The sequence below is a fragment of the Aptenodytes patagonicus genome, chromosome 6 (genome assembly GCF_965638725.1).
Source record: "Aptenodytes patagonicus chromosome 6, bAptPat1.pri.cur, whole genome shotgun sequence".
Taxonomy (NCBI): Eukaryota; Metazoa; Chordata; class Aves; order Sphenisciformes; family Spheniscidae; genus Aptenodytes; species Aptenodytes patagonicus.
In genome coordinates, this window is record NC_134954.1 from 30,861,415 (window position 1) to 31,000,417 (window position 139,003).

The window sequence follows — 139,003 nt, forward strand, 5'->3', positions numbered from 1 at the left end:
TTGCTACTTTAACTGGGCTGCACATCACCAATTCACTTCTCTAGCATTTTATACTGGGACTCTATAATGACAACACGTGTAGGCATGCCAAGGCTGAAGATGTAAAGATGAATTGGTATGGATTTCATTGCAGGCAGGCCAACCGAAGCACCAGAATCCCTGGAGGAGGGGCAGTTCACAGAGCTTTGAATGCCACCGTTCACTGCTGTTGTCCTACTTTGGTTCAAGCTAGTGCAGTGCCTTGTACTACAATTCTCCCATCAGTTACTACCTGGAGATATTCAACAATTTGCTGTACATATCGTTAACCTAAGCCCAAGCCTAAGCATAGTGCCAGTTAGGACTAACTGCTGATAGCTTTCTTCACAGGATGATCACTATTCTTTCCCGTCACCTCTGAAGACTTGGTGTCACAGTACCAGTTGTAGAGCACCTCAGAGGTCCACCAAAGGAAAAATTCTCATTTCCACAAGTGTGTTCATATCTTAGGTTGACTGTCATGACAATTAGTGACTACCCTGGTCATATTCCTGATCTGAAAGGGTTTCATCCCAGAAGAGCTTAGTCAAGTACTTTGCAGTTTGTAATGGTCTGTGCAGCAGAACCAGACAGGAGACTAGTTGTCTTATCTTGCCGACCTCTGGATTGCCTTCCACATTGACTCAGACATCTCAGTAGAGACTGGGCTACGTGGATTGCCGAATCATTCCTCAACCTGTCTCATCAGTGATAAAGTTCTCTACCTAACAGCTCAGAATTGCATCAGACCACTTCTCAAATGGGAAACCGAAGCCAATTTCAGCGATTATAGCTGGGTGTTGTTCTGTACTCACAGCCCATTTGTACCCCAGATGGTAGGAAAACATGAAAAAGAAGAGAGGGAAATCACAGAATTTGATCAATACACTGACTGTCATAAGCAAAGGGCAAAAGACTCAAGCCAAGGCAAACAGGAATTGCTGGATAACTGGAGATTCAATCCACATGATCAGCACAAAGAATGAAAACCACAGACATACCTGTACATATCACTTTCCGAAATTACTCTCTTACACCAGGTTCATTTACTGTTAAAATTGACCTGGAGGCTCAGGAGAAATACTGTTCTTCAACAGTAATGAATGAAGATACTTCAAAACCTGGCAGAATGCACCTTGTTCTACTGGCAGAGATATAATGTCAAAGGTACTCATCTTTAGCAGCATCTTGCTAAACCAAGTACAAAAACTAACTTCCATGCTACCAAAATTTGTAGACTCTTTGTGGGGGGGTTTCCACTTCCAATCTTGAATACTTCTGCCTCCCCCCCCGAGTCATGCTATAGCACTTGCCACAGGGGTAATCCTTTGGGCTTTTCAGGTTGCTCCCCTTGTGGGCATTTTTCAGGAGCCCTTCTGCACACCTTCTACCTAGCAATTACATTGCCCTTTATAAAGTGCAAAGTCCACTAGCCTCAGACTATGACCTAGAGTTAAACCTTCAATACTAACCAATTCTTTAGAACAGGCATGGGCACTTATGTACAGGAAAAAATTCTGCTAGTTTGCTAACAGAAAAAAATAGTGGATGCAATCCTTTTTTGCAATCACCTGCTTTGACTTTCATAATCGTATCTGTATTTTAAGTTTGCTCTCATGGTGAAAGTGGCAATTACAACAAACAAATTAAGCACAGCATATGTTCATAGCTGTGCACGCGCACACACACGCAGACACTTGCTCTGCAGCCTCTTTCAGTCTGATTAGTGTACTTGTCTAAACACGTTCTTCCTACCCGGAAGGTTCAGTCAGCAGCAGTTCTGAATCAACAGCACAAAAATCAAGAGCATACACAAGCTGCAAGCTGCAAAGAAATATGGCTGCTGAGCCAGATACACTGAAACAAAATTCCAGGCAAAAACTGCCAACTATGCCACCTATTTTCTTAATCTATAGGTAGCCGTAAAAGAACAGACACAGTCCAACCGCGTATTGCCCCCACGTGGTAAAGCCGTCCTATTGCAGGAGAGCATAAATAGCCCCAGAATTCCCCTAAATTTGCTTTAAATTGAATCCTAAGATTTTTTGATAGATGTTAGTTCTTTGACTGTAACAGCCTAAACATTAAGCAGATATGAAACAGTCTTTTCTACAACTATGCAATTTATTTCTCTTTTTTACTTAACAAAACCTGCACAGTGAGGTTAACCAAGCATGTCTGAAGTAGCAAGGCCAAAAAAAAAACCCCATACAATTGGGAGTGTCAGAAAGCTTCCCTCCGCCCCTTTTTAAGAAAAAAAAAAACAACTCATTGAGGTTCATCTAATTTCCCTACCCAGAAAATCAGGCTGGTATTTGTTACCTCAGAGGAGCTGCACAAGGGTTCAATCCAGTCACAACTTGTACGGTGCTTCAAAGATCTACATCAAAAACTTCTGTAAGTGTTTGGGGGGAAAAACAAGACACCATCAAACAGAAACCACCACTCCCCCAAAATCTGAAATTCTAACAAGAAAAAAAGATCACCTCTTTTTCACATACCAATAAACTTTAGTCAACACAACTACAAAAACCCAGTTAATAAGGGTGTACGTTTTGAAAAAAAGTATCTTAAATATAAAGGAGAAAAGGCCTAGTTCTATTTCATAGACAGGATGCTTCAGAACAAAAAGAAAACTTAAGGACCTACAAACACTAATCGGATAAGTGTGACGATTATTTTACTGCCAAATAAACCAGACTTGAGGTTTTCAGCAACACTGACTAACTGTGCTACCTTAAGTTACTTTCAAAAAATGAGGTAACCAAATGGTAGACTGCTAGCAAAACAGTTAACTGTTAGATTCCCCACTCTGCCCCCAAAACTGAACAAATTGTTCCAGCTGTTTGTGCCAGGAAACAGAGTACGTAACTCCCCAGCGATGCCGAAAGACAGAAACCGAGCACTGCCTGGGGCTGCGTACAGCTGTTATAGAATCATAGAATTGTTTAGGTTGGAAAAGACCTTTAAGATCATCCAGTCCAACCATTAACCTAGCACTGCCAAGTCCACCACTAAACCATGTCCCTAAGCGCCACGTCTACATGTCTTTTAAATACTTCCAGGGATGGTGACTCACCACTTCCCTGGGCAGCCTGTTCCAGTGCTTGACAACCCTTTCAGTGAAGAAATTTTTCCTCATGTCCAATCTAAACCTCCCCTGGTGCAACTTGAGGCCATTTCCTCTCGTCCTATCGCTAGTTACTTGGGAGAAGAGACCGACACCCACCTCGCTACAACCTCCTTTCAGGTAGTTGTAGAGAGCGATGAGGTCTCCCCTCAGCCTCCTTTTCTCCAGGCTAAACAACCCCAGTTCCCTCAGCCGCTCCTCATAAGACTTGTTCTCCAGACCCTTCACCACCTTTGTTGCCCTTCTCTGGACACGCTCCAGCACCTCGATGTCCTTCTTGTAGTGAGGGGCCCAAAACTGAAGACAGTATTCGAGGTGCAGCCTCCCCAGTGCCGAGTACAGGGGCACGATCACTTCCCTACTCCTGCTGGCCACACGTACTGCCATTCCTGCAACACTATTTTTCTGTATTTCAAAGTAGATAAAGTAGGCAGCCTGAGACTATTTACTGGGCACGAAAGGAAGATTAAAACCGGTTTTCTTGCTCTGGGTACAAACTTCCCAAAGAAAGTGCTAGTCAGAGAGCTAATTGCTTCACTGAAACAGTGCTAGAGAGCCAAACCGCATGTTCTCTTCAGGGGAAAAAGCTCTGAAATTGGAGCAAGTACCACTACAGGAACAGCTTGACCTAGGTGTTAGGCTCTCCCTTATGGAAAAGCTTCTTAAAAGTAAAAATGAATCAAAAACATTAAAACAACAGGGGAGTTGCAAATTACGAGGCACAGGAGTGGGCGTGTTCTGAACAAACCATTTTACTGTCCATGCCTTTCCCTTTTTTTAATAAATATGCTGTTGAAGCAGCACAGTATCTGTTTTAATGGGTGTTTTGCATTAGCTCTCAGGGTGTGTTTATTTACTCATTCTATAGAATATGCTGAGTTATCTTCACATAACTTGGGAGCTCCTCTGTTTCCTACATGGGAATTTTCCCATGAATTTTTGGCTTCTGCTTATAAAAATGAGGTGATTCCTTCTCTTTGCCCCATCAGCCTCAATGTGTTTCTCAATAAAAAACGGGAGGACATCCAGCCTGAGGCACTTGAAGTACGATACCTCAACACAGTGAAGTTGCTAATGGCTGGCATGTCTTATAACTCAAATATCTCTGACCTTTTGCCATACCTTCCTTTATGTGACTTACACAGATGAACAGGAATTTGTATCTGGCAACTTGGACCCCTCTTGGAACACAGCCGTACCTTATATCTGACACGCCAAGCACCGGTTACATCACCACAGAAGACAGATATGTGCAAAGCTGAGGATCCAAGGAGGGCTGAGACTAGAGCATAAACAATCAGCTGCATCAGTCCTACAAAGCCATTTATACTGGGTTTCAAACAAAGTAAGGAGGCGTAAGCCCCAGGCTTGGCAGAGTTAGTAGCTCTCCTCATTCTTTTCCTGTCAAGGAGCTCAGTCTTTCCCACAGCAATCAAAGCACTGCACTTCTTGCTTTGTGGGACCAGTTTCTTACAACCAAATAGGCTGTCTGCAGGGCCACTTCTGCTCTAGCCAGAGGTAGTTTCCAAAAAGCATGTTGCTCTGTCTGAGACAGCTGGACACCTCCTCTGTCTTGCTAGATTTACAGGCTCTTACTCCTGTGGGTGGAAGTGAGCTTCATTTGTCTACTGCATTTTAAGCACCGAAACTAAACTTGCAAATGTACAGCTACATCAGAAGATCTTGCCTTGCTAAACACTGCAGGAACTTCCCAACACACCTGAAACTTCGACACACCCTTACATGGCTATGAGCCAGACCCAGGCAATCCTACCATGTCTGGGCTGCACTGTCAACAAAGCCGGCCATCAAACCACTCCTTAGACAAACTTTTTCTTCCTCCTCATACTCCCTCCATTCCCAGTTTCTGGACTTGACCTAGAATTACACCAAATATGACTTCACTGCACATGCTCTCACCTGGTTACTGTGACAACAGGCTGATTTCAGCATCATTCAAATCTTCATATAAAAGGACACACAAGCAGGTAACAGCACAGAGCACAGGTGCTCTGCTCTGTAACAGTCTGCCTGTATGCTTTGGCAGCAGGGTGCCACACAGAAGAAAGCTAGTCCGGTGTGAAACAGCTACAATACCAATGGCTGCTCTAGCACAGGGAAAATACCTGCCTCGCTGGTAAACTGGGCTGCATTCCCAGCCTTTTGCCTTCTGGGCTGTCCAAATGAATAGAATGTACTGCAGCCCAGAGCCATGATCAAGCATCTCCAGGAAGAGGTGACAGATATGGTGGGAAGAGGGCTCTAAGACAAGTTGTTAGCAGAACTGTGCATTTTAACCCTCCTGAGAAACGCACTCTGGAATTGTTGGCTCTGGGAAAAGCTCTGCAGCAAGTTGAATTATAAAGTGTTTTAATCACCCAAATGAAACCTTTCTTTCCACTGCAGGAATCCTTTAAGACTTTCTTTCTGGCTTTCTCTCACTATCTGTCAGCAGGAGCCCAGTGTTAAGCTCTTTGTGCACTATTCCATACACAATGTTGGGAGAACAGCAAATATGGAAGATCATATAATTTCATGGAGTTCTTTGTACTGAATTCCACTACAATGTCTTCCCGAGCAACAGTTTCAATTCTTCCCAAAGCCTTTATGGATTATATTCTTGCACATTCCCCAGACTGTCAGTAATTAACAACCTTGTTTGCCCCCTATTTCAGATACTTCCATAAAGCATGCAGCATTTCAGGATGTACTACTAAGTGTCCAGAAAAATGCAGAAAAAGTGACATTTTTCATTTTTCTTTACACAGAGGTCAAGAAACAGGAGTTAGCAGATATTTTGTTCACCTTTTTCTTTTTAACCACTACATCTGTGAAACAAGCTAGCAAAATCCTGATGGAAATCCTCCTTCAGGGCACAGAAGCAAGATAAACCAGCAAGAATGCCATGGAGCAGTCAATGAAAGGGACACATGAGGTGTGCCTAGCCACATTCATACTAGATGCTCAGGAAGACCCATTGTGAGTCTGGTCGACCACTTGATGAACAGAACTCTGTGTGGTGCAGGATAGTTACCTGAAAACAAGACAATTCTCTGCACTCATGCCATCTACTCAGATATAAACAACAGAGGACTCAACTGACATCAAAGTTACAATTCACAAGTCTGAACTTCATTTCTTTCAGAGTCTTGTGATTATATCCTACTAATTTCCATCTTTTGTAGAAGATAAAAGCAATAAAAAACTCCATCCGTTTTTGCACTAGACTTTTTGATACTGTTGCCCAGGACAGTAAACTGACAGTGCATTGTTAAGAGAAAGGCTGAATATAGTCCTTTTTGGTAGGATTTGTTAATGAAATGCCAAACATTCTTTTGTTCCAGTATCACAAGACAGCTTTCTCCTCAGTCACTTACTCTGAGGTCATTAGAGTGTTGGGGGGGGGGGGGGGGAGGGGAGGGAGGAGAGAGAGAGAGGTATGACTAATTCATCCACAGATGTCAACTAAATGGAAAGCCTAGGAGCAAGTGGTGTAAATTTGATCTCCAGCCCAGCCATCCTAATATTCAGAATGACCTGTAACAGGTACACAAGAGGCTCTAACTGATCTCCTTCCTCATTCCTTGCTGAAGAGCCAAGATGGCCAGGGAGTAAGCTCCAACTACCCTGTTCAGAAAAAGGAACACTTCTGTAGACAACCCACTGTCACTCTAAGTAGGACAAGTGGAACCTACAAGAACGTAACCCCAAAGGTGTGGATGACATACAAGAAAAATGCTGGAAATTTGCAGGATACCAAATGGAAGAAGCAAAGAAAGGGCAGGAGTCTAAAGACAGAAGAGAAAAATCTACTGAATAGCACGGAGACAATCAGAAGAAAATAAATCCCAAGTATGTTGAAGAACGGTATGAGTGGGCGAAAAGGACTGGAAAGGAAATATTCACAGAAGTGCAGGAATAAATTGGATGAGAAATGCATTCAGAGGAAAAGGTTAAAAGAGATACACATACACAGTTATATAGAAAATCTGCATCCAAATATATTCAGCTGTATTATGCTACTGCATATAAAAAACATATGCGTTTATCTGCATAGCCATATACTAACAATGCACTGCAATTCCTCCAAAATAACGTGATAGCTTGGGTTCATTAAGCAGATTTAAAGTAAAATAAAACTTGTTCCAGCATGTGAGCACGTAAGTCAACATGCTGCCTAAAAAAATGCATTAGTTTAACATTCCTTCTAGCACTGTCAATGGCAAAACAATGTACAAAGGACATTTTCAATGTGGATCATAGAATCATAGAATCATTAAGGTTGGAAAAGACCTCTAGAGATCATCAAGTCCAACCATCGAACCAACACCACCATGCCCACTAAACCATGTCCCTAAGAGCCTCATCTGCACATCTTTTAAACACTTCCAGGGATGGTGGGTGACTCAACCACTTCCCTGGGCAGCCTGTTCCAATGTTTAACCACTCCTTCAGTAAAGAAATTTTTCCTCATGTCCAGTCTAAACCTCCCCTGGTGCAACTTGAGGCCATTTCCTCTTGTCCTATCGCTAGTTACTAGGGAAAAGAGACCGACACCCACCTCGCTACAACCTCCTTTCAGGTAGTTGTAGAGCACGATAAGGTCTCCTCTGAGCCTCCTTTTCTCCAGGCTAAACAACCCCAGTTCCCTCAGCCGCTCCTCATAAGACTTGTTCTCCAGACCCTTCACCAGCTTTGTTGCCCTTCTCTGGACACGCTCCAGCACCTCGATGTCCTTCTTGTAGTGAGGGGCCCAAAACTGAACACAGTATTCGAGGTGCGGCCTCACCAGCGCCGAGTACAGGGGCACGATCACTTCCCTACTCCTGCTGGCCACGCTATTTCTGATACAGGCCAGGATGCCATTGGCCTTCTTGGCCGCCTGGGCACACTGCTGGCTCATGTTCAGCCGGCTGTCAACCAGCACCCCCAGGTCCTTTTCCGACAGGCAGCTTTCCAGCCACTCTTCCCCAAGCCTGTAGCATTGCATGGGGTTGTTGTGGCCGAAGTGCAGGACCCGTCACTTGGCCTTGTTGAATCTCATACAGTTGGCCTCGGCCCATCAATCCAGCCTGTCCAGGTCCCTCTGCAGAGCCTTCCTACCCTCGAGCAGATCAACACTCCCGCCCAACTTGGTGTCATCTGCAAACTTACTGAGGGTGCACTCAATCCCCTCATCCAGGATCATTGATAAAGATATTGAACAAGACCAGCCCCAAAACTGAGCCCTGGGGAACACTGCTCGTGACCGGCCGCCAACTGGATTTAACTCCATTCACCACAACTCTCTGGGCCCAGCCGTCCAGCCAGTTTTTTACCCCGTGCAGAGTACACCTGTCTAAGCCATGAGCCGCCAGCTTCTCTAGGAGAATGCTGTGGGAGACAGCGTCAAAGGCCCTACTGAAGTCCAGGTAGACCACATCCACAGCCTTTCCCTCATCCACTAGGCGGGTCCCCTGGTCATAGAAGGAGATCAGGTTGGTCAAGCAGGACCTGCCTCTCGTGAACCCGTGCTGGCTGGGCCTGATCCCCTGGTTGTCCCGCATATACCTTGTGAGCGCCCTCAAGATGAACCGCTCCATAATCTTCCCCGGCACCCAGGTCAGGCTGACAGGCCTGTAGTTCCCTGGATCCTCCTTCCAGCCCTTCTTGTAGATGGGCGTCACATTGGCAAGCCTCCAGTTGTCCAGGACCTCCCCCGTTAACCAGGACTGCTGATAAATGATGGAGAGTCGCTTGGCAAGCTCCTCCACCAGCTCCCTCAGCACTCTTGGGTGGATCCCATCCGGCCCCATAGACTTGTGAGCATCCAGGTGGCGTAGCAGGTCATTAACTGCTTCCTCTTGGATTATGGGGGGTTCATCCTGCTCGCCATCCCTGTCTTCCAGCTCAGGGAGCTGAGTACCCTGAGGATAACTGGTCTGCCTGTTAAAGACTGAGGCAAAGAAGGCATTAAGTACCTCAGCCTTTTCCTCATCCTCAGTGACAACGTTCCCCCCCGCATCCAATAAAGGATGGAGATTCTCCTTGGCTCTCTTGTCATTAATATATTTGTAAAAACATTTTTTGTTGTCTCTGACGACAGCGGCCAGATTGTGTTCTAGCTGGGCTTTTGCCTTTCTCATTTCCTCTCTGCATGACCTAATGAGATCCCCGTACTCTTCTTGAGTCGCCTGCCCCTTCTTCCACAAGTGGTAAACTCTCCTTTTTTTCCTGAGTCCCAGCAAAAGCTGTGGGACTTTTACCAGCTGTGTCAGGAATTTGTCTTCCACACACTCCAGGAACCTCCTGGATAGTTAGGTTTATCATGATTTTAATAATATTTATACTAAAATACACCATAATCCTTTTTTTTTTTTTTTTTTTTTGGCAATCCCAGTCGTCTTTTTTCTTCCTGCATACGAGTGTGCAATAAAAAGGTTTGAGAAGACCACTGGCACTAATGCACACATTTCTGAATAGAAAGCTTACAGTAAGTTTACACAGTTTTGTGAGGTGTTTTACATGTCAGTTTTGACATGCAATTTCAGTTCCTGTCCACAATTACCATTCTTTTTGTTTATGTGCACAGAACTAACACATCTGGAAGATTTTTTTATAGTAAGTTTTCCAGTAATTATTTCATTGTGCAACTCTTAGTGCAATTCTTTGCCAGCACTCCTTTCCAGAATTGGATTTGAATGCCACAAAAGTAGTCTTCTACACCTGACAGAAAGGATGCCATTCTGAAGAAAAATACCATCAGTACCATACAAAAAGTCTTCTTTCTAAAAGTAGGTCTGACATATTCAGGATGCTTCCTTGCCTCGTCTCTCACTATAGCCTAAAGATGAATCTTCCTTTAATGTACCAGTTCCACACTAAATACTTCAGATAAATGAAACATAAACATACTTTAAAACCATGTATGAAGGATCACAACATGCACAGGTTTTACCCCTGTGGAGTGGTCTGACTGCATAATGTGTGCCTCCCAGCAATGCAAAGCAATCCAATACAGCAACCCAAAGTGAGTTGTCCAGACAAGGGCACATGCAAAAGTGACACATTCCAAATTTAAAGTACTGCTGTAAAATCCTCTGGTATTAACAGTTAGCTCAAGAATCCAAAACCAAGGACGCAGCCTGGTGCTCTTAATCTGTAGCAGCCACAGGGGTCGTTGAAGTCGTTTCACAGGAAGATGAGCCCTAAATTATTTTGGAATATCTAGAACAAAGATCAAATACCCTTTCACTCTCTCCAGAGATGAAGCACGATTCACTGGAGAAAACAATGACCCTTAACGCTTAAAGCACCACCTAACAAAAAGTAGCTTCATTCTATGCTAATGTAATAATTAAGGGACGTGCAAGTTTGGTGAGAGCTGCTGAAAAAGCAAGATCCCATAGGTAGAACTTTGGCAGCTCTGGGAACACCTATAGGGAAATGCACGGTACCAATACACTTGGAGCATACAATACTCAATGACCGTATTTTATGCAGGTTCATCAGTGTGTTCTCTTTCAACCACATCTGCATTTCTCCTTTATATTTAAAACATATCACCACAAACAAATTAATATTGCCAGGGTTGATTATAATAAAGAATCATAACAAAAAAAAGGTGTATTTTAGCATTTTTTATTATAGCCTTGGCTAATGACAGTACATAAAACAGAATATAACAGATTTTTGTACCAAGAGCAAGTAATTTTTGCTACTAACTATAAAGCTCTGCAAATTCAGAAGTATTTTGACTCCTAAAATAGAAACCGTGCTGTAACAGAAAAAGAATTGTGGCCAGTTCAGCAAGCCACCAAACAACATCTACCTTTTGTCTCCAAGTCCTTCTTCTACCAGTAGTTGAGTTTGTCTGAAACAGAATCTGAGAAAGGTAGTCTCACTTTTCATGTCTTACCATGAAACCACGAATTGCAAGACCATCACAAGAAAAGTGAAGGGGAAAAGACTTGGAAAGAAGAAGCAATTAGCTGTCTTAAGTATTTCAGTTGAAATGGCAAGTGCCATAAACTTGCTTTTTCCTATTAAAAAAAAACCCAAACAAAACAAACCACGTACGAAAATATTTCTCCTGCTAGTATCTGTAGATCAAAAATTATTTGCCTAAGAATCAAACAGAATACTTTATCCTGATCAAATATTTTAATAGATACATGATATTTCAAAGAGTAAGACATTGCCTAAAATAATTCCACAGGTAGTGACCAAACAGCACTAAATGCATGGACAATCTGCTTTTGTTCCCATGCTAGAAAATACAGGAAAAAACTATCAAACCAACATACACAGAGAGAGTTACATGTACAACCAGTCCCCCTTTGCATACATTTTAGATTTCACAGTTTTTCTTCAAGTACGGGTTCATAGTACTATTGCAGCTTACCATACCCTACCAAGCTTATAGGTGGAAACACGAATGTCCCAGAGTTGCTCTCCTTGGCAAAGTGGAGAGTGTCTGAAGCATGCTGTGTTCAAAACATTTCACAGAGAGGTACCAGACAAATAGCTTAAAAGTGGACAAATGCTGCATTATCAGAAAAAACCCCACCAGATTTGTGGCAACTAAAGCACAGCATGGGACTTCACAAAGTATTCAGTGACTTAAGTTTATAGTAAGTTCTTTTGGTAAATTTGTGACAACTGATTCACAAAAATATATCAAAAGATTTAGAAATAAATAAGGTGTTGTGTTTTCTGACAATACTGCCACAGTACTTTGTTTCTACACGTTCTTTCGAAAAAGCAAAACAAAAACTTAGAAGTGCATGTTTCTCCATCTAAGTTTTATACGTAAATATTTGACAAAACGGGACTTCACACTTCTGTGCATCTCAACATACAAAAAGGTTCTCATTTTCACTTTTGTCAAGGTTAGGGAAGGTCAAATTAGTTGTGCAAAACTTTGACAGTAGTTGCTTTTGAGAAGAAAACTGGAGCTCCCTAGCAAAGGCTATGATGCAGGATTTTACTTCACATTTTTAGAAAGATTCAAATATAAGACAATTAATCAACAGTAGTTTCAGGCAGGTAAAAATTTCAGTTGCTTAGCAGGTTTATATTTAATCTAGCCACTGAAGTACCACTGGAATTATACATTAGCTGTAGAAATCCTATTAATTTTTTCAGAGAAACATTAAAAAAAAATTATAAAAGTCACAGCTGCACCTGAGCTCAAAGAAGAGAAAAAAAGTTGCAATTCTACCTATTTTATTAGCTGTTCAGGTAACAATGTTTTGTAACAGATCAGATTAGGAATTCTGATTGCTGGCTTTATCAGAAGTAGTAGAAAAACCAACCACGGTATATTACTGCTTACCCTATCAGCTACCACCTATGTAGCTGTATACTATAGCTGTTATTATGTAATAATTAGTAATTAGACCTTGGACTAAAAAAAAAAAAAAAAAAAGAAAAGAAAAAAAAGGGCACTTTTTTGATCAGAGTCATTTCCAAAGTAATACTGCTAACTCCATCTTGGAGCAAGACCTTAAAATGCAGGTTGCATTGATCCTGTCAGGCACAGATCACTTAAAAAAAAGTGTGCTAGTATGTATTTTATACTACAATTAACAGTTTGCAATGCCCTAAAAATCTTATGAAAATACTCATTAGGAATTATAGAATTTCTTATGCATTTGGATATAGGAAACACCCATGCATAGAAAACTACTCTTTGGGGTTTACCGCATTTAACAGTACCAGCATTATTCAAGTTTATTTGGCTACAGTAATGCCAGAAAATAGCAGGACTGATTTGTGCTAACCTACAAGAAACTCTTAAAAAATTATCTGCAATAGAGTAAGAGATTTTAGGCAAACAATAAAGAATATATGTCCCTCAAGGTTAAATCTGAAGGAAATAATGCCTGTCATATAAAATACAGTGTGCCTCTTAAAGAGGCATTTCCTCTTATTTCTTTTGTTAAGACACAAGGCATGCTTGAATTTTAATTTGGTACTTGCAGAGGCCAAGGAAATCATCTGCACTGAGCAGAGACAGAAAAAGGGCCGATGGTCTCACAGACACGCACCTGTAAACACTGCAAAAAATATAAAATTAACCTTGCAGGGATCCCTAGTGAGGTGACTGTTACATGCCACTGAACAAGATATCACTGACAGCTGTTTATTTCTAAAGGTAATACGAAGTTAAAAGCAGGGAGCTAATAAGCCATATTAAAAAAAAAAAATATTATCTAACACCCTATCAGGCTAGAAAAGTTTCAATGTCTATTTTGTATCCCTAATACAATGGGAAATTGAAAATAAGCTCAATATAAGAATTACTAAACAAAAAGTCAAATGTGTGTAATATATAAAATACCGACTGACTACATGTTATGAAACACGTATCACAAGAGTTGCCACAATACATTGCCACGTTAAACTCTAAAGCAAACTCCCAAGTCACATGTTGAGCAAAAGGCATCCTTTCTGGTATAACACCACTGTAATTCAACTCCAGAATGTCTCCTTTAAGTCAGGGTATAAAGTAATCTAAAAACAAGACAGAAAAATACAATTTAAGATCAGCCATCTTCTTACAGTTAAAAACCTGAAAAAACTGCAAACATTTTAAAAGTCACAATGAAACAATGACTTAATCCTGAGTTTGAGAATCACCTGTTTACACAATTTCAAAGACTTCTTCCATGATTCTTGCCAGCATAGATTGTATTGACTTTCTGGAAAATTTGAATATCTATCTATCTATATCTCTATATCTGTATCTATCTATATATATCTTTACACACACACACACAATCACACTAATGTTTAGTTTGGCTCCAAGCCATTTCACTCCACAAACAGTAGTTAAACCTTAAAAATTAAAACTAAGATTGAAACCTATGCAAACCCATCTTGTAAATGTCTTTCCAAAACTTTTGAATACCAACAACAATAATGAGTAGTTAAAAGAAAAACCCTCTAAGTGGCTATTTGAACATCTTACCAAAGACTTTATTTACACATGGTGTCCATGAACTGCACTGCTATCTCCTTCTCCACTTTGCATCTGCATCTGCATCTGTGCCTGCATTCTCGCAATCATCTCCTGCATACGACGAAGCTGGAAAAGTAGCACAGAAGAATCCTTTAGCCTAGTCTCACCTCAGAATATGACTCTCTGCTGCCACCACACTATTAATTATTTATATTAAAGAGGGAACACATCTGCATTATCTTTATCCGATGGGTAACAATCTCAGGTTATGGCATCTCCTTCTACTGCTCTTCTTCATCCATTAAGAGGTTGGAAATTTACTGACTGAAATAAGCAGGCTTTATTATTGTAATTTGGGATGAGATTTTAAGCATCCCTAAATGGAAGCCTTTGCTTCCTCTGAAGTTAAATGCATAAAAATGGTGGTACTGAAGTGCTGAACAAACACTTACAGTTACTAAAGCTTATCACCAGAAGAGAAGCAGCTTGTTTATGTCCCTCCAAAGTACACCTCTAACCTGTCACTAAAAAAAATTGCCAGGATTACTTCCAAACTCCCTTGCTAGTGATGTCTAGGTGGAAGCAAGTGTTACAGGCAAATCATCCAAGGAGACATAAGCATTATTAAAAATGGTTGAAGCTCAATTTTAGAGCACCGCAACATTTAAACACAGGGTAAATCATGTAACTCAGCTGCTAAGATTAATTCAGCCATGTTGCATGTACAATACTTAAATTCTTTTATTGTATTCAACTCTGACAGGTGGCAAGTCAACCTCACTACTGAAATACATTTGGGTGTCTTTGCCTTTGTACACTTTAAACTCAAACTAAACTCTTAAGCTTAACAATGAAAAGTTAAACCTGTGAAATGTTTACATTATTCTTTTTTCATATTCCTTGAAACAATGACCCTTTTCATTTTTACTCTAGTTATCTTTTGGGACTTGGGTAGCCACTAAGACCACTAGTAAAAGACCGAGCGTCTGCTTGTGCTACAGCAGTCCAAAAAGTCCATCTAACTCAGACTTCTCTCCAACACTGGCTATTAGCAAATGCATGGAATAGCCTGACAGCCAGGTGCACACACCCAGTATTTCCTGACATATGCTCTCAAACTAGAAATCTGTCAATGCTGAACTTGCTAAACCAAAAAATTCTACCTTTGTATTTAGTGAGCACATTAATGGAGAAAGTAAAACTCTCCAGTCTCTTAGCATTTTTGAGCTTATCTGCATTCTTGCTATGCACAAAATTCCATGCTAATGCGTTCCACAATTTACAGACTATCTTAAAAGTATCTTTTTTTAGTTGAAATCAGCCACCTATCAAGCTCATTAAATGTGACCTGTTTCTTGTATAGTAGATTCCCATTCATCCTGCCATCTGTGGTTATGTAAGCACCTTACTATATCCTTCCCCTCTGTCAACTATGTCCCAACAAGAACATTAACCTAATCTCCCCTTGTACAGGACTTGCTTCAGATCTCCACTTCAGCCTTTCTGCCCACTTTTTACTATTCACTGTACTTTTCTAGTCTTGCCTTTTTGGATTAGGGGGACAATGAAAACAGTGTTAGAGCTGTGCATTATGGATTTATCATAGTGGTGGAATAAGAATTCCTGTTTTGTTCTTTACTCCTGACAATTCCTACCATTGTTCCCTCCTTTGCTGCAGAGCTGAACTGCCTTTTTCCCAGTCTGCAATTGCTAACTTTAGAACCTCTACTCATGTGAGGATGGCTCTCCCTCTGCACACAACATGCATTACATCCATCGCTGATTAGTACAATGGAATCAGGCATTTTACAAGATTCCACCTGTTTCAATAAATCAGTATCCTGAGACTCCTCTACACCTCTTCACATTCTGTTTTCTTACTGCACCTTGAATAACTTTATATTAGCAAATTCTGTCTTTTCCTTTACAAATTACCTAGATCATATAAATCATTTGACCTAAAGTAGTGACACAAGAATAAAAATTCCCCCATCACAACAGTAGAGAGTTCTGTCATCTTACTTCAGCTTCTTTTTCAAGCAGAATCTGGTCTTTATTTACTTCTTCGTCTTCTATTTTCCTAAAATAAAATGAATATTGTTCAATAACGTGCATACATTCCAGATTTTCAACTTTCAGAGAATGCTTTGTTGACAAAAATCAAGGCTCTTAGAACATATCTTATACATCAGAGTTTCATAATACAAACAAGTTTCATTGAAACATGTTCTCCACATAGCTGCAATTCATGTTTTTATTTTTAAATTATTTCTAAGACATCAATTTATCCCTTACTCCTTCATAAAGTTATGCCCAGAACAAGTATAAACCATTCTAGCTATCACTTTAAAACATGACAGATCTTTGCATGTAGGTATCAATAAAAACTATTTCTGAACAGTATTCAAGTATAGCAGTTTACCTGAGCATAACATTATCTTAACTGATTGCAATTTGAGTACCACACAGATATAGCAAATTCAGAAATACTGCAAACAATACTCAATTCTTCTCTTTCATTGGTGCAATGAATCAATACAACTAAATCAAAATATAAGTTCAAGGTAACGCTGGACAAGTTGTTAACAAAACTGTGGAAGCAACATGTAAAATAACCAGTGCTGTAAGAAATTCTGTATCTGGAAACCTGGCTACCTCCAGGCAGAATCTTCCTTTGATGCAGTTCTATCCCATCTCTAACTTCATGAACCATGTTTGCTACCAAACATCTAAAAGGCTCATAACCAAAACCATAGAAGTAACACAACCACTGTACATATCTGGAATCCTTCCAATTGGAGGAACCCTTTATCCTCTGCTCCACTTAAGACTTCGAAGTTTGATTATTTTTCTAGTATAGTCACCTTTTTTTTTTCGCAAGTCCAAAAGATTTCTTTTGTATAACACCTTAAAGTATAGTAACAAACAGTGATTACTCCTGTCAAAAGTAAGCAAATGCTTTCAATCAGTATCTCAGCAAACTCTTGCTTAATTGGGAAGTTCCAGTTTTACATTGAGAAGCCAAACATAAGAATATTGTTATGTACGATATTTTCAAGATTACCTACCACTTTGCTAATAGATTTCTCCTATCCCATGTTGCAATGGGGAAGATCTGCTAACATCTAATCACACAAGTGCCATCAAAAATGCAAAGCTAACAAACTGATACTTGTTAAAAGGCTAACAGAGAAATAGATCGTCAAAAAATCCTCTGTGCCCAAAAGCCTCTAAGAACATTAGTGAATACAGTCAACAAGCACTAATCGGCAAGCACTGCTGGTGGGGTAGGTACAAGTTTGAAATAAATTCACACGTGGACTACCCTCACTTACAGTAAACTTAACTACATTCTAGCAGCACTTCAGAAATATGAAAACAAAGATCTATAGGCCACTTAACTAGACAAGATGCAAAAACATGTTTTAGTTTCACAACGAAAGATACCCTGACTTAACAGCAACTTACTGTCACAGGTCCTTGACAGGGGCAACTTTAAACCCTCTAAAAATTGTTAAACTTTATTTTAACTCTGGATGACCTTAGGGTACATTACTTTTAAGACCTTTGTACATACCTGTTGGATAAACAGGCACCAGAACTTGGCAAAAATATTTTTTTTTAGCTTGAACTTCAGAAGACAGGATTTAAAAGTCATGGGAGAAGAGCATGTCATCTTGCCTGAGGGGAAAACTGGACTTGCAGGCCAATGCTACAGGCATAGACAAACTCCTCTTCCTGAAAACTGACTAGGCATGTGACAAAACCTATGTCAACAGCATAATGGAAAAAGCTTTGCAAAACATATCAAACCCACCAAAATGTGCAATTATGAAACCCTCTAGTGGTTGAAATAAGAGAAGCAACTGAAAAAATTTAAACCAGTTTTCAACAAGAACTCACAAACTCAACTTTACAAACCCTGCTATTTTAGTTAAAAATGGGGTGTTCTGCCTGTGTCTCTTACCAGGAAAGCTGTGCCCTACCCACCACAGCTCAAAATAGGGTTGAAAGACATTACCCTGTGACTGCTATGCAAAGAAAATTATTTATGTATACCATGTTTAATAAAGCACTGCAGAAGGACTTGAGCTTTTCTTTTTAAAGACGCAGTCCAGATATTCCAGTAGTTAATTCTGAAAAAAACCCTTTTTTTAACACATCAGCACTGACCTAACTTGCAGATTTTTTAAGACAACATTTATCATAGACATATGCCCTACTTAGTTACCTCAAACATTCCAATCCATCTGGTTCAAGCCTTAAAACAAAGCAGGGATCTAACTATACCCTTTTAATGCCACAGCTGTCTCTTCAGATTTATGTAATACTTTTTCCTAAACTCAGTGTAAGCTGGTTGACTGAACTTGGTGCTGACTGGAGCTACAGAGCTGTCCATGATCTACCAAATCCTAGCAATGAAATGGTAGGAAAGACAGAGAGACAAAAAAAAAAAAACTCAGAAGAGGAAGAAACAGCATGTAACCATAAGATGACAACCTGCCGCCTCGTTTTAGCCTCTCAGAGCGGAAGTTCTCATAGTGAAGATCCTGGGTCACCTCCTGAAGATCTTGCATATGGGTGCTGATAGAAGAAAAATAATTAAAAGGTAAAACATACCTGTGTCACATCAGCTTGCTTAACCAACTCTCACATTCAGCACTCTATTAAGTCAGTGTTCAGCACGTACAGCAATTTAACATGCTAATTTAAGTTAAATCAGTGCAATAAAAGACACACAGAGAGACCACCTCAGACCCTGAGGAAGCCCTGACATAAGCTCTCCTCCTGGGTGAGGCGTTTGATGAAGCAGTGCTGGGCAGGGAAAGCAGAGTAGCAAAGCCTGGAAAAAATGAAACAGTGGACTTTTGAAGCCTAGTCATTTGCTACATATAGATATATTTAAATAAGCACAAGGTGTGAAGCAACCTCTTTTATGTTCCTGGGGATCTGAATAGCAATACAACACTGTTAAACAAAAGAATTAGACAAAAGATTATTTCTGCAGAATCACTGAGTAATTCAGATTGGAAAGAACCTTTGGAGCCTATTTGGTCCAATCCCTGCCTAGGCCAGCTAGGTCAAGGCTGCTCATGGCCTTCTCCAGACAAATTCTGAATGTCTCCAAGGATTCCACAACTGCTCCAAACCCCCAATACAGTGTTTAAGTATCTTCCTGGTGATTGTTTTTTAAACTACCATTTAATTGGAATTTTCTAACTTACATTAACATGGTCCTCAGCTTCAGGAAGTCATTATGTTCTGGATTCTCCACTTCAACTACACCCCATGGGTAGAGTCGACCTCTAACTTTTTTACCTTTGGCTTCAATGAGTTGATTGGATCCCACTACACAAAATGGGATGCTGGCCTGAAAGCCACAAATGCAAAAATTACTAATAATGAACCAGAACAAACAACTCCAAGAACAACTCTTGTTCTGCTCAGCACTGCATATTATGGTATTAAGTTCAAAATGCTTTTAATTTGAAGGTGTAAAAAAAACCCAAAAAACAACCCCCCCCCCCAAAAAAAAACCAAAGTAATTGTTACCACCATCTTCCAGATAGAGAAGCCTGGGCACAGAGACACAGTGACTCACTCAAGGTCTCATTGCAGGTCACAGTATGTATCTTGTTCTAAAGCCATCTGAGCAGTCCGAAAGATACTGTGTATTATCCACATACGTAACCTATGAAGCCAGTCATACCTTCAGGAGTCTGGTCTGCTCTTTAAAATCTTCATCCTCATCTGATTCAGCATCAGGCAGGTGATAAATCTTGATGCCATGCTCTTCTATTTCATCCAGAATCTGAGATTTATAATATAAGAAATTGAGATAATACACATGTAAAATCAGTACTTTTAAATCTTAAGGTAAAATTAATCAGTTATTCACAGTCTCTTGAGAAATTTGGGCCTATCTTACTGATCCAAATTATTCGGCAAGTATTTGTTTTTAAACACTGTATTTCTTTATGATATTCAACAACTACTTGCCACAGACTTTCAGACAAACAATAGTGTTCAAATAAACACTGTCCTCTGTGGATAATACATAAGAAACTGAGCTTTTTTTAAACCTTTGCAATTTTTTTTTTTAAATTATAAAGCATTGATTCAGAAGTCATAATTGCCTTGAACAGCCTAAAACTCCTTGCTGTTCCCTCTGAATTACTATTTGGGGGGGCAGGGGTGGGAGTGTTTAAAAACCTAACTGAGCTACAGACACAACAAATACTTTTTTCTGTCTTCATGACTGCTAACAATGGCATCTGCAGCTGGAATCCATTTGCCATAAACCCAAATTTTGCTTTTTAAAATAAAAATTAAAAAATCTTTCTCTCTGCAGAATTCTAGCACAATACTTATATCAAAGTAAAGTATATTTCTCTATTTTTATTGCAAGTTGGGTAAGATAACTATAAGGATTTTCAGAATAACTGAAAAAAATCATAGATAAAGTTTTAAATATAACAACTAAGACTGGATCAAGTGTGCCTTCTGGCAAGTTAATTCTAACACTTCTTTCTAAATTTCATAGTTGTTATTAACTCATGATGGTTTGTTGCATTTTTCCACCCTTGGAAAATTCACCATCAAGTCCTGCAAGACTGAACGTATTAAGGGGTCTTGCCTATGGAAGAATGAACTGGAATGTGTTAGAAAAGGGTGACATAGGGGAAGAAAAACAACCCCAAAAATCTCTGAAAATCCTATTTTTCAATCATCAGAATTCTGACTGGGTAAAAAAAAATATATGCACATTATAGATACAGATACTGTCTCTGCTTTGGGACTGATTAAACAGGTAAGGGAGCAATTACCATCAGCAAATGCATTTAAATATTTTTCCAAAGTTTCAAAATTCACTCATAATGTAAATGTAGCCAACCTGCCATTTCGCAGGCAACATTTTAAGGACAATTTCTCAGTTAAATACATAATAAAAGAATTTACAAGATATCAAACTACATATTAAATAACGTTACACTGTGCATGAGATTAGATTTTTCTTGGCTAGGACAGAGTAAGATTGAATGAGAACACCCCTCTCTTCAGCGACCATGCTGCTGTAACCAAAGTGCAACATTTTTCTGCAAGCTAGAAAAATACTTACCCTTTTCTTTAGTCTTTCTCGCTCTTTCAGAGAAAGCGTATCAGCTTTTGCAATCACTGGTACAATATTTACTTTGTTGTGTATGGCCTTCATAAACTCAACATCCAGAGGCTTAAGGCTAAAATTAAAATATGGAAAAAGTTAAATTTATTTTTAATCTAAATTACCAATTTATTTTCACACCAATGTAAATCTCTCTCCTTACACAGAAAGAACACGCCCAATTAATTCCAGCAGTTCTAGTACTTCCTTAAGTAATGGCAATCTGATTCTGAAAATTTAAGTCAACAGGCACAAACCAACTCCCCAAAGTAAAATCATTTAAAAAATAAAATGACAGAGAAAACACCTACCCATGACCAAATGGTGAAATGAAATAGAAGCAGCAATGAACCCGGTTATCTATGATATGCCTTCTGTTCAAACCACTCTCATCATGCAGATATCGCTCAAACTGCTCATCAATGTAAGAGATTATGGTCTTAAAACTGTAAAACAAATATGGATTCAAGAAATCATGCTCATTCCCAAATGGTCAATAATTTTAGTCATGTTTCAAAGGTAATATTAAAACACCAAGACATCCTGCTGATGAATCAACCTGCTGATAGACAAAAATTAATTTACTGGTGCTGTAAGACTGTAAGAGTAGAAAAGCACGTATCTTAAAATTTTACTCGAATTCCAGAATAACAAACTACTATGCATATATATTTTTTTTAATATTAAGATAAAATACACATACATGTAACACACCTCAACTTCTACAGCAAATTTCTCTTGGGTTAGTATTTATCTTTTGACTAGTATTAATTATACAAGCTCAAGATAATCGAAGCTTCTTGTTCCAAATTGATTTAAAATCAAAGAACGGTTTGGGTTGGAAGGGACCTTTAAAGACCCCCTACCATGGGCAGGGACATCTTTCAGTAGGTCAGGTTGCTCAAAACCCTGTTCAACCTGACCATGAACACTTCCAGTGATGGAGCATCCGCAACTTCTCTGGGAAACCTGTTCTGGTGTCTCACCACCATCATTGTAAAAAACTTCTTCCTTACGTCCAACCTAAACCTATCCTCTTTCAGTTTAAAACCGTTGTCCCTTGTCCTGTCACTACAGGCCCTGGTAATAAGTCTCTCTCCATCTTTCCTGTAAGCCCTTTTTATATATTGAAGGGCCTTAGTATGGTCTCCCCGAAGCCTTCTCTTCTCTAGGCTGAACAACCCCAACTCTCTCAGCCTTTCTTCATAGGAGAGGTGTTCCATCCCCCTGATCATTTTCGTGGCCCTCTTCTGGACCCGCTCCAACAGGTCCGTGTCTTTCTTATGCTGAGGGCTCCAGAGCTGGACGCAGTACTCCAGGTGGGGTCTCACCAGAGCAGAGCAGAAGGGCAGAACCACCTCCCTCGACCTGCTGGCCACGCTTCTTTTGATGCAGCCCAGGGTACAGATGGCTTTCAGGGATGCAACTGCACATTGCCGGCTCATGTCCAATTTTTCATCCACCAGTATCCCCAAATTCTTCTCTGGAGGGCTGCTCTCAACCCATTCATCTCCCATTCTGTATTGATACTGAGGATTTCCCCAACCCATGTGCAGGACCTTGCACTTGGCCTTGTTGAACTTCGTGAGGTCTGCTATTCTGACAATTCGTGAGGTTTGCATGGGCCCACTCAAGCCTATCGAGGTGCCTCTGGATGGCATCCTTTCCCTCTAGTGAATCAACTGCACCACTCAGCTTGGTGTCATCTGCAGACTTGCTGAGGGTGGACTCAATTCCACTATGTCATTGATGAAGATATTAAATAGTGTTGGTCCCAGTACAGACCCTTGAGGGACACCACTTGTTACTGGTTTCCACTTAGACTTTGAGCCATTGACTGTAACTCTTTGGACGCGGCCATCCAGCCAATTCCTTATCCATCTAACAGTCCGTCCATCAAACCCATATCTCTTGCCATTTAGAGGCAAGAATGTTATGGGGGACCATATGAAAGGCCTTACAGAAGCCCAGGTAGATGACATCAGTAGCTCTTCCTTTATCCACTCCATTGTAGAAGGCCACCAGATTAGTCAGAAACGGTTTGCCCTTGGTGAAGCCATTTTGGCTGTGTCTAATCACCTCCCTGTCCTCCGTATGTTTCAATGTATCTTCCAGAAGGACCTGTTCCATGATCTTAACGGACACAGAGGTGAGGCTGACTGGTCAGTAGTTCCCAGGGTCCTCCTTCTTACCCTTTTTAAAAATGGGCGTGATGTTTCCCTTTTTCCAGTCACTGGGGACTTTGCCTGACTGCCGTGACTTTTGAAATATGATGGAGAGTAGCTTGGGAACTACATCTGCCATAGATAACCCGACCAGATGGGATGCATCTTGCTGGGTCCCACGGACTTACGTATGTTCAAGTTCCTCAGATGGTCTCAAAGCTGATCTTCACTTACAATGGGAGGGACTTCATTTCCCCAGTCCCTGCCTTGAGGTTCAGGGGCTTGAGAGATGTGGGAAGAGGGATTACCATTGAAAAATGATTGCCATTAATCTCAAGATTATTTCTCAGTACTTATTATAATATGAATTTCATAAAACCCCCAAACAATCAAACCCAAAGATGACGAAAATGCACTTAAAAATGAAGCACAGAATCTGAGAGTGCTCAAATGAATGTGGACAAGATCTAAAGGTGGATTTTTACTTGCACTGAAGACTAGATTAATTACTTTCTCAGAGTATTGTTGAATTTCTTCAGTCGCAGTGGTTCCATTGCTTTCTGACTATAAAAGAAGTCAAGGTCACTGTTCACTTAGAACTCTTCCAAACATAAGAAAGTTAACTAAGAAAAAAGAAATCAAAATATGTGTCACAAAATTTATTTCAAGTTGTGTGAAAGTTATTGATGCCTCTTTACATGTATCTGAATGAACTCATAACACTTAAATTAAGCTTCCTCAAAATTAGAAAACATGCCCATCTCTCCAAAAATCACACCTCAAATTCAGCACTTTGTGTCACCACACACCAAAAAAAGGTAAGATAATGACTTAACAGTATAATCACATTGAATCACCTTTGGAATGGAAGTGTTTAAAAGAGCTAGGGTTGCCACTTGGGCCATCCTACTTTGAACTGCATATCATTATTAATATAGCCCCACTTCAGTTACTTATTCCCCCCCACCCCCAGGACAAATACGAAATGGATGTCAGTCTTCATACATAGATAAATATATACTCTGTGTACGTACCAGTCTCGACAATTGATAGCATCCCCATATCCTGGTGTATCTACAACCGTCAGACGTAGTTTCACACCCCTCTCTTCAATTTCAACTGTTGAGGCTTCAATCTGCACAGTGCGTTCAATCTTCTCTAAAAGACAATAAACTTGATCTTTCAGAATAGAATTTATAAGACACTGTCATTTTGAGATAAGCTCAAAAGATTAATTGGCAGATGCAACCATATAAAAGTTATTCCACAGATTACCTTCTAAGCCCTGATAACTTAACACAAGACTCAGTACTTAAGTTCTTCAGATTTTGTTAGAAGATTATTTGAGATTTCATACTGTTCTTAAATATAATGTAGAAACTAAGGCAAAAGGGACTGAGAAAAACCGTAGGTAATCAGCAATTTGGAGAACAATACTAAATTATACATACTGGATTTTTTTCCTAAGGTTGGAAGTGATATGTAATCGTCAGCTAACATGATAAATAATTAAAGCAAGTCATTCAACAAGTAGCAAAGAGGGAAAAAAATAGCATCTTCCTTTATTTTCTTACAATATTCTCTCTCCTTGGATTATTGTATGCCTTGGTTAACAGAATAAAAAGGGGACACGGGACTGAAGAAGAAAAGGAGGTGAAGCTCACATTCACTAAATATCAACCCAAAGCAAAGGAATCAAGTTGCAAGTCCGAGCAGGCATAAACAATGCATATGTTTAGAATTGCAAGAGATTAAAAATTAAAGAAAGTTTCTGATTGTTTTAGTTGATTGTTTATCTTACTGTGACACAATGACATTTTTTTAAGCAAAAGAAGGGATCAACTTTCTAGGTGCCAATGTGAATACACCCAAGGACTAAAAAACAAAGGCCCCATGTACATCCTGCGTACAGAGGGAACCGATTCCATCAAATAGTTCAAGTATAAGGAAATACATTAGAAATCACTACAGCTAGAAATCACTACTGGCTGTTACTAAAATCCAAAGATAAAAGCATTCAACTCCAAAAATCATGAAGAACAGAGAAACTAGAACAAAGGTGTGTTTACCAGCAGCTCCTGGGATTATCCTTTCTGGGTAGAGATCTGTCAAGAAGAGGCTGTTTATTAATGTAGATTTTCCCAATCCAGATTCACCTGTGATTCAATATAAAGATAAATTCAACATACATACATAATTAATTTGAACTGTATCCAGACAGTATCATCTAACTATACTTTTTTCATGTTAAATGTAAATCTTTTAATTAAAAAATTTACAGCTTATAATTTTGTATTAGAAAAGTTTGCACAAGAAGGTTGAATAACAATTTTTACATCTCAGCTTTGTAATACACTTTCTCAGAGCTTTCACTGATGATTTGTAATTAAATCTGCTAGTCAAGCGGAGTTCTGATCAATTTAGACTTAAAATTTCCCATTTCATGTCTCCTGATTTTTTAAGGCATGCTTTTCTGCTATCCCTCCAGAATGTGAAAGATCATACACAGTGAGAAGCTAGATCCTGCCTACGCTGTATCATCAATTTAAACAACGAAAAAGGCATTGCTGAACTTCTGCACAGCCAGCCATCATAAAGTACGGCTTTAAACTAAAGGGGGGTAGATTTAGACTAGATATAAGGAAGACATTTTTTACGCTGAGGGTGGTGAAACACTGGCACAGGTTGCCCAGAGAGGTGGTGGATGCCCCATCCGTGGAAACATTCAAGGTCAGGTTGGACGGGGCTCTGAGCAACCTGATCTAGTTGAAGATGTCCCTGCCCACGGCAGGGGGGTTGGACTAGATGACCTTTAGAGGTCCCTTCCAACCCAAAATATTCTATGATTCTATGATTCTATTATTTCTGCTTTTTATGCTAATATGGCAAACAAGAAGCCAAGGGAAGAGGAATATAACATGGCTACTGAGCATACACACAGAGCAACTTTTTCACTGATAAAACTGGGGATTACCAAAGTGTACCATAAATACATTTTTGTTCTAGGGCTACTGACTGAGCCATGAGGAAAGTTCAAAAGCCAAGTAATTAGCTAAAGATCAAGATATTAATCAGAACATGGCATAAAAAAGATCAGGAACTCGAAGTGCTCAGTACTTGAATTCACTAAACAAATCCTTTTCTAGAATTTTGGTTTTATTTCAGGTGTTGATAGAATTAATTAAAAAAATTAGATGTTAAAAATGATGGGCCGCATGATCCCTCTGAATAACACAGACTATTCTGCAACAGGAGTCTGACAAAAATATCTGAACAAAAGAAAAAAGAGATGGAATTATTTTTTAAATAAAGATTTGACTCAGAGATGCCAGTTTTTGATGCCTTACAGAATGCATCTCTCAAGATCAGATTTTACCAGTGCAGCCTTCACCAGTGAAAGAGACATGCAGCCAGAGTAACTCAACAGTCACACAGCATCATTTCAGCAAAACTAAAAAAAGTATGATTTCAACCAGTGGCACATTCCATACTTTCAGTCTGGGTAAATATTACATGTAAAACAAAGCAGTTTTCATAGTCGCTGTCAAGGATTAATGAAAAGAGTAGTTATTCTAACTACTGGCCACAGTAGTTAGAGTTTAGTGACTCTCAAGTGAAGTAACTATTTAGATGAAGTCATAGCTTAATAATGAGAACGAATGTGAAATTTTTAATAAATACAAGTGGTTGGGATTTCTTTGGAAGCAACACAGCGAAGCAGCCAAATTGTTATAAACCCCAGCTCATATTTTCACAAACTACAATAAAAAATAGCAGAAAAAACAATGCGAAGAAGAAAAATCATTGATTAGGACTCTGTCAGTGCAGGCAGCTTTTAAAGAAGCACTCTCCTGCTCAGAAATTAAGAAGCATGGCAACTTAATGAAGAATAATAGTTCAATACAGGCATTGTGATATAGCCCACAAGGGAACATACTTAAACCCCATGCATAGTTCAAGAGAAAGAATTCACATTCCAAACTGTTGAAATAATCAACAATTTAAAGCATGATTTATTTTATCTTACATCGACTGCCTCCCTCTGCTAGTGTATCTTAAAATATCACTCCAAATTTTCAATGAAACTACTTTTCTCCAAGTTCTCTTCCTGTAGTTTTTATTTATCCCTTAGAATACTGGCAGGCAGTGACTGTAAAGTTAAATTTTACTCTGAGACATGGGTGGGGTTAACTGCCTTTCTGTTACTCTGACACCATGTCATATTCCCCCTATTTTCTATTTTACAAGAAGCTAGAAACGACTGTTTGGTCTATATAATTTTACATAGCTTTCTGCCAGAACTGTTTCACATAGCACTATTTGCATTTAATCTCAAAGAGATCTGGAAATTAAGTTTAGCTGCAGCAGAGAAAGCACATCTTTTGTTTCTCAGAACTGTTCAGATTTTTAGGATCACTGAACAGTAAATTCTGAAGAGTTACAGTAGATACCATAATTTGAACCATCTGCTTACAGTTTGGCTTTACCCTTAGATTTTATAAGATATCCATTATGGTATTATCCTAAGCAAATCCAATGAAAGATACAGCAAACAACTATGAGAAAATTCTAGGAAGACAAAAATAAGGGCCAACTCAGTCCAACACTGAACTACAAAGACAGAAACAGGATAAAAGCAATGCTAGGGCTGTCATTTGGCAAAACTAATGAAAGGTCTGAGGATAAGACTCTTTCTGTAACTACTGGTATCCAAAACAATTAAGAACTTAAACACCTCCTGTCATGTACCGCCTCACCTTTCCTGTTCCATTTCCACTGTGATCTCTCTTGGACAAATCTAACACACAAATGGGATTTACTTCTTGTGACGCCAGGTAGTAAAGAACCTAATTCTATTAGGGTTACTTTTTGCAAAAGCCTATTTTAAAAGCGAGAATTACAGAGTTCAAACACCAAAACTCAGAAGTTACAGCTCCCAATCAGTGTGACCAGAAGAGATATAAAAGATGCCCAAGCCTGATTTGGAAGCCTGCTTAATTTGCAAAAATAACACCAACTTGTCAGAGGATCAAAGTATTTCTGCAAACACACTAGATTTTTCTTTCCATTCCAGACACCAACACAGATTCTCAACAAAATATCAAATAGAATTATACTTCAAATTATAACTGCTAACAGAAAATCAAGATCAATTTAAAAAGTAACAGCTCACATGAAAATCAACTAATCCAATTCTCATTCTTCTCTTACAAGAGTATTTAGAAAGGATGGAAAGACCAGAGTTCAGATTCTTTTGAGCTACAGAAGCATAAAGAACATTTTAAATAGAATAGTCTCCTTAATACTATTCTCTTAATCAAAACATGCAGGCAAAGATTATATTCAAATGCAAAAACAGTTTTAAACTGTATTTTAAATGGAATGCTTGAATCCTGTAAGACAGAAGAGGAGGAAGGAAGTAACGATCACTGGAGTGCACAACAGAATTTCTTCACTTCACCCACAAACAATGTATTCAAACATGGTTTGTAGTCTTGTCCTGGTTTCGGCTGGGATAGAGTTAATTTTCTTCCTAGTAGCTGGTAGAGTGCTGTGTTTTGGATTTACCATGAGAATAATGTTGATAACACACCAATGTTTTAGTTGTTGCTAAGTAGTGCTTACACTAGCCAAGGCCTTTTCAGCTTCTCATGCCCTGCCAGCGAGAAGCTGGGAGGGGGCACAGCCAGGACAGCTGACCCAAACTGGCCAAAGGGGTATTCCATACCATATGACATCATGCTCAGTATATAAACTGGGGGGAGTTAGCTGGGGGGCGATGACTGCTGCTCGGGAACTGGCTGGGCATTGGTCAGCAGGTGGTGAGCAATTGCATTGTGCGTCACTTGATTTGTATATTCTTTTATCATCATCATCATCATTACTATTATTATTATTTTCCCTTCCTTTTTTGTCCTATTAAACTGTCTTTATCTCAACCCACGAATTTTACTTCTCCCCCCCCCCCCCCCCGATTCTCTCCCCCACCCCACTGGCAGGGGGAGTGAGCAAACGGCTGTGTGGTGTTTAGCTGCCTGCTGGGTTAAACCACAAGTGTGTAAAACAACTGCTGCATGAATTAATAAACTATAAAAGAAAGTTAAATGCTACAGTACAGAAGAGCTTTCTGATGCTATTGTAAACAGTGAAAGTAATACTCATTTTAATTCCAAATTCCCTGTGAGCAAGTACTAATTTTGAGAAAGACTATAAAACGTTTTCTTACCAACCACCATAAGAGTAAATTCAAACCCCTTTTTCACAGACTTGCGGTGAACCTGGTTGGGAAGGTTTGCAAATCCAACATAGCCAGGGGTTTCTGGATTGGTAAACTGAGCAGGCTGTTGCTAAAAATAAAATAAAATAAGACAATAATAAACAACCACTCAAGACATACTTGTTTGTATATATAACTGCTTTCCTCAGTTATTTGAAATGGTTTGAAGCTACATGACATACAGAGAGAAAACTACACAGGTGTTCCCACTACTCAACAGTTTCACAATGAAGTACAGAACAACTGCATTCACCTAGAGATTAAAAAAAAAAGTTTCATTTATTCAGCTATCCAGCCAAGATCCCGTTAAGTAAAAAAGAAACAAAACCCCAAACATTTATTTATCGAAGTATAGAGTGCATTCACTAATCACACACTGTTTAAACAGTGTCTTCACACACATTTAAAATAAAAAAGCTTATGTCCAATGTTTATGGACTTAAAATAAAAAGGTGACCATTTCTAATCTGTTTTTAGCAAATCCAAATGAAAACACTGAACAACTAGTGAAGTGATAGCCATCTGCTGGAAGATCTCTTTAGAGATCTCTTTTAAGGGGGGGGTGGGGGGTGGGAATTTACACAATAGTGTTTCAAATGCACACTGCTACAAATACTGCAGAGAAATCTTTAGATCTATTAGTTTCCCTCTTCAAATGCATTACTCGGGTACCCTTTATCATTCATTTCACTCTAATAAGCTAACATGGATGTTCTACCCATTATACCAGATGCAGGCAACCAAGAATTAGATGAATCCCAGCATGTCAATAATATTTTAAGTTACCACATTGTTTATAAAGCATTTTTCTGGAAGATCAGCTGACTATTAGTAAATGAAGAAATTAAATCTAAGAACATCCTTTTCTTAAATTATTCCTGCTCAAAACACAGTAGCAGAATGGAAGTTTCAATGAAAACGCACCAGGAAGCTTGTATGCAACTCCATGACCAAAATTAAATCCTTCCAAGAGTATTAGTTAACTACAGAGGTTTATACTTGTAGGAAACTACTTTAATACATGTTTTACATCACTCAATCTTTTAATATTATGTCTTCTAAATGTGAATTCTCTCTTATTTATGACCCATAAATTTAGCATACACATCACTATCAAACACGATGCAAGTTACACATTCTGCCCTTGCAGATTAATATTTAAAAACAAAATATCTGTTTCACATTGTTACATTGGAAAACAGAAAAGTTATTCTTACCTTAGACATTTTTATGGAAGGTCAGGAACAAATCTGGAAAAATAATAATGTTTTTCAGCTTATTAAAAATCATACGAGAAAAAAAAAAACAACAAAACACAAACCAATATAATATCCACTGTTGCACACTAAATTAAAAAAGGAGCATTCTTGATTGGATGTCCGGATTCTGAAAGTGTCAATTGCTTCACAGAGTACAAGTATTTGACTCTTCAGTATTAACAAGGGGCAGAATTTTCAGCAACCATTGTTCCTACTAACATCATTGGACAATAAATTCAAACAACATGAATGTGGGGTGCTAAAGGCACTAGATGTATGACAAACCATATTGAAGCCTGAAAAAAAGTAGTTCACATCCTTTCCGGAAACTAACCAAACCAAACACACTGGTTAAAGACATCTATTTAGAGGAAACAGTTTTTCAAAGCTCAGAAAAACAACTCATGTATTATTTTTTCTTTTTAAGCTTCCTTCCCCTCAACATTTCCTTTCATGCTCGAGTGTTCTGTAAAGAGCTGACAGCTTCAAAATGAAACATTTTCTCCTCCCCTTTCATCTGGATGCTTGCAAACTCAGTCATTTTAACTTCTGTTGCCAAGATAAGATTTTCACATGCAGCTGCATCACTTTGAGATACAAAGCAGATGGGGGAAAAAAAAAATCACCTAACACCTCCATGCAAAAAAGTCTCTTGACAAAGACCTGCCAACAGAAGAGAACTTCTATCACACTAACTTGCACGAGTTCAAGAAATCATATAATTTACTATGGCAATATAAAAATGTCAGCATATGCTTATCTTCAAGTGATGAGTGCTCCAAGTCTCCTTTCCAGTCCCTCTCCTGGCTTGCCCTCTAACCAAAAAGGTATCTGTTCCTACTCACAAAGCCCACATACCATAGCCACCTCTTATCTGTCTAGCTCACTCCCACTTTCATTCTACGGATTTGAAATTATCACCGTTTGATTCTTTCCATCTTCTAATCAGGTTTTTGTCAGTGAGTTCAGCTTCATGTGAAATGACACTAAATTGCTCCAACGTACAGCACCCTTCAGCCTGTCCTTCCCATCAAAAAGCCATCTTGAAGTCAAAGCAAGTGTCAGACAGGAGCCCAACCTTTTTTGTGCCAGGCAGAAGGCAAAGTTGTTTTCGAATTGGTAGTGATTTCCGGCAGCTATGACATTTGCTTCTCAAAGCTACTGCATATGTATATATATACACAAGTGCAACCTCCTTTAGGTTTATTAAGATGCAACTTTTTAGCTCACCATGATTACTTCACTGCTAACAGTTACCAAGCTGCTTTCCCCCCCCAATAAGGAACAGGTCAGTTTTGAGGAAGGCTTTTTGATGGGAGGACAGACTAAAGGTGCTAATCATTGAAGCAATTTGGTATCATTTCACATGAAGCTGAACTTGCTGACAAAAATCTGGCATCCTGATTACACGCACAGAATAAAAACTGGATAACATGCTTCTCAAGTGAAATTTCATGCTAAAAATAAAATACAGTATCTGCAATGTCTGTATTTCAGTCAATAAGCTGGTCTATGACCTATGAAGGATTGAACTACTGAAGAGGTTATCTGGGAGACTTTTATCATCATGCAAGATTGCTCCGATAGCAACTCTTCCAAGAGTGTTTCCTGCCGAGTGATGTCATTGATCCCTGCTTAACCATTCTCCATGAGAGATTTTCAATGCCAAACAAAACTAGATCCTGCTAGAACACAGAAGAACATTCTTTTAATTCACAAGGCTTGTCTGTCACCCAACTATTTCTCAGAGTCAGGCTAAGAGCGGAGGGAAGTTTCTCACAGCTACCAAGAAATGAAAGAGAGCTATTTACGCAGATGGCTGCAGTTACATTACATTTTAATATACGGACCAAGCACAGAAATCTTTCACGAAAGATGTTTCCCATAGCATCCCCTTCAGGGCAGCAGCTGAGCACTCCCACACAGTCAGGAGCATGCAGTCTCGGAGCAGTCCAGATTTTCCTCTGTAGCTGGTCGATCGTGTTCCTTACCCTCCGGTTCCAACAACCCGGCCGGAGTTTTCTACGAGAGCGTCTTCTGAAGCGTGGCGCGCAAACGGCACTGGAGTGGCTACCTCACCCCCTCTGGAAAGAGGGAACCGCATCTCCGAGGCCCTCCCGTCGGCGAGTACTTCAGGCGTTCAGGCGACCACAAGGCCACGCGCTCGGCGGGGGCAGGCAGGGCGCTACCCAACCTCTCCGACACCCCCAAGCCGCTGGCGGCCCGGCCCCGCCCCGCCGCGCCGCTCCCATCCGCCCGCTTCTTCCTCACCAGCATCTCCTCAGCACTCCTCCCGGCCGCCCCATCACCTTCCCTCAGCCCCGGCCCGCCGAGCGCGTTCCGCGGGAGCGCCCGGAGGGACTGCCCGGAGAGCTGGGGAAGGAGCTGTCCTTTACCGCCCCTCCAGAGAGGGGCCCCGGAGATGGGCCCCACCGAGGGCGGGGAGGGGAGGGGAGGGGAGGGGAGGGGAGGGGAGCGCACCGCACCACACCGCACCTCACCTGCCGGCTCGCGCCGCACACAGCCAACGACCCCAACCTCCGCTCCCGCGCGCGCGCGCGCCGTGAGGGGAGAAGAGGAGGAGCCGAGGCGCTCCGCCCCGCCCCTCAGGCCCCGCCCCGGGGCGGTGCCGGGAGGTGCGGCGCAGGGGCCGGCGCGCATGCGTCCGCCCCATTCCCATAGCAACCCGCTGGCCAAGGGTACGTGGGGGAGGGACCACCCGTATGTTGGTAGGTCACGCACATCCCTCTTCTTTACCAAGATGGCGGCCGGCCCCTCGGCCTCGTACCCAGCATAGGCTTCGCTGCGGGCCTACTAAAGGTAAAGCCGGCCTCGCGCCCGGTGGCACCGGCCGCGCGAGAGGGCGACGGGGTGTGCGGAGCGTCTCGGGTAAGCGGGACGAGGGTGCGTGCCCGACTCTGCGGCCGGGCGGGTTCCGCTGCCTCCAACAAGATGGCGGCAGCAGAGAGACGGGCTCCGCGGACGGAACGTCTAGCGAGCGCCCGGCTCTGCTCTATGGTCTCGGCCTTTCCGATTGGCGCGGGGCGGGCCACGTGCCGCCGGGGCGCCCCCCGCCACCATCGAGACGGGGTGCGGGGGCTGCGCACAGAGACGCGCTTCGCCGCCCGCACCCTCCCCTGCCGCCGGCCTCCCCTGCCGCTGCTCCCTCTGGCAGCGGCCGCCCCGCGCTGCATCGGCGGCGGGGAGCGCTCCGGTGCCAGCCAGGGAATGGACAAAAGACATGAGTCATGCCCCGCTTCCCCCCCCTGCGGCGGCCGCCCTACGCCCCGCGAGTCAGCCGGGGCTGTTCCCGGGCCGCCCCTGAGGGGAGGGTCTGAGGAGGGCTCGCAGGCCTCCAGCCGTGACAGCACGGATGCGGTCTCCTTCCCCCCCGCTTCGGCTTGGTGGTAGATCCCGACCTATGTCCCGAGGCCCGGTCTGCTTCGGACTCTTAGAGTTTGAGCTTGAGTGTAATAGTCTCTTCTCACACCACTGGTGGGCCCGAAAGCTGAGGCTCTGGTCATGGGCTGCTCTGGAGAAGGGTTTATGCCTCACCTGTAGCTCTTCAGGTGGAGCCAGCTGCCTCTGTGTGATAGAGGGAAAATTCTTCCTCTTTATTGAACTGCTCTCTAGTCCTGTAGTATGGTTTTATTGCAGGTTATTTATAGAACAGGGTGATCCAGCAATCAAGCAGAACTGAAGAGGGTTAAGTGCAGGGAGTTCATGATCCTTGGGCACAGCTTGCCTATAGCTAAAGTGGCTTGACACATGATAAGTCGCACTTCCCATGCTGGCCTTCCCCAAACAGTAGGAAGAATTCCCAACTGGCGAGAGCAATTCCTTCCACTGAAAGACGAGACGCGAGAGAGCAGGTCGTGCTGGGAGCATTAGTAATAGCAACAGCAGTTCACTCATAACTGATGAGGTGAGCCAAGGTCCTTGAATTCACAGCTGTAGTTTAGAATTTGAATCCAAATTCACAACTCTGTGGCTGGGAAGTGAAAATTAAGAGAGGTTCACAGCCCCAAGAAGTTTGAAGGAGTCAGTTCTTTTCCTATACTGTTGTGTAATGACAGAGAAAATTCTGCACGCTGATATGTGCTGTATTGCTTTATTGCATGTTTTCTGTTTAGTAAGGCAAGTGAAGCTGCTCTCCAGTGATTTAGACTCCGTTTTTCTTACTGTTGCTATCCAAATGCTACACAATTGTTTTCAGTTAGAAGACAATTTAACAGATAGTATAATGGCTTATATTTATTTCCAAACTAGACTGGAAAGTGGTGTTTCAGGTATCGTTTCATAGGTGGATTGGATGTCCCTCCCACTGGTACAGCAATATACATCAGAGGCAAGGCAGGAAAGGAAGCAGTAATGTAATTTGTAGCTGTGTGTCTGCTAAAGCTCTGTATCTCCAACCCTTTGCCTGTTTAGATTTAAGCTGTTAGAAAAAACAGTCTTCTGTTTGTACGTGGATTTTCATGCAGCAGGGCCACCCACATACTCAAGCCACAAAAAAACCCCCAACCTTTTCCTTCCAAAAAAGTCCACAGTAGTATAGCTTTTCACAGATCAGAATGACAGGCACAGGAAAAGCTCTCGCTAGATGTGGAGGTAACAATATCTGGACGCCTCTAAATGTAGAGTGGAAGAGGCAGTGTAACCATCTAGTCTGAGCTTTGCTACTGCAGCAAGATATAGTAAGCCTAGATCATTCTCAAAAGACAGTTTTCGAAGTGGCTTCTAGGCAGTTAAGAAAGATTGCTCTGTGTTTGTCCTACATAAATTGTTCTGGTGTTTCACTAGTGTGACACATACTCCTGTCTCTTCCTTCATTGCAAGTTAAGCTGATTTCTTGTTGTATTCTTTACCTACTCTCCCCCAATTCTGCCTGAAAAGGTGAAAAAATTATGACGCTACTTCTTATGTGTTAAAGGTTATTGTGTTAAAGGTTCTTATGTTCCCCACTTTTTCATTGGTTTCACTTCTCTAGACTGGGATGATCAAGGAAGAGGTGGGGGGATGTTATGTAGCATAATGGTAACAATAGTAACTTATTTTTGGTAGGATAAGGGCAGTTGTCCTTAGTCGAGTAGCTAGTCTTTTTTCCAGTTCACATTAAGCTGCTTCTGAAGACTGTACGGTCTGTTAGAACAGAGATCTGTACCCTTGGGTTTCGTAGGTGTTACCAGTGTGGAGAGCCATCCCAGACAAGCCAGCCTGTGCAGTTCACATCTTTTCAAAGAAAATTGGGATGTTTTATCGGTTGCAATATTTCAGCTGATACTGTCTTTCTCAAAACATACTCTTCCCTTTGCATGTAGAAGCATGTTAAGCTGGTACAAATGCCCTTAGGATTGTGCTACTGTGAGAATTAGGGTAATTCACCCAGGTTGCTACTGGGCCAATGGTTAGAGTAGTCAGCAGTGGCACTGAGACCAGTCCAGAGTGTTCAAACTGAATGCGGGTGTGTGGTTGAAAAAGTTCATTCACCATGACTGGGAGGGTGTCTGACAATTTGAGGCATGGGTTTCTGTAGAGTATCAGATATATGTGAAAATGTTGTTTCTCTTTTAAAAAAAAAAAAGTCACTCAACAATGGTTCAGCTTTGTTTTGTATTCAAGAATTCTACAGAAGGAAATCCTCGGGCCTATGCTTATAAAATGAACCTTAAAGCAAAATAGCAAGACTCTGGCAAGTGTCCTCGTGGGTGTTTTGAAACTGGCAAGCAGTAAAGACAGGGTCTGGAAACTGCCTTCGCACTTCCCTTGCCGCCAGAAAGAGACGTTACAGATTAGTCGGTCTCATCCTTAGCAGGAGTAGGCACCCAAGCATAGCCTGGCAAGACACCGTAACAAGAAATACAAGCCTTTTAGTGCCCTGTGGATCAAGCACAATAATAGCCTCCTCTGTGTAGCATTACCCTTATGGAAATACTGTTATAATCTTGACAAAGACATGCACTGCTGAAGAAGTTGCAGCAGGGGTTTCTAAAGTAAGCTGAGAAAGATATGTTCACCCAGGATGTAATGAGTCTAACTTGTCCAAGAGCACGTTACTGAGAGACCCAGGGCCTGTAAAACTTTTGCAATATGGGTCTGTGCAAGAATTAAGTAGGTGTTATTTGTATGAAAATATGAAAACAGATAAAGAAGAGATAGGAAAGTAAAACCCAGCTGCAGGATTAGGCCTCTGTTCCTCTTCCTAATTACCCTAACCTTGAAAGAAGAGAGCATTAGGTTGCACTGTAGCGTGGTGGGGTTTGCTGGTGTTTTTTTTTGTTTTGCCTATTGTTTTTCCTGGGGCTTTGGTCTAGAAGCTATTCCAGTGGAGTCCATGTTACCAGGAGGCTGTGGTATTTATTGTGGGCGGGGAGACTGCATTTGGAGTGGGAGGGAGGGTCCTGGTCAGTAGGGCCTATTGGGGGAGGGATTGTGGAGGAGCTCAAGAGACACCTAGAGCTCGTCTCCGGACCCCAGGTGCTTGTGTTAGGCTGGTAATTAAGGCAAGAGTCTAGTGTCCCATCTTCAGGGCTTGTTTCAAGACCTCTTTTCATTTTAGAAATTACTAGTTTTAGAAGAATAATTTTGGGTTACAGGCTTATCCTGGGTGTGGAATTATACCTGAGAGAATTCAGCATGTGGCTTTATATTTATCTGTCTTTTAGCTTTAAAAGAAACACTGTTTATGTCCTAAAAATCTGCTATTAAAATCTTGTGATTTACATTACCATCTTAAATGGAAAAGTCCTGCATGCCTAATAATTCTAGTGACCTTTTTCCCCATCTTTCTTCTGTGAACTCATGTTGCCCCATAGCTCTCATGGTGTAACTTCAGCGGAAGAGAATTAGGGAGTCAGTTTGAAAAAAGATGTATCATAAACAAGGAGGAAAAGTTCTAGCCAAAGCAGAGGGAAAAGCTTCTTTATTTAGAATATCTTACATGTATAGAAGACTTTGGGTTGCTAGAAGATTTATGTTTTTAAGGTTTTAATTCTAACAAGGAAAGGTAGTCAGACTGTGACAAGTGTTTTGGGTTTATTTTGTTTCATAAGAAACTTATATATGTTAAAGCCAAAGTGGTTCTTTTTTCCACCATTTAGGTGATCTTTGGTGTTTCTACCTACACAAGCTCTGGTATTTTCCCAGCAGTCTCTCAAAAATACGAGTATCCTTTCTAGCAGCTGCCATATAATACAGATGCTTTTCTTTGAACTTGCTGGTAGACATCACTTGTCTCTCACAACTGGTTCAATTTTGTTGAATCTTGCATCTGGTAGATCTTTCAAGCCTTGAAGATACCTACTGTTTTGCAAATTATTACTAGATACATTTGCATGTAAATAACTTAGGTACATTTATACCTCACAGCGCTAATTTCTTGACTTCAGCTGATTCAAAAAAACATTTGGTTTAATCTCTGTGTACTGTGACTTTATTTTGTGCCTGTGTGTGTTCCTGTGTTTTGGGGAGGGCTAAATAGGTAGCTTCTGCAAAGAAGGCAGGGGGTGCATTTATGTATGTGTTTGTATGTAAGAAAGCCAGTTGGATTTCTGCTTACTACTCTAAATAAAGCAAAATGGTAGTGGTATTTAGATTTGGGGGGTGGCAGGGGTGGAACTTGTCACTACACTTACAGTCCTAGCAATGCTCTCGCCTCAGTGAAGTCTCTTTAATTGCACTTTTGGCAATTGTTGGACTTGGGAAGAAACTTCTGGCCCTGACAGGAGCAGTACCTGGCCCCGGTGCCAGGAGCAGGTTCCTGAGCGGAGCCCAAGGGGCAGGCGGGTGGAGCAGGGCAGTCTCGGTCCAGCAGCCGTGCGGGTGCGGAGGGCTGACCTTGGTCACAGCTGCCCGTATGGCAGAAGCTGGCTGTGTTGCTGAGGCAGCGACGGAAGCATGTCACTCTTTTGTGAGGAGCAAGGGTTGAGGCAAGGAGCTATGTCCAGCTAGAGTCACAAAAGAGGTGCTTGCAAAGCAGCTGGCAGAAAAAACAGGGAGAAACCTGAGAGAAAAGATGGGCCACAAAAGGCTCGGTTAGAGGAAATCATAATGAGTTTAACTTCAATGGAAAAACAGCACTGGAAGAAGGGAAGGGATTGGTTCAGTAGCTGTAAGACACCAAGAAATGATGATTCACAGGAAAGGTTTTGCCTTTGAGAGGATTGAATAGCACAGTAATATTCATGCGACCTCCCTTAAATGACGCTGTTTAATTTAATTGTAAAGTAAAATGGATTTACTTGTTGACGCAAAATGGAAGTAGTACCAGATTCTCTTACACTCAGCAGCACAGTGTCTGGAACTGTTTTCCAGCAGCAGTTTTGTCATCTTTTCTAAAGATTTTTCACTGATGAGAGAGAACGATTTGGGAAAAGTTTGGGGATGGAACTGATAGATTTATTTTGCATTAATGGAAGAAAAGAAAACTAACACCCAAACAAACAAAAACCCCAAAACCAACAAACAGAATTCCACAAGTGACTTGCGTATAAACATATGTCACCAATCAGGGTGATTCTGGTAAAAGCATCCACGCATATAACTTGTGTGTACACCATACCTTTTATCTGTACAGGAAATACCTGTGATTGAAAATTTCTGGAAGCAAGTGCTGATATCACAACAGTTGATACTCGTGCTGTAGCTATGTATTTAGTAGTCCGATATCCCAACAACTAACTGGATTTTAAGGAGGAAAGACTTGGAACCCTGTAGTGTTTTGACTATTACTATTCAACTTGGAGGTGGCAGGACACAGCCTTGTCCCTGTGTTATTTAGCTGGTAATTGCTTGTTGGGGTCTCTGTCAAAGCCCATAAAAATGCTGTCTGACCCACACATATCAGGACTCTGGTTTTAAAGGAAGGTTACCAGTGTCATATCTCACAGTAAATAACATGAGGCGGGTATGGCTAGCTTTCATAAAACTAATCTTTAGTATATTTTTCATTGGGGATTGGATAACTGGAATAATCTTCTTGCATCATTCAAACGTCAGGCTTGGTTTAGAGTATTGGCACGTAGCATGGGCATCACTCCCGTGTGCCTTTTCCCCCCCACACCCACTGGTTTTAGTTGTCTGGTAATTCAAAGGTTTTGCAGTGGGTTGTCTGAAAAATCGGTAAAGACCTTTTTCTAGAGGAACGCTGAACACCTTGATGTCTGTTGCTCAATTCAGGTGGTACCACCTGCAGACTTGCTGGTTCTCTTCCTGTTGTTTCTGGTACTGTGTTTCTGTCCATCCCTGTGTTTTTGGCATTGAGAATTAAACTGGATATTTCACAAAATAAACTGGATATTTGCCAAAGATGAGTGACAAACAAAGCCTAGGCCAGGCTGTGTGGCAGGAACATGGACATCGGGCATGGGATGGATACATGGGTCAAGTTAGGAAAAAGGAAGAGAGTAAGGGTCAGAGTTGATGCAAGGAAGATTTCCCCACTGGCAGGGACAGAGGCAAAGCCAGAGAAAGTCCCAGTGGGGCGAGAGGCCAGGAGTGATCGAGATGGACTTGTTGCTGCTTGCCCCAGCTGCAGCCTTGGTTGAGGAGTGGTAGTTGTTTGTGTCTCTCTGGAGGGCACTGGAGGCTGTGTGGGCTGTCTGACCTCCCCTGCCCTTCCCAGAGAGGGGAGCAGGGCTCTGCTCTTTGTAAACCAGGCCCTGACTGTTTCCATTGCACGGTAGAAAGTAAGTTTGCTGTTATCTCTGTTCAAGTGATAAAGCTGAATGTAAACCTGTGTTGGAGCAGTTGAAAGGAAAGCTGAGAAGAACAACTCAGAGCAAGCAGGGTGAGAGTACGGATGGGGCTATGTTATGGTTGGCCTGTTATTGCATATGCTTTTGTTTTCAAAATGAGTACTTCAGCAGTTGGTATAGCCTGCTGGGATTTAGGCACGTGGTCTTACAAGGACCCTTGAAATCTCTGGAGAACAGCAAGTTGTAGATATGTGACTGTTCCTTAAAAGTAGAGTTGCTTAAGTAGCATTGAGGAAATGTAAAAGTAAAGTTCTACACCTGCTCTTATAAATAGTTTCATGAAATTAAAATACTGAGTTGATGGCTCTGTTGACTGTGGCAGAGTTGTGGCTAAAAATGAGAGCAAGCAGTGAGTATTTAGAGACGTTTAGAATGTCTTGGAAATCTAAGAAATGTTAACCCCTCTATTTTATTTGAAAACTTGTATTGCTCAGGGCACTATTCTGTTAATCCAAAAGACAATAACAATATGTGGGTGGAGGACTGTACAGCATAAGGTATCAAAGCAAAAAAATTGTACCTAAAATAGCACATGTACCCTTCTAGTTCAGCCCAAAGATGACCAGGGTGGTACTGGAAGTGATTCAGTTTTGAAAAGAGGTTTTAAGCGTAAAATAATATTATTTGTAACAATTAGTGGAAATAGTTTTACTCTGAGTTCTTGCGCTCGCTTTCTCTCTCTTCTTTCATAGCAGGCTTAGAGTGGCCTTGCAGATTTGGAAGAGAAGACTGTCTGGTTTTTTCACTGTCAGTTTAGATCACAGTGATGTAATTCTGTCTAACGCATGAAGAGCCTTTTGCTTGGCCTAGTGAGATTAGGAATTAGTGATTGTCTGTGGATATGTTGAGCCCCTGTTGCATGTGCTATGAATAGGACAAAGGGAAGGCTGTGCTTAAATAGCGAGGGTCCTATCATCGCTTTTAAAAAGTGGCAGTTGGAATCAGATATTTACTTTAATGCCTTTTCAGAGGAATTGTTGCCAAACTGAAGAATTTTTTTTTTCCAATTTTAAATTGTTCCTTCCCTCTCCAAACAAAGCACTAGCCTCCCTACAAGTTTAATTATTTTATTCTTTTGAGGTTTTTGTTTGTCACAATAATGCTAACTTTTCTGGGTTATATTTTCAAACTGCTTATTGTAACTGAAAGATAGAAATAAAGAAAAAAAAATCTACAAAATTGGAGAGTCTTGTGAAGCCATGTGACTTGGAGAACTGGAACTTGGAGGAAAACATACCAGAGCACACAAAGTTTATAAAAATGGGGCTCCGGCATTCTCTTAAGTCTTTGTTATCCAATAAACATTAGTAACTGAGGAATCTTTAAAATCTTTCAAGGAGCCGTGAACAACCTTGCTTAGGTTTTTCTGTACAATACTTAGAATCAAAGTAGCTAAGCAAGATTTAAAAAAAAAAAATCAAACAAAACAGACAAAAATAAATATTTATTTACAGTTTCCATGCTCAAGTTGCAAATTGTCCCCCTGCCCCCCTGAAAAATGTCATTTGAGACGTCTCATTTAGTTTGCCACTTGTCTTAATTTTTCTTTTTCATTTGCTCTATTTATTTACCTAATTGAGTCTCTGTGAAAAGAAGTGGTTGTTGTCTTTATGAACTGCCATAAGCAGGTCCTTAAATTCTGCCCTGAAAAACATCAGCCTAAGAGTACCTGTAGGAGGGTCTTAGGGAGCATGGTGACACCTTAAAGCTAAGGGATGCAGTCAGCTTCAAACTTTCTAAATATATGACAGTTAATGTGAAAAAGAGTAAGTTTAGGGCTTGCAAGTCCCTTGCCTTTCCGAGCTACGTGATACGTAGTGCATGAGAGCTTCTGGCAACATCTGTTTTTTTAAAAAAAAAAAAAAAAATTGCCACGTGTTCATTTTATATTGCAATTGCCAAGGGAGAGGGAACAAGAGACACTGAAAAGGTAAACAAAAGATCTCCAACCCAGTAGCCAAAGGAGGGTGAAGTGAAAGTTTCCTTTTGCAGAACATAAAGGAAATAGTGTGTTCTTTGTTCTGCAGTATCTCCACAATCCTCACTTCTTGGGTAACTGTGATATTTAACTGCAAGTATCCAAGCAGACTTTGGGAAGTAGCTCTCAGCTAATTATTTGTGGAAGATATTTTTTTCTTCTGCAGTGCAAGTTGAACAGAGAACAGTGCTGCAGCACCACTCTGAAAGCACCTGTGTATGATGAGCACACAGTGTGGTGGTAACTTAAATTACCACCATTTCTTTCCATGTGGCAAATTACTTACCATTGCAAGTTCAGATCAGCATAAAGAGACAGAGTTGAAATTAAAGGTTCTGAGTGCAAGTAAGAAACCGTTTTCACTGTTAAGATAGTCAGGTACTGGAATAGGTTGCCCAGAAAGTTTGTGCAGCTTTGAAGGTTTTCAGGACTTGACTGAAGAAAGCCCTGCATTCAATGCCCTGGTCTGACTCTGCTTTGAGCAGGAGGTTGGACTAGAGACCCCAGAGACTTGGACCTGCAGCCTGTTGTCAGATGTCCTGAATTTCTGTGATTTCTTTCGCTTCTGCTACTCTGTGCTATTGCCACTTTCCAGGCAATATATCGGGAATCTGTTTTCTGAATCTCTTTTCCCATTCTTGAGTCAAGTCAGTGTTTTGCTTTACTGTGAAACTGTAAAACAACACAGGAAGATACTTTATTTCACTTTGTCCCTCATTCCTCTTCAAAGGCTCCCCAAGGCCAAGAACCTGAAATTTGCTTCTACTTTGACAACCTTTTCAATTCCTAAATTTGCCTATAACCATCTCTGCAATATAGGTGGGAAATTCACCTCAATCATTCTTGGTCTGAATGTATTACTTCTGTTTTCATCTCATTCCATTTTATCTATTCCATTTTATCTTGGTTATTTGAAACCCTAACTTCTCCTGAAAGCCAACTTTGTGTTAAATAACCAGATTTCTCTCCCAGTGTAAGTGAAAGGACGGACTCTGGCCTGTCCTCTGTGGCTTCCTTTTGCTTTGCTTTTGGATTGATTTTATTAAACTGTCCATTGACTTTCTTCCTCATCTCTGAAATGGCATTTATTTTGTCATAGCACCTGGCATCCAAGGTTCACAGCGTTCTGAACAACCTGAAATGAAATAATGAGTCCACAGAGTAACCCAAGACCGCTGTGTGTGCACAGTCAGGGCAACCGAGAGAATTTCACTGGTCAATTCACCACATCAGCAGCAAAACTAAGAGTAGAGCTTAAGTCTCTCGACTGGTTTGTCTACATTAACAAGTAAATCTAGTTTTCTCACAGTGTCCCTGTGTAAAACATGCATATCTACATTTTAACTAGCAGCTTTTCCTCTCTCTACAGTCAGAGGGCTTGAAGCTACTTGTTCATGCTAGAACTCTGTCCACACCAGTAAGTTGCTCCTGTTGTTCCTACCTATTTTGTTTGCCCCTTTTTATAGAGCACCTTGTGATAGTCTAGGAAGGGCAGTGTATATATTGTTTGCTAGCTGACAGTTGCATAATTTTATTGTCAGGGTGCCCAGGAAATAAATAAGTCTTTTAAACAACCATTTGGCCTGAGAGGCCTGCTGAGGTTAGTTACCTTCCTTCAATATCTGGTCAGCTCTTCTGCTTGTGCAAGAGAATTGCCCTCAATAAACAATGTAGGTTTATCAGGAGAAAGGCGAGTCATGTTGCACTCCCCTGGGACCCCTTATTTATACCACCTAGGTCTCACGTGAGACAACACATGCAGTTGTTTATCTTCCTTCCACTTTCCTCCCATCTTCACAACGTGACTAAGTGGTTTGAGTTGGGATTAGCATATAGGCTCATGTAGACTTTTCCTACCAGCAGTTCTCTACTTGGGTACTTACAGTGGGCCTCTGAAGATGGTGGGCTTGCATTAACTACAGCCGAGGGGCAGAATTTAGCCTACAGAATCATTTCTTCCTAGTACTGATGTGTGAATGGGGAAGAGAGGTGCCTGACTTGCACATCCCTGGACGTTTCTTTCCTTGTGGCAAATAAAGAAAATCTGGTCTCAGAGTCACTGAGACATAAGCAACATGGACTCAAGTTCAGTCCTTTTTTATGATGAAAGTTTTTTCATTCTCTTAGCAGAAGGATCTATATAATTTGACCCTTAATTTCAATTTAATGGAGCTTTTCCTGTAGAAATAAAAACATTCTATTGGAAGATCCCTTGGCAAGCCATAGTGATAGCTTTAGCGCTGCGGGGCATATCTTGCTTGCTTTGGCTGAGAACCCAAGTACTCGCTGGCATACAAGTTGCCCTGCGTCCTGAATCCTCTTCCACTTCTTTCTCTAGTACAATCCAAAATATTCCCCCACCCCTTTTCTCTTTATGCCACTGGTGAGGGATGTGCTGAAATGGATACTTTCAGGGGCAGTTCTTTTGTGGTGTTCTCTGACTTCAGTGTGTGGGATAAGCACCCAGAGTACAAAAAGGATGCTTACTTGTACAGTTTTAGAAATCTGGAGTTATATTTAACAGGAAATAAACTCACAGCACACACTCTTTGGAACATACTTGGGTTGCTTTCCAAATAAGGCTTGCAGTTTCTGGCAGGAAAAATAGGGATCTCTTATAACAACAGAAAATAAGAACAGGCTAGAAGAAATCCTTTGCAAAATCCTAGCTCAGCTGAGGGTGAACGTGCCAGGAAAGGCCAACCTTTTTGTGGTCTTTGCTCCAGTGGTTTAAGGAGCTGAAAGTTTCTTCTCCCTTCCCCAAGAGTCCTGGGGTGGTGTGATTATGGAAAGCTTCTTAACTCCTCAACCTTTGCTTTCACACTGGTGAACACATGTTCCAAAAAACCAAACCCCAAACCTGTTCAGTGTTAGTTTTATCTCTGTGTGCATTTCATATTTTTGCTGGTCCCGTTTCTGTGTTCTCCCTCAGACTGGTGATATGAGCTGCCAATTTGCTAAGCCGTGGAAACTATGTATTGCCCAAACCTTCACCCTTTCTGTGGCACATTGGTGCTCTTCTTGGGAGGCTTTCTTTTCAGTTGTTCTCACAAGTCACGAAACCAGGGTGTGTCGTAATTCTGCCAAACTATGGGATGCTAGAGGGAAAGGGGCACGTTAGTGTTTGGGGTTGGGTACTTGCTTCTGTCTCCTTTCCCCTCAGCTACCAAAAATTCCTACACTGGCTTCTAGAAGAGCCATTTTACACACATCTCCATGACAAGCATCCTTTTTTCTTTTTTTTTTTTTTTTTTTTTTGTGAGACTGCACTTGTGGGCAAGTAGACAGAACAGGCATAGGCACCAAGCAGCCGCTGCAGGCCTCTCTCTGCCCCTGCCCCATTGCCTTATTGAAAAAGAGGGACAGGGTGGGATGCTGATGGTCAATGCTGTGCTGACAGGAGGAGTGGTAGGTTGAAATAGGCCTCCTAGCATCCTCTAAATGTGCTTTTGTCCATGTGCAGGGCACTTCTGTACTTACTGAATGTGGGAGGAAAGGTGAGCTCTCCTCCCCACTACCCTCTTCCCCCATGGAAGATCTTCCTCTAAGGAGAACAGCCTGTGACAGGTTTCCTTCGGCAGAAAACATTATTTGAGGGTGGTACTCTGTGGATGTGCTAGGCCTTCCAGTAACTTCTGGGCCTGGCAGGCTTCCCTCCCACCACTTGCAGCTGCAAATAAAGGAAGAGCTACAGAAACATGCGGAGGAGATTCCCTCTTAAACAGTCCCAGAGAGGAAGCTGTGATAAAAGCCAGAAATCAATAATAATCCTAGCAACCCCAGTGGCTGCAGCAACACTACATAGACAGAGCAGGAGAGGGGCATACAGTTGTCCCATAGGCACAAGGTGGTATGTCCCCACAGAGGGCCCCTGCTGAACCAGATAATGACATGGAGTTGAGGGAGAAGGTTGTTGGTGTTTAAGTAAGATGCTCTAGGCTGGGGGTTGTGATGCTCCTCTGGTCCCCTGGCACAGGGGATCACAGTACTTACCCATGTCAGAGTTAATTGGACGCAGTGAAGTTAGAGCTTTGAAAGGAGGCTGCTTGCGTTGCACTGAGGAGATAAACACGGGGGAGTGAAAGCACCAGAAAAGCATCATGCACCTCAAGTGAGGTTCAGAGTGCTAGGCTCCAAATCCCAAATTACAACCTCCTGCAGTGCCAGCTGCTGCCTGGAAGCAGAAGTTTCCAAAGTCTGGAGGTGCTGCGGTTTGCCCAGGTCCCCAGAGCTCTGCTTTTGCGTGAGCCATCTCTGTCTTGGTAGGCACCAGCCTGCTCACGTGTGTCTTATGGGGTGCTGCTGGCATCCACAGCCTAGACGTTTTTTGTTGGAGGAGCCTGAGCCAGCTCTTGGAGCATATATGACGTGGCAGCAGTGGTTGCTGCCTTTCTGTGTGGCGGCCCTGTGCTTGGAGCAGTATCCCTGCATCCTTGCAGAGACCAACAGACTTTCTGAGGAGAGGCTGGGGCGGGGAGAGATGGATCATCGTGGTGTCTGGGCAGGGTGTCAACTCTTGACAACTGTTCTCCTCCCTTTAGCATACTTCCCAATTTCACCCACAAGTCTATTTTTATTTACAGTGATAAATTGTTTGTGTCAAAAAGTTCAAGTGCTTTAACGATGTCTTCCCAGCCACAGGATTGAAAGAGGAAAAACAGAGAAATCTCCTACTCTTGTTCAATAATAAGTAATCATAATTTTACTTAAGGCTAAATACCATCCATGTTTCCATAAATACATCACATCTCTAAAAATTACTGCATGTAATCAAAAGCAGTTATTCCAAAGACCTCGCACTTCTGTGGTCAGAGCTCCACAAAGCAGGTTCTTGCGTTTAGTTTGCCAGGGTCTGGGAGAGAGCAGGGTGTGAATGAGAAAACCAGTCATTAAATGCAAGTTATGAATGATGAGGAAAACTAATCCTGTGTAGGAAAATGGGCAGAGACTGAGCTAATGCAAAAATCAGTTCAAATTCCATGTATTTTTACACTGATGTGACTTTTTTTTTTCCTCATTTCCCTGAGGGTGCAGGGCTAATAATTAAAAACATCTATATTGCACAAACTTTATAATAAACATCCTCTCTGCAGGAAAGGAGGGTATTGTGCTTGCTGGCTTGCCTTTCCCCTCCTTGACTCTTCCCCATTTCCAAATTAGAGATTAGAATAAGGAGAGGGGCTCTCTTTTGGGGGGGATTTTTTTTTTTTAATTTTTTTTTTTTTAATCTTGCTCTTACCTTGCCCCTTGTCCTGTCTGCAACCTCAGCATCGGGTAGCTGCTGCTTTGCCACAGACTGCGCAGGAGAAGGAGGAACAACTGGCCTTCTGGGGCTGGAGCCTCAGTGTCCCTCTCCACTTGTGGGATGGGGCAGAAGCCCAGGGTGTTTGCTGCTCTCCAGTGCTAGCTGTGGTTTTAAGACTGATCGGAGCCCTCATGAGCCACTCCAGCTCACTAACACGGTGTGAAACCAGCCTCAGCCAAAGTTGGTAATTCTCAGCTCTAGGGAGCTGAACTGACTCCTGGGACCGCAGAGGGGCCCGGGCCGGCACTGGGGACAGCCGGTCGTGCGGGCTCGGTTCTGCAGCAGCTCTAGCGCTCGCGTCTGCCGGAGCTACCGGGTCACGGACGGAAGGCTCTTTCTGCACGTGAATTCGTTGTTTAAGGGAAGGCGGCCGGGGGCTTTCTCGCGGGTGTCAGCCTGGGGCGGGGAGCGAGTGGCGGCTCGGCCGCCGGGGCGCGCAGCGCGGATAGAAGCCACCCGTGTCTCTAGTCCCTCGCCGTGAAGTACCGCGGGCCGGGCCGGGCCGGGCGGCGGGAGCGGGGCCGCCGCCAGAGCCGCAGGCTGCCTGGCCGGGCGGCTGCTCCGCTCCACCGCGGCGGGCAGGCGGCGGGGCGCCCCCGGCGGCGCGGGGCACGCGTGGCGGGCCGGCCCCGCCGGGAAGGGGCATGTCCCGCTGACGTGCGGGCCGGGGATTGGCAGCGGCCCGGCCTATATAGGCGCCGGGGCGGGCGCCGCGCCGCTCTCCCAGGAGCGCTCCGGTTCTCCAGCAGGGCGGGCGAGCGGGCACCGGCCGGAGTGAGTCACAGGGGACGGGGGGCGGCCCCTCCGCCCGGGCCGCGGCGCCGACGTGGAGGCTGGCGGGGCGGGGGGATGGCCCGGCCCGGCGCGGCCTCGCTTCCTCCCCCTGGGCACCGACGTGTCGGCGCCGCTGGGAAACTCCGGGCCAACTTCCCGCCGGCCGGGCCGGGCAAAGTCCGGCGGGGGCCGCTCGGGGAAGGGGGCGCTCGGGGCAGCCGACGGCGGGAGGGTGAGGGTCCAGCCCCGGCGGCACGGCCTCGTCTGGTGCCGGCACGGCTGTGCCGGCCGGCAGCAGCTGTCGGGTAGCGCCGGCGTGCGGCGCCGTCCCGGGGCCGGGCTGATGGGGACGCTGGGCCCCGCGGGTGCGTGGGGAGGGGGCGGCCCGGGTCGGGGCGCGGCGTGGTCCCTCTCGCCGGGAGGAGAGGGGTAGCAGCGCGGGTCGGGGCGGCTCCACGTCGTCCCCGGTGATCGGAGGGTTTGCGCCTGGTACGAGCCAAAACGTTCGGCGGCGGGCGTTCGTCCAGCGCCGGATCAGCCCGCGGAGCGCCGGCGGCGGGCAACCTTCCTCTGGGTCGCGGGGGCCAAGCGGCTCCACTCCTGTCGTGACCAGAGGGGGGAGCGCCCCGGCCCCGCTCCCTGGGCCACCGGTGGGAGCGAGCGGGCGTCGGGAAGGTGCTAACGCCGGACTCGGGGCAGGCCGTGCCCGCCCAGCCCCGCGCCCGCCTCGGTGCCGCCACCGTCAGCTTTCCGGCGGCCGCGGAGCCGTGCTCGAGGGCTGTCACCGGGCCCTCCGCAGGAGCACCTTTCTCCCGCTTGCGTGACGCGGCCGCCCCCGGCCTGCAGCCCGGACGGCCGCGCCGGGCGGAGGCTGGGGCTGCCGCTGCCCCCGCCCCGCGGCGCCTACCGCGCTCCTGGCCCCGTTCCCGCACGGGCTGCGTGTTGGGGTGGCCCTCGCCGCCGCCCGCCTCCCGCTCAGCCCCGCGCGGGGGGCGCGGATGACAGCAGGGCCCGGCCGGGCCCTTTAAGGGCGCCGCCCCGCCCCGCCGCCCCGCCCCGCCCCGCCCCCGGTGCCGGCAGTGCTGAGGTGGCGCTGGCGGCGCCGCCTGCCTCGGCCTAGGCTGAGCTGGGCTGGGCTAGGCTGGGCTGCGGGGCCCGGCAGCTCCCCTGCCCTGCCCTGCCCTGCCCTGCCCTGCCCTGCCCTGCCCTGCCCTGCCCTGCCCTGCCCTGCCCTGCCCTGCCCTGCCCTGCCCTGCCCTGCCCTGCCCTGCGCGGTGGGGGGAAGCGGAGGGGCGCCTCTCCGCCTGGCCCCGGCGGCGTGCCCGCTGCCGCGCTGCCCGTGCCGTTGTCCCGCAGAAGGCGGGCGCTGCCTGAGGGGCGCGGTGGCGGTACAGGCCCTGGCGGGCTCCAGTGCTGCCTGCCCCACGCGGGAGGTCCTCCCCGAGGCCGGCTGCCCCTTTCAGTGCACGGCCGTGGAAGCACCCTCCTGGGCCCGGTGAGAAGCACCGCAGGGGCCTGACCTGCTTGGGGCCGGCCGGGAGGACATGGGCAGGTGCACATTCTCATTGGTTGGGCTCTGGTGAGCGGCTGGGCGGGCACAGGACACCTCCTGTCCAAGGGCAGGAGGCAATGGTGGGGAAGGTGGCGGGTCATGGCGTTAGTGGAAGAGTAAATACAGGGCATAGGTCAGGTGTAAGTCTGGCTGCGTCTAAGACACCAGTTGCATTGTTCTCTCAGATGTACTTCTTCAGGAATCGGTGTGAAGCGAAACACTCTGTCCTGCCACACAGCAGCTGTCTGCCTGCATGATCCCCCCAAAATCAAGGGGCCTGGGCCTTCGATGTCTGGGAGAGCCAGTTGGTTTTAAGAAAGCAAGTATTTTCATGTATGACCACTCATCTACCAAGAGATCACCCTGCCCTGCGTGAACATTTGACAGAGGCGCCACAACCAGCCCAGCCCTGTTGCTCTGTGCAATCCTAGCTGCATCTGATTTTAGTTACCTTGATTAACAAAATGTTAATATTTTTATTAAATGTAATTTTAAATAACGTGTAACTGACGTTTCTGTCCACAAGTACTGATTGTGTTGGCAGTGTAACTCATGACTTTGCTTTTGTTTCTCTTCATACAAATGTTTCCCATGTGGTTAGGTCTGGCCCTTGCTGGAGGTTATTTTTAGGCTGATTTCGTTCTCTTTATTTTAAGTGTGCTCTAGACTTCTGAAACTTCTTTTGGCGCACAAAGCCAGCGCTACAGACGGTGTATAAACTAGGCAGCTTAAAACCTGTTGACCCAGTCAGCTGCACACTAGCACGATGTAGCTGTAACCTTAGTTTCAAAACCTAAAGTGGGAAGTCAAGGAGGTGTAGGCTCCAAACACGATGCCTGAGCTGCTGTTTTTGGTGTTAGTGTTTAAAATAGCATTCTGATGGCCACCTCCGATTTTGTCCAGAGATGAATCCCTGAGGCCTACAGTATACCAGATGTTTGGGGTTACTGGAAACGAAGAGCATTTGTTCTTAGCTTGCTGTATGGGTGACAAAGTAGAAATTAATACGGATAAATGCTGCCCTTAGATTTCTCTTTGAATGTCTAGCTGTTTTCTGAGGTGGAGGCTGCAAAGAAGATCTCTGCAGCTGGTGTGGACACAGTGAAACCAGCAGCTGTGCCTTGAGGTCACGGCTCTCAGGCAGGCGCTATATTGGGTGTCATTCACTGACTTCTCATCCTTACCCTCCTCCTCTAAGGAGCAGAGCACATGCAAGATGAGCCAGGTGGTGCTTTCTTGAGAAATGAGAGTTACAAGCGCATCCATGCCATTAGCAAGGCTCTAGCCAGACCTTAGCAGCTGCTTGTGATGTCTAGAATGCTTCTCGCTCCTGCCCTTGTTCCTGTTTGCAGCTTGCTGTGAGGTGGTGGCATCCTTGATAGCGACCCAGCGGGCTGGAGGAGCTGATGGCTGAGTCTGCAGACCTTGCCAAAATAGGCTGGGACAGGTGCCATGCAGCTAACGCGCTTTCCTTGGTTCTGTGACAGCTTGAGCCATGCAGTCCTGTAACGTGGACATGTAACCATGTGTTACACCATGGCGTAACCACGGACAGTGAGAACTCAGGTATTTCTCTGAGATCAGGTTACTAGCAACTCTTTCGTGTATACCAGCAAATGCCTTGCAGAGCCTCTGCATGCTGCAACATCTGTGCTTCAGACAGGATGGATGGATGGCTGTCCTGGTAGCTGCCACCTCATGGTAGCAGATCATTACAGGATTAATCACAACATTAGCTCTATTGCTCTGGTGGCGCAGGTGGTGTTGCCTTTTGCCTGATAAGAGGCATGTTGAAGTAGGGAAAAATACTCCGGCCTTCACTGAGGTGCAGATCAGGCCTGTATGGCCCAGTTGCATTACTGCTCTCCTTGTTCTTCCCTCCTTCTGCCTCTGTCACCTTCCCTTACCATGCCATCACAGCGTAAGTGCAATATGAAACACGACATCAGCAACACCGTTTTTTTGGGAGTCTTTTCTGGCACATTGGGAGGTCAGAAATTGCAACTGTCAGTTTGCTGAAGAGTGTCTGACTTTGCTGTTCAGAAGGTGGTCCGAGCAGCACTGCAGGGTTTGTGTGGGAGAGGGACCTCTCCCACCATGAGCAGTCAGAGGCACTGGATTTTAGGAGAGCGCAAGCCCTGCAAGAGCACATATAACCACTGGGGGGGACTCCAGGTCTGGGGAACTGTTGTACATCTGGCATAGTGTGTACTGTACTTGCTTTTATGTTTTTACTTATATTCCTAAACACTTTTTCAGTAAATCTGCAGATCCAGATACAGGAGATGTAAAGCTCCCGCCAACTGCATATATTTTTTCCTGGTTCCATCTCGTGTACGCATTTAAAATAGTCCACGTAAACCAGCATGGGTTTTGTTCTTCTGACCGACTTACAGACTTAGGCCTGGAGACAGAGTTCAGTGCCTGGTGCATGGTCTTATTACAATAAAAAATGAGGAGCACTGGCCAGCAGCTGTGTGTGGATAGCCCTGAGTGTTTGCCTTAGTTTGTGAGGATGTCTATGTTGATTCACCCAAGCTCCACTAAACTACATTCCTAACTTCTGACTGATGGCAGTGTAGTTGGCAGGTTTTCAGGTTGCTAGTCTCCTCTGACTAGATGTTGATGCTCTTGCTTGCAACCCTGAAATTTCATGTCTATCTTGCACATCTGTTACTAATTGACTGTATTTTTGCCTGATACTGGATGACTGCTCTTGTAGCCAGTGTGATGAACGAGTAGCTACCCCAGGCTTCCTGCTGTGAGGTTTAAGTAGATAGTGGTGTTGCCTGTAGCTCTAGTAAAACATGACAGGTAAAGTATGGTGAGATGTGACTCAGTATGAGGACATTTTGGATAGGGTGCAAGTTTGAAACGCGGTACAGGCAGTGCTCTTTTGAAAGTTACAGTAAGGGGGGTGTCATGTTTTCCTGTTGTCTTGGAGCAGTCACATAAATATTTTTCTTTTTTTTTTTTCTATAAAGCAAAAGCTGGCAGGCTGACAAACGGGCAGCTTACAGGACGGACTCTCTGGCTACTGACCATTTAGCTGGTAAGTTCTTATTTTGGGAGAGCCAAAGATGTTGATGATGAACAGCCAAGTGCTGTTGCTGAGCTTGCTTATCAGAGTGACTTTCTGAGTGTACCCCGAAGTCAGTGGGAGTTCAGGCACTTAAATAAGTCTTTTTTCAGGAAGAGGCAGCATCCTGGGCCCTTTTTGTTTTCTCTCCAGGGTTACACAATGGTCTTGGACTGACTATCCAGACGTTTGGATACCCATTTAAAAATTGCACACCATTAATAAATGATAGATTAATTAGAGTATGCTTTAACAACTTCTGGTGTCCCCCTTTCCAGTGACCTTCTTAGGTTGCACATCCTCTGGTTTTGGGGAACCACTGTGCTTTGAGGAAGTATCCCCTCTGAGTTCCTGTCTGGTTCAGCAAGAGAACTGGGCAGCTGATTGGCACTGTAGGTGCTTTTCAAGAGGCTGACTGGAAGAGTGCTCAGTAACACATACTTTGTCTTCCTGGAGTGACTTCTGTGCATCTCGAATGGTGTTGGTAATAGTGCTGCCACCTCTGTCTCTTCCAGTGGCATACCCGGATTGTGTGTGGGTGGGAAGTCGACAATGAGCTCCGTCGCAGTTTTGACACAGGAGAGCTTCGCTGAACACCGCAGCGGCCTGGCTCAGCAGCAGGTGAAAGGTGAGAAAACACAGTTGAGTTCCTGTGATGTGCCTCTAAATACAGACTGCACAGGCAAGGTTCCTTGCTGTTACCCAAGCTCACTCCACGCATCCGGTTTCCCACAAGTGTGCAGACGTTGCATTCTCCATTCCTAGATTGGTGGCCTGCCAAACTTTGGCTTTCCACCAACAGCAGCACAGTGGTGATGCTGCACAGTGCAGAGCCAGGAGGAGGCAACCCTCAGATCTCCACAGAGCTCTGGCTAGCAATGCTGTCAGCTGTGGGATGGGGCACATGCAAGAGTGGGGCATTGGGCTACAAGAGAGCCTCATGGGATCAGTGTGCTGGGCTGTCATTTCCTTCCTTTGCTCAGCCAGGTGCTGGGGAAAGTCAGTATGACTGTATTAACTGACTCACTGATGGGTTTCAGCACCCATCCTCCGGCTGCGAGCTGGCCCACTTGGCACAGCCCAGTGCACAACTGAGTTAACATAAGGTACAGGCTTTCCCTGGACTCTGCCCTAACTGTAGCGCTTCTCTCTGCCTTCCACCTGGGTGTATGTTTGTCTTCTAGCCCTCTGACCTTCAGCCTTGCTCTGTTCCTTCCATTTCTTTCTGCCCAGCCTGTTCTCCCCTAATTAAGCCCCTCTTGACAAAGTTGGCAGTAATGTGCTGTTTGCTGCCACCGTTCACTTGCATGTTCACTTCCTGCGTCTGTAGTGCCTGCTCAGACAAGGCTGGTTGTTCATGGCATCTACTGCAGTCTGTGCTGTGCTGAGGTCAGTTGTGCTCCAGACTTGGCTGCTCCACAAGCATAACTGTAATAGGATTAATAGTAGTGCGCGAGTCATTTGCTCTCCCTTGTTAGTGGTGCCTAAATCCAATTGCACTGCCTATGAATAGGGGCATTTCTGTGGGGAGAGCATCTCATTTACTCTGTTTGCTTCACCCCAGTTACAGCTTTAAACTCTGAAGAAGAGAATGATCCTCCAACCTACAAGGAAGCCTTCCCTCCGCTCCCTGAGAAAGCACCATGTTTGGAAGCTGCCCAGGAACCTGCTGGGCCCTGGAGCAAAATCCGACCAATAAAGGCTTCTGTCATCACTCAGGTTAGTGGGAGTGGGTGTCTTATCTCCCTCCTTTTCCTCCCTCCAAGAAGTAGGTGAAGTGAAGCTTTCCCCGGAGTATGAAATCCTTAGTGTGTCAAATTGACAGCCTCTTTGCTGTACTTTCCCCTGGTGCACAGAGGACTGCAGCTGAGAGCTGGGACTGTTCTGGAGGGGAGGGATGTGTTGGAAAACTGTCCAGAAACAGCTCTGCATCCCTGTTCCACAAATAGCTGGAGCAGGCCTGAAGGGAGGATTGCAGAATTCAAGTAGTGAGCACTAACCCATTAACGTATTCCCCCCATAGCTTAGCACTTTGCCTGCCTGACGTACTTTAGAAAGACACCCAGGGTGGGACAGACTGCCTGCTGCAGTGCTCTTGCACTTTCCCTGGTTGCAGCTGGTGCAACCACTGGAAAGGCTGATGGGTTGCACAAACCTGGGAACTTAGTATGCCAGTAAAGTCCTGTATGGCAATAAAGGAGGGAGGCACTGGCAATCAAAAGCATACTGATTGCTTGCTGTGCCCTTCTTTTATCTGTCCTATGGCTGAGCAGGTGTTTCATGTGCCACTGGAGGAGAGGAAATACAAGGACATGAATCAGTTCGGAGAAGGAGAGCAGGCCAAGATCTGCCTTGACATCATGCAGAAGACAGGAGCTCACCTGGAGCTGTCTCTCGCAAAGGACCAGGGCCTTTCGATCATGGTCTCTGGCAAGCTGGAAGCAGTCATGAAGGCTCGGAAGGAGATTGTCGCTCGGCTGCAGACTCAGGTGAGGGCATCTAACTGTTTCTCACTTTATCTTTGCTCTTCCCCAAGACTCGCAAATGCTTTGAGACCCTTGGGCGTGTGTGCTTATAAGCCGAAGAGGTGTTATTAGATGACTAATTCAGCTTTGCCATATATTTTCAAAGCACACAATTGGCAATTTGGAATGCAAATGAGGCTTAAAATAGGGTTCAAAGCTAATTACAGGCCATGGTGTTGCATGAAGGGTGGAGTCTGCAATCTCTGAACACTTGAATTGCAAACAGTGACTTTGTGCTGAGGTGCTGGTGCCGGAGGGGCTGCAGGCCCCTCACACAAAACTAGTAGTGTGTGAGAATGGGACTGTGCTTTCTCTGAAGTCCTTCAGAGGAGAACGTGGAGGGATGGGAGAAAGAAAAGCAGAGAAGAGGAAGTCCTGCTGAAAGCTTCAGGTCAGGGTTCTGGATTGTGTAACTCAAGCCACACTGGTAAGGAGCCACAGCCTCGTTGTTTCAGTTGCTTCTCCTTTCAGTCCTCTAGGTTTTGATTTCTTACCTTCAGATTCTTGAGTTCATAATCAAGATGGTAGTTCTTGTTAGGATATATCACAGCCAGGTATCATAGTGTGTTTTAAATTGTAGTATCAAAGGTAGTTAATGCAGTAGTTAATACCATGTCTGCTTAGTGCTGTTTAGCCCATGTGTCATACCCTGCCAGAGGGAAGAGAAAGGGACAAACCCTACATAATGTACATCTGAAAAAATAGTTCAGGTCGTACTGCCACAGATCCATGACCCACTGTCCTCAAATATACCTCCTACTGCCCTGGCCCCAGGTCTGAAAGGTGTGTCTGTATTCCAACTTCTTGTAGGCTTGGCTGGCTTCAGTACAGGGATACAGAGTTGAAGAGTCACGCCAAGTGATCTTTGTTTGATTCCCACCCCCCTCCCCCCATTGTAGCTTGAATTTGAAGTGTCTAATTACTGTTAGTAGTTACGTATTCACAGGGATCAAAAGTGTGGTAGCAATCATAAGCTACCAGGTCAGTAAAAACTCAGTGAGAAGGAAAGAAGTCAGGAATCCCTGTTACAAACCAGCCCTTTAATGGTAGATTGAGAAAGCTCTTGGGACCCCTTTTCTAAGAGGGGCCTTCTAGAAGCAGTCCCAGGAGCAGCATGTGCTACATTGAAGACACCTTAGCACTTAGTAGCAGTAAGCATCTCCTAGCTGTCTGCCTGCTGGAATAGGTTTCTGGTGTTGAATTTCTGTTTCCTAGGAGTCGGACTGTGTCTTGTTCTCTGTAGCCTTGGCAGCAGATGTCAGAGTTCAGATAAACTCCACCCATGAGCCATTGTCTCAGTTGCTGTCTGGTACTGCTCCAGTGTCTTACACGCATCTGTGCCTAAAGGCCTTTGCTAATTCAGAGTACTACTCCTGTGCAAACAGAAGGGTTTTGAGGGAAAGGTGGGTTTTAGACTCCTAGTATACAGGCACTGTAGATCAACTGTTCTGGTACAGTATCAGTCCTCGGACAGAATGTGCTGGGAAGGCATTGTGTTTGCTCCTCAGCGGTACCGCTAAGTAGCATCTAACGTGCTTTCCCTGGCTCTGTTCCTGTGGATCTGCCAGTGCAGGCAAGGGTTCTCACAGGTGCTTGGTTCCTGTGTTGCAGGCTTCAGCGACAGTTGCCATCCCCAAGGAGCACCACCGTTTTGTCATTGGAAAGAATGGCGAGAAGCTGCAGGATCTGGAGCTCAAAACTGCAACCAAAATCCAGATACCCCGCCCAGATGACCCCAGCAACCAGATCAAGATCACCGGCACTAAAGAAGGGATTGAGAAGGCCCGACACGAGATCCTGCTTATCTCTGCTGAGCAGGTACTTCAGTACTGTGATCTTTCTCATGGCATTAGCTGGACAGCCATTTTGCTTCTCCATGGTATATTAGATGTTTGTAGCCAGCACGGCCATGGTCAGTGGCTAATATGTTAGTCTGAACGGAGACGTATACTGTGCCACTGGCTGTATGAGCACCACTGCCAAGTTCTGCAACTTCTGGTTCTCCATTTTGCCCATCTCTGAAGTCAGATAAGCGTATTTTGTATTTGAGGTGAACCATATTAGGTGCCAGCTGAGATAAGGCAGGAGATTACAGAGGTGAATATCATAAATCAGCAGCAGCAACAGCAATATTTGTAGATTCAGAGGGATGGTGATCTACAAGCCTGCAAACTGAAAAGGGTGCTTGGGCCAGAGTGTCAAGCAAGACAGCACTGGAAACTTAGCTGTGTCTGGCAGAGACTGTAATATGGAGGGCAGTTCTCACCGAGGTCTGTTCTGGGCTCTTCCAGGATAAGCGTGCCGTGGAGCGGCTAGATGTGGAGAAAGTGTACCACCCCTTCATTGCTGGCCCTTACAACAAGCTGGTGAGTGAGCTCATGCAGGACACAGGGACGCGCATCAACATTCCTCCACCCAGCGTCAACAAGACAGAGATAGTCTTCACAGGAGAAAAGGAGCAGCTAGCCCAGGCCGTGGCTCGTGTTAGGAAGATCTATGAGGAGAAGGTATGGATGGTCTATAAAGCTTCCCATCTTCCCCTCACCTGCTCACAGTCCCTCTTCCCTTCTTGTTCTACTTTTGTGCATCCCTCTGTTGCATCCTTCTCATGTCAGCTCTGGCTCAGCAGCCCTTGCAGTATATGGCCCTGGATCTTACCATTTCCTCACTCAGCAGAGTGGGACTTGGGGTGATACTACCAAGGAGGTGACAGATTTCTTGCTTTTCTGTGTCATGGGAATTAACAGACCACAAAGAGCTCCCCTGGCTCTTGTTCACACAGGTGCTACTAAGGAAGGAAGTGTGAAGTCTACAGTGGTGGCCAGCTAACAGTATCAAAGTTGCTACATAAGTAGAAGTTGCTGAAGAGTGAATTTCACTCCAGTTTATTTTCCGCAGCCAACATTGCTGTGAATGTCCTTGTTGTGGGTTGTTGGGCTGTTTTTCTTCATGGTTAGGTCTGTATTAATACCAGTCTGGATTTCAACAGAGATAATCAGCTTATAGCCTAGTAGCCTACATGGTGTTGCATTACAGTACTGCCTGGAGGACAGCTGGGCATTGAGCCCTGTTGTGCAAGAGTGTGTGTGTGTGTGTATATGTGGTCTCTTCTATGTAGTGTCCCAGGGAGCTTGACACAGAATACTAGTTTTGTACTTCACCTGTGAATTTTTGAGCACAAGGCTTTCTGTAGGCAGGGGCCTGAAGGATGCTGGGTACTGCAGAACCACTGTGCTCACCTTTGCTTTGCTCTTTCCTGGGTGCAGAGTTTCACTGCTTCTTGTGCTTCTTCCTTTCACTCTTGTCTTTCCCTGCCCCCTTGTGATTGATGCCCCAGTGCCTCTGTCCTTACAGAAGAAGAAGACTACTACCATTGCAGTGGAGGTGAAGAAGTCCCAGCACAAGTATGTCATCGGCCCCAAGGGGAATTCCCTGCAGGAGATCTTGGAGAAAACTGGAGTCTCTGTCGAGATCCCACCCACTGACAGTAGCTCGGAGACGGTGATACTGCGAGGCGAGCCTGAAAAGCTTGGGCAAGCATTGACTGAAGTCTATGCAAAGGTACTGATGAGATGGGCTAGGTCTTCTTTGAAAGTCCCATAAAGATATATCCATGAGCACTGACAGGTGTAGGGGGGGTGGTCTCTGTTGGGCTGTTAGAGATGCAGCTTAGAAGTCAATACTGAGGGTGCAACGTGGGAATTGGAACTGAAGTTTTGTGAAGACCTCTTCCAGTCTGCCCATTGAACAGCTTCTCTGTTTTTCTGTCTAGGCCAACAGTTTTACCGTCTCCTCGGTCTCTGCCCCCTCTTGGCTTCATCGTTTCATTATTGGAAAGAAAGGACAAAACCTGGCCAAAATAACTCAGCAGATGCCAAAGGTATGGATGAGCTGGTTAGCTTAGCACCCTCTGATGTAGAGTATGGTTTAGTCCAGATCACTGTTTGTAGAAGAGAGAAATGTATTCTAGCATGGGTAAAACCAGGGAGGAAATGACACAGATCTTAATATTAAGGGGAGCCTCTCTTCTACTGCTGCGAACACTACTCATCCTATGTTATTCTCATGGGTTGAGCCCTTCAAAGGAAGCTTTATGTAGTATTATATTGAGAATTCATGTAGTTGGATACCTGCAAATGCTGACTTCAGTGAGGCTTCTCCCTGGTGAGTTAGATGATATCTAGAGAAAGGCTAGGTGAGTAACTTCTCGAAAGCCATTGCAGACTCCAGGACAGCACCAAAGCCTTGGGCTCTAGACGCTGTGATATGGCCCGAATTGTAAGTTACCTTGTTCTGAAACCATGGGAATGATGTGTGTACTTTGTGGGAAGGAAACCATCTCTTAATGGCAGGGATTGATGGTGTAGGCCTGACAAACAGCATTGACCTGGCTTGTATCTTGGAAAATTCTTACTGGATTCATTGCTGTGTCTCAAGGTTCACATCGAATTCACTGAAGGAGAGGATAAAATCACTTTGGAAGGACCTACAGAAGATGTGAACGTGGCTCAGGAACAGATTGAAGTCATGGTCAAGGATCTGGTAAGTTGGTGTTACTAGTTCGAGTACATAAGAAGAAAGTGGGGGAAGAAGGGGCAACAGAGCAGAGATGATGAGGTGTGTACCGCATCCGTATGATGTCTTGACATGCTTAACAGAACTTGCAGAAGACAAGTTGTATAGCAGATGGATGAAACCCTTGGTTACGAAGCTCACCCATGGCATTCTTAAAAAATCATCAGCAGGTCTTAAATCTTTTGATGCAGAGAAGGAATCAGTTGTAGCTGGAGAGGCATATAAGTCCCTTTAAATGTTTCACAAGCATGTTGCTCTTAGCTCAAACCAGAGGAGTGCTTCTGCTCTGCTTAACAGCAGGAGGAGTGCTTGTAGCTGATTACTGGAGAGTCAGTGCCAATGACTGGCACTGGCAGTAGGCTGTTACTTAGGGCACAAGACAGAAGTGGTGGCCTACCCTACCTAGTCCTGTACAATTCTCTATAGATCAACCGGATGGATTATGCAGAAATCAACGTTGACCACAAATTCCACCGACACCTCATTGGCAAGAATGGAGCTAACAGTAAGTGGGGTGCCTTTCTAATCCTTCCTATGCTTGGACTCTGGGTGTTTAGTAGACCGTATTAGGGGCTCTGTAGCTCATGCAGTGTGCTGTCTCCATCACATTTCCTCTGCTCTTCTGAAATGGTGTTGGCACAAGAAGATAAATGGACAGTGAGGCCTTGGGGTGGCTTTAATGTGTGAAAGTGTCTTGGGAGGTTGAACAGTGGTAGGATTACTTTGCCATGTCCTGGAGGAATTTTTTTTTTTTTTGGTTGGAGAATTGTCTTTTTTTTTTTTTGAAGTTGCTCTATGTGAATTACATTTTAGCAGCTGATTGGGGGTGGTGGAAATCTGCTTGGTGAGTTTCTCCCCAGAAAATAATTTGGGATTAGAAATGAATGATCATCTTCTGATCTAAATGTGGTACTGTTTGGGGAAGAAACAGATGCCTCACTCTGGCAAGCGAACAATTGGCTCTGTAGATGCCACAGTATTTACTTGTACAGGTTCTTGTGTGGCACAGATCTGTTCTCGCTGAACTCCAGGGTGAAGAGGCACGTTCCCTGTTTCAACCCCACCCCACTGGCCCCTTCTCAGAGGCTGGTTTACTTCTTAAACAGCCTCTAAGCAGTGATAATCAAGGTGCCTTGCTTCCAAGTCTTGGCCTAGCAGACTGTGTCACCACAGTCCTTACCTTGAAGTTAACAGGATTAAGGACCTCTACAAGGTGTCTGTGCGCATTCCCCCGGACAATGAGAAGAGCAACCTGATCAGAATTGAAGGAGACCCACAGGGGGTCCAACAGGCCAAGAAAGAGCTGCTGGAACTCGCTTCCCGTATGGTGAGTAGGATGTGATGCTTGGGAGGCTGCAGGGTTTGAGCTATTATGTTCCCTCGTAACCTTCTGGTGCAAGTGTGTGCCCCTTGCCCACCGAGCACTTGGATCTCGTGACAAGTGCGAGTTCCTCTTCACAGATGTGTTCTATTCCCTTGGATACCCCTTCTCTGTCAACCTAGAGTGAATTTTGTCTAGAGGAGAAAAAAGGGACGATGCTGGCAAGTAAACTGTCAGGCAGCAAACTGGTAAATAAAAGTATGTGGCTCTCCTTCTGAACACTCAATGTAAACTCTGTTCTCATCAGGAAAATGAACGCACCAAGGACCTAATCATTGAGCAGAAATTCCACCGGACCATCATTGGGCAGAAGGGTGAGCGGATCAGGGAAATCCGGGAGAAATTCCCAGAGGTAAGGCTTTCTAGGAGATGAGAAATCCAGAGGGGATATTTCCTACTTGGGTAGTAGACACATCGTCGCTGAAGTCATAAATTTAGTAGCTCTGTATCTAATATGTATGAGAAGATAGTTCTTTTGGCCAGAGGCTGCTAACATGCTTATTCTTTTCCGAATGGGACAGGGGATGTATAGGATTGCCCCAACCTTTGCATGTGTCTGACACATCAATTCTTGCATTTGCTTGAGTTGACTATAAATGACCACCTCTTGCAGGTTATCATCAACTTCCCAGACCCTGCACACAAGAGTGACATCGTCCAACTTAGAGGTCCCAAAAACGAGGTGGAGAAGTGCACCAAGTACATGCAAAAGATGGTGGCAGACCTGGTAAGGGGGTCTTCTGTTTGCTGTTCTCTCCTACATGCCTGGATAACCCTGGAATAAAGCAGAACTGTACTGGCTTGGCTAGGGCTGAAACACCTCGAGATGAGGGAGCTGTGGACACTGTTCTGGCTGGATGGGGGCAGGAGGGTAATACCTGTTACTTAAGGGCTATAGGGGAAGGTACTTCCCTTTGCCTATTCTTGCAAGTGTGTTGTATAGAGAACTTCCTTGGGGACTAAGGCTATTGTCAAAAGCTTGTTTATCAAGTTTCTGGGACGGGGCCTTGCTTGCCATGACAGTGTAATCTTCAGTTCTCCCTTCCTTTCTCCCTTAGGTTGAAAACAGCTTTTCTATTTCTGTCCCCATCTTCAAACAGTTCCACAAGAACATCATAGGAAAAGGAGGTGCCAACATCAAGAAGGTGAGATATCTTTCCTATCTCCAGTGCTCAGTATGTTCACTGCCTGCAGCTAAATCCCACCTGCTGCTCTCTCCTGCTCATTGGTGATGTGAAATATAACCTCCAAAGGCTTTTTGTGACACGGGACACCTCTGAGGTGATTTTTTTTTCTTTGTGGCAGATCCGCGAAGAAAGCAACACCAAAATTGATCTCCCAGCAGAGAACAGCAACTCGGAGACAATTGTTATTACAGGCAAGAGAGCAAACTGTGAGGCTGCTCGCCACAGAATTCTTGCCATCCAGAAGGAGCTGGTAAGTGAAATGACTGGCCTGTTGCAGATGAGAGACTTGAAAATGTTGCTAGAAGACATAAATACAGAAGAAGTGCTTGTAGTAGGGAGGAGACAAATGTGAATGTCAGTCTGTTCTTGACTCTTACACCTAAGTTTGTGGCTGCTCATGTGTCAGGAGTAGCCAGTCTCAAACCCCTCTGGTCAAGCATTTCTTACACACAGCTCTGTAAAGCTCCTAGCAGTGTGGGAGTGGGAGGGTAAGCAGAGTGGGCACAAACACATTTCTGCAGCTTGACTAACAGCCTGGTACTGTCCTCTCTTAGGCCAACATCACAGAGGTGGAGGTCTCTATTCCTTCCAAACTGCACAATTCCCTCATTGGCGCCAAAGGCCGCTTCATCCGCTCCATCATGGAGGAGTGTGGCGGAGTCCACATCCACTTTCCCACTGAGGGCTCTGGCAGTGACACTGTGACCATCAGGGGCCCAGCCCAGGATGTGGAGAAAGCCAAGAAACAGCTGCTGCACCTGGCAGAGGAGAAGGTGAGCCTTGTCTCATGGAGCAGATTGTTTTAGTAAGCTGTTTCTTTTCTGGGGTTGAAGCGATCCCCTCTGCCTGCTGGGAAACCTCTGGCATCAGACAGCCTAATCCTCTTTTAAGGGATTTGAGTACAGTTTGAATGATTAAAAGAAAACAATGCTTCCATTCTTGTCACAATGAGTTCTTCCCCCATGGGTAGAAGAACTGGCTGTAATGCTTCTCTCCCCAGGCATACTCAAAGGGTTAAGGTTCCCTACTCCCACAGTTTGAATGCTGTTGGGTATCCACACTTCTCTGAAACAGCTTACTCTGTGTACCTCCTTTCCTTTTTTCTCAATCTTTGAATTCCAGCTCCAGTTCTTCCATTTCACTGCATATATCCAGGTTAGAGTAACCTCAGGTTACAAGACCTTTCTCTGAGTTGTGACTGACTGGTCATTTTACTAGCAAGAAAAAACCCTTTCTAATATCAGCATGTGAACATGTTCTCCTGATCAGTTGGTTGCCTCTGCTGCCTGGCTTGCAGCAGTCAGATAGCAAAAGGTTATCCTGCCTTGTGTGAGTGTCAGACCCTTCTCCCAGGGAAGTCTTTTCTGCTCATATTCTCACCAGTCGTGCCGAGTGTAGAGTTAGCTTTTCAGCCCTGAGAACATCTTTTGGGTAGTGTTTTTAATTTAAGACATCGTATACCTTTTTGACTTCAACAGCACGCTGCATCTACCTTGCTCTTGCAACACTGTGTATGTGGGTGTAGGTAACATACCTGCATGCTTACTGTTGATGCTGATGTGTATTTTCTATATATTGACATGTTCTATGGGTATCTGACTCCTTTAAGCAAACAAAGAGCTACACCGTGGACCTCCGTGCGAAGCCAGAGTACCACAAATTCCTTATTGGTAAGGGTGGTGGCAACATCCGTAAGGTGCGTGACAACACTGGGGCCCGCATCATCTTCCCAACCTCTGAGGACAAAGATCAGGAGCTGATTACTATCATGGGAACTGAGGAGGCTGTCAAAGAGGCGCAGAAGGAGTTGGAGGCCCTCATCAAGAACCTGGTACGAACTACTTTTTCTCCTTTCTTGCCTGTTGCTGTCGCAAGATGTAATAAGTCAGTGTGGAGGACCTGCTTGTCCTAAAACCTTCTGTGTCCCTTCATGGGAGCTCAGGAAGATCCTCCTTGCTGTCACTTGTTGAGGTGAGGTTGTAAACTGATTGCTGTTGAGTGCAGCAAACTTGTGCTTATCACCAGGACAGGCAGGGTTGACTGGCTGTCATCTGTTGGCAGGATAATGTGGTTGAAGACTCCATGGTGGTTGACCCCAAGCACCACCGCCACTTTGTCATCCGGAGAGGGCAAGTTCTGCGTGAGATAGCAGATGAGTATGGTGGTGTGATGGTCAGCTTCCCACGCTCTGGCACCCAAAGCGACAAAGTCACCCTCAAGGGAGCCAAGGACTGTGTGGAGGCAGCCAAGAAACGCATCCAGGAGATCATCGAGGACCTGGTATGTTGCAGGAAAGCTGTTTCTTCTATACTGTACACCAAGCTTTATGTGAACAAGTCCCACAGTAGTTCTGGGATTTGAAGCTTTGCTGTCAACATATAGGGTCTGCAGACTTTAGATCCCAGCCTGGGGAATGGCAGCTGGCTGCAAAACAGCAATGCTATATGAAGGAATTGCCTCCTCTGACCATCTTCTTGGGTTTTAGGAGTGGAAATAGGAGACCCTTCCGTGGTGTACTTCTAGACCTTAACAGATTGGAGCCCTCTTGTGCCTCTCCATGCCTGGCCTTGGGCAGTGGTTGCTCTCTGGAGTTTCCTGTGCTGTTAGTATTGTCTTTTGGAAGCAGCCAGCTGTCAAACCTGTTCTCTTCCTTTCCTTCCTTCTTTATCTTTTTCCTTTCTTCTAATGTTTCCTCCTCTTCAGGGTAATAGAGAGCTTGAGCTTTGGTCTTGGAAGCCTTTAACATCATGGGTTGGAGGCAGCCTTCATTAAGAAATCCTCTGCTAACTTCTCTGAGAGAGGAAAGATTCTAGGAAACTTTCAGATCTTCCTCTGTCAGCAGCTGTTATCTTTTCTAACTCCTCGCTATGTCCATTATGGATTTCACCATGCACAAGCATCCTGTTTTCTGGTGTGAAAGAGGCTGCATCGCAACAGAGCAACTCTGCTTTCTCACAGGAGGCTCAAGTGACAATCGAATGCACCATCCCACAAAAGTTCCACCGCTCCATTATGGGCCCCAAAGGATCCCGCATCCAGCAGATCACCCGGGACTATGGTGTCCAGATCAAATTCCCTGACAGGGAGGAGAACCCAGGTATACCCATGGATGCATGTTCGCATGGTAGTTGAGGTGATCAAAGGAGTGGAGTGGAGTGTAGCCTACACTCCATATCAGTGGAGATGTTCTACTTAAAATCTGTGGAGAACTGACCCCAGGTGTTCCCTGCAATGTCCTTGAATCTGGGCTTAGCATCAACCTTGTCCTCTTGGGAAGAGGGAACAGTTTCAGGAGGTAAAACCGCAGACCTGGGTGTTCTGAATGTGTTCTCACCGCAGAGCACCGGGAGTATGAAGTCCTACTCTGGCAAAAAGGGCTCTACAGGCTTGCCAAGGTCTCTCTGATCTCTCATGCTCTTGTTGCTGGGTGTACTGGTATACCCCCAGCACAGCTGGGGCCTGTTGGATACTCTGGCCTAGCACCAGCCATCCTGCTGTAACATCCAGTCCTGTGCTGGTGAACTTCCCTGTTGGGAAGAAACTGCCAGCCTTACTTGTTGCCTCTGCTGACATAGGAGTGCAGCCTCCACTTCCGTAGTGCAGCTGCAGGTCCTTTCCATGCAGGCAAAGGCAGTATCAGTGCTGTGCAGAGAGGTATGGAGGAAACTGTCTCGGTGGATGTTCTTGTTCTGCTCATTCCAGGCTAAACCATAGCAAGCTGCCTGTGCTAGGAGTAATCTCCTCCATAGCAGTCTATAATGTCTGACCTCTTGTGGCAAAGCCCAGGCTGAGCCTGGGGATCTGAAGGAGGAGATAATGAGCAAGGAGGGGACTCTGTGCATTTAACACGAGACTTTCCATGTTTCCAGCCCCTGTTACAGAGCCAGTTGTGCAGGAGAATGGCGAGGAAGGTGGGGAAGGCAAGGACGGGAAGGATGCAGATCCCGGCTCTCCAAAGAAGTGCGATATCATCATCATCTCTGGCCGCAGGGAGAAGTGTGAGGCAGCAAAGGAGGCACTGCAGGTATGTGGCTTTCTAAGCCCCTTAGCCATGTAATGTAGTGATGCCCTGATGCAAGAAGCTCACTGCAGGCTTTAGTGATGGTAATAAAAGCTACTCAGTCAAGGTTGCAATCCAGGTGGTCCCTGATGCTAACTGTGGAGATGGTCTGTACCACTCAAGGGAAGTCCTCTGATTGCTCTGTGATTTAGCCTGGTGGCTTGACCTCGCAGTGTCATAGTCCCTGACCTTGCAGTTGCTAGAGCTTGTAGGCAGCCCCGAGTCACTTGCCATGAAAGCATGACATGCTTGTTTTATGGAGCACGGCTGGAAAGAGAAAGAATCTGATTGAGGCTGAATCATTCTAGCTTTAGCAGACCTTGCCATGCTTCTTTAGTTATGTTGTCCAAGTCTCTGCTAGATGGAAGCCAAGGATATGAAAACAGCCTGTCCCCAGAGGCGGGGTTTAACATTGCTTGTTTGGAAAAAATGCTTTAACAACCAACAGGTCATCTTGGTGTTCGCAGCTGTTCTCTCTTCCTGTAGAGTTTGTATCCTGACTACAAGGGAATGTACCTCAGTTCAGCAACACGTTCTTTTGGGCAAGTATATGGCAAGCTGAAAGACAGGAGAAGTTTTTCAAGTGGTAAACTCTGCTCCCTCCCCTGCAGGCTCTGGTTCCTGTCACTATTGAGGTGGAAGTTCCCTTTGATCTTCACCGTTACATCATTGGCCAGAAAGGAAGTGGGATCCGCAAAATGATGGATGAGTTTGAAGTAAGTTGTTGCCCTTCCTCCCGTCTCCTCTGTCCTGGAGAATCTGTAAAGTGACCATGTTTGTGGTGATGGCAATCAGCTGCGACATACTCAGGACCTTCCTGGCTTGACCATGGAATACAGGCTCTGTAATAAGAAAATGAGACCTGTTTGATTTAGTCCCTGGCACCAGGGCTCAGTAGGTTTCGTGCTGAAGCTGTATGATCGGTGTTGATGCCGTGAGTGTTGCATGACTTGTTTGGTGCCTACAGGGATTCCTCACCAGTGTGAGAGCTGTTTTCCTCCTAGGCCGTGGGAAACAGCTCTGCTGTGCCTGCCCATTCGGGAGAATTCCCCAGAAGCCCACAGGGACTCCTGAGGCTGATGCAGGTTGGCTGCAGGCAGTGCTATTGAACATGTGTTTGTTTCCTAGCCTCTCCAGGCTGGCTCAGGGACTGCTAGGGACTGAAGCCCCGCAGCAAAGCAATCTGATATAGATAATGGCTGAAGAAACATGGTTCTATTCAAAAACTGGCCAGACACGGTCCCGGGCAACTGACTCTAAGTGGCCCTGCTTGAGCAGGGGGTTGGACCAGATTGACCTCCAGAGGTCCCTTCCAACCTCAACCATTCTGTGATTCTGTGGTTCAGGCTGTCTGGGTGGGAGCGGGTCTTGGCAGCAGGGGAGATCAGCAAGATGCCAACCTGCATGGCTTACATGGATACAAAATGGTAATGGCTACTTGTTACTCAGGTGAACATCCAGGTCCCTGCTCCTGAGCTGCAGTCGGATATCATCACCATCACTGGGCTGGCTACCAACCTGGGCCGTGCCAAGATCGGGCTGCTGGAAAGAGTGAAGGAGCTGCAAGCTGAACAAGAGGATCGGGTAAGGCCTGTGCCTGTCCTTCCTCCTTCGAGCCAAACAGGGCTTCAGCCTCTGGGTGTTCCTTTCAGAGGTTGCACAGACTCCTGGAACCCCTCCCCTTTTAAGAGCACCCTTAGCTGCTCTGCTCATAAGTGGGTTACCCAAATGTAACCTGTTTAAGATGAACTGACAGGAGAGTTTTGGGATTCTACTTTAGGTAACTTTGGACTGCCCAGGGCTCTATTACACCTTCATGTACCTTGGAGACACTGCAGGGTGGAAACTTCACAGTGCTAGGAGTCTCTCTGTACCTATTCTCATTGAATCCTTATCACAGCTCTGAATAAATAGGTGAGGGATGAGTTGGATGGTTGTTTGCTACTTGTTTCCTGCTGAATTTGGTGAAAGCACAAGGCCCCAGCAGACGGGTGTCTTGGGTGCTCTTCTGTAGCCACGTACACTCAGGCATGACCGTGCAGAATCTGTTCTGTGCATCTCTTCTGTGCCAGAAGGAAATGCTGGGACTTAGATGGACTTTACTGGACCAGCCATGGTATGTTCCCTGCTGTTCTACCTCACTCTGCTTCTCATGTTCCAGGCCTTGAGAAGCTTCAAGCTGACAGTCACTGTGGATCCCAAGTATCACCCTAAAATCATTGGGCGGAAGGGAGCAGTGATCACCCAGATACGCACAGAGCATGAGGTCAACATCCAGTTCCCCGACAAGGATGATGAAAGCCAGGTGAGAGGCCAGACTGGGTGCAAGGAGGGCTGCTGGTTGTCTCTGAGCATAGGAAGCACAGCATCTTCTCTAGGGCTCTGACCTCCCTGTGCTGCTTTTGGATAAGGTGGAGGGTAAAAGGGATTAGCAGGGAGAAGGCTTGCTCAGCTGCTTGTGAGAGACCAGGCTCATACATTTCCCTGTGCCCCAGGCCCAAGACCAGATCACCATCACTGGCTATGAGAAGAATGCTGAGGCTGCCCGGGATGCCATCATGAAGATTGTTGGCGAGCTGGAGCAGATGGTCTCTGAGGATGTGACTCTGGACCATCGTGTTCACGCACGCATCATTGGCGCACGTGGTAAAGCCATCCGCAAAATCATGGATGAGTTCAAGGTGAGCAGTGAGGCGATGCAGCACAGGCTGGGCTGGGCCTGGGTGGCCAGTGGTGCTGCTTGCTCATGTGCTAAGAGCTTGGTAGCAGCTTGGTGCTAGGGGCTGAATTCAGGAGCATGAGGCTCACATCTTGTGGTCCTTGTGTCTTGTGCCTGTTGAGCACCCTCAGCTGGAACAGGCGCAAAAGAAAAGCCAGTGCTGTCCTGCTCACCTCCAGCTCTGTCACCACAAGCATGTGAGCAGAATCCCTGGGCTAGGGCACCCTGGTATGCCCTGGGCAGCTGGGCTATCTGGACACCACACCCAGACACCAGCTGGAGCATCCCCACATGACCTCAGCTGTGAGTCACCCTTCTTCTGGGAGCCAAGCAGGGAGGAGGCTGAGCTCTTCCTGTCTTGCTGGAACACAGCCAGAAGAGGAACCTGGAAATGCGTCCTTGGTGCTCTGGGTTAGCCCTGCAAACAGCACTGAGCTCTGTCCCTCTGTGCAGCCCTTTTAGTGGGTTTGTTGCAGACAGGGTTCCGGATGGTCTTCAAAGGGAGGAGGTGGTTATGTCAGCTACTCCGATTACTGGAAGTGGACAGTCAGGCCTATTGCTGGGGGGCTCTGGGAGGGGACTGTGCCCAGACTCCCTCAGCTTGAGCTTAACTCAAGAAAATCCTCTGGATTTCTTTGTCTCTCTAGGCCACTGTTGATTCCCTTGACTTTGGGAATCTTGACACACTTTCAGGGCTCCAGATTTGGCAAAGTCAGCAGAATCTGGGAAGGGCAGGGACCTTTGCCCCCGACAGCATGTGGCAGTAGCAGTGTGCAGGGGCAGTAGTGAAAGTGAATCCAGAGTGACGAGGCTTTGGAGACTTGCATCTTGGCTGTGCTCGGTTGTTGAAACAAGCTGTTTGGTTCCCAAATGAGCAGCCTTTGGTTTTGGTCCTGTCTTGGTGTGGCTTCCCTGCACCCATCTGGAAGGCAAGCTGTCAGAGAGCTCAGTGGCTGTGTATGGGGTACACTAAGCCAACTCCGTAAAATCATTGTCAGCCAGGATTACTCTATCTGTGGAGGAGACAGAAAGCTTATTGTGCTTCATGGTAATGGCTTTATGGTGAAAATGCTTGCAGCAGTGTGAGGACCCTGTCTGGAAATGCAGCCGTCTTCTGCCTCTGCTGCAAGTGCTGCACAGAAAGCAGTGGGCCTCTGGGCAGTGAGAAAAGCAGGGGCTGCTGGAAGAAGGGTCATTACTGCAGACTCTGTTCTGCCTTCCTTCACGGGGGGAACCGGGCAGGCTTCAGGGCCAGGTATATATTCCAGTGCACCCCCCAGCATCTGAACTAGGGAGGTCCTGAACAGACTTGCAACAGTGAACATATCAGGGCTTTTCTCTTCTGTGAATCTAATGATGAGGGTCATGGGGAATCGTGCCTTTTCAGATGTGCAGGTGTAAGTCCCATCCTGTTCCTTGTGTTGCAGGTGGATATTCGCTTTCCCCAGAGTGGAGCTCCTGACCCCAACTGTGTGACTGTGACAGGACTCCCTGAGAACGTGGAAGAAGCTATCGATCACATCCTGAACTTGGAGGAGGAATATGTAAGTGTTCAGCAAATCTGTGCAGGGGCTTAGCAAGGATTTCCTCTGCCACAGGACTGGATGTCTGTAGTATGTCCATGTGGTATTTTCTACCACTGCATTGGAGAACTCGAGCCCTGTGCAGGTGGCAGTCAGCCCTCATCTGCAGTTGTCCTTCAGACCAACTGGGTGCAGAGCCCCAGGCTGTGCTCTGTGAAGCAGTGCAAGGACTGGCCCCACTGTCCAGGAGGGGACAGTGAATGAGAATGCTGGGACACCACCAGGATGTGCACATGCTTGCCTTGCTGCAGCTTGCATCAGTTAGGAGCCGGTGGCCCTCAGACTAGTGCAGAAACACTGTGTTCGGTCACTGTAGAACAGGCTGGTGACCTTGGATGGATTGCAGCATGGTGAGATGGCAGGGAGGCGTGTTACACCAGTTGGAGGAAGTATCAAGATTCCCCCTTAACTGGGCTGTGTCACTGCAGCTTGCAGATGTGGTGGACAACGAAGCAATGCAGGGGTATATGAAGCCCTCTTCACATGAAGAGTCCAAGGCCCCATCCAAGGGTTTTGTGGTGAGAGATGCCCCCTGGGCCACTGTCAACAACGAAAAGGTGAGTGCTGCTTCTGCTACGGGTCTGGGGGCACAGGGAGTGTGGCACCCTCTGCCAAGGACCTACTCTGAGGTCTGGCCCTCCTATCTTGGCTGGGGAAACAGAGCACTCTCCCTTCCTTGGTGAAAGCAGTGAAGGGCCCTCCTGCTCTTTGTGGCCCGTGCAAGCTGAGGGCAGGCCTGGCTTCTGCCTCTCTAGCTTCCAAAGCACTGCTGTCTCTTTCTTCCAAACGTCTTGCCCACACTGACTACCCCACTGTGGATCTGTTGGAGAATGGGGGACCCTTACTAGAAAGTGTCCTGCCAGGTCGTGTTGTTTTTAGGGGTAGAGAGGGGGCCCTGGGACTTCTGCTGCAGCACAGAACTGGCTCAATGTTTGCAGCTGTGTTCTGGCTGGGAGCAGTGAGCTGGTACATGTGGCAGCTCCTGTCCTCAGCTGCCCCGGTGCTGCTGCAGGACTGGCCTGACCCCACTCCGGTGACCAAGTTACTGAGATTGGGCCCTCAGAGCCCTTGATCCGCCTGCCATTTGCTCCTACCTGCACCCTCATAAATGTCATCTCTAGATGGCTTGACCATCCACCCTGGGCAGTCGTAAGGACATAATGATTCGTTTTGGCCCTCACCCATTGTATCTGCTCATGGGACATCAGAAATGTTGCTTAGCTCAGGGGTGCACCGTGCAGGTTTGCAGCAGGGCAGAAGCTTAACCTGTTCCCTTTTTGTTTGCTCTAGGCCCCTGACATGAGCAGTTCTGAAGACTTCCCCAGCTTTGGGGCTCAAGTGGCCCCCAAGACTCTTCCCTGGGGACCCAAACGATAATGACCTGGAAGCAGAAACATCTCCTCCAGCCCGCTGACCTGACACTAACCTGCCACAAATACTCCTGTCTGAAATCTGACCCAGCGGCTGGAGCACAAGTCAATTGCCCCAAGAGGTCTCCTAATGGTGTCTGGAGTGCTAGACCCCATCCTGCTCCCCTCAGCTGTCACCGTGGCTAGGACCCACCCTCATCTCTTGATGGATATTCTTTCCTCCTTTGGAACAAGACTTCCACTCAGATTCAAACACTAAATGTGCGTGTTTTTGTTAGAAACTTCATAATTGAGTCCAAGTGGCTAAGATTTGCAGCTTCCCAAGCACTAGCAGAGCAATCTGCTCTCTTGAGCATGTCTTACTAGGCATTCTCGCCCTCATTAGGAGACCTCCCTTACTGTGGCTAGGAATCTACTTCCTGTCTCATGACCTCAGGAAATAAATTTCCTTGACTTTCTAAAGCCAAAACGTTTGCCCTCTTTCCTTTGTGTTTATCCCAGGCCTTACCTTACCTTTGTAGAGTGCAATCAACTTTTTTCCTTTTAACTGCCAAAAATTCATTTAATGCTGATAGCTGACTGTGGGGAGAGCTTAAAATAATCTAAAAGGTCAGAAACTTGTTTTTTAAAGGAACAAAACCTTCAATAGGCTGTAGAGGCAGCAGAGATGGAAGGGACCAGAACAACGTATGGCTACCCTGGTCAGGTAAACACCTCTGAGTGCAGTGCATAGCAAGCACGCCCCTGTGCCACACCAAGCACAGCCCCAGCCTGCACGCTTGACGAGTCTTCCAGCGCGTGATGGCAGACCCTGCTCCTAGTTCCCCGTGTTCCCTCGTTCACCCTTCCCAACAGCCAACAGTGTGAGCAGGCAGGCAAGCCAGCACATGACAATATTACCGGATGGGACAGATTTGTGTCAGCCAAGGTTGCTGTGGTGGCATGGCCCAGGAGAAGCTGGTGGGAAGTGCAGCCTTGAGAAGCTGTAGTCCTCTGCTAGCACTGCAGCATCTAGGCATGAGTGGTAGGGACACCTTATTACTATTGCCTTCTTTCTACCTCAAAAGTCGGTACGATGGTGGCCTCTCAGTGCAAGTGGGTAAGCAGCTGTTCCAGCTCTTGCCCTGGCACCCAGAGCAGAAGCATGGAGGAGAAGCAGGAGGAGCCTTTTGTCTCTGAGTGGCTTTGGGAGCTCCTCCAGAGGGAAGCTGAGCATGGTGACGATGAGGCAGACTGTGAATCAGAACCGTAGGACTGCTTGCTGAGCTAGAACAGGGCTCGGCCCCAAGGCCATAAGCACAGCCTTGCCGTAGCCCTTGGCTGCAGAGGTTGTGAGCCAGGCTTCTGCTCTGATGGCACTGGGGGCTGATGGTGTGGTGCATTGAGCCCTCCCCGAGGCCTCCATTGTATGGACGTAGAGGGTTATCCATGCTCTACTCTGGGCCACTTGCACCTAGGCCCTGCCACGGCTTGCTCGAAGGGGGCTGCGTCCAAGCTCCTCCAGCCAGTAAGAGGAAAACCATGTCTTTGTGGAGGGAGGCAGGGAGCCTGGGGTCTCTGTGTCCTTCCTTCCCCTGCCTCAGTCCTACAGAGGTTGTAGTCTGAGCCATTCCTCTATCCCAGCTGCTTCAGCTCTTGGACAAGCAGGAGTCCCTAGCCTCTCTTCTCTAGTGCTGCTTATGGAGCAAAGGCCCAAAACTCTGGCAAGCTGAGCCCAGTGTTCTTGCCTTCCCCTCTGTCCAGCAGGCCTGACATGCCAACACTTCTTCTCGCGCCAGCTCTTCTTGGAAGAGGCTGCTATGCAGAAGTTGAACCAAAACCTCACAGTGCTCTCCTTAAGTTTGAGAAATGACTGAAGCTGACCATGGCCCATTGCAGGGCACCTGGCTGCCCCTGAAGGACAGGGTGGCCTTGTCTCCAGCACCGGAGACAGGGTGGGTCGGGCAGAACTAGGGTGACACCCTTGCATCTGTGTCGGAATATGGTTATTACCCCTGTAGCTTAGGTCTGTCCTATGTCACCAAGCCTGTTGCCCCCCTCTTCCTCTTTGTGCCCCCCCCCCGCCCTCACCAGTTGCACAGCTAGGCTTGAGTTACATTTGGGGCACCACCGTCTGGGCTCGTGCCCCATAGCCCGACCCTCCACTCTAAAGAAGGTCATGAAGTGATTGTACCTAGTACTGTCCCCTCACCACCCTCCTTCTGCAGCAGACTGTGGCATGTGTCCATTTCCTCTCTTTGACGTCTTCCATATTGTACGTTTCCATAGCAATGATCCCTTGGCCTTAACTTTGGAATTTGGAGACTATATGCAAACATGTAAAAAGGCTCATGAGTATGGATGACACTGGAATTTTATAAATTCTAAAATAAAACCTGAAACAGCTTGGAGTGTCACGGATATTATTTCTACTGGTGGGTTGAGATCCAAGGCAGCCCTTGCTTGGCTGGGTTTAGCCTGGTTTGAGGAGTTCTAGCTTGCATGCGTGAGCTTCTGTGGTGACGCCCTTGCTGAGGCAGGACTTGCACAGCAAGCAGCTGGGTCGAGGGAGGAGGTGAGAGCAGCACCGGGCAGCAGTAGAGGCTGTGCCCTCCTCATGGGGAGGCACCAACCTGCCCGCACCCAGGGAGGTGATGCCGGGAACGCTGCCAGTGTAGGGGAGGAGAGGGAAGCACCAGCCATGGTCCCTCTTGCTCACCTCTGCCATAACCAGAGCCTCTCATCTGCCTTCTGCGACTGGCACCGCTGCACAGCACCCACCAGCCGGGGCCAAGCTGCTGCTCTCCAATAGGCAAAGCTTGGCTCAGGGGCTGCTGTGTCGGAGGGTCACAGCATGCCTCGCAAGTTCACCCGGTGTCTCCATAGCTGTCCCCCTTCCAACAGCAGCTCAGCCATTCCCACTGTACCTGCTGGCGCTGGCAGGAGCAAACCCTCCAGCTGTGGTTACATCCAGCACAGGTGGAGGCAGGAGAAGCAAGAGCCAGTGCAGGAGGCCATAGCCCTACCTTTGCTTGCCCCAAGTGGCAAGCAGAGCTGTGGTTGTACTGACCAGCCGTGCAGCTGCTGTGGGCAGGCGCTGCCCTGCACTAGCTGAGCACAGCCCAGGGACGCAGCGTGTCCAGCCTCCTTTAATTTGCTCCATGCTGGGTTGTTTACACAGCAGTGGAGTTACCCTGCGGTAATGCCAGTGAGCTTGGATAAACACCTAGAGCCAGCTGCATCCCTTCCCACTTTTAGCAATAGCCGTTCCCAAATGCCCGTGTGCCAGCTGGGCAGGGAAGGCACGCCTACTCCAGGCTGGCCCGAGGAGGAGCTGATCGGCAGCCCTTCAGTCCCGGCACCGGGCACTGTGCCAGACGCTTCAGGGCACACTGTGGTGCTCAGCTTCTGGTGAACTGCTTGGTTTCCCAGTCACTGCCTGTGGCTGGATCCATGACGCTGGCCTTGCTTCTTGTCTCCTGTCTCTCCAAAAGGACCTGAACCACAGAAAAAGGGACCCAGCGTTTACACTAGTAGGAGCTGCCGCAATTCCTTACAGGGCTGCCTTCTTGTTTGCCTGTGCCTCTGTGCAAGTTTAAAGCAAAAAAGGCTTTAAAGGAGGAGGCAGAGGAGCTGCTGCAGCCTACCTTGTTCTCAGCCAGGGCCTCCTTGGCCAGGTACCGTTCACGCTTCACCTTGACCTCCACGGACTCAGGAATGTCTGGTACCAGCCACACAATCACACGTCCGATAAAGAAAACCACATGCTGGAAGTGAGCGGGGACATGCCGGTTGGCCAAGGTGGCAGGTCCTCACTCCCTGCCCCAGCATTGTGCCCTGGGCCATGCTGCAGGGCTCAGCAGCTGGTACCTCGAACACGATGATGAAGCCCAAGCGTATGGCCAGCAGCTGCCAATAAGTCAAGGTCAAGTTGCCATCCTGGTCCCTAAATGCTCTGTATCTGTGGGAGCAAAGTGCAGCTGTTACTGTGTCTGTCCGCTTCATGGCGGGCGTCACCATTATGCATTGCTGTGGGAGCTCTGATCACAGCTCCCAGCCCAGCACACTAGAGCGCAGCAAAACCAGCCCTTGGCCAGCCTCAGCCGGGACCCAGGCGGCTGCAGGTAGCCTGGCCCTGGGTGACCTTTCTTCTTTGCAAAAGCACCTCCCTCCATGACTGGGGAGCTTTTGCTCCAGCCCTGGGTCAGGCCTAGCAAACCACCCTGCACATTACCCTGTGCATGGGCACATTCAGCACATGCTCAACCCTGGGATGAGCGAGGGCTCCGAGGACCTCGGAAAAGTGGGTGGACAACCTGGACCTGGGTAAAGGCCGCTGTGCTAAACAAAATGTTTGCTGTGGCAGTGGCAGAGGAAAGCAAATTCAAGCCTAAGCAAATGAGGAGAGGAGCCAGACGAGGCAGGATGGGGGCTCCCACCTGCACGTGGTGTTGCTCTGCAGGACAAAGTCCCATGGTGCATATGCCAAGGTAAAGTTCACATAGCCGCGCAGGCTGCTGTCGTGGACGTACTCATAGTACACACGGGGCAGGAAATCAGAGGTGAAGGCGATGAGGAAGGCCTGGGAGCAGGGAGATGTGCTGCAGCAGGTCCTGCAGCCAGGGGGTGCCCCAGCCCCACTGACAGGACCTCCTCTGTGACCTGTGCTCCTGAGGTGGCTTTTCACTTCTACTTGCCCTCAGCCTGACAAACCAGACATGAATGCAGTTCGGTCTTAGGCAGCAGCTTGCTTCTCATGGCACTGTGTCCTGCTCTCACCCCTCACTTAAACCCAAGCAGGGCTGCATGCCCCAGATGGTGACAGCTTCCCACTGCCTGTGGCTGGAACTGCACCTTCTGCAAAGGTGGACCCACCCCAGGCACTGCAGCTCCCCTCATCACTCAGCATCCTGCAGTGGCCAAACAAGTTTTTCCCCCTAATTCCCCTACACCACTTGCAGTGCCCTCACCACCCGCCTGCCTGCCTGGCATACGTTGCTGATGACGGCCAGGTGAGTGATGGCCTCCAGGATGGAGAACCAGATGCCGATGCCCTGTGCCCGCTCAGCCACAGGCCGCCGGTAGTCACAGACGAACTTGTGGGCATCCAGACGGATCTCCACCCAGTTGTTGAGAAGGGCAAAGAGGGGTGCCAGGGGACAGGCTGCCACAAAGATGGTGATGAAGCCGAACTGCAGGACTGGGAGGAAGAGGAGGAGGAGGAGCAGAGAGGGACAGGCTGAGAGACAGCAGCAGCAGCTGTGGCATCTACCAGCCCTATCCCACGGGGAGCGGGGCAGCCCTTCTCCCTCCAGCACCTGCGGGCTGCTTGGGGCAAAAGCTCCTGCGGCTGGTGCCTTCCTCCGGGGAGCTCCTGTAGCTCCTGCACCTCCTGCCTCTCCCCACCGGCTTTCTCTCTCCTAGTGCTTCAGCCCTCCCCACCCCAAGGCCAGTTCCTACCCATCTCCAGGTACTCATCAAACAGCCCCTCGAACACCAGCAGCTGGTGGTCCATCACCCAGGGCGCCTGCTCTACCAGGACCGACTCCCCTTCTTTGCCTGCCTTCTTGGTGGAGAGGAGCTTGTGCTTGTGCCACCAGCACTTCAGCTTCCTGGGGAGATGAGAGGGGCCATGTCCCCCGCTACAGCCAGCCAGCACCACTCAACGCCCCCTTGGTGGAGCCCTGAAGCCCCTGCGCTGCACAGGCTTGGGGGTGCGCGATGGCCCTGGCGAGCCACAGCATACTCACGGGATGGCCACCTCCTGCACGTTGTTGATGATCTGCTTCCCCACCATGATGACCAGCAGCTCCTGTGCCAGCTCGATGAAGCACCCGCCTGGGCTGCACTGCAGGGAGAAAGGGGCCCCTCAGCCTGCCAGGTTGGGCAGACAGCGATGGGAGGACCCTGAGCATGGGAAGGCATCCCTGCAGCATGCACCAGCTGGAGTGGCAGGCACGGTGTCTCTCCCACCTGGCACTTACCTCCTCATTGCGGATCCCCAGAAAGCTCAGGTAGTTCCCAGGGTAGCCGACAAACCTGCGGGAGCCACAGCAGAGCCGTGAGGTGCTGAGCCCAGGGATGCATCCGGAGCAGCCCCAGGGAAGAAAGGGCTTTTTCTGGTCCACCCACAGCCCTCTTCTCCCTCGCCAAGGGGGACAAAAGGGCTGGTGGTGGGTGCCTCTGACGGAGAGGGTTCCCCAGCTCCAGACGGGGACCAGCTGCACCAGTTAGCCCACAGCAGGCTGGCACTGCCCTCATTCCCAGGTGTCCCATGGCCCTGTGAGGGCTCCCACTCTCCAGTGGAACCGTCCCCCTGCCACCGTGGTGCTCCTTGCCCATGATGACAGCAGCACTCCCCAGCAGCAAAGCCTGGAGGCCATAGGGGCTGCAGGAGATGCAGAAGACCCTTACTCCCCCCAAAGGCCTTACTTTCCCTTGAAGAATGCGATGTAAACGGGAGAGGAGTAGAAGGTGACAAACTGGAAGACAAACACTTTGAAGGTGAAGGCGTCCTCATACTTGGTCTGGGTGCGGTGCATCTCTGCCAGGGGGAAGCACGGGGACATGGCCCTACACCACTCCAGGATGCTCTTCCACATCACCATGGAAGTCACCCCACATCGCTTGACTCTAAACAATGCCCCACAGCCCTTGGTCCTCAAACCTGCTGCGGTACCTGTGAAGGCGCCTGCCACTTATCCAGAGCCTGGGGATGCCCATCTGCTTTGCACCAAAAAATAGTCTCCCTCCCTTCCACTCAGTATAAACAAACAGACTTTGTGTCTCATTAAATACAACAAAAATATCCCACATGCTTTTGTCCCCCAGACCTCAAAAGTCAGCTTGGATATTTTCATCAAAAACCCCCAGAAGTTAAACCCTACACTCTTTTTTTTTTCTGCTGCCAAAACACTTTTCAGTGAAGATCTTTTATTTTCCCAGCTCTCCTCTCCTCCATAAAGCCATCATCCTCCTGAGTGTCAGCCAGCTTTCCCTGGGTTTGGGGCTCTGCCCTTACTGACTGCTCCCTCCCATCACTGTCTGGCTTGCAAGACCCTCACCAGCTTACCCCACTTAGTGAGGAAATGAGCCAGGGAAATATAGATCTTGGAGAGGATGAGGATGAAGATGAGGTTCACCACCGAGCCGGTGATGCTGGCGATGCGGGATGCCTACAGGGAGAAGCAACACGCAGAGAACAGCGGGTGGCAAGCAAGCCCAGCAAGTGAAGCAGGTCCGGGAGTGGCTCTGGCCACCTCTTACCGAAGCCACAAACCAGAAGTACCCTGAGCTGGAGAGGAGGATGGCAACCACTGCCCGGTAGAGGATAACAGAGACCACAAATATCACCACCATGGCAATCTGCAAACACAGCGTGTGGGGTATGAGCAGCTTGTGTTGGGAAGGAAAACTCCACCATTAACCTGGGGCACTACGAATCCCAGGGGAGTTCCCAGGTGGGCAGCTGAGCCTGGGCACAGTGGGGTGCGGGCTGAGCCGGCGGAGAGCCACAGGTTCCACCACGGGCCAGGGACACCCATGTTCGTCCCTACCTTAACCCATGCTTTTACCCCAGACTGATCCCGTCCCACCATGTCCCACTGCCCTGGGACGGACACTGGGCAGATGGTGCTCCAACCCCTGCAATCTTACCATCATTATAATGACCACCGAACCAGCCAAAATCCGGTGGAGGCGGCTGCGCTTGGGGAAATACGGCTCCTCCGCCCCCGTTATAGGATTTATTATCGTCATGGGAGCCATGGCTGTGAACTGGGGCCGCGGCCGCTCCTGGGAAAGAGGGGGAAAGGCATCAGAGATGCCCCGTGGCTTTGGTCCGTGTGGTTTTGGGAGGTGCTGCAGAGAGCCAGATCCCACCTCGATGTCCTCGAACTCGGAGCAGTCCCAGTGGTGAGCCAGGGATATGCTGGTCCGCTTCCAGAACTCCAGGAACAGCACTGCCCACAGGGACATGAAGATGCTGAAGAAGATGGTCCCACCGTGGTCAAAGAGCCGTCCTGCCTGTGGACAGAGCGAGGCTGAGGGATGGGCAGGAGACCAAGCAGGGCGGTGGGGGCTGCCCTCTGCACAGCTGCCATGGCAAGTGCTGGGTCCTTGGTGTCCCCAAGCCATGGGGCAGGCGGGGAGGGAAGGTGGAAGGGGCCACCTGGGAGCCTTTGCCAGGGAGGGAGGGGTGAGAAGATGGGCGGGAGAGGAAGCACCAGGGCAGCAGGGGCCAAGAGGAGAGGCAGACTGGGATGACACCGGCTAACATTCGGATGGCGATCTCCATCCCGGCCCCGAGCTGCCCTCCAGGACCTCACCATGAATGTGCTGCAGATTTTGGAGAGCTGCCAGTAGGGACAGGTCTTGCAGAGGGGACACATCCAGTACTGCTCTTTGCTCGTGCAGATCTCCTGCCTACAGACAAGGAATGAGCAGCCAGCAGCCTGCTGGGGCTCAGCCTTCCCCACCGCTCCCTGTTAGACCGTCCAACAGCACTTTTGCACCAAGTGCTGCGGCCAAGCCCCGGCAGCCAGCCAGCACCAGCACATTGGGGTGCAAGCACCCCCCACCCTCCTCCCTGCCGCCCCGGGCACAAAGGGAGCGTGGCCCTGGGGAAAGGGCGAGCAGGGAGGTCAGGGCACTTACAAAGGTATGTCATTGAACATCAGGAAAATGCCCGCGATGAACACCACTGTCCCCACCACCGCGGCAGGCAAGAGCCATCCTGTGTAGAAGCCTGGAGACAATGGGGATGGGGAGTATGAATCCTGCAGGCCTCCACCATGGCCACTGAGCCAAAAGCGGCTCCAGCCACCGAGAATGACACCTGCCCAAGCCCAGCATAGCACCAGCCTAAAACCATGCAGGGTTTGGAGGACCTGAGCATGGACCCAGGGTTGCAAAGTACCCACCAGGCTCTAGCTAGTCCTTTTAGAACACGTGGGGCATGGCTTGTGGTGCCACCACTCACTGCCCTTGAAATGGAGAGCATCCCGGGGCAGAGCTGCATCCACATTCCAGGGCAGCTAGGAGCTGCTGCCCGCTGCCAGCAGCCCCTTACCCTGCACCACGAGGTCGAGGGAGCCATTCCCTGGGAGAGCCGAGGGCTGCAGGCCGGACTCACCCAGCCAGGCAAAGTAGAAAGCAACCTTCTCCCCAAAGTATTTGCGGACATGATCCAGTGGCTGGTACTTGCTCCACTTCCCCCAGCTGGCCCAGTACTGGAAGAGGACTTGGCGCTGGCTGAGGCTGCTGGCAGCCAGCTGCTCCGGTCGGAGCTTGTAGGGACCCTGCAGGAAGAGGCAGGGGGTGGGCAAGGGGCTGGCCCGGGGTGTGGGGCCGGTGGCAGGGTGGCTCCCTGGGGGAACGGTGGTGTCTTGCCTCGTGCAGCGGGAAGGCGGCAGTGAAGACGTTCTCGCTCAGCAGCCGGTCCACCCCCACCTCCCGCTCCCTGGAGTGGCCATACTGTGTCGTGGCCAGGATCTCATAGAGCTGCCGGGACAATGCCAGGAGGGGTGAGAGGTGATGCACCCATCCCCTGCATTGGGGAGAGCAGTCCCCACCACCAATCGCCTTTTCAGCTACCAGCTCCAAGCCTGATTCTCAGATGGCAGGAGGAGGGTTTCCACCCAAGCCTTTTAATCCCCTCTGGAGTTATTAGCACAGAGTGACCCAGTCTGGGACCTCTGAGACCGTGACAACACATGACAACACACCTGCTCACAGCAGTTCTCCCTCAGACCCCACAGCCCACCCAGGACAGGGGAAAAGAGGCCACGGCAGCCTCGGTGCTCACAATTTGGTGCCGCTGGGTGGTGGAGAAGAAGGTGTCCTGCTCACTGCTCCCCAGGAACCTGGAAAGGCACAGAGGAGCAGCTCAGCAGAGCCCGGTGCTTGGGGGGGGTGTGGCACCCCCTCCCTACAGTGCCTGCCAGCTGGGGACCACCTCCGGACATGGTCCCTCCTGGGGTGCTCACCAGCGCAGTTTGTTGGCCTTGAAGGGGCAGGTGTAGTAGTCCAGCGGCAGGTTGGGAACCTCCTGGGCCATCAGGTTGGGGATGCCCAGCCACCGCAGCATGCTGGCCGACCAGTTGGAGGTCTGTCTGGGCAGTGCCTGAGTGGGCAGCGGAAATGTCTCAGAAGGACGGAGCGGGAGCAAGACAGGGGGAAATAGTGCCTGGGCTGTGCTGAACACAGGAGCCTGTTCTTCAAGGTCCAGGGAAAGAGGGGATTGGGCACTGGAGGAGAAGTTCAGAAGGGGACCGAGGTGGGATCCCATAACTGTGCATGGGACAAGACTGGTGACTGGGAACTGCTGGGTCCACCAGAAAGCAAGGAGGCTGCAAATCCCATCAGAGACCCACAGCAAGCAGCTGCCCAGGCTGTCATCCAGAGTGGGGTACCCAGGAGTGCTGGGGGCACCGTCTCCCATCCTTGGGGAGCTTGGGCACCGCAGCCCTTCACCTGCAGCGGCACGCGGAGCTGGAGCTCCTCGGCGTAGTAGCAGAGCACGCTCCAGGGTGCGCTCAGCAGCAGGTAATGCACCACCTTCTTTTCCACGCGGGTCATGTGCTGTTGGGAGAAGGGGACCCCAGCAGAGATGAGGCTGCTGGCACCAGTACAGGTCCCTGCAGGAGGCACCAGGGTGACTCCGCGCTGGTGTGGATCAGCCCAGCAGAGCTGAGCCAGTGGAGAAGAGCACAAGCACATCCCACCCCATGCTCCAGCTCAGCTGCCTGCAAGCCCGGGCTCCCCTCCTGTGCAACAGCCCCCACGGCATGGCAACCCTCCTCCTGATTCACAGAGCAAGGCTGCAGTTATCACAGGGGGGTAGAAATTTGAGGTCAGGTCCCCGGGTACCTTTTCCGTGTGGATCCCAGCAGCATGAAGCTTGTCCAGAAAATTCTTCCGCCAGGTCCTGTGGATGGTAGCAGATCTCTCCTGCAAGCCCCTGTTCTCGTGGCTGTCCAGCTGCCTGCTCAGGTCCCAGGGGATGGTTTCCCATACCAGGACAAAGTCTGCAGCAAGGAAAGGGAGATCGTGCCCACCCTATGGCCGGGAAGGGCAGCAGATCCCAGAGCTGTCCCTGTCCTGTGTGTCCCTCTCCTGCAGGACTCAGTGCTCTCATGGGGCTGGGTGTTGTCTTGTGAGTAAAACAAGGAGTCGAGGGGAGGACATGCTTGGTCTGGAAGGGGCTGCCAGCCACCTCACTTGGGTGTTTCTAGCGTGGGAGGCAGGAAGCTAGAAGACCCTTTTAACATGAGTTGAGGACCACAGACGTCTTGCAGAAGGGAAAGGCTTGAGCATCCAAGCAGGGCAGTGCCTGCCAGGGCTTGCAGGAGGTCTGATGCCCTCTGGACATGCTGTACAGACCAGCTACAGTCAGCAGGACCTGCTGCTGCCAGCTCTAGCCGTGGAGCCCGGGGGCTTTCCCCATCTTCCTCAACCCAGCAGGCCCCATCCAGCCCCATCCTTCTCACCAAGGTAGAAAGGAACCGACCTCAAAGACCAGCCTTTCTCCCTCACCTATCCTTGTACAGCCGTCGCTGAAGACATTGGCTGTGCTCTTCTGGTCCAGGGCTGCATCGTTGGGCTGGAAGTAAGGTATACAGGGCGATGAGAGCAGCAATTCCCCAGACAGCTTGATTGTTAGGTGGACAGACTGCAGCCACCCACCTGGGGGATTTCGATGGCCTCCTCACTCAGACTGCCGTAGTGAGTGCCTCTGCCATCCTGCCCCACCAGGCTGCAGTGGGGATCGTCTGTGGTCCTCCTCCGCTGCATGGCAAACCATGCCCCTTCCTCCTGGTGCTGAGAAGCAGACCCAGGCAATTGCAGACACCCTGCAGCCCCACCACCTCTCCCAGCAGTGCTGGAGCCCCAGCGCTGGTGACGTGGCCGGCCTCGCTCCCTTCTCTGCCAGCCTCTCAGCTCCTGCCCACGTATGGTGAGAACTGGGACCCTGCTCTGCCTACTGTCAGGAACGCTTCCAGGTGGAAAACAAGGAGACACGAGTGGTCAACGGTCTTGTGCAGTGTCCTCCCTTCACACTACCACCTAGACCCACTCCAGGTGCCACTCTCCTCCACCATCTCAGCCAAAGACACGGTGGGGAACCCCCCCACACCTTGCATCTTTTCTCAATGGTCAGGTCTGTTACTGTGGGGAAGGACTTTCCACCACTGTCCCCATGGGGCAACCCAGCTCAAAGACATGTCCACCAGCATGCGTGACCTGGTGATGGAGAAGCCAGGGATGCCCTCTCCACCCCAGAAACAGGGTCCAGTCCATGTCCAAGCACTCCACATCCAAAAGACATGGCAAACCAAGCTACCCCAGCTCTCAGTTTTGGAACTGGATACACCTCGAGAAGCCGAGGTAGGCGATGGGAACCTCACACGGTGTCTGACAACAGCTCAGACACACAGGAGTTGAATAACAAACCAGAAAGATGCCTTCTGCAGAGGCAGGGGGACCAGGAGGGTGTCACAGCAGCATGAGCAGCAGCCAGGCAGGGAGGACTTTGCACATGCAGCAAAAGGAAAAAATTCTTCTCTTCCAGTGCATCCTCCACCTAAAAAAGGAGCCTGGGAACCTCCATGTGTCCTTCATTAACATTATTTTGTTATCATGAAGACCATTACTGATCAGGGGCAAGAGTTGCTGGTTCAGCTTTGTCCTCCTTGAGTCAGATGTTTGTGTTTTAGCTGACTTGGTGGTTGCACTCCAAAGATGCTGGATAAAAGCCACCAGCAGCACTGCCAACAGCGAGGACTACACGTCAGCCAGAGAAACCAGCTCCATCAATAACAGAGGAGGGTAAATGCATTCCCATTTCTCCAAATCTTTATGGGGGGCTGGCCCAGTTCATTACCACCATTACACAATGTGCCCACAGCCATGGCCTTTTACACTGTGGCTCTGAGTTCATTGCTAAACAGAGAGGAAATGGAGTTGGCCTTTCTAATAACATCAGGTTGCTCCTCCGAAACGATGTGGCTCTTCATTGTTACTTTCAAGACAGGTGTAAAAGAAGAAATGCCAGAAGCCTCAGTTTCTCAAATCACCACAGGGCCCTGGCCAAAATCAAGGTGGGCAAAACATTCCTTTGCAGGAGTCATTGACAATCTGCACTAGCAGAACTCTTCTGATACAAGAGCTTCTTCTGGGCATCAGTGGAGCAGGAGGAAGACATCTGCTAACTTCACCTAAAAGCATTAGAAACCCATTCCTCAAAGCAAGGAAGTCATGGGAACAGGCTGGACCTCTTGCTCCTACAGTAAGGACTAGTTAGCGTGGAGATAAAATGTGCTTGGACCATGAAGAGATGTAAAGGTGCCATGAAGAGCCTAAGCTTCTGAAAGTTGCACCACCCAAAATGTTCCCAGATGGGCTCCTTGAAAAGGCCAAGTCCCTCCTGGGAAGGTGGCCCTGTGACCACACTGTGACAACCCACCAGGCACCTGGTGAACCACACGAGGCAACCAGCAAGAGACCCACACAAGATGAAGACGCGCCTGGGATCGCAGTGAACAGAGTCAGTCATTTTGGGAGGACGTGCTGGGGGCCTGGAAAACCGGGAACATGCTTGGGAATCGGGGCAGAGCCCTGCTGAGCCGGGCAGAGGCACAGATGCCAACCTCCACCCAGTTCCCTTCCAGCATCTCAGTCCCCTGGGCACCTTCGGCCAACCCCCTCAACTTCCACACCTTGGGCCAAATTCTAGCTTCGTTTACACCCTTTGCAACTCCTACCAAGTCAAAGGGGTTGCTAGTCAGCACCAAATTTCACTTGGTTTGGGTCCTGTGACCTTTCAAAGCCCCAGTCAGACTAGCCGGGAGAGCTGGGGTGATGCGTGCCAAGCGCAAAATCTGCCCGAGGAAACACACCCATGTCCTCAAAAGCTCTGGGCTGATCTACCCCCTAAAAAGCCTCCGTCACACTGAGAAGTCCTTTTGACATCTGGAGCACATGGGCATGCATCTCTGCTCAACAAGCGACTCCGGACCTAGCTTTCCAGCTCCTTTGGGCGCAGTATCTGGTCATCGCTCCCGGTGGATGGTGATAAAAACCTCAGCCGATCCCCACAACAGCCCAAGAAACAGGCACCTCCGAGCCCTGCTTTGGAGCTGGGGAGGGAAAGCGTGGTGGGGAAACAATGGAAGGCCAGGCACCGACTAGGAAGCTGGAAGAAGGCACAAGAGGCTGCCTGATCCCACCTGGCTCCTGCAGCTCCCAGCGAGATCCAGCCCCGGCAGGACCCCAAACCTGCAGTTTTTCTACCATACCTGCTGTCAGGGCCCCTGCCCCGCTTGTTCCTCCCACAGTGCTGGATCGGAGTGCTGGATCGGAGCGCTGGCACAGTGCACAGCAGAGTCTTCCTGCCCTACTGCCGCTCTTCACCAGCTTCTCCTCCGGGGAGAGAGAGGGAAGTGCCACCCCGTTGCTCTAACCCAGTGGTTGATGGCTGCTTCCCGTCTTGGAAAATGCCAGGCTCCCTGCAAAGACGGATAATGCTTGGGGGGAGGAGGAGGAGGAGGAGAGAACGGGTTTGCAAGCACCTTCCTTGGAGCAGCCTGGAGCAGGCCCTGCCTTTGTTTGAGCTGGAGGTGGGGACCTGAATGGCCCTGAACAAACAGGGTTCAGTGGAGCTCAGGGCCATGCATGCAACAAGCCACAGAGAGGCAGTGAGGGGCAGAAGGTCCCCCCCTGCACCCTGGAGGGTCTGGTGCCTGGCCAACGCACAAGGATTTTGGGACACCAGGGAAACTTTAAGCACCACGCTCACATCACACCTGCAAGAGAAAAGTTTCTGCTGTTTTTTGCAACTTTGGGGAGGGAAGAGGAAAAACCCAGCTCCGTTTTGCTTCCCAGGTGCTGCCAACCAAGGTGCATGCTGCCAGCCAGCAGCCCAGGGGACAACATGGGTGTGCAGTGGTGATGGCCACTAGGCAGCTGAGATGCTGCTTTTACAGTCCCCAGGGCAAGCTTGTGGAGCCGTGGGGGGCTCAAAGCAACTCATCCCACCAAACACACACACCTGTGGCAGGATGAGGTGAATCACCCCGGTTCAGTGGCATGGCAGGGTGCAGCTCCCTCCAGCCAAGCCTGGCGTCACCCCGCCACCTCCAGCAGCTTCCGTGGCATCACACTCCGCAGCAGAGCTGCACCAGATGAGCAAAAGCAACACAGCCCACAAAGGGAACCTCCAAAAGCCTCCACAGGGCCACACTGTCCTGTCTCCTGCTGAAGAAGAAGGGATTCACCCCACTCTTCAAAGACTCAAATCCACGTCAGATCAGAATGAATCAAAGTACCACCAAGAGTAAATTTTTGAACACCCCTGCCATTTTTTCTTGTTATAGTTCTCTATAGTTTGGCAGGGCAGCAGGATGGAACGCAGCTCTGATGGGCAGTGGCCCAACGAAACCTTTGAGGCTGATGTGCAGTAACCAGCACATCTCCTGCTAACACCCACACCCCATCACTATTGGCTCTGGTCTGATCCCTAACAGAGGGAAGGGATCCACTTCCTTAAAAAACAGCCAGAATTTGCCTTTATTTGCCAGAGAACTTGCAAACCTACACATCCCTTGAACAGCTTTCATATTTAAAATACACGTTTCATTGCTATGTTCCTCTGCAAGCACTATAGACCATGTTGGAAATGTCTCCCAGATACCTCACAGGTTCACTGAACAGAAAGTTCCTAAAGGCTGGCACACATGGAAATCTCCCCCATGCCTGCTGCAGACCCACTCACTCAATCCTTCTCCTGGCCAGCACACATAGAAACACCCACACCATCCCGGCCCAGGCAGCGGCTGTTCCCCCGGACCGATGACACAACTGTTAAGACAAACACAGTGGCAGATGGCAAGTGCTTCCAGGGAGGTTTTCCAGCCATTGGAGGTATGAAGTTCAATTGCTGAGATCAAACACGGGTACAAAGGGACGGCAATGCCACATCACCGTATTTAGTGGAAGCAGGACATGATTCATAGTTTCCTGTGTGCAAACAGCATCTGTAACATAAGTGTCACCAAACCCTTACCTTGCTGACCAGTAGCATTAATATATTTAACATTAATATCAGTTGTATTAATTTATTATTAATAACAAGCAAATGATGATGATAAGACAGTGCCGAAGACATTGGCCACAGAACAGTCCTGACTTAATTCCTAAATACTGCAAGAGGCTGTATTTGCAAAAGTGCTTATAGACTCCTATCACAAATAAAGCCTGCTCCAGTGGGCACTGACAGCTTGAAGATTACAGCTGTCACTCAGCAGAGATCAAATAACTAACAACAGACAGATGAAACAAGCAGCAGCTTTCACTACCCCACGATAATCTTGTTGTCTCTTCCCACATCAGTACAAAGCCCATTTGAGCCCCTTATAGAGGGCTACGGCTTACTCCTCTCCAGATTCACACTGCCAAAACTGCAGTCCAAGCACATGGCACTCCAGGCAGGTGGGCTTTATCATGAGTTTCTACCAAGGGACCTCAACAGCATTTTTAAGATGAAGGACATGTTTGAAGTCATACTAAATCAATGGCTCCCTCTAGAGTAGGTCCACTCATTTTCAATAAAAACCAGAATGTCCACTGAGTCCACTGCCTGAAGTGAAGCTGAGATATTCAATATGACCATCGAGGAGCTGCAGGCCACATCCAGCACACCCCTATTCTGGAAGCGGCCTCGGCTTCAGCCCAGGAAGGAAGAGTGACATGCCTCGGCACCTGCTGTACTTTGCTCTGACAAATCCTGGGATATCAGGAGGCAAATGAAGCCACAACCACCAATAAAAAACCTGTAAGTGTGGACTAGGCCCCTCACTTCCTCAAGTGGAATCCATAGCCCCTCTTACCACCTTTTAACCCCTTTTCCAGTTCCCACCTTGGTCTACAGCACTATGTTTAAATATCACTAGTGGCTTCGTGAAGGCTGGTAGCTCATTCAGGCATGTACAGCCCCCACACTGCTTTCATACCTCAAGCTATTTGTCCTCAATCCTCTAAAGAGCTTGTAGCTGTGTTTAAAAAAATTAAAATTGCTATGGAAAGGCTAACCTTCACCCCTCCCTCCCCCCCCAAGTTTTACAAGCAGATATTTAGCATTGACTCACACCTGATAACCTGGATGAGCATCTTTATCAGATTTTTCCCCATGTCAACACCATCACTGTCTTTTCACATTTTTACAGACCACCATTGAGCCTGGATCTGGAAAAGTGATGTTTGCAAGGACGTTACTAACCTGAAGGTGTGTGACAGAGTCAACAAAAGTCAACAAGTGGCTCCAAGTGGCTTCAGTCTGTTGCAAACACTTTCTGCCAAAACCTCCCACACAAATAACAGACGCAAACACAAGGAAGTCTCTTGTGTTAAGATTTAATAATAATAATAATAATAATAATAACAACAACAACATTTCAAAAACAATGAGTGCATTGTACACAAGATCTGGTATTCAGTGCTTTTTATTGACCATTTGCTCTGCGAGTGTCAGTGTACTGAAGACCTGGGGAGTGGCAAGTGGATAAAAAACCCAGTTGGGATATTTCTCCAAGGAGGGCAGGAGAGAGAGGGCAGCAGGAGGTCAGAATCGAACAAACGTGGCATCAATCTGCCGGACAGTTGGGAGGGCCAGCATGATTTTGCGACGGTACTGGGGATCCTTCTGCAAGGGGTTTCGCTCCAGATATACAGTTTCCAAGTTCTTCGCTCCTTTCAGCTCATCCAGGTCGCTCCAGCTCTCGATGAGATTATCGTTCATCTGCAGAGCACATATAGGCACACTCATACAAACAGATACTTCCAAGCTAAGCCTGGTTAGCAGGAACCTAGCCACAGCGATGCTGCTCAGGAGGATTACTACTACTCAGTGGCAGTAACACCGTACAGTCTTCATGCACATATAAGACGACCCTGTCTACACGATCCTTCTCCCCCTGGAACCTCTGAGATGTGCTTTCCTGTCTCACACTCCAGGCCTTGCTAACCATCTCCAACTTCCCCACACTGTCCTGGGTTGCCGGTCAAATGCTCCACCCTTCAGACAGCATATCCAGTCCAACTAGTATGCTGGGAAACAGCCAGCAAGACACTGAGACAGTCTCTTCATACAGTGTCCCAGCCCATACACTGTTCATTTAAGGGTTGGGAATCTTTATGTCAAGATTTTCTTCCACTGTGACATCTATCATTACTTTCATGACTTCCCAGGAAGCATTAAAAAAGGTCCCAAACTGATGTCAAAAGTGACATTTTCCTCTCCCCTTCACATCACTTCCCCACAAAAACTGCTTCCGCACTCCGGATAAAGCACTAAGCTTTCTGATTCACGCTCTCCTCCCGTCAGCATGGGAGCTGCCTCATTGCTGGCACTGCAAAGGAATTCCCATGCAAGGGGATGAATCCTTCAACCGCCTGGCAAGGAAGCAAGTGTGTGAGGTGGCCATGTGCTGTCCAACCTAGAGACTTCAGCCACCCTTTGGTTTTGGATACAGGGGCAGTTACTACAGCAATACCACCTTTAAAAAAAAAAAAAATTTAAAATCAATGGATTGGCTCTGGCCCCCCTCAACGACTGTCTGTTCTTCCTCGCATCAGGCACCCATGGTAAACTGGAAATTTTGTGCACCCTGTTTGCTGTGAAGCAGATAGGCAGCTCTATTTTCTCCAGCTGCCTCCCTCCAGCTAGTTCTGTGAAAGAAAGCTGCTTCATCATTGGGACTGCCAGCGTTCCAGCTGAAGACGGCTTTGTAGTTAAGACCCTGGACTAAGACTCTGAAGAAAACCTGCTAGCTCTTTCATTCTGCTACAGCTCATCACAACATTACTTCAGCCAAGTCACTTGACCTTCAGATGTCTCAGTCCCTCCGCTGGGGAGGTACTGGGAAACTGTTAGAAGATTCCCACAGTATCCAGGATTTGAAATTCTCTGCTTCCTTAAGGTGTTAAAGGACTTTGTTATGCGGCTTCAACTCTACAGCCAGTGAAAAAATATAAATTAGTAGATACAACAGTTGTTCATATCAAAGAAAATTCTGCCCAGCTCTTTTTAAAAAAAGGTTACGTGCTTTTTGATAAAACAGTGTTAAAGCGGAAAAAAGCCAGGAGGGCATTTTCTGGGTTCAGCTAACAGATCTTGGCCAATGCTCTGCTTTGACAAAGGACTCTTTAAATGCACTAGTGTTTTTGCAAAGGAAGTCCAATGAGGTTAGGATCTTCCCTTTACTTTCTGTAAAACAAGTGGAAACAGCTGTGCAATGCATTCTTCTATAAGCAGGGCAATAGCAAAGAGGAAGACTGGAGGAAATTGCAAAGGATCACGACAGGTCCCACACCAGCCACACTGCATTGTCTCATTTTTACCGCCCAAAAGATGTCATGTTAAACAGCTTCTCAGCTCCTGTTATTTAAAGAGTTCCTTACAGAACAGGCACGGCCAGATACCACCACTAGCTGTCTGCTAAGCCACACTGCAAGATGAGGATAATGGTCCAAGTAGCCTTGACTCCAGGCTCTGGCTTGGTTTCATTTGCAGCTGCTTTCCACTCCTTTTATCTCAGCCTCTGCCCAAGAATTTAAATAACTGAACTCCAAATGACAGACATTAAGCAGCACAACTCTTATTCTCAGCCTTGACATGCACAAACTCTACAAGAGCTAAAGCATGTACCAGCTCATGAACATCTGCTGCTTTTTCCCCCAAACATAAGCAGATTTGTACACAGCTCCCTCCCACATGGCGGGATACTGATGTTTCAGGAGGGGGTGTCTCTGCATATTTCCTGACCAGACTTATGAATGACAAAGGGCTTAGCTATTTAGGGTGCCACAAAGCAACAGAAGCAACCCTAAACAGTTATCTACCTCATAGGAATGGAAGTAAACCAGAAGATGGTTTCATTTTCTTCATATTTATAATGACATGAACATATTGACTCTGCTCTAAACAGGTACTGTGCGCTGGTGAGACAGTATCAGCTTCCCCTATTACACTGTCATGTTCACTTAAAGAAAGATAAGATCTGCAAAAATAGGGCACAGTAGGGCTGTTTCATAACCATCACAAGCATGAAGGCAGGGCCTATTTCCTAGGCAGAGACAGGCTTGTTACCACTAAGCAAAGCCCCGCAAAAAATTTTTTACATTCAAGTCTTTCCTTAGGGAACACCATCATACTCTATCCATGCAGACTGTCACCAGAACAAGAGTTTGCTCCAAGACATACATGTACGCCACCCTCCCACAGCTCCCCACCAGAAGGGTTTCTTTCACCATTTTACAGACATTTCAGGGATCAGCTCCAGCCTGCACTTACCCAGAATTCCTGCAGCTCTGTTAGGTGACTAGTATTTTCAATCTTCTTGATTCTGTTGGATGCAATGTCCAGCATTGTGAGTTTATTCTAGACAAGCAAACACAAAAACATTAGATCAGATTTCCTTTCATCTTTTCTGTCCCACTTTTTTCAGGCCCAGAGTTGGAAACTGTCAGGAGCAAAGACACATTATTACCAGCTGCTTACACGCAGCACAAGAACTCTCACTGCCTAAATATAGCAAGGAAGACTGTTTTTAATTAAGCTGGGTGTCCTGGTTTCGGCTGGGATACAGTTAATTTTCTTCCTAGTAGCTGGTATAGTGCTGTGTTTTGGAGTTAGTATGAGAATGTTGATAACACACTGATGTTTAGTTGTTGCTAAGTAGTGCTTACACTAGTCAAGGACTTTTCAGCTTCCCATGCTCTACTGACTGAGAAGGCTGGAGATGCACAAGAAGCTGGGAGGGGGCACAGCCAGGACAGCTGACCCAAACTGGCCCAAGGGATATTCCATACCATGTGATGTCATGCTCAGTATATAAACTGGGGGAAAGCTGGCCGGAGGGGCCACTGCTAGGGGACTGGCTGGGCATTGGTCGGCGGGTAGTGAGCAATTGTTTTTCATTTGCATCACTTGTCTTTCTTGGGTTTTATTTCTCTCTCTTTTTGTTATTTTTCTTCTCATTACATTTATTATTATTATTTTATTTCCATTATTAAACTGTTCTTATCTCAACCCCTAAGTGGTCTCACTTTTACTCTTCCAATTCTCTCCCCCATCCCACTGCTGGGGGGAGTGAGTGAGCAGCTGTGTGGTGCTTAGTTGCCAGCTGGGGTTAAACCACAACACTGGGTTACTGACCTCCCAGAAGCCATGTGACAAAAATGAAAGCAATTACTGGCCAGCTGGCTATTGCCAGCCAAGGGCTCCTAAAAAGTGAGCTTTCCTCGTAGTACATTAAGAGGAATCCATTAAAAAATCAGATCATAAGTGCAGCAGAGTTGAACAAACCTTTTGAAGCAGAGAACTCAACAGTTTTAGAAAGTTTTTTTTTTTTCTGCCTTGCACACGGCCAACTAAGTTCCACATTGTCTCTGCTCTCTGACAATGCCATCTACTGTTGGGTGAGAAAGAAAACGCTATAGGCTTCTGCTGAAATAAATTCTATCCAGAAATCTAGAAATGTACACTGACACGAAGGCAAGCCACATGCCACAGCTTGTCTCTCTACTCCCAGCTCCAGATGTTGTCCTACTAAAAAGAACTCATGGTTATCTACAAACTGCTGTCTGAAAGGCTGCAGCAGAGAGCCAGCTGTGGCCATCAGTCTTTCCATTGCTGAAGATCAGTCAGGCTGCTGCATTAACCACATCTTGTTCTTCCCCTCCCCAGGTCATGAAAACAATTCTGCTTCTGAGGATCTGGAGGAGCTTCACCCATGCAAGGTATTTTAACATAACAAATACTTGGATCTTTGTGGTCTTTTCAAGAGACTCAGGACCCCACATATAACCAGGGAAGCTGAGGAACAAAAATGTCCAGAAAAGCACAGCCACTAACAGGAGCAGCTTAGGGCAACAATTCTGTCACACGTTTAGCAAGAGCCTGCTCACATTGTTCTCCAGTCCCTCGATGACTTCGATGCCATTGTGGCTGAGGTACAACTCGCGCAAATTCACCAAGCTCTGCAGCCCCTCAATCTTGGTCAGACGGTTATTCTGAAAGTGTAACAGCAGTTTAAGTCCACTCTAAACAAACCAAAACCCAAGTGAGTCTCTGGAGAAAAAGCATTTCCCTGAAGTATGGATGGGAAAGGGAAACAGTCTGCTTGGGTCCACATTGATCTCATGAGCTCAGCTCGTTAATCTCTGTACCACCAATGTACAAGGAAGTTCCAAGAGAGCCAAAGTCTCTAAGTTTAGAAGAATCAGACTCTGCCCTTCCCATCAAAAGTTGTAGCCTGAAAGTTTTCCACTTGGTGTCTTTGGAAACAACGGGCCTATGCACTAATATCATTCATTTTGTAGGTTTTTTTAATAGAATGGTCAGAAGGGAAGTTACAACACTTGAATCCCAACACACTCTGCTGTACATAATTCTGTATGTCCTATACAATAATGATGCATACAGGTACTACGACAGGTAGCGAATATTACTTTCTTACCAACAGCTGTAAGAGATATTAGAATGGACTAGCATTGTCATATGGACGAGAAGGGGACTCAAAGGAAAAAATTAGTTGAGTATCTTTTATTCCACCTTTTAAAGAAACTTTCCATAAGCTCATTAAGGACAGATTTCATTTAGAACAGGCTTGTTCACATTTCTTCCTTCTTCCAGAAGAAGGTAGTGACACTGAGCCCACTGCCATTATAGTGGCTTCCCTGGCATAACTCATTTGATGTTATTGTAATATATTAGAAAACTATTTCTGCAGAAGCTTTAATGCACAGGAAATGGGAAATAACATTAATTTCCTGTTCTCTCTCCCATAAAAATCAAACATTTGTTTTACCATTTTATCAGTGTCTGTCAATCTCCTTTAGTATGAAAGGATGAGAAAGGACAGCACAGAGAACATCACACTTTCTTCCAGTACAGGAGCTTGACTCAAACACTGAAGACCTGCTGATTCAGAAGAGCTTATCATAAATTACAAGGTGGTTCATGTAACCAAGGCTGTTCAAAACATAACAGTACAAAGTAGAATCAATACCTGTATACTGAGCACAGTCAAGTTTGTCAGTGCATCCAAGTTCTGCAGCTTGGTGATTTTATTCTTTCCAAGGAACAGACTGTCAAGATTAGCCAAGGTGTCGATGTTTTCAATTGCCTGCAAAATGACCAAAGGAGACAGTGTTATTGCTGTGATGCAAAACGCCAACCTGTAGATGTGGCTGGCATTTTACAGCCTTGACCCATGGAGCTGCACTCCTGAGAAACACAAGCCTGCCAATTCCACAACACAAAGCGCGCACAAGGTAGGGCCTCCCTTGTGACCCAAGAGCAAAGTAAGTGCAGGACTTTGTGCAGTGACAGTGAACCTCAGCCCGTGTGACAGCTGGCTTGTGGCACTACTATTTGATGATTTTCAGCAAGGGTCACGTTGCTTTGTCCCGGCTGTTGCCTCCACTGTCCAGGCAGCAAGAGCAGAGAATGAAAAGGCTCAGGGAGCACTGAAAATGACATTCCCTGGGCCATGAGGCGTATCCAGGGCAGGAGATACTCATTTGTGAAGCAAGAAAAATCTGTCACTAGTGAATGGAAAGAGAATCTGGGAGGAGAAAATACAATTTACAAATTTAGTCCTGACCATCAGTGACTGCAGAACAGTCAGAAGCAAGCTGTTTAGCTTCTCTGCGCAACAGTTTCTCTGTCATAAGCAAGGTTAACTGTCTCATGGGTGTATGTGTTTAATACATATTTAACTACTGGCTATATATTCATGCTACTGGCAGAACATACACATACCAATTAAAGTGATGTACATGTTTTAAATATACATGCTACTGGCAGAACATATACACTATACCAGTTTATGTCCTGAGCTCAGTCTTCAGTGGGGGAAAATAAGGATCTCTGTGAGGCATCAAGAACCACCATATTCTTTATTTACAAAGGAAGTGGCACCAGAAAGCACAAGCAGAAGAGAGAAAAAAGGGCAAGAAAAGAGGAAAAGGGTGGGCTTAGAAAAGGCTCCTGTAAACAGAAGGAAAGAAAACACAATGCTTTTTTTGCAGGGGAAAGCCTCTTAATTCAAAAAAAGGTGCTGTTAAAAGACAAGAATTTTAAAAACAGACTTCAGCTCACAGAAGAACAGTAATATGGATATAGATACACACACAGCTGTGCATCTGTGCTCAAGTACCTTGTGACAACTCAGCTTTTCCACATCCTTCTTGCCTGGCAGTTTCAGAAACTAGTGCTGGTGAGACAGGCCACTGAGTCCTAGCACCACTTAGATTACTCTGTGCGTGTGTGTGTGCATATGCATGTTTACCTGTGCATGTATAAAGGAAGGAAGAGGAAGATGGACACAAACACACACACTATGAATTTACAGATACGCTCTGGAAAGGAAAGAAGCTTTTCAACCTCTATCCCACAACTGCCAACAGATTCAACAAGGTGTTTATCAGCTCATATTTGGATTCACCCTCCTTCTAGCCTGTGGACTTACCCCTGTTTTGACCTTGCAAGAAAATGATAGATTTGTTGCTCATTGGTAGCTCCCCCAAGCCCTAAGGAGGAAATACTTGTGACTCTGAGGATACTGAAAAGAAATAGTCAGGAAAAAAAAAAGCTACTTAAAACTATAAAAAAGACACACTTAAGTGAGAGTATGAAACAGATGGACGTGAGGGGAAAAAAACTAAGGAACAAAGAAGTGCTTGCCTTATAGTTGCCTCTGTCCAACTTTGGAAAAAAGCATGAAAATGCATCAGCTCAAGAATAAAGTTCTGCTTCCTCACCATTCATACAAAAGGGACAGAACTACAAATGCTTAGTAAGTCAGGACAGACTCCACGGTAAGTGCACTCCGAAAGGTTAGATTGTGCAGCAAAATGACTAAGACAGTATTACTGCAGAAGCTTTAATGCACAGGGGATGAGTATATCAGGCACCTCAGAGCCAAGAACGCTGCCTGAACAGTCTACAGGCTTTTATCCTAAAAAGTTAAGGATATGCCCACCTGTAAAGCACATAGCCAGGCCACCCTACCAACATAAAACTATTAAAAAAGTTCTAATCACTCATCTGATCTGGCTGTTCTCACACTCTACATTTATTCCCCTAAGTAATTTCATTTCCAAAGTAGAAATTCCTTTGGATGGAAAAGAATTAAGTCCAGTTTAGCTATAGGAGCAAAATAAAATTTTTCCAGTTCATAAAAGCAGCACACATTTCTGCCTTAAAAGGCTGTTTATAATAGCTGAAGTTTCCTTCTCTTCTAGAAAGAGAAGTGTGCTTCCACAAGGCTTGAAATACAGAGGACAAACAGTTTGTTTCCTAATTTGCTCTTTCAGCATAACAAGTAATTTTTCAGATTGTAAATGGCGAGCAACAATTTTCAGTCTGCACTCATCTCTTACAAGTATTTTCTAAAGTGCATATATAACTGAAAAAGCTCCTAAAAAATTAATAGTTTACTTTGCATGTTGCAAATCTTTTGTGTCATCTGTTTCACCAGTTCTCTTACAAATGGGGCAAAATGCAGAAAAGCATACCTTAAGGACAGGAGAGACTACTCAGAACTGCTTCCCTTTAAGTGGTACAGATTTTAAATGACCTAAATTGAAATGGTCACAAACTGCACAATAAAAAAAAAAAGCAATCAGCAGTACAGTATCAGGTTTTTGAGGCATTTCAGAGCAAAGCCTCAATAAAATCTTTTTCCTGAGTAAGAATGACTAACGTAGCAAGTTATCAATTACACATACAAATCAAACTAGAATTACATTTGCATTCAATAGGTTTTATTGACAGAGCACCAGCCTCTGGGAAGGTAAGAGAAAACAGTAATTGCTAGTTTTGATAGGCTTGGCTCTCTATCAGGAGGAAACCATCATCTGCAAAAGGCAACACACAGGGGATGCATGAGTTCATTAAAGAGAGAAATTCATAAATAGTAATTTAGTAGCCAGGCACTACATGCATACATAATTAAAGGATCCAGCATCCAGCAATAAGCAATTACACGTTAAATGACTGGAACAATAAAAAGAACAAAATTGCAAGTAAAAGTCAATGAAGTGCACTTTCAGAAAAGGCTAATCCCAAGCCAAAGAGCTCAAAATTCTGCAGCTAACATCTTGTAGAGCAAGCCTACCCGAATTCGATTGGATCCCAACTCTAGCATCTGTAGCATCTGCAAATTGCTCAAATTCTCAATTTTGCTGATTTTGTTGTTGACAAGGAAGAGTTTTTTAAGTTGGGTAAGCCGATCTAGTCCTTCAATGTGTCGCAGAACGTTAAAGGAGATGTCCAGGATCCTGAGGCAAAACATAACAAAGGTCTCTTCAGTCCATCAGGCATGGATGATTCTAGAAGTGGCACTTGTAAATAGTGAGGTTCCCCACCAATCTGCAGAGATCAAGCACTTTGCTAGGCCTTGAAGCTAAAGTCATAAATTAAATTTCCTTTTATCAGAAATGACAACAAACATAACTTTCAAAATACTTCTATAGTGTGTCAGGGAAAAAAAAACCCAAACAAAAAAAACCCCAAAACCTTAAAAAAAAAAAAAATCTGTCGCATGCAGAAGATAGCCATTATTTTGCCCAGCCATGGAGCTGCCACTATGGAAGGAAGCCAACCTTCAGTACTGCATATTCCTTGGGAAAGGTACTTGCCTACAAGGTCTGCCTCTGACAGGACAACATCAAGGCCTCCCATAAGCGTGAAGCAGTTATGACTGGGAAGTAGATCAACCTTCCTCACCCCAATGGGAACAGTTTTGTAACGTATTTCCAGAGTGATCACAGACAAGTGCCAGAAACTGGGAAGAGCACTACTCCTTCCCTAACACCCCCAAAAAACATCCTAATCTCACCTGAAATCTCTTGTCATTTTCTGCAGGAATAAAAACCTGTTATACGGAGCTCTCGCTGCCAAGAGCAAGGGGTGCCTGAGCGCTTCCGCACCTGCATAGAAGCTGCAACCACCTATCATTCTCGCTGCCTTTCACATCACACATTTCATTTCCAGCTGACTGTCCCTGGTGAGCTTCAGGATAATTAAGCTAGTTTACTGCACGGGTTAAATACAAATGGAGAACAGACATTATCCTTCACAGAGCACCCAAATGAATCATGAGAAAAGCCTGGGTGATAAATACTGGAATAAGTACAGCATGAGTAACTCTGTGAGTGGCAAACCACCCTCAACCTAATCCTGGTGATTCCCCTGGACTCACTCAAGTTCCACCAGAGACTCCAAGTTCTCGATCTTCCGAATTTGATTGTCATAGAGATCCAGTTCCTGCAAGGTCTGCAATTGCTCCAGGTTCTCAATGTGCTTAATCAAATTCTGACGGAGACACAGAGTCTGATAGTTGGGGAAAAGTTTAAAAACAAACAGGAAAATGGATATGAATGACAGTATGTAATGCCTTTTGGCATACAGACAATAAGTTTTGGGGTTTTTTTTCCTCACTGGGTTTTGTTGGTTTTGGGGTTTTTTTTAATAGAATTTTTTCTTGTTTTATTCCAGCTCTACAGAAGGAAATCTTTTTACCATGAAGACGGTCAGACAGTAGAACAGCAGCCCAGAGAGGCTATGTAATCTCCATCCTTGGAAATACTCAAGAGCTTGACTGGAGAAGGCCTTAAGCAACATGCTCTAACCAGACCTGCTTTGGGCAGGGGTTTACTAAAGGCCTCCAGAGGTCCTTTCCAATCTACATTATTCTATGTTAATCCTGCTGTGCAAGTACAGAATGTATCTCTTAGGATGAGCCCTGATGCGTTGTCTCTCATCCACTTCCAAAACCAACTTGCAAAACCCCAGGATTTTTATTACTACTTGACAAATGGGTAAACACTACCCTCCTTCAGTTAAACATGAAGGGAACTCATCAGAATCTCAGCCAAAGAGACTCCTGTATCTGTCCTCTTATAGGTTAGATATGCAAAATCTCCAGTTCCAAGAGGCATTCTCTATTCCTTCGGATTGTTACCTTCACTTTCTTGAGCACCTCAAATCCTTCAATCTTCCCAATTCGGAAATGATTCAAGTCAACATCCTGAAAGAGAAATGGAGGGATTCAGCAGTTGTTTCAAAACACTCTTCAAAGACCAACCTGGTACTTTGTTCTAAGGAAAATTATAGTCTTACAAAATGTGTAGCTCATTAAAACTTCCCTTCAAAGAGCTTGTGAAAATTGGGTTTGGCACATGATTTTACCACCACAGGTGAAGCACATGGCCTAAGCTTGTCAACTGCAAACACAGTATCTGCGAAAAGGCAACAGCCTTTTCCCAAGTCTGAGCATTGTTTTGCCAAAATTAGAAATCTTTTGCAGTAAATTCTGAATTTACTGAGACAGACAAATTCTGCTGTCTAGCAGGAATAAAGCGTTGCAGAAAATTCTCTTACCCACTTTGCTTAACCGGAACACACCTTGCTATTTCCAGTTCCAGGCCTCAGATGAACAGGAACCACTGATAGTTCAAATAATCTGGTAGTTCTGTGAACATTAACTCTGCACTGGCAGTCAGCTGATGCGCTTCACATCTGTGCTGTCCAGCCCCAAATGTTCCAGTTTTGCAGGTCAGTCAATCAAAGATAAATACAGCACTTCACCACCCAAGCTCAAAAACTCTCCAGCTAACAGGGTCCTGAGGCTGCCGATGCCAAGACACAAGGCCAGTTAAGTAGCCGTGCCTATTACAAATCATGGGTCTGACAGCAGCAATCACTTCATTAAAGATATTTTCACAAAAGCTCGTAGCCCATCAATAATGCTTGCAACATAGCCCCACTTCCAGTGCCTCCATGCTTAATTTAAAATTCTAGATTACTAACAAAACATTTCAGCTACTGAGCAAGAATAAAATACCTCTACTTCTAGTCTAAATCAATTCCGGGGAATATCACGATAGCCAGCACCTTCAGAAGAATTAGATCTTTTAACCACGTTTCAATACTTGCTTGCCTACCTTTTTTTCCCGCTGTATAAAGTCCGTAAGGACAAAAATCTGCCTTTACCTCAGCTTCTGGGTCCAGGCTAATTGTCTCCATGTCCACTGGTGTTTCTGCTTCTCCTGCAGGAGAAGCAAATACATTATAAACTTCTGATACCTGATAGCTAAAGGCAAGATAACAATGGCTAACATCCGGAGAGACCAAGGGAGCAAAAGCTCCTCAGAAGAAGAAACATGAGATGTACAGTTCAGCTATTCTGCTGCTGAATTAAAATACACTTTACCTATTTGGCTTTCTTTGTGATAGCTAGTTGTGAAAAAAAGCTTTCTTAACAACAGAATTTCATGCCTAGATGAAAAAAACAGAAAGAACAGCACCTTCCCCAGCCTGCCTGTGTGGCTGCAGAATAATGCTGGCTTAAGACTGATCTGGGCAGGATTCCTTTTCTTTACACTTAGGGCCATCATCCCTCTGAAGATACACCATCCAAAGTGTCTATGCTCCTCTGACAACCCAATACAACATTGCCAAGAAGGAATCTAAACTGTCTAGTGATAGTGCCACAAATGACCAAGCATCTCAGCAATCCCACCCTTCAGCTTTTCTCATAAATACTGCCAGTTTATGTTAATGTTGTGCACACTTCAGCATGGATCTCCCTTCTTTTGTTTGACTGAACTCACTAATATGCTAGAAAACATTGTTTATCACACTGCATATATTTTCTCGGGAAATGCCTTTGTAGTTCTGGAAGACAGCCCAACATTTGCTGTGCTTCTATCACAGCACAAGAGGGAGCGAAGTTTACTGGATAAATTCATGCTGAATAATTCATGCCAAATTCCCATTTGTTGAAGATGGTGTGCTGGTTGCATCCATTTCCAAAGAAAGTCTTATTCGACTTCGCAAAACAGACATACAACATGCAACCCTTCTCCACTTCTTGTGTGTAGCTTCTGTATGTACTACCAAAAACCCAGGGAACTTTAATTACAGTCAAATCCCAAAGGCTTTGCATTAACTCCTGCATTACTGTATGCAAGCTCATTCCATTAATCCAGAAGTAATGACTATTTTTATAGCCCAGCATGGTTACAACATCCTTGTAGATGCCAAATGTCCCCTATACTTAACGAGTGTTTTTCTACTGGTGCTTGGCATTGTAAGCAGTATTGTAAGGATGAACAGTACAAGCATTACAATTTTTAATACTGCCATTAAACTCCAAGGTTTTGATAGCTCCACACACCATCATTTACCTTGCTGTATTTGAGCTACTGCGCTTGCCTGGGCATTCAAACAAGAAAGAGCACTAACTGAACTGACTCACGGAAGTTAAGAGTGACAAGCAATCCTCTGTCCCTCATCTTTTAATATTCTTCATAGCATAAATTAGCAGGGAGCATAAAGTACATTTTGGTGATGTGAAATGAGCTGGTAGGCTTGGTGACTTTGGATGGCGGTATAGAAATACCACCAAAACTGACATGCATACATATGCCTGTCAGCATTTTAGCAGTGTGCAACACCTGAATTTTCTTATTTTTATTCCAGATCAGGAGCTATGCACTTCAACAGGGGACTGCAATACCCTACCCTACTGCTGCCAAGGCTGCATCTCTTTGACCTATTTCTAGGGTGCAAAGGGCTGCCACCACAAAGTGCTCCAAGCCAAACTAGCCCCCTAGCTGAATTTACAGCCAACAGGAACACAGCCCAAGTTTGAAACAACAGTTATTTGAGATGTCCCATAAAAAACCCAAATTATTCCCCTAGTATTAAGTTGTACTAGCAGTAAGTTAGTGCTCATGGTGAAGGAACTTCTCCTTTTGAGACTTTAAAGTTGTCCAACAGTAAAGCCAGTCATGCACTCAGTAAAGAAAAAAATTCTTCAACCAAAAAAAATTCAAGTAAAAAAAAAAATCCTTCGACCTTGTTTGGCTGACAGGCTTCTCTAAAAAAATTACATGTTTCATCACAGCACCCATTACAGACCATTTATACACATTTGGTTTTGGCAATGTGTTAAATATGCTGTTCTGGGATCTGTCAAAGGGTAGCTCAGAGTGAAGGAACTTCATCAATGCAAGAACATCCCCTCCTTGTATTTTTGCCATATGGCTTTGAGTGACCAGTCCTGGTAGAGCCAGCGTGGGAAAAAAGCACACAAGTCCGAAGGCACAAAACCAAATCACACAGGATACGTGTATCAAATTCACTGACATAAAAGCAATTTAAAACAGAACACATTAGCATTTATGTAATAAGGCCAACTCTCAAAGTTTATGTACTGTGTATAAAACACTCTCCATATAGCAGTCTGAGTGAGATGTGTATACTGATAACACTGATAAATCAGTATTGGTATGAGAATGTTAAAGTACATTTACTCTCAAAGAAGAGAAACAAAAATGGTTCTAGCAAATTTACAGTCCTATTAATTGTCAACCAACATTTTATTTATGAATCAAGTCGACATAAAACACCCTAAACTGACCCTTCTACAATCACTTTACAAATAGAACTGCAATTTCACTTGCATGCAGTAAGTTCACAATCAGCACTTTAGTCCACAATTTTTAATGCAGCAGGTGTCTCATTGCTCTGGCAGTGAAGTTGCTTAAGCGACTTTTGTGTAACCCATGCCTGCGAGCTACATAGCTTTGCAGATGTAGGAAAAAAATATGACATTCAGGAAACCCAAATTCCGCAATACGGAACAGTAGTTACTGAGTTACATAAGTTCACAGTACCACAAGCATTTAAAGCAACTAAAAGCCTAACTACACTTTTTGACTGCATATGCATGAAAAATATTATAAATAGCTAAGTTATAAGCTTTCTAAACAGAGGTGCTATTCCTCAGAGAATTAGCTAAATGATAAATTTGAAAATTCAGCTGCTTGAGCTCTTTCTATTTATGATCTTCTGTGAAAAACGTGGAGAAAACTTCATTTTCCTTTCAGCTGAGAAACTCAAAGCTGGCTGCGGAAACTAACTCAAATGTTCCAAAATTATTCCTCTGCTTGGTTTCTGCCCTAGTAGAAGTTTTCTGAATCCTAACAGCTTGGAAGAAGTAGTAACAATACAGTCATTACATTAAATAGTATCCACTGTAATTCAGCAACCAAATCTGAATGTGTTTTGCTTCTTTCACTGGAATAAAAGTATATCACTTGAAGTATTTTCTCTAATATTATAATTCCCTGGGGAACAAAATACAAAATATAACCTCAAATGCACAGCTAAACTATGTCAGCTGAACAAACACTCAGTGTTACATGCATGCAAAGGAAAATTGTGACTGACTGATCTGCATGGTTGTATTGATCATATAGCGTTTGAGAGGTACAATTTGCGAGGTATGCTCTTACAATTTTACAGACATCACCACAGCATTTTTTTAATTAATACATAGGGGTTTTTATGATCAGCAATGAATTAGACCTAGATAGAGTTCATTTAGTTAGGAGATGAGATTTAAAATTCTCATAATAATTTACTAGTTTGGAAAATACTTTTGCACATTCCAATGAGCAAGGTTAAGATTAGGAGGGATCTGCAGTAGATGCACAATCAAAAAGGATTAAAGTTTGCTGCAGAAAATTCGCTGTATTATTTAACTTCCATTTCCAGACCAATAATCACATGAACATCTCTATCGAAAGGATGCTATTACATCTCAGATTGCTAGCTAGCAGCAAAAGCCCAGATCACATTGCCATACAGGGTCTTCAGAAATGGTTCTGCTCTGACAAATTCTGTGCAAGCTACTGAAAAGCAAACCCTTCCATCAAACACACACAAGCTTAAAGTCTGTCAACATTTCTACCCAATGTGCTAATACAAACAGTAGAAACAGTACCAAAAGTTTAAAGTCAAGAGGATTCAAACAGGTATAATTTTGATAGGTCTTAGAATTTTACATTAAAAAAATAAAATTGACAGCTTCCTTCAATCTAACTAGAAATAGTCGTCTTTGCCTTCCAAAGGAATCCGTGAACTCTTTAGGTAAAAAACTATGTACACTAAAGCAGAATTATGAAAAGCTTCTTATGTTTATTTCTAATGAACATATCCAGCATCTTTCCACAAAAAGTATGAATAAAGGTGTTTTGCATTTTGAAATTAAAGATTTCAAAGAGAAATGTGGATGGATAAATAAGTAAATAGTATCAGTGGTTCCATAAAAAGAAGGCAGCTTTATTTTAGCAATGATAACATGTATTTATTTTTAAAGATTGCTCTAGAGCAGATTCACGTTGTTCGCTAACATTGATACAACCATTACGTAGCCACAATAAACACAAAGGACTGATACATATACACTACTGTACACACTGGGTAAGATGACACTTCCTAACTTGATTATTTAGGTTGGCAAGGTACCTGCGGAGTTCTCGCCATTCTGCTCATCTCTCAGGCTCTGCTGACTGAGGTCTGTTACTAAGCGAACTGCTTGCTTCTTCCCTTCTTCATCTCCCGACTCCTCCGACTCAATCCGCTTATCAACTGCATAAGATACATAATAGCAGAATTAGGCTATTTTCAGCAGTGGGGTAGGGGGAAGAAGTAGCAAGCAGATATAATAACCAGGATTCACATATACCACTATGAAGTTAGTAGAAATCCTAAGTTAACTAAATGAAAGGTTTAGTCTTAAATAAAAGGCCTCTTACCCCTTGTTTCTATTTTGATTTTGGATGCACTTTTTCCTCCCATCACATCTTCCTAAAACCAACAATCTGGGAAGAAGACTGGAGGAAAAAGGAAATTTCTTAGATCAATATAGTGCAATTCCAAAGATTATGGAGATGGAATTAAAACTATTACATTTTAAAAGCTTTTAGAAAAAAAAAATCAGTATCATGTACAATAGTACCAATGACACAAAGAAGGCATCAAAAAAAGAAAAAAAAAATCCCTGCAGATAAAAGCAACCATCTCCCCAGCACACCTGCGAAATCCCTTCACCATTCACCCAGCCACAACTCTGGTGGCCACCCTGGCCCTGGGGACCTGAAGCTCCTCACTCCTCCACGGTCCCCCCTCAGTATTTGCTCTCGTTTCACGGGGCGACTGAGGAAAAGCAACGCCATGCCAGGAGATTTCTTTCTTATTATCTTTATTTTTTACGTCACGGTCATCTCCACAAACCCACTTCTTCCACCTATCATGCGTGGAGCCCCGGGGAGGGGGAAGGCATCACGCCATGCCCCAGGCACACACCGCCCCCCACGGCTCGGCGGCCAGCCAAGGCCCCTTCCCCCCCGGGCAGTCGCCCTCGGGGTGGACACCCGGGGGCTGCCCGGCCGCGGAGGGACCACAAGCCCCACCGCACGCAGCTGGCAGCTGCCCCACCGAGCAGCAGTGCCGAGCGGCAGGCCGTCCCGACCCCCTCAACGGCCGTGCCGGCCCCCAGCGGACTCTCACCCTCCATCATCTCCTGCGGTCCCTCTCCGCTCTCCGCCGCCATATTGCTTCTCCTCTCACCGCCCCCTTCCGGAAACCGCCTCAACCGTCGTTGCAGCCAATCAGAGCCCACCGCTGGCAACGCGCCGCAGGCAATCACCTCTGTAGGTGGTGCGCCGAGGGGGCGGGGCAGCACCCTGGCCGCCGGCTAAACGCGCGCATGCGCGCCGGCCTGCGCACCGCTGCCTTCTGGGAGTTGTAGTTTCCTTCCGGCAGGGCGGGAAGCGGTCGTAGCACCAGGCGTTGCTGCAGCAGTTGGGGACCTGCTCCCTCCCCACCAGCGCCTCGAGCCTGAGGCGTTACGAGCTGCTTCCGGCCTCGTCGTTCCGCCTGCAAATTCTTCGGAGCATGGCTGTCATCCTGCGGAGAGGCCTTCCACCTGCAGCCTTCCACCCCCGAAGCGGGGAGCCCAGGGCAGGTCGGCCGGGGCTGCCTAGGGTCGGCGGTGAGGGAAGGAGAGACGGAGGGAGCCGCAAATTCCCTGACGCCGGATCAGTTTTTGCCTCCCGCGCCGGCGTTCCATTGGCTCCGCTCTGTGCCGCTCTCCCATTGCCTTCGCTTATTGGGCGACGCGGCTGCCGAGTCCTACCCCCTACTTCCTCGCGCCCGCCGGCTCTGTGGTGACTGCCCTGAGGAGCGGTGGCTATGGCGGTGGCCGTCCTGGTGGGGCTCGGGCGGGCCCGGGTGGCCTGGGCTCTCGTTGCTGGAGGGCTGGGGCTGCACTCCCGGGAGGGTGGGTGGTGCGGGCGGCACCCTGGGCGGGAGGGAGGCTGTGCCACACTTGCTGACTCAAAACTGGGAATTACTTCCCAAATTACCAAAGCTTTTGCTTTTAAAACGAGCAGGAATGGGGAGAGAGTGGCAGCTGGGTGCTTGGTAGCTCTTGCAGAAATATGGTGGAGGCATCCCGTCAATCACAGGTATCCTATACCACCTGGGCAGGATAATAATTAATAGAGTTACCTTTGTGTTAACAACACAGACCAAATGTTGATCGGAACATGCAGGAATGAGTGGCAATCTTGCCGTAACTTACAGGGCTGTGCTTTGGGTAAGAAGGCATCATTACCTGCCAGTGTCCTGAGTGTTAGTGCCTGACTGTAAGGCTGACTGAATTTCTTACATTTCTGTTACAGATGGTGGCTCCCTAAGTGTGGCATGGCAACCAGAGTGTGATCATGGCAGCCGAGGCTTATAGCCCCTCTGAAGGGGGCCTTCTGCCTTTATCAGTAGGCTTAGTCCGTGCTCCCTTGAATGACTCTGATAAGCTAAGTAGATCCTACCCCTGGGCCAGCAAGAACAGGAAAAGTCAGCTCTTTGAACTCTGCCGGCGTAGAGCATCTCTGTCTGGTGAGTGCAGTATTTTGAGATTGAGTTCACATGTTTCACGTGTCAGTGAAGTTGATGTGTTTCAGATGGTTTCAGATCTTTCTCCTCCCCTCCCCCAAACCTAGAGGCAATGGCAATAAGTAGCTGCCAGAAAGCGCTTGTTCAATAAGCATCTGAGCCATTGATTACGGCAGGCTGAGAGAGTTTACAGGGGATGCATTGGTGAATAGGTGCTCTGCGCTTGTACTTGTCGCTGGGCAACCTTTATTGGCTGCCGTTGGACACCCTGCCACCTTGTATTATTATCTAAAACACGAAAAATTTCCAAATGAGGAGAAAGATGTTGTTATACTGGATTCTGTTAGGAGGGGAAGAACTTTGCAGTTTACAATGCGTCCAGATACGGGATCTCCCTGTTTTATCATGGTGAGCATATTCATACTGTATGCAGTGCATAAACACAGAGATGTCCTTGTGGTGAGTTGTTCATAATGCTTCTTCCAATACTGCTAAACCTTCAGAGCTGCTTACTGTTTTGGGAGTGGAGCAATGGCATTTGAGTGATGATGCCACTTCCCAGGGAAATGCTTTTTACAGGCAGAACTTTTGAAAATTTTAGTAGGATTGGCATTGTGTAACATAAAACATTGGTGTGGGCGCAGGTATTTTAAGTGTCACGTCTTGTGAACAGTTAATTAACTGTCTTCTGACAAATGCAGTATTTAATAAGGGCTTGAACACTTACTGTAATTATATTTAATAACAGTTTCAATTTTAACTTGAGAGATTTTGAAACCTTTTAAACTCTGTTAAGTGAAAAATAAAAGTTAACTAGTCTGGTTGAATCTTATGGATGTTGGCAATTTTTTTCTAGCCTACGGACTGAGCTTATTTGTTCCAGTGGCTGTGATTCATACGTTTATTAGAATTGTTTCTCTTTTCTTTAGTTTCATTGATTTTATTTTCTTGTAATTTCTTAAAAAAATCTAGAAGCATATATTTTGGGATTACTTGACAGTTGCTTCAGCTGACAACTGATTTTTTTTTTTTATTCATTCCTCTAATACTCCTGTAGCAGACTGTTATAGCTACATAGCTGATCTTTATCTTCTCACAGGGGAGAAATGGAGCTCTTACTGTTTGTCTTCACTGGCAGCTCGTAACATTTGTACCAGCAAGATTGGTAACTCGTGGGCTCAGTGGGATTCTGCCTCTCTCTCCACTTCCATTGGAAGTTCTGCTTCTTGCTCCTTTTTGCATGCCCTCGCTGTGGAGGAATCCAGCCAGCACTTCCCAACTGCTGCACGCAATCCAAACAAAGCTATCTTCACTGTGGATGTCAACACAACAGAGGTATTTGCGGTAGCAACTGCTAAACTAAGCAGGCTGTATCTGGTATAAGTTGTATGACATCAGACAGGCTAAAATGCCTGTTATTCTTACGTGTATCTGCAGGCAATCAGAGCATCATGAAGGCATTTTATAGTCTGCTCAAGGTTGGTAGTCTTCTGAAGGCTGACAACGCGTTTATTTCCATTGCAGGTTGTAGTTAGCAAAATGTACAAGACGATATCAGAAGCACGGGTGTCTTGAGTCTTTTTTCAAACAGAAAAAGGGAATAAAGAAGAATGCAGCTGTGATGTGGCATGAGGGAAGAAAGGAAAAGCATAATGTGCTTCAAGCCGTCTGTCTGTTTAGTGTCAACCCTGGGATGGGTTTGTGGTGGCACGAGGTCTCTTTATCTGACCCAGTAAATATGCCTTTTGCATTGGAAGGGAGAGAATTTCTCTGTTTCTGTCCTGAGAGTAAACATTAATATAAAATTGAGTACTGAAAACTTTAAAGAGCTGTGCCATTTCTAGCTTGACCTGACAGTTCGGGCTTACCCATCTTAAAGGCATTTAATCCTGACTTGGTCTGTAACGCAGGCTTAAGTATGTCAATGACTGGTGTGATTACTGCATGCCTTCAGGTGTGGATAAAATTTTGTGGTCTGTCCAGGCTTTGCCTGCAAATACAACTTTGTAGTTTTGCCTCCGTGGATGTAATTATTTAAACAACACAAGAGGCTGGAGCGGGTAGGCAGTTAAAAGAAAGCAGGAAACCTAAAAAGAAAGCAATATCTCAAACCCTCTTAACCAAGAAGACGCGTGGGCAAGGAATGTCCTAGAATAAGAAGCTTTAGTGAACTGTTTTTGAAGATTTCAGAATTTAAAAGAACCACTCCATTTCCACCAAGAGGAAGGGATATTATAAGACATTAAAGCAACAACCTGAGGAGGTGATGATCTACTAACAAAACTTACAGCTTTTATTCTTTGTTTTGTTTTGGTGTTTTGTTTTGTTTTTTCCCCCTGCTTTTCTAGATCCTCATGGCTAATGACAAAGCCTGCAAGCTGCTTGGGTGCAGTGGTCAGGAACTCATTGGTCAAAAGCTGTCCCGCTTGATATCCAAATCCAGTCAAGAGGTATGGGAAGCTGTGGGTGAGGAGTACATAGAAACTGATGAATGTTCATTGGTGGTTTCAGGAACTGTGGTACGTAAAATGTTCAAGCAAATATTCCTCACCATATACAGTGTTTTTGTTGGCTTTGGTTTGGGGGTGGGGGGTGTGTGTGTGACATTTTCAATATAATTTCCTGATATATTTAACTTTGTGGGCATGTGGCAATTATGTCATTTGTAGGACTGTTTCGTTTAAAAGTTTGCAGATGTGGGAATTCGAAGGGCAAAAAATGGTTTGGGAGGCACCCGTGAGAGCCTTGCAGCTGCCAACATGTATAGTCATGATGACTTGACCAAATCAGAACTTAAAGGACATTAGATTTAAAAAAAAAAAAAAAAAAAAAAAAAATCAATATAACTGCTTAACATGGAAAAACCTATTATGGAAAAGTTCCCGATTGTCTGTTCTTTTAAAATATTTTAAAAATTATCTTAAATTGCATTGTGCATATTATAAAGTTACAAGTCAGTCAAATACTGTGAAATGTCGTGCCAAAACACCCTAGTTGGTGCAAAAGAGTGGAACTGGTATTTTGCCTATAGTGGGGTTGTTTATAAGAGAACTGTGTGAGAAATGTCTCCAAATTATTTTCTTTTGCTGCTGTTGTGAGCTGTCACTAGAAAATACTTGGAAAATGAGCTCATATTCTTCCTGGTGTGTTATTTTTGTACTGAAATTGTCAGTATCTCAGAGCTTGATCTTCCTGAACCCTCAATTGGATATGGGAAAAAAAAAAACCTGTTTGATTTGGTGAACCCAGAATTAAAATTAAATGTCTGATAAAGGCACTAATTCTAAGCTACATCCATTCCAAGTACTTTATAGGAGTCACTGTGTAATTCATAAACCCATTCTGTCAAGATCACATGAAAATGATAAAAGGCTTGATATGAACACTGCAGGTTATAAGATAAATAAACATTTTTCTGATTTGAGAAGAGTCTCCTCCCATAAGAAATTAAACTGCTATTTTTGCAGCTTAAAGTGAGAACTATGTTACTAATAGAGAGTATTCATGGGACATCTCTTAAATAAGGCATGTCTGAAAGGCACTTCTCTTGAATGCAAGGTATTAGATTGGCACATTTATTATGCTGAAGGAAATGCCTTTAGTCTTCCTAAGGCAGGGAAAGAAGATACAAAAGTGGCAATGACATTTTGTGTATGATCAGTGAATTATTTGCAAACCTTTTCATCTCTGTATTAAAACTGTTTCTTCCAATAAAAAACTAGTAAGTAGTCAAGAAACAATGTTTTTCTAACAATGACGGGGAGATATATTGGCTCAATATCTTATTCTTGTTTGAAATTCTTGCTAAGTGACCACAGTCTTAGTAAATTATGACTACATCTCTGAATCCTACGGAAAGGTGGATGTTATAGGCCGTCTGAAAGAGAAGATCCCTGTCTCAGTCTGGCTGAGACGAATAGGAAGCAAGGACAACCAGTGTTGTGTGGTTGTGCTGGAACCAGTGGAAAGACTTTCAGCTTCTGTTTCCTTCAGGGTTGATGTGAGTGTTTTCCTAATGATCAAATGAGACCGCGGTTCGTGAGAGTTTACATGCAAACGAAGCATGTCTAAAAGCCATTAGGCACATTACTATTTGTGAACATGAAGTGTGTACATAGCACTGCCTGAAACCGGGATTACACATGCAGGACCTGTGCATATTTCTCCCATGTGGCTCACCTTGACATATTTGACAAGCACATTAAAATACACTGTCTGTCCCCTGGGGACATCTTGGACTTGAACAGTGACAGCTTGGCAGGGGGTTGGTTATTCATGGCAGGGGTGCCCTTGTGAAGGGATCAGCTTGCTGAGGAAAAGTTCTGTGAGGAGCATTGGACTCCCCTGCTTCTCCCGTATGGCAAAGGGCAGGCCCTCTGCACGATAATGTTGGAGAAGTATTGCATTATGCTGTGTCTGCTTTTACTGAGGTAGTTGTATCCACGAAGAGGCTGCTGAATGAAACTTCCTGCCATTTGCTTAGATATTTGCAGAAACCGTTGTTAAAGGATTGAGTGGACTGTGGCTAAAATGCTAAAATTAAAACAGTCCTGTAAATTTTCTTCCCAAGGGAGAGATTACATCATGTGACCTCCTTTTTGCCCATCTCCATGGCTGCCCAACATTGGAAGAAGTAGTTGGGCTCCACATAAAGGACCTGATTCCTTCTGTGCAGATCCCTCCTCTAGGCAAAAAAATCCCAAAGGTATAGTATAAGCACCAACCACGTTCTTCCATACCCTTCCCATTTGGAACATAGGTGCACACTCTTTTCCCTCCTTATGTAACAGAAGAAAACCTTTTGAGAGAGAAGCATAAGTCCCCTGAAAAAGGGTATGCTGCTTGTTTATGGAGCTGCTGTCTGAGTATTTCCTAATGAGGAACGAGAGCAAGCCCTGACCTCTCACTGTGGAATCTGCCCTGGTGAAAGATACTTTTCTCCAATCCTATTTTTTTAAGAAACTATGCTGTCTCTGTCAGCTCCCTAAAATTCCTTTGAATTCTTTAGCCAGTTTCAGTCATGTCTGTCTCAGGAGTGAAAGTCTAAGGAATACCCAGATCTTGAAAATGCCATGAAACCAGGCAGCTAGATAGTTGAAAGAGGCCTTATTAATGCCTCATTTGCTGAAAAGCTGCAGCATGGACTTTCCTGGTTTTAATCATCAGGATATTCATACAGGAGTTCAACACCGGATTCCAAATCCTTAGAAAACTAAACTTTGGTCATTTTGGTACTCACAGGATTGGTTGATTTTTCTTTTCCTGCTCCTTTTTCCTGAGAACATTCCTGTGTAATTTTATATGAATACTGAAATAAAACCAAAACATTTGGTTAGTTAGAGGTTTTCTGTTTGGTTTTCTTTTTCTTTTTTTTTTTTTTTTTTTTGCTTTAATTTAGAACCTCAGGATCCAGCAAGCTGTAGGCCAATCCAGAGAGGGTAATATGTTTCCTCTCAGTTTAAAGCTGCAAGTGAGCCTTCTGGAGGAGGACCAAGCGGCAGTGCAGAAAGATGGTGTTCTGCAGACAGAAAAAGAAGGCTCTTTCACAAGCTATCATTACTCTGCTACAGTCATGGTTTTCTCCACCATCAGTGGTCTTATTACTGTCCAGTCAGATGGAACCATCTGTGGCATCAAGGATAGTTTTGCTTTAATGCTCTTTGGCTATGAGAATAAAGAACTGTTGGGAAAGGTAAGATAGGAGTTTTAATCCCTCCCAAAAGACTGCTATGTCTGGCAGCATATCCACTGGAATTGTAAAGTCGTCTTTTACGCTCATTTTTGTCTGTCACAAAACCTCGACGTTCCATGTGTTCCACAAGTGAGTTGTAGGATGATACGCAAATTCCCTTGTTGTAATTGCTAAGTCTTGCAGTGCTGAGGAGCTAGTATGGATTTCAAGTATATGTTCTCCATCAGTCATGTGGATCACTTTTGCCTGGCTATTCATGAGAATCAGGTCCACAAACATGGATTGTTAGCATTTGCCCGCAGCCTCTGGGAGTCAGCTTAGCTTTATGAGGTTCATTCTGTGTTTTAGAACATTACATTCCTGATCCCTGGTTTCTATAACAACATGGAGAGAAGCCGTGACTGTTCTTTGCCATTACCTCCTCTTTACAACTCCACGGGGACAGAGAGCGAGTGCATCTTTGAAGATGTTACTGCCTGTCATACAACTGGCTCTGGCAGCTGTAACAAAGGTAAAATGAATAGAGACGAGAGATTTGCCTATGAACATGGGAATGTGCTTTGTAAAAGCAATGTACCTCCATGCAGTTTTTAAATTGGATTTCCACTATAACCTAAGGTAAACAGAATTGTTCACCTAAGGTTGTGCTTCTCTCTTTGTTGCTAAGAAGATGAAACTGAATATCGCAAGTTGGAAATTACACTGTTAATAGAGAATGCTTTGTACTTAATGAGCACTTCCCTTTCCCCCCTCCCTCCCTCCCTTGTTAGGATCTCTGAGTATTTTAAGATGTGTAAAGTATAGCTTTTGTGACAGTATTGCAGCAGAGCTGTAGATACTTAGGACTAATATTTTAAGGGAAAATTCTAATATTTTTCTGAATTGGCTTATGTTGCTGGCTAATATTCAATGTTATGTTGCTGTGGTGTTTCAGTTAGGAGGCATCATATGTTCCGTTCATGCAGTTCACTGCATTTACGAAGAATTTATCAAAATTGTATTTCTCTGACCACAACAGGAATAAACAGAAGCAAGGAAGCCTCATGTCTCCAAATCTGTCTTTCCAGCTAGCTCTGCCCAAAACAGAGAACACAAGCGAGTGCATACTTTCATCCATATCACAAGAGATCTTTTATGCTGGTTTTGTCTCCTTCATTTTGGTTTTTTTTCCTGTTTTCTTTTTTCTTTGCTTAGAAATGCACATCTGCATTGAAACCAATGAACATTACGGGAACAAAGAAGAGTTAGTAGACAGTGTGCAATTTCTTAATTAATTCTTTGATGGAGTGATGCCTCTAATCTAGGAATAATTCAGTTCTTCAGTGAAGAAGCATTGTTGGCACTCAGCCTTTGCTAAATGGAAGGATTGTTCTACATTCGAATCTAGATTTGTTCACTCATTAACAATACTTGGTTTACTTCATCCTACAAACTCATGTTTTTCTCTTTTTCTGTTGTCACTGGGGAAGGAAAAAAGTTCTTGTCTTATTCTTTCTCTTAAACATGTTTAGACTGTATACTTTTTTATCTTGCCATTTCAGTGAGTTATTTAAATGCAGTCTAAACCTTTTAATTTTAAGTGTTTGGAATAGGGAGTGCATGTGTGTTTTGGGCTTTTTTTTTGCTGCTGCTATTTGTATGATCACTTTATTTCCAGTCTCTGTATGGTCTTTGGCCTTTTTTTGGGTCTCTGAACTTCAATCCAAGTAGCTAACCCAGGAGGCAAATACCTGTCCAAGAACTTTGATAGGAAGGCAAATTCTAGTGGCCCTGAAACATTTAGATTCCTGCATGTGATGACTTCTTGGGCCAAAGTAGAGTGGAGTGCTCATATTTGGACCACTTTGCCTTAATCAAGTCTTTTATACTTAATTCCTTAGAGGCAAGACAGACCAAGGCAGTTCCAAGATTGTTTTTAATCGCTGTAGTTTCTGAAGCCTAAACATAAAAGGTTAAGTTGGTATGGTTTTGTTTCTTGTTTGGTACAGACAGCAGCTTCTTGGCTGCATCTTTAGGAAGGCTTCTGTCAAGAGATGAAGAGCAGAAATTGGAAAGAAGGCACAAAGATGACAAATTAATACATGATGAGGCTAAACAAAAGAATGGGACCAGTTTATTTTCTACTCCCTCACCTCCTGAAGTGGCATCTACACCCTCTAATAGGTAGGCATTTCATGGACTGCATATTCACATTGAAAAATGAAGAGCCAATAGTGGCAATCACCAGCAAAAACTGTTTCTTCACCTCTGTGATGTCTGTGGGATAACAAGAGCCTTCCGCACTTTGCTGTCTTTAGAATCTAAGCGCTGTTTGCAAGACAGGTTGAGTTTTGCCTACCTTAGGTTTTTGTTTAGATCTGTACAACCTACAATTGTAAAGTTACAGGAATTCCATCTCTAAAGAGGACCAAATGCTTCACCCAGGCTAGGGAAGGTAATTAGGCTCTATGTTTGCTAGATCAGAAACAGTCGATGTTTATCTCCTTCCATGGTATCCACCAGCTGGTGTTGCGCTGAAGCCAGGTTACCTGGAATGAATTCTAAATGTTATTCCTTCCGGTGCTCGGTGTAACTGCCAGGTCATCTGTTAAAACAGGGTACTGTGTTACTTAAGTCCAGCCATTTTTATTGTACCTTTCCAGGTCTTTTTCCTGTTACAAGGTTAGAAATTCTGCACAAGTACCTATATGATGCGTACGGTTTATCTTAAGTCAAATTTTAAGCCTTCCGCATTCCGCATTAACAGTTCTAGCCCATAGAAAATATTTACTGCCCTTTTTAATATATAGACTATTACAGCACAGTTCTTGCTGCTTTTTAAAGAGACTGATAGTCTCATTGTTTCCTTGTGCTCTCCTGGGTTTGTCTCTCATATACTTGGATTGTAAGTCCTCTGCTGCATAGATTGTTCTTCTACTCTGCATTTTTACCAATAGAAAAGTTTGTAAAATACGTTGTGCTATGGGCTTCAGTGAACCATGGTTAAATTGATGGGCGGGGACATCCATCTTCTGTTCTCAGGACTGGAAGTATCCTGCCACGTGTATTGCCTTTTTGTTGTGGTAAATGACCTATGATACATGCTTAGAAATCAAGCTAGAGAAGGAAGTAATCCATAGGGAAAGAGTGCCATTCGAGTGTACCTGCTTTTCTTTGGTCAAGATGGAATTTGTTAGGATTTTGGATGCCTGTGCCAACAGCTTTCTGCCTTTTTCTTTTAAACTTAAAACAATCGGTGCAGGTTTTAAATAGTGACCATCTATCCTGGTTTTGGCTGGGATAGAGTTAATTTTCTTCCTAGTAGCAGGTACAGTGCTGTGTTTTGGATTTAGCATGAGAATAATGTGGTAACACACCGATGTTTTAGTTGTTGTTAAGCAGTGTTTATACTAAGTCAAGGACTTTTCAGCTTCCCATACTCTGCCAATGAGGAGGTGCACAAGAAGCTGGGGAGTAAGTATAGCCAGGACAGCTGACCCAAACTGGCCAAAGGGATATTCCATACCATATGATGTCATGCTCAGTATATAAACTGGGGGTAGTTGGCTGGGGGGCAGCGATCGCTGCTTGGGGACTGGCTGGGCATCAGTCAGTGGGTGGTGAGTGGTTGCATCCCTTGGTTGGTTTGGTGTGTGTGTCCCCCCCCCCCCGGGGTTTTGTTTCTTTCTCTCTCTCTAGTTGTTTTACTTTCCATTACTATTATTATTATTATTAATAATAATTTCAAGTATTAAACTGTTCTTATCTCAACCCACGATTTTTTTTGCTTTTGCTCTTCCAAATCTCTCCCCCATCCCACCGCAGGGGGGGGAGGGTGAGTGAGCGGCTGTGTGGTGCTTAGTGGCTGACTGGTTAAACTTAGTTAAACCATGACACCACAGTAACAGAAGAGTGAGTAGTATACAGTATGATAGTTTTCTCATTCTTTTGTCATCATGATATCACTAATAACTGAATCCTTGCAGTGAAGACAGCATTGCTACCGATGGGCTGTCAGCCCACCATAGAGAGCCTTACCTTGAAACCTGGCTTGACAGAATCAGAGCAGCGGAACAGTGTAGAACAGTGGAAACTGTAGGATCAAATAATTCTCAAAAGATGCTCTCTGCAAGGCTCTCTCCCACGTCATCTGATTCAGAACAGTTGGATTTAGGTCAGAACATGAAGATTCCAGTAAGAAGCAGTGATAGTGCAGTATTTGGTGCATCTGAGAGTAGAAATGCCAGTGAGACTAGTATCTTGCCTAACCAATTACAAGTTCATCATCGAGACCTCAAGGAAGTAAATTGTCAACAGATCTGTAGGTTACCATATGAAATGCTGAAGCATCAGCACTCCACTGATGCCTGGGGACAAGCTTCTTCAGTAAACGTTGCCTGGTCGCCTATTTGTTCTAGGCTAGAAGACAATCCAGATACCACATCCTATGCCCCCATTAAGCTGCCTTCTGATATTACTTGTAACTCACCTGGAACACCAACAATAGATGAGCCATGGTCTGGGATGACACTGGACTGCAGACAAGACTTTCAAAGCCACATGGTTACAGGGCAGTTGTCAAAAACAAACTTGGTGTGCGATGCAAAACATTCCAGCCTTGAGCGCATTGTTGTTGAAAACTGCCTGCTAAATGATGCTTCATCCTTCTTTGCAAATGGAAGAAATAGTATCCATGATGTTTGCTCAGGAAATAAAATGGGTTGCAATGCTTCTGCACCAGGAGTTGCCACAACCTCTGAAGATGTTAAAGAATCAGACACGGAGCTGAACTGTATTTGCTCTGGTCTTGAGGTACTGGGTCTGAATATTGGCGTCAAGGGGAACTCAGACAATTGTTTAGGTGTTACTGCAGCTCTTGTAGGAGCATCCTCCTCTAGTGCAGTGGACTCAACTGTAGGCTATATGCTAACTCAGAAAAACAGTGCCTTTTCAACTGGGCAAGAAAAGCAGCTGTTGAATGGTATTGCCATAGAAGATAGTTCTGGGTGGCTGGCCTCCCGAAGGCATTTAGAAAACTCTGAAGAATCCTCCAAAGCATTTCTTGAGAAGTCTGAAACTCTTGCAGAGACTGTGGGGGACAACGTCAACAGAAACCCTCTGAAAAGCAAAGGTAGTCCTGAAGAAGACTGTCAGTTGCATGGGGAGCAAAATATGGAGATAAAAGTAACATCGACCCCGGTGAAACAAGAAGAAAGGCTGAATCCAGCAGCTCCTTTGACCTTGGAGATTCTGGAAGGCAGCTATACTGGGAAGTCCTGTCACAGAGATGGTTCACAATTAAGTAAGTTAAACCTATTTCTCCCCTTCCCAAAACTCTTATCGGGATGCTTTTTTTGACCCACGTTTTTGCAGAAGGCAGACAATTCTGGTTAGAAGCTTGCAGTGGAGATGAAGGAAGAAGCTCTAGCATCTAGAAGAAAAAGTGGTATTTAAGTCTACTCAGAGGGTATTGGAAAAGCAGGTGGTATAAAATACAAAGTTACTAAGAAAGTAATCCAGACTGAATAGTCAGAAATATTCTTAAAACACAATTAAAAGATTTGAACCTGATAACTCCTTCTGAACAGAAAATATAAACTCCATTGTAAAACCTGTATTTAAATTGTGTAGTGGAATGTGTTTCGTTCACTCCTTCAGCTGGATTCTGTGGCTTGTTGTATAAAATCCCCATTTTTATCTAATTTAGAATAACAATGTGAAATTAATAACCGCAATTGGACACTGACAAAAGTTTCTGCCGGAGGGTGGGAACTGTGGAGGTAGCTGCCAGGTATCTCTAGAATAGCTGTGCTTTTGTCAGCCCCTCTGATGACTCCTTGCTGAGTAGGTGTTCCCCAAATGAATAATGAAGGAATTCACTTTGTTAAGAGCTCAGAACTTTGTCCTAAAATGTCTGTGGTCATGTTCAACACTAAAGTTTCATTCTACCATTTTAACTTCCTCATCTGTTTCTACAGGTATAGTCTTTGAAGTGAAACGTGTAGAACTGCAGGACCCTGCCATACTTTTCTGTGTCTGGGTGGTGAAAGACCTTCTACAGAGCCAGAAGGAAGCTGCAGCAAAGACTCAGCTTTTGCTCTCAAGTCTAGCAAGCTCTGCCCAGTCTATTGCAGATCTTTCTACATATAGTCTCGGAGAAGTAAGAAATTCTACCATTGTATAATATTGAGCACTTCTCTCCTTTTTTGACTGTTAAGCTGAAGCTAAAGTCGAAAACTTTTTCAGATTAAAATAATGTCATGAGGTGGTGGGCGGATATGGCTGTTTCTTTGTTTCCCTATTTTTATGTCAAAAGAAATGTTTCTTTGCTGTAAAAAGGACAATTGCTATTTTGTAATATTTCTCATAGTGTGTGTTTGGCGTAGTGTAGTTGCCTTTGCAGTCTGAACAATGAAAGCACCTAATTTTAAATTTGTTCTTAGGCTGGTTTAAGTACATCTACAATAGAAGTTTGTACCAGTGTGGTGAGATTAATTTTTAAATCAATGTAATCACACTGGCACCAATGACACAACATTATTAAAAAAGGAAATGCTAGGCTGAAAACTGTCATTGACTGACTTGTGTCAACAAAAGAAAACTGCAGTTTTTAGCTGCCTCCTGAGACGCTGCATTTGGGATGGTATACAGAAAGCTAACACCACAGAGCTGAACTGTAGGTACATGTCAATGCCGCAAAACCCAAACACAGAACTGCTCAGGCCTGCTTTTTAGTTAGTAGTGGGATGTAAAACTGACAATATTTTGACCAAGGCTGTACAGGAAAATAGTATCTTTGATCAATAGAAATAGGTAACGGTGATCTTCTAGAACCCTTGCATAAATGTATGCATTCCCTAGATCTCTACGTAGCTGGATTTTATGATGACCTTAACAGAGAAGTACATACATATTTAGATATCACATGTGTAACATGTATAATGGTGACAGTTCCAAACTACAGGAGACTCTAAGGAGCTGCTGTTTATTGAAATGTACTGCAGATTAGACATTTAGTTTCCCTCCCCTGCCTTGCCTTTAATCAGTGAGTTGGGAGATAAAGTAGATATTTGAGTGAAAAGCTTGTCTATTGGCAAAACTTGCTATTTGGAATATTTTTTATGAGACCTTTGAGAGCTGAGTAATAAGGTAGCTCTTGTTTTCCTTTTAGAAAATCATCTTCTGTGTATGTCGAAATGCATGTCGAAATATAAGCAGTTCTGACCATTTCATGTATAACTCCAAATTCACTATTCAAAACAAATGCCCCTGTGAGATTTGTTGTGTTTTCTCTCAGTATTGAATACTGTGTATGTCATAAAGATGTTCTGTTGTCATGCATTTTAGACGCCATCTTTGGTGGAGAAACCTGATAATCCCCAAGCCCTATCCTCAGAGCAAGAAAAACTTCTGTGGTGTTTAATTTCTCATGTAGTGTTGCAGGCCTTGGTAGAAAGGCATGCAATATTTCTTTACTAGGGATTTTACTGGGGTGTTAAAATTTAGGAGGGTATGCCTTGAACTTGTTTGCTCTTTGTGTCTGCTGAGACACCAATCTACAGAACTAAAATGCTATCTTACCAGAAAGTTTGGTAAACACTGGTAATTTAATATCTTTCATATACTAACTCTTTTTAGATTACTGAGGCCAAATTTATAGACAGGGCTTAAAGCAGCACCTTTTTAGTTCTGTCCATCTAGAATACACTTACCTGGAAAAATTACAACATTGAAAGTAACCTACTTCTTATTCATCAAATAAAATTATCATTTGGTGATAGACCACAGTGAATTCATTTTCCTACTTGCACAGAGAATTTTGTGCGAGCATCTAAGGTGCATGTGCATCTGTTTTCTTTACCTTTCTCTGAGTTAAGGAGTATTTGTAGCTGCTGAGAGCTGACTGTTGACTTAACCTGTCTCATATGGTGATGGTTACATCAACATACAGTTCTTGCTATCAAAAACAAAGGTCACTCCTTTTAGCTATTCTTGCAAATGTGTACTTTCTTTTCAGTATTTACTTCATTTTATAAAAATGATTCTGTGGCTTGCTCATTTTTTTTCTTGCTATTTTTTTTTTATCTGTACCTAGGCCATCAGATCAACTTCACTTTTTGAGAATTCCCGAAGAGCTGAAGAGCTTGAAGGATTAAGGGCACATGAGGGAGAATATGCAAAAAATTACAACACTCTCAGTCTTATTGGCAAAGGATCTTTTGGTTTTGTCTGGACTGCCAGGGGCAAGAAAGATCACCAGGAGGTCAAATATTTCTTTTAGATCTCATTTTCAATAATTATTTAGGATGAAAACTGAAAGGTTAGAGTGTTCATATTCTGTCAACACTACACTATTAAAAGCTGCTATATGGTAGTTTGGGGTTTTCCTTTGTTTAAAGAGAAATCTGAAATCACCTCATGGAAACAGGACGGCAAAATGTTCGCATTGATGTAGTATATGAATGTTACCTAAGACAACAGGCACAGAATGAGACTGACCATGTAGCTAATTTAACCTGTTGAAAGAAGTATACATTAAGCTTAACAGAATTAAAGGTTTTAGTCTTCCGTTACTAAAGAGAATGACAAACTTCAAAGTCTTTATTGTGCCACAACTCAAGAATGTGGGTAGACATGTTGAGGTTATGGGACCCTCCTCTCTATGAGCAGAAGTATTTTGGGCGTTGAGAGGCAAGCTCTGGTGTGTATCTGCATGAACGTTAAGTGCTCATTTCCCTCCACTGTACCCCTATGCCAGAAATCACCACTGCTGTAATTGGGTTGATAAGAGAGCTGGCCTGTCAAAGCCTTTGGAATTCAGAGCATCAATAAAAAGAAAATAAATATATTCCATTTCTGTGCATCATTTGACTTCTAGGACTAAATTAGTTTAAATATGTTTAAGGATACTATAAGCGATGCACATTGGGTTACTTCTGTCCTTCTAGTAATATGATTCACTAACATTTTTCCTGGAAATTAACTTACCAAACACTTAAAGCCATACTTCTGCAGGTGATGCTGAACGCTGTTGTCTGTGTAGGTTGTCGTAAAGTTCATCTGGAAGGAGAGGGTGCTTGAGGACTGCTGGGTAGATGATCCTGATCTGGGGAGAGTTACTCAAGAAATTGCAATCCTGTTGAAGCTGCAGCACCCCAGTATCATTAAGGTACAGTGAACTCAGTGTGAATGCAGTTTGAACTGCATCAGATAGTTCCTTTGAATATTTGGTGTCTCGTGTTCCTCTTCAGGACTGAGGAAGTATCCTGTATTAAATCTACCTTTTCAGGAAAGAAAGGAACCTACCTATCCTGCTTTGTTTTGGAGGGTATGTTACAGCAGACTATCGCTTGCTTCGACACTTTTACCCCAAACAATTGATGTAAACATAGATCTGAAGGTGTGACTCAACAGAAAAAAAGCCTCTACGTTATTTCAAGATGATAAGATGCATATCTTGGAAGTGTGATGTCACATCTGAACATGTACTAGTTCAGTAAATAATCTGGATACATATCTTGATTCTTGTTCTTTGTTTTGGGGTTGTTGGGTTTGGTTTGGTTTTTTTCCCCCAGAAAGAGAATTCCTCTTGGTTTTAATTCTGCTTTCAGTTTTAATTATGCTCTCTTTTCAAGAAACATTTGTACCCTGTGAAATGAGACTTCAAGGATTATTATACACGTTGATTAAATCTCCAAGAGGAGAGCAGTGTTTGTTTAAAACAAAACAAAAAAAAAAAGGCAGTTTGAGGATGAAGCACATGATTAAAAAGGTCTGTTATTTATAGGTGCTGGATGTATTTGAAAATGAACACTTCTTCCAGCTGGTGATGGAGAAGCATGGATCTGGTCTGGACCTCTTTACATTCATTGATAATCAGCCCAACTTGGATGAGCCATTAGCAAGCTATATATTCAGACAGGTGAGAGCTGGGAACTTACAGGTGATACATACAGGTGAGATTTGGTTAATATAAGAACGAGGACCCTATTTCGCTCAAAAGAATTACTAGCTAATCAGCAGGCATGCTGAACCAAAGTCATGCTCAATACCTGCAGAACTTTTCCTCGTTATTCTGTAGGGCTGATTTCTAGCTAACTGAAATGTTACCTGCAGAAACCTTGTTAAGGTTTACTTAGAAACCTATAAAAAAGAAACCTTTACAGGACTTTACTTCATATGAGGATTTCCTATAGAGCCATCGCCTCTTGGCTATGACTGTAGCAGCACACACACCCTGTCACCAGGATGCCCATTCATGTAGCAGTCACATTTCCTCTGTGGGACGAGGAAAGTGCACGGAAGTTGCCCCAAGCCTCGCTAAAAGCCACACTTTCACTTAGATCAATGCTTGTTTTAGATTGGTTACAGGGGTAAAGTGCTCTCCTCTTTTTAAGGAATTTAAAATCATCTTGGATTTTAACATGGCATAATGCAAAATAACTCAAGGTAGTTCACTGTGAGTCAGGAGCTTGCCTGAGAGCTGAATTGTCCTTTGTTCATTGAGTTAACCACAACAGCAGTCCCCAAGTAATGCCCCCTCACATGTTTTAGAGTAAATTCCCTGCTCTAAGGTATGCAAGAATTACTTTGCATGTGGTAACCCACCACTGTGTCCACACTCTCCTCACCTGGGGTGCTGATGGAAGATGGTAGTGAAAGTGATGAACCTTCTCTGTGTCTGCTGTGCAGTGTGCATTCACAAATTGCGGTCTACAGTCCCTTTAGACTTCTGACGGATAAGCCCTTTTCCTAAACCAATCTTGAGTTTGTAGGGGTGCTTTGTTACTTCAGACCTGTACAGTATTTCTCTGCAGATGGAGCTTTGTATTATAAATAGAAACTTTTCTCCCTCAGCCATCTGCTTTTCTTGCTCACATGTGGTAAGGATCACGATTGTCTCCAAGGTGATATAATTCTGATGCTATTCTTAATTATGGCACTATGGCATGAATCGTGCAAAAAGAAGAATGGAATTTAGGAATGACTGTTATTTATACCAAACTTCACTCTTAAATGCTTTGTCATCCTGCAGTATCAGAGGCACACAGTAATATCCTTCTGAAGAAATCAAAGGGCCCTCCAAATGAAGCTGGGATAAAAATAGAGTAACCTGCAGGATTGTAACAGTAAGCTCTGATGCTTCTAACCAAAAAAACAAGCACATCGTGACTATAGCATGCCATCTTCTTCCACATTTGTGAGAGGAAAGCAAGCAAAGACTTTTTTAAGTCTCTCTCCCAAGAGCATTGTAACACCCACTGCAGCAATGCTGACAGGCATGCCTGAGTTCATTTCTAGTTACCAGGATCTGTATCTCGTTTATATAGTGTCAAAACAAGCCAAAATGTGGCTATTGGAACTCTGTGATGCCACATAGATTATCCAGAAGGACACCTCTGTGTAGTAACACCTAGTTCTTTCTTCCTCTTTCAGCTTGTATCTGCTGTTGGGTATCTCCACTGTAGAAACATCCTTCACAGAGATATCAAGGATGAAAACATTGTCATTGCTGAAGATTTTGCAATTAAATTAGTGGACTTTGGTTCAGCTGCCTACCTGGAACCCGGCAAATTGTTTTATACCTTCTGTGGGACAATTGAATACTGCTCACCAGAAGTGCTGTCTGGCAAACCGTATGTCACCCTCTGAAAAGTAATTTTTGTGTCTATTGCACCAAAAAAATGTGTGTGCAGGGCTGGAATAGAGAAGCCAAGCTGCTTTGCCATTGGTACTCTGCTGGAGTATCTCACTGCAGAAAACTGCAGTGAGATTTAGGGCGCTGCAGTGACAGAAATTACTTGTGAAGGTTTGAATGCTTATAAAGTAGGGCACTGCGGTGACAGAAATTATTTGTAAAGGCTTGAATACCTACGAAGTTGTTTCTGACTAAGTCTGTTGACAGGCTTTCTTATTCTGGTTAGATGTTTTGCAAAGCCTTGTACTAATGTCTGTCCTACTGCAGAGCCGAGTTCAAGAACAAGCATATGATTTTCATTTCCAGCCTGGTAGAAGAGTCTGGATGAGTTGTGTTGTGACTTGAATCCTTTTCCCTTAATCTTTCATAATGTGTACATCAGCTTGCTAACCTTCTCTTCATACCTGTATCTGAACACACTGACGTGTCTCTACTAAAAGCTGCTCTTTTAGGCAGGTGGTATAAGCAAGTGTTGCTGTATAGCATCTGCCCCTTACCATGTCTGCATTTTGTAGTTCTCCCACTCTCATCTCATCTGTTCCCTTCTTTCCTACTTGCTTCCCTGTATGAATTTTTGCAGTTTGATCATTGTTCATCTCCCCATTGATTTTTGTGCTCCTCTGGACTCAAGGGTTCTTCCCTTGCAGCTTGCTGCTATCTTGGATGTGCTGCCCAAATCTTAGCTGTCTTTTTCCTATTCTCTCCTTCTCTGAGTGCTCTTTACCTGGAGGCTGGCAGTCTCATACCCACTCCTGGAGCGAATCCTTACCATCACAGGGTGGTAAACATTAATTGTACGTACAAGTATGTTATCTTGCTCTTATTTCACAGCTGTTTTCACGGGTCCTTCAGGCAGCTCCTCTTAATGGGGCGGGGAAAGCTATGCAAGGAGGAGAAGAAATCCCTGCTGGGAACTAGATGGAAGATGAAGCAGTGCTGCCCTGGGAATTCAGCCTGTTACTGTGTGAAGAAACTGTCCCTTTTTCTCAGATGGAATCTAGATAGTTAATATTTATTTCCAAATAACTTTTGTTTTGAAGGGGATGGGAGGGGGCAAATGGGATTCCACTGAAGTGTCTGATCTTCCATTTAAATACTTACTTGATAGTTTTGGCTTATGGTGAAGAAGGAGGATGCTTAAGTTCTCTTGTCACCAGCTTACACATGTGAAAGGCTAGGTGCATATTATACATACTCATCAACTGAAATTGGCCGTTCTTTGGTTTCATGGAGAAGGATAATACAGACTTCTAAAAAACACGAGATCCTTATTAGAATTCTCACAAACTTCCTGTGTTAAAAATTGGAAATAAGGGCTATCAGCTGCATTTTTTCTTTTTACTTTAGCACACAATTACGTATTTGCAATCTGAGTTTATGCAAGTTTATTTCTGCATAGGTACCATGGCCCTGAGCTGGAGATGTGGTCACTTGGTGTCACACTTTACACCCTAGTATTTGGAGAGAATCCCTTCTGTGAGCTGGAGGAGGCCACGGCAGCTGTCCTGAATCTTCCTCGGCCTGTGTCAGAAGGTGAACTTTTCCCATTTGCTTTTCTAAAGGAGCAGATCTCTTGGGAAAGTATGAGCAGTATTTATTCCCTGGAAATAAAGGAGAAGATTGGAAAAATGCTTCCAAATGTGCTCTGCAATGATTTTAAAAGCTGCTCACTGAAGCAGATTTATCTGAGGTAATCCTATTCAGGGAAGTTCTGCAGTTCTTCATGCCTACAATGAATACAGCTATCTCCGTATGTTTTATTAGTTTCAAATTCCAGGCCTCTCATTTATTATGATGATTCAGCCTGTCAGCTTGTCAAGCTTCAGTGAGGTTTATACATGAGAAAACCAGAACAAATAATGCCTGATGGGAAGGTTCACGCTAGTAGATAACTTTAAGATCAATAATGGCACTCTTGTAACTCTAACGCAAGTTTTATCTTACTTGAACTGTTGCCAATCCATGCCATGTCACTTTTGGGACGGATGATAATGTGTTAATTTATAATTTCTGAATGAATTGTATGGCTTGACCTCACAGGAAAACTACATTGGCCTTGTTTTCTGTTGGAGGTGTAGAAAACTAATTGCATGTCAGACTAAAGAAATCATCAGCAAGTTCTCTGGGGTCGTTAGGAGCACTATGGTTATAAGGCTTCAGGGTGCTGCAGTTGACTGGTAAATTCTCAAAGCTTTCCCTGAACCCCAAGTGCACCTTTAGTCACAGATCAAACACGGGATGACTGCAGGGCAGGACTGGGCTCGGAAACAGTGAGGCAGAGTTGCCTCTGTGGCATTTGCTTCTACTTCAGTCCTCCTCAATGTCATAACTCTGCGCTCAGTTCTCTGTTTTCACAACCTGGAAATCTCAGATCATGCCCAGAGCTGAGCACATGTGACTAAGACTGTGGAAGAACAGTACTGCACAAGGGATTAACGGGGAGGATTTGTAATTAAAATCTGCATTCTTTGAATATAAACTATATCTTGCATTCCCAGCATGCCTAAAATACAGACCGAGCCGTTCCTCTTACTGCTGTCTCTCCCCAGGTCTCATGAATCTAATCGCTGGGCTTTTGCATCCTGTTCCAGAGCAGCGTGTGACTCTAGCAATGTTAGTAGAGGATCGCTGGCTGAAGCAGCCTGTGAACCTGGGTGATTATACCTGGGAAGAGGTATACATCCCTGCTGGGACAGGTGAGCCATTGTTTTGAAGGCTTTCTCCTCCGCCCGGGGCCCGCCAAGCACACAGGAATGATTTATAAGAGAAGACTGAGCTGTGGTTGGCAAGATACTTCTCATTAGAAGGTCATCTGCTGATACCCAAATGTGCTCAGTTTGAAGATATGCCTGTTGTCCGGCGGGACCTACGGTTCACCCCTCCCTGTTTGTCTTTCTCCCTAGAAAGCAGCAGAGTCAGAAACAGTTCTGGTGAGCGCGCACACGCAGACAGGCTCCCAGCTCCTTGCGGGGAAGAGTGAGCCATGCTTGAATGGCTCACATGCTCCCGATTGAGTGTGCAGATCCCCGCTGGGAAGAAGCAGCGGCTGAGGAGTGCAGGGCTGGGGTCTGGGGCATCGCTGCCATCCCTCTCTGCAGCACAAGCCCCTCGCTGTGGAAGTATAGCTCCCTTACTGCAGGACACATACTGTCACTCAAGAACCAATGGGAATTAATTGTAAGAACTTCTCTCTTGTAGAATGATTGCTACTCCTCTCTTGTAGAAAGATCTGATGGTCAGCACTGAGCCGTAGGCAGGGCAGCCTTGAGCTGCTCTGCCTGGGCACGATTCCTCTAGAAAAGCCTCTCACTAGTAAGTGTTTGTAATTGTTCTTATACAGGATGTGCATTAAAGCTGTGAGGCGAAGATTTTAACATCTTGTTTAAATTGTTAATAACTCAGAATATATTTTTATTGGCTGTTTTTACTTTTTATATGTAGTGTCACTCTTTCTGAAAAGTGAATGAATAAACACCTTCGTCTCGATTGACTGCCCTCTGCCTGTTGGTTGGAGTTTGCGTGCACAAAGAGGCCTCAAAAACAGACAGAGAATTGCATAATGTAGGGGGGAGGGGGTGTCCCCTTTTGGTAAGAGTCGTCTCTATATCCAGGAACATAGTCCTTGATTTTGATGAGACAAAGGTCCAGGGAAAGAAAAAACTGATTCCATAAAGAGAATTTTAAACAATTCAAAATACTGAGACAGGGCGAGCTCGTCCACGGTGCTCAGGAGGAAGCAGGGTAAGGGCAGGGTAACAGGGGGGGCGCGTCCTGCAGCAACTACCGTGCCTTCTCCTGGGGGGGCCAGGCTGGCCCTGGCCCCCACACGCACGCTCCTTCCGAGGCGGTCGGAGGCGCTCGGGGGTCAAGCGCTGCCCGCAGTGGAAGCGTAACCGCTCCAGCCCCGGGCCCCCGCGGCGGGGGAGGAGCGCGGCGGCGGGGCGCCTCCGGCTCCTCCCCGCGGCGGCCGCGCCGTGCCGGGCCATGGCGGGGCGGCTGTTGCGCGGCTGCGGGCGGGCAGCCGCCGCGGGCTGGGCCCCGGTGCTCCGCGCCCTCCCCGCCGCTCCCGGGCTGTGCCCCCGCCGCGGCTGCGGGGAGGCGGCGGCGCTGCGGGCCATGGGCTTCAGCGAGGAGCAGGCCCGGCGGCTCCTGGGGCTGCAGCCCCGGCTCGGCCCGCAGCGCCGGGTGGCGGCGGCGGCGCAGCTGCTGCTGCTGGGGCTCAGCACCGAGGCCGCCCTCGGCCTGCTGGAGCGGAGCCCGGGGCTGCTGCGGATGCCGACGGAGCGGCTGCAGGACCGCGCCGGGGAGCTGCGGCGCCTGGGGCTCGACGGAGGTAGGGCAGCGCGGCGGCGGGGCCGCGGCAGGGGGGGACCGGCACCTCCCGGCCCGCTCACCCCGGTGCCCGCAGGTCAGCTGCAGCGGGCGGTGACCGTCTGCCCCCAGCTCTTCACCTTGCCCCGGAGGAGGATGGCGGCAGCGGTGCGGCTGCTGCGGGAGCGGTGCCTCTTCACGGCGGAGCAGCTGAGGGAGGTGCTGGGGACCTGTCCCGCCGTGCTGCTGGAGGAGCCGCGCCGCCTCCTCCACCACTTCCAGGTGAGGGGCCCGGGCTGCCCGCCGCGAGGGCCGGCCACGCGGGGCGCGTCTCCTGCGGGGCGGGTACCCGCCCCAGGGCCGGGAGCGCAGTGTGGGGCCGGGGCTATGCGTGAAACACCCTGTCCCGCCCGCAGTACGTGTACTTCAGGATGGGGCTCCAGCAGAAGGAGATGGTGAAGGCCTGTCTTTTCCGAATGCCCTTTGCCGAGCTCAGGAACCGGCACATCTTCCTGGAGCGCCGGGGGCTCTACCGGACCCCGTACAAAGGCCAGACCCAAACCAGTAACCCGAAACTGAAGGACATCCTTCAGCTCCCAGAAAAAGACTTCCTGGCCAGCCTGGCCCACGCCACCCCAGAGGAGTACGAGGTCTTCAAGAAGCTGCTGGCTCGAGAGGAGGAGGAAGCAGAGGAGGAGGAGGAAGAAGAGGACAGGGATGCACTATACGCAGAGGAAAATGAAGACTTGGACAGTGAAGGAAGTAAAACAGCCCAGGAGTGAAGAGGTGAGGCTCCAAGGTACCCGAGCTCTCCCCATGCTGGCGCAGTCCCTGGCCCCACTGTACTCATGGGTGCCCTAGGCCCCCACCCCACACAGGCATGAGCTGTGGTGGCTGCAGGACCTGCTCTCTTTCTGGCTGCAGGGCTTCATGTGCAGGGCCCTGCTGAGGGGCAGCAATAAATCCCATATATCAGAATACAACAATAACCCTCTTTCCTCCTCATTGACCAACTACTTTAAAAAATATCCAGTTTCCATGAAGTGTTTTTATTTAAAAAAAAAAAATCAAACCAAAATAACTGATTTATTTCCAAGGCTAGGTTAAAACCTTCTGGCTGCATTACATATTGCGCTGGCTGTGGGGCAGGAGGAGGCAGGCTGCTGTGCCAGCTCACAGCAGGGCCATGCTGTGAGCATGGACAGGCCCTGTAGCAGCGCTGGCGGGACCCAGGGGCTGTGCTGAAACGGGACTGTCCCGGGGCGGGGCCGCCTCCACCTTCACAGCCCATGTCGGCGCTGGTCTTGTGGCTGACAAGGCAGGGATGTAGCACTTTCTGACCACAGCTCCAAAACCTCCCCTCCCTTGTGGATAGCAGAGGCTCTTCTGGCTTTCCCCTTGCCCTGCTCTTCCAGGCAAGGGTTGGCTTCTTCTCATGCCCTGGGGAGGCAGGACTTCTGTGCTTGCCTTGCAGCAGGGAGGCTAGAGCAGGATCAGGCAGCCTTGGAAGAAAATGAGGCATGTCCATCTCTGACTCGATTCTCCTCTGGGAGCAGAGCTAGAGTCAGTGCAGGAGGGGAGCATCACATTGTCCCTGCTGCTCCCAGGCTGCTGCCAGATGCCTTGGCAGCCGCTCCTCCAGGCTGAGCGCTCTTACACTGCTGCCAGGAGGGAGAGGGTGGTGCCAGGAGTGCCGAAACTCATGGGCCTGTTCCACTTCGAGAGCATCTTCTGGGCTGCAGCTCAACACGCGTGGCTGAACAGCAAAGTGCCCTGCAGTGCTCATGGGAGGGGAGGGCTGCCCCACCAGGATACCCCCCACGCTGCTCGGGAGATAACACTCTATACCAAAACTACGATATATCTCTGGTATGTATTAATTTATAATATACACTGTGTACATTAATACACAAATCTATGTTTAACTAGTGTTGTCATACAAACTCACAAAAACTAGGAACATTTCTAAGCTACGCTTTTTCCTTGATTGCTCTGCCACAGCTGGTGGGATGGCCACTGCAGGGCCTTGCACGCTGGTCCTCTCCTCCGCAAACAACACAGTGGTGGCATCACAGCACCGGCTGGTGCCATGAGGAACGCAAACGCTGTGAGCAGCTCAGGGGGATGGCACGTGGAGCTTGCTTCGTCACCAAGCCCATACTGTGCCCTGCGCTTGGAGGCAATTAGCATCAGAACAAGCATGGTGTTATACCTTGGCTGACAAACTTCACCCTACAGATCACTTTTAAAATTCTTTCTAGGTGCTCTATTGCTTTCTGAGCTGGAAATGTGGTTAAAACCAGGGATTGTTTACAACACAAAGAAAAAAGGCAGGCAGTAGAAGCTGCCTCAATTTCCCCCGCTAAAGTGGAGGAGACCGGGACATGCCTCCAGTGCCCGCGCTCACCTTGCTGCTTGGGGGAGCTGCTCACCATTTCTAACTTGTCTACATAGGGATGGACTCCTCCAACTAGATTTTCATGGGCCACATTTCAGGTGATAGCTAAGGCTTTTTGGTCTGCATTAAACTGTTTTATTTGGGGGTTATAGGTAATTTATAACCTTGGATTATGAAAACAGGTTGGTGCAGATGCTGTTGGCAGGAAGCTGGGATCAGCCCCGCTGATGCCTGAGCAGAGCCGGGAGCCCGTGGCTCATGCAGAGCGGCTCGGGGGCCGAGTGGGGCTGGTCCCCTTGAGGGGCAGCCAGCCAGCCACTGCAGTACACTGGCGCTTGGCTCCTTGGGGGCAGAGAGGTGACCGGAGTAAGGCAAGCCAGAGTGAAGGCAGTGCTGGTCCGGCGGAGGGAAGGGAGCGCTGCTCGGCATGCCGATCCAGCTGCGTGTCCTGAACGGGCTGGAGGAGAGGGAGGGGCTGACGCCAGGCAGAAAGGTTCCCCCGCTGTGTTCAACCCAGTGAGCAGATCTGATCTTCCTGGTGTTTCAAAAGCCCTTAGATGTGGAAAGATGAAGCTTCTACTGCTTTGAACCCTGTGAAGGAGCAGGAGGAGAATGAGCCAGTGTGCAGAGTCCCCTAAAAGCCCCGTGGCTGCCTCTTCCCACCCTGTGTGCCTGTCTCAGGCTGGGAGAAGGGGACCTGCCCCCTCCAGGGCTGCAGCCTTTGCCTTGCGTGGGCTGGCAGCACCCAGGCCCTTTCTGTGCAGGAATCTTGTTCATGGGGCTGCAGAGCCACAGGGGAGCAGAGCATTGCCTTCTGCTCCTCCACCCCAGCCACAACTAGAAGTCCTCAGCTGCGTGCCCAAGCCCGACCAGCGCAGCAGCTGGAGAGCCCTCGCACCCCCTAGACATGGTAGTGTGAGGCTGGGCTGGGCTGTGGCTTCCACTCTTCTCCTCCCTGACTCCCTGTGCAGGGGTGCAGGCAACCACAGGCAGGAGCTGCCCCTGCCTGTGGCTGAGGAGGGCCTGGAGCGGGTACTTACTCTATGGCTTCTTCAGTGTGTGACTGTTGCTTGGTTTTCTGAAAGAGAAGGGAGGGGAGCACCATCAGCCCTGCAGCCCCTCAGCTGTTGCTCACAAAGAGGGCATGCAGAGCTGACGTCTGAGCCTCGGTCATGCGCTCCTCGCACTCTGTTCTGCATGGGGTGCCTGCGCCCCTCTCCCAGCCCACCCCCAGCCTGGGTACCCCCACACGTGCTGGGTGACACCGGCTGGCTGCATCCTCCAGTCCTAGGCCACAGGAAGGCTGGCGTGCTCAGCATGCTGCTGCTTAGCTGTACCTGCTGGTTCTCTTCTCGGAACCGGTGCTCTTGCAGTTCTCCTTGTAGCAGATGTCCTGGTGTACCTTGTAGACTCTCCTATACCTGCACACACAGCAGAGGGGCGAGTTTAGGGAACAACAGGGACAGATCTGCTATTACAAGTGCCAGGGGGGAGTCTGGGGGTCTCCCCCATTTCCTTCCAGGCTGCGGTAGCTGGCCTTGGTAGGAACAGGGCTGAGCTTGCTATGCCTGAGGGCTGACCCCACACAGCCAGGCCCTTGTGCCTCCATCGCAGGAAGGCTGAGTGGGGTGGGGGACAGAGCAGAAGCCTCCATGCCCTGGCATTGCAGCAGGGCTGGCCCCAGCCCTCTGCTTGCAGATGGAGAGGCAGCTAGGAGCTGGGCTGGCAGGCAGCGGGCAGGGGATCTGCTGCTGCTTGGGGGGGTCACACGCACCAAATCCAATCTTGCTGCCACGTAGGTGGGCAACACTGCTACGGGGCTGTCATTTCAGCAGCGCCCTGCCCTGAAACATAGTTGGCGGGGCAGTCCCAGGGGCTCAAGGGCAGATGAGGCTGCTCAGCCTGCGCTGGGGAGGGGGCAGCTGCAGCCACCTGGCAGCTGCTAGCCAGGGTCTGAGACGGCCTTGCGCTCACCCTCCCTTCCCCAGAGCCGAGCTGCAGGGAGACATCCCCAGCTCTGAGCACAAGGGGAAGGGGGGAGCACAACCCGCAGGCAGTACTCACAGGTAGTGGCAGGTGCCTCCTTCCCACACAGGGAATGACTTGGTTTCCGAGTACAGCCGCGTGCACGAGTGTGGCACCTTCTTGCAGGCTGCTTGGGGAACAGGAGAGGGGAGCTATCAACAAGCCCGTCTCTGGCCCTGCCTGCCTGTGCCCTGTGGCAGGGGGCCAGTGAGGCCCCCCCTGGCTTCCCTTCTGCTGTCCTGGAGGGCTGGGCTCAACAGAGCTGACCCACCAGGAGAAGAGCCCCCAGCCCCGCGGTGCCCAGATAACTACATGGGCAGGGCAGGAGCCTGGCTTGCCAGGCTGCCTGGCGGAGGCAGAGGGCTCAGCCAGAAGCAGGGAGCAGACCTGCACTCCCGGATCTGCCCAAACTGGCAAGAGCGGAGCCCATCTCCTCTCTCTGCTGTCGGCACAGCACATCCCTCTCTAGCGGGGCCTGGGCATGGTGGGAGCCCCCTCAGCCAGGAGGAGCCGGGTGCTGACAAGGTGTGCTCGGTGACCTATGCCCTGGGGGACCTGTGGCTGGGACAGCTGCTACACTGGGCACATGCCATCTGCCTGCAAGATGGAGCTCGGCCCTCCAGCAGCAACATGGCACTCACCCAGCTCGCAGAACCGGCCCTTGAATCCTGGGCGGCAGTCACAGTGGTAGGACTCGGCATCCCTGGCGCAGGTGCCTCCATTCCTGCAGGGGTTTGTGGAGCAGTTCTGCCCCTCACCTGCAAAACACGCATGGCTGTCAGACCCCGGGGCCACAGTGCAGCCCTGCCCACCCCCCCCCCCCGGCATGCCAGAGAGCTGCGAGCGGGCGAGCAGGGATGGAGCAGCCGGCAGGGGCCCATGCCATGCCCCTTATGTGCCTCCCGGCAGGGCAGCAACAAGGAGAGCAACAAGCTGGTGCCGAGCACTCTGCTTGCCTGCAGGGCCTGGGCTGGGTCCCTGCTGCTCGTGTGTCTCCTCCTGGACTTACTCTTGCTCTTTGCCTCACGCAGCTGCAGTGCCAGACTGCCCTGGCTTGACACCTCCACGTTCTCCAGCTTCACTGGAGCCTCCGGCTCTGGGCAACGAGAGGGTCAAATGTCACCTCCAGCTGGGGCCAGACCCAAAAGCAGCCCCTTTGGTAGGATCCAGCCTGCCCGCAGCATCAGGGGGCTGGTCAGGCCTGAGGCAGCGGGTCAGCCCTTCCCAGTTGGCACCCCTAGAATTAAGGTGACCACCTCACCCTTCCTGGAAGGCTGTGGGACACAGAGCCCTGGGGAGGCAGGGGCAGAGCTGAGATAGGCAACGAGCCCAGGGTTGCCGTCAGGTGTGCCAGGCCCCTTCTCCACCCCACAGCGTGGGGTTCCCAGGCCTGGTAGGGTATCTTGGACTGGCACTTGTATTCCTGGTGTTCCAGGGATGGCAAGTGGGGGCTGGTCCTGGGCTAGTGAGGGGCTTCTTGCCCAGGTGCCCTCCTCAAGTGTGAGGCTGTGCTTGGTGGTGGGGGCTCAGGCTGTTGGGCAGGTAGGGGCTGCACTGGAGGGCTGCAGGGTCGCTGCCTGGGCTCCCACTGCTGCTGGCAGCGTAGGCCAGACCGTGCTGCAGCCAGCATCACCTCCCATCACTGAGGGTCCCTCTCTGCACTCCCTGACCAGCCGTGTGTCACCCTTCTCCCTAGGCAGGGGTCTAGCGAGCAGGGCAGATGTTCGTCTGCCCAGGGAGAGGTGAGAGGGCCCTGCCCTCCTCTGCGGCTCTCCCAGCTCTACAGCAGCCTGCCCAGCTGCCACCCTGTCCTGGGGGGAGGCATAGGAGATGGCACTGGGTGACAGGACGGGGCCAGAAAGGCAGCAGAGCACTTACGTGTCTTCACAGTGATGGATTTGCTCAGCGCAGTGCCGAACCTGGCGCTGATCCTTCCTCTGCCATCCACCAGCTCGGTGAACCTGGGACAGGAGAGCCATGAGGGTACAGGGCACTGTAGGTCCCCCCAGGCCACAGCCATCCCATGCGCTAGGGCTGGAGGCAGCTGGATAAAACACTTGCTGGTGGCATCAGGCTCGGTGCGAGTCCCGTGGGCTCAGCTGTGGGCAGGGACCTGCTCACAGGACAAGGGCCTGCCTGGCTCAGGACCCCAGTGGGTGGGCAAGAAGCACAACCCAGCAGGAGCATGGCTTGACCCTGTGCGCATCCGGCCACGAGAGCTAGGAAAAGGGGCTGTGCTCAGCCCAATGCTTGGGCCGAGCGCTAGTGGAAGTGCCAGGAGTGCCAGGGCAGCACCCACCTGGGGGCTGGCGAGAGCTCCTCAACTGTGTCATGATCCGCTAGCAAGCGGAGTTCAGGCAGGAAAGCTGGGGGCAGCCTGTTGCGCAGGACCCGGGGGTGTCCAGCTTGGCTCCACCGTCCCTCCGGAGCTCCATCCCTCTGCACTGCAGACCAAAGGGTTAGGCTTAGCAGGAGGCAGGCCATGAGTCAGAACAGCAACCCAACTCCCAGCCAGTCCCTCGTCCCCAGGCTGCCATTTAGGGCTGTCTAGGGACACGCGCGCACTCTCCACATGCCTGGTGGAGACCAACCTACAAGCATTGGTCCCCGTGAAGCATCACTGAGTTGTAACTCTGCATCTGCCCTCTGCTAATGGAGGCAGCACCCTGCAACCCCCACCTCCCTTTGCAGGGGACCTACATCCTGTCCCCACAGCCTGCTGCAGGCACCCAGTTCTGGGGCAGCAAGTCCCCACGGGCTCATTACTCTGTTGGTCAACTGGTTTCCTACCCCCTGCTCTACTTCCCCGTTAGCCCATTGCCTCCCTTGTGCTGCAGCAAACTGGCAACGCCCCAGCCCCGGCAAGCCAGGCACTCACAGGTGGTGACATAGAGGTGGATGGGCTCACTGTGCACTTGGCCTTGCTCTGTGTTCTGCACAGCCGTCACGGACAGGCGGTACCGCTGCCCAGGGAGCAGGTCCCGCACCGTGTAGGACACAAGCTTCCCGTTGGGCACATAGCGGCTCTTCACACTCTGAGCGGTGGTAACGTTGATGATGTACCCCTCCACAGCACCGGCAGGCGGCTGCTCCCATGCCATGGACACGGAGGTGGCAGTGACGCGGAAGGCGGTGAGGTTTTGGGGGGGGAGAGGCCCTGGGGCAGGCAGGAGGTGGGGAGAAAAGGGGTCAGCGCTGGTGCCCTTGAATGGCGACCACCTTACTTGCTTACATGCCATCTAATAAGCATGCCAGGGCCCCAGCTTGCCTGGCCATGCCCTGGCCAGCCTTCAGCTCGGCTCCAGCCGTGCAATGCACTGGGAGGAGATACTCAGCACTAGGTCCCTGGCAAGGGGGGCAGAGCCTCACTGCACCCTGGCACACGGGTCTGGCCCTTGCCCTCCAGCTGCCATACAGCAGGGGATGAATCAGGCCTGTGTACAGGCCCCACATGGGCCTGAGCTCATGCTGGTCTTGGGCAGTGAACAACATCGGGCAGGGGAGGATGTGCCGGTGCCTTGCCTGCCCTTCTTGAGGGCTGCCTGCATGCCTCCTACCTGCCATGTTGGCCAGACAGGCTGATGGCTTTCGCACCTTCCCCTCCCTGCAGCTTTCCTGCTGGCCATAAGCTGTGGCTGCCCTGTGCCTGCCAAGCCCCAGGGCCCCTGCAGCAGTGGAGGGTGGCAAAGGCAAGCCCACTCACTCGTCCACACATGGAAGGGGGCTGTGGCCAGACTCTCTGAGGGGTGGTCTTCTGTCCCCAGGCCGCTCAGCGTCGTGACATGGACAATGTACCTCTCTCCTGGCTGCAGGTCCCTGTGGAGGAGGAAGGTAGGGTGGGAAGTGGTAAAGCGGACAGCCTGGGAGGGCCAGCTAGCTTGGTGCCCGCATGCCACCCCACTCACAGGAAGGTGTACTTGGCCACGCTGCTGTTCAGCTCCACGGTGCGGTCTGCCAGGTCCCCCGGCTGGCGGATGGAGACACGCACCCTACTGACAGTGGAGTGCTTGAGCCGGTGGAGAGCCCATTGCACCGTGATGGCGCTGGCCGTCACGTTCATGATCTCAAAGCCTTCCACCGGACGTGGTCCTGGCCGGAGCAAGTGGAGAGGGCTGCGGTCAGCCTCCGGTCATCATGTGTCATTCTGTCCCTTCCCCACACCCCCACAAGGGGTGTCCTGCCTGCCCCTCTGGATTGGCTTCCCCAGCGGGAGCAGCTCAGCACCACCTGCCCTGCCAGACTCGTGCTCTCCCATCCTCACCACCTGTGGACAGGTGGGAGGCGCATCCATCTGCCTGCCCGCAAGG

The 139,003-nt window shown here is 46.5% G+C and overlaps 7 protein-coding genes across 18 annotated transcripts in view; 3 read left to right on the top strand and 4 right to left on the bottom strand.

The window, feature by feature from the left end:
• Positions 1–10,752: 10,752 nt before the first annotated feature.
• SEPTIN2 (septin 2) lies at positions 10,753–33,527 on the bottom strand. The gene is made up of 13 exons (XM_076341888.1): positions 33,458–33,527; positions 30,915–30,947; positions 29,647–29,767; positions 25,490–25,576; positions 24,455–24,578; positions 21,567–21,701; positions 21,214–21,331; positions 19,804–19,905; positions 19,319–19,464; positions 18,594–18,677; positions 16,116–16,173; positions 14,103–14,219; positions 10,753–13,645 (listed from the first exon to the last, which is right to left on the bottom strand). The coding sequence occupies exons 2-12, from the start codon at positions 30,921–30,923 to the stop codon at positions 14,115–14,117; spliced, it is 1,089 nt and encodes a 362-aa protein (XP_076198003.1). The 5' UTR covers positions 30,924–30,947; positions 33,458–33,527; the 3' UTR covers positions 10,753–13,645; positions 14,103–14,114.
• A 139-nt stretch (positions 33,528–33,666) lies between these two features.
• Positions 33,667–75,184, top strand: HDLBP (high density lipoprotein binding protein). Of its 2 annotated transcripts, none has more exons than XM_076341889.1 (28): positions 33,667–33,776; positions 53,305–53,372; positions 53,915–54,027; positions 54,964–55,118; positions 55,673–55,888; positions 57,536–57,742; positions 58,216–58,431; positions 59,279–59,485; positions 59,697–59,804; positions 60,362–60,466; positions 60,926–61,004; positions 61,687–61,826; positions 62,128–62,232; positions 62,494–62,607; positions 62,939–63,025; positions 63,186–63,317; positions 63,622–63,840; positions 64,677–64,898; positions 65,129–65,347; positions 66,026–66,164; positions 66,937–67,091; positions 67,739–67,843; positions 68,577–68,711; positions 69,289–69,432; positions 69,623–69,808; positions 71,274–71,390; positions 71,858–71,986; positions 72,720–75,184. In XM_076341889.1, exons 3-28 carry the CDS (start codon positions 53,952–53,954, stop codon positions 72,804–72,806), a joined length of 3,804 nt encoding a protein of 1,267 aa, XP_076198004.1. In that variant the 5' UTR covers positions 33,667–33,776; positions 53,305–53,372; positions 53,915–53,951; the 3' UTR covers positions 72,807–75,184. The 2 variants fall into 2 exon arrangements, with proteins under 2 accessions (XP_076198004.1, XP_076198005.1); XM_076341890.1 differs by lacking the exon at positions 33,667–33,776 and adding an exon at positions 48,712–48,768.
• A 995-nt stretch (positions 75,185–76,179) lies between these two features.
• On the bottom strand, positions 76,180–84,571 carry ANO7 (anoctamin 7). Its single transcript, XM_076340587.1, has 23 exons — positions 84,464–84,571; positions 84,314–84,380; positions 83,648–83,805; positions 83,252–83,359; positions 82,765–82,901; positions 82,584–82,641; positions 82,169–82,279; positions 81,912–82,077; positions 81,434–81,524; positions 81,106–81,202; positions 80,660–80,803; positions 80,435–80,572; positions 80,045–80,143; positions 79,851–79,953; positions 79,211–79,322; positions 78,763–78,817; positions 78,529–78,626; positions 78,239–78,390; positions 77,773–77,978; positions 77,218–77,360; positions 76,649–76,739; positions 76,426–76,545; positions 76,180–76,275 (listed from the first exon to the last, which is right to left on the bottom strand). The coding sequence occupies exons 1-23, from the start codon at positions 84,569–84,571 to the stop codon at positions 76,180–76,182; spliced, it is 2,658 nt and encodes an 885-aa protein (XP_076196702.1).
• A 5,600-nt stretch (positions 84,572–90,171) lies between these two features.
• On the bottom strand, positions 90,172–107,289 carry PPP1R7 (protein phosphatase 1 regulatory subunit 7). Of its 2 annotated transcripts, XM_076341891.1 has the most exons (11): positions 107,208–107,289; positions 106,454–106,531; positions 106,164–106,286; positions 101,838–101,893; positions 100,807–100,872; positions 100,045–100,175; positions 98,959–99,121; positions 95,845–95,961; positions 94,742–94,846; positions 93,126–93,212; positions 90,172–90,572 (listed from the first exon to the last, which is right to left on the bottom strand). In XM_076341891.1, the coding sequence occupies exons 2-11, from the start codon at positions 106,494–106,496 to the stop codon at positions 90,396–90,398; spliced, it is 1,068 nt and encodes a 355-aa protein (XP_076198006.1). In that variant the 5' UTR covers positions 106,497–106,531; positions 107,208–107,289; the 3' UTR covers positions 90,172–90,395. The 2 variants fall into 2 exon arrangements, with proteins under 2 accessions (XP_076198006.1, XP_076198007.1); XM_076341892.1 differs by lacking the exon at positions 106,454–106,531 and having other exon boundaries at positions 107,208–107,287.
• Positions 107,290–107,855: 566 nt separating this feature from the next.
• On the top strand, positions 107,856–129,457 carry PASK (PAS domain containing serine/threonine kinase). Of its 2 annotated transcripts, XM_076341893.1 has the most exons (18): positions 107,856–107,909; positions 108,383–108,596; positions 109,693–109,928; positions 110,942–111,112; positions 112,453–112,593; positions 113,164–113,298; positions 113,992–114,285; positions 114,634–114,796; positions 116,274–116,448; positions 118,683–119,566; positions 120,243–120,424; positions 122,360–122,527; positions 123,308–123,433; positions 124,052–124,186; positions 125,701–125,900; positions 127,362–127,495; positions 128,512–128,658; positions 128,866–129,457. In XM_076341893.1, exons 2-18 carry the CDS (start codon positions 108,425–108,427, stop codon positions 128,940–128,942), a joined length of 3,540 nt encoding a protein of 1,179 aa, XP_076198008.1. In that variant the 5' UTR covers positions 107,856–107,909; positions 108,383–108,424; the 3' UTR covers positions 128,943–129,457. The 2 variants fall into 2 exon arrangements, with proteins under 2 accessions (XP_076198008.1, XP_076198009.1); XM_076341894.1 differs by lacking the exons at positions 128,512–128,658; positions 128,866–129,457 and adding an exon at positions 126,677–126,756 and having other exon boundaries at positions 127,362–127,491.
• Positions 129,458–129,946: 489 nt separating this feature from the next.
• MTERF4 (mitochondrial transcription termination factor 4) lies at positions 129,947–131,301 on the top strand. The gene is made up of 3 exons (XM_076341905.1): positions 129,947–130,295; positions 130,371–130,555; positions 130,690–131,301. Exons 1-3 carry the CDS (start codon positions 129,947–129,949, stop codon positions 131,053–131,055), a joined length of 900 nt encoding a protein of 299 aa, XP_076198020.1. The 3' UTR covers positions 131,056–131,301.
• A 6-nt stretch (positions 131,302–131,307) lies between these two features.
• The window catches only part of SNED1 (sushi, nidogen and EGF like domains 1), a 23,035-nt gene continuing 15,339 nt past the window's right edge, over positions 131,308–139,003 (bottom strand). For 6 of the 9 annotated variants that reach the window (XM_076341904.1, XM_076341898.1, XM_076341901.1 and 3 more), the window contains 11 exons: positions 138,602–138,785; positions 138,400–138,512; positions 137,575–137,853; positions 136,996–137,140; positions 136,575–136,657; positions 135,706–135,792; positions 135,338–135,454; positions 134,736–134,826; positions 134,009–134,092; positions 133,712–133,749; positions 131,308–133,262 (listed from right to left, as the gene is read on the bottom strand). In XM_076341904.1, coding sequence (XP_076198019.1) covers positions 133,713–133,749; positions 134,009–134,092; positions 134,736–134,826; positions 135,338–135,454; positions 135,706–135,792; positions 136,575–136,657; positions 136,996–137,140; positions 137,575–137,853; positions 138,400–138,512; positions 138,602–138,785 — 1,220 coding nt within the window. In that variant the 3' untranslated portion in view covers positions 131,308–133,262; position 133,712. The remainder of the gene's footprint in view (positions 133,263–133,711; positions 133,750–134,008; positions 134,093–134,735; positions 134,827–135,337; positions 135,455–135,705; positions 135,793–136,574; positions 136,658–136,995; positions 137,141–137,574; positions 137,854–138,399; positions 138,513–138,601; positions 138,786–139,003) is intronic. The other 3 variants (XM_076341895.1, XM_076341896.1, XM_076341897.1) reach the window with 3 other exon arrangements.

Excerpts from the sequence above, each read along its gene's own strand:
- ANO7 (XM_076340587.1), bottom strand. The coding sequence starts at position 84,571 with ATGCAGCGGAGGAGGACCACAGACGATCCCCACTGCAGCCTGGTGGGG. Across the intron at positions 82,280-82,583 it reads CCACCCAGCGGCACCAAATT|CTCTATGAGATCCTGGCCAC; the intron begins GTGAGCACCGAG and ends TTGTCCCGGCAG. Across the intron at positions 81,525-81,911 it reads TTTCTACTTTGCCTGGCTGG|GCTTCTACACAGGATGGCTC; the intron begins GTGAGTCCGGCC and ends CATTGTCTCCAG.
- HDLBP (XM_076341889.1), top strand. The coding sequence starts at position 53,952 with ATGAGCTCCGTCGCAGTTTTGACACAGGAGAGCTTCGCTGAACACCGC. Across the intron at positions 54,028-54,963 it reads GGCTCAGCAGCAGGTGAAAG|TTACAGCTTTAAACTCTGAA; the intron begins GTGAGAAAACAC and ends GCTTCACCCCAG. Across the intron at positions 55,889-57,535 it reads TCGCTCGGCTGCAGACTCAG|GCTTCAGCGACAGTTGCCAT; the intron begins GTGAGGGCATCT and ends CCTGTGTTGCAG.
- SEPTIN2 (XM_076341888.1), bottom strand. Across the intron at positions 21,702-24,454 it reads GCTATCAATTGTCGAGACTG|TTTTAAGACCATAATCTCTT; the intron begins GTACGTACACAG and ends TTTGTTTTACAG. Across the intron at positions 19,906-21,213 it reads GAGAAAGACTAAAGAAAAGG|ATTCTGGATGAAATAGAAGA; the intron begins GTAAGTATTTTT and ends TATAAATCTCAG.
- PASK (XM_076341893.1), top strand. The coding sequence starts at position 108,425 with ATGGCAGCCGAGGCTTATAGCCCCTCTGAAGGGGGCCTTCTGCCTTTA. Across the intron at positions 119,567-120,242 it reads CAGAGATGGTTCACAATTAA|GTATAGTCTTTGAAGTGAAA; the intron begins GTAAGTTAAACC and ends CTGTTTCTACAG. Across the intron at positions 127,496-128,511 it reads TCCTCGGCCTGTGTCAGAAG|GTCTCATGAATCTAATCGCT; the intron begins GTGAACTTTTCC and ends GTCTCTCCCCAG.
- PPP1R7 (XM_076341891.1), bottom strand. The coding sequence starts at position 106,496 with ATGGGAGGAAAAAGTGCATCCAAAATCAAAATAGAAACAAGGG. Across the intron at positions 95,962-98,958 it reads TGGGATCCAATCGAATTCGG|GCAATTGAAAACATCGACAC; the intron begins GTAGGCTTGCTC and ends GTCATTTTGCAG. Across the intron at positions 94,847-95,844 it reads TGACTGTGCTCAGTATACAG|AATAACCGTCTGACCAAGAT; the intron begins GTATTGATTCTA and ends TTACACTTTCAG.
- MTERF4 (XM_076341905.1), top strand. The coding sequence starts at position 129,947 with ATGGCGGGGCGGCTGTTGCGCGGCTGCGGGCGGGCAGCCGCCGCGGGC. Across the intron at positions 130,296-130,370 it reads GCGCCTGGGGCTCGACGGAG|GTCAGCTGCAGCGGGCGGTG; the intron begins GTAGGGCAGCGC and ends CGGTGCCCGCAG. Across the intron at positions 130,556-130,689 it reads GCCTCCTCCACCACTTCCAG|TACGTGTACTTCAGGATGGG; the intron begins GTGAGGGGCCCG and ends TCCCGCCCGCAG.